Source organism: Chrysemys picta, chromosome 18, assembly GCF_011386835.1.
Source record: "Chrysemys picta bellii isolate R12L10 chromosome 18, ASM1138683v2, whole genome shotgun sequence".
In the NCBI taxonomy this organism is placed as follows: Eukaryota; Metazoa; Chordata; order Testudines; family Emydidae; genus Chrysemys; species Chrysemys picta.
This window is the reverse complement of record NC_088808.1, coordinates 15,263,857-15,364,863: the sequence shown is the minus strand read 5'-3', so window position 1 is coordinate 15,364,863 and position 101,007 is coordinate 15,263,857. Positions and strand designations below refer to the sequence as shown.

At 45.7% G+C, this 101,007-nt stretch overlaps 2 protein-coding genes across 52 annotated transcripts; both read right to left on the bottom strand.

Annotated features, from left to right (window-relative positions):
* Window positions 1–347: 347 nt before the first annotated feature.
* On the bottom strand, window positions 348–16,579 carry PRDM12 (PR/SET domain 12). 2 transcript variants are annotated; one of them, XM_005293333.4, is made up of 5 exons: window positions 16,127–16,579; window positions 14,446–14,636; window positions 11,610–11,765; window positions 4,496–4,607; window positions 348–2,397 (listed from the first exon to the last, which is right to left on the bottom strand). In XM_005293333.4, exons 1-5 carry the CDS (start codon window positions 16,347–16,349, stop codon window positions 2,015–2,017), a joined length of 1,065 nt encoding a protein of 354 aa, XP_005293390.1. In that variant the 5' UTR covers window positions 16,350–16,579; the 3' UTR covers window positions 348–2,014. The 2 variants fall into 2 exon arrangements, with proteins under 2 accessions (XP_005293390.1, XP_065428223.1); XM_065572151.1 differs by lacking the exon at window positions 348–2,397 and adding an exon at window positions 3,404–3,678.
* A 23,671-nt stretch (window positions 16,580–40,250) lies between these two features.
* On the bottom strand, window positions 40,251–97,951 carry FUBP3 (far upstream element binding protein 3). Of its 50 annotated transcripts, none has more exons than XM_042854261.2 (22): window positions 97,592–97,764; window positions 89,899–90,004; window positions 85,724–85,865; window positions 75,751–75,912; window positions 75,241–75,291; window positions 74,771–74,804; window positions 72,908–72,957; window positions 70,976–71,047; window positions 69,653–69,710; window positions 67,048–67,210; window positions 65,910–66,008; window positions 64,307–64,411; window positions 63,747–63,849; window positions 62,748–62,848; window positions 58,306–58,447; window positions 51,720–51,880; window positions 50,340–50,413; window positions 49,746–49,822; window positions 46,776–46,844; window positions 44,498–44,569; window positions 43,594–43,721; window positions 40,251–41,617 (listed from the first exon to the last, which is right to left on the bottom strand). In XM_042854261.2, exons 2-22 carry the CDS (start codon window positions 89,935–89,937, stop codon window positions 41,609–41,611), a joined length of 1,911 nt encoding a protein of 636 aa, XP_042710195.1. In that variant the 5' UTR covers window positions 89,938–90,004; window positions 97,592–97,764; the 3' UTR covers window positions 40,251–41,608. The 50 variants fall into 50 exon arrangements, with proteins under 50 accessions (XP_042710195.1, XP_065428738.1, XP_065428730.1 ...); XM_065572666.1 differs by having other exon boundaries at window positions 74,771–74,801; window positions 97,736–97,758; XM_065572658.1 differs by lacking the exon at window positions 85,724–85,865 and having other exon boundaries at window positions 97,736–97,951.
* Window positions 97,952–101,007: the final 3,056 nt, after the last annotated feature.

The window sequence follows — 101,007 nt, the reverse complement described above, 5'->3', positions numbered from 1 at the left end:
TCACCTGGTGATTCCTGCTTCAAGCCCATAACTTTGGTTGAACTGGAGCATATCGTTTAGAAAGGCATCCAATCTTGATTTAAAGACTCCAAGCGATGGAGAATGTACCACTTCCCATGGGAAACTGTTCCAATGGTTGATAATACAGCGCTTGGATCTTTTGTTCATTTCATTCAAACACAAGCTAGGATCCTGAAGACACTAAGGAAGTGAAAAGAAGCAAATTTCAGTGATACCCTCTAGGACAAGCTCCACTATCCCCTTTCCAAGACCAACATTATGCTTTCCTAGATCACAGAGAGAAAGAAAACTCCCAAACAACTCACCTTCTAAATGATAAATGTTCCAAGTAATTTTTATTTAGAATACAAGAGAGAGAGGTACAAATGTATTTACAGCTGTGTACATATACCATCAAATAATATATAATATCAAAGTTTTGTAAATAATGTTTTACATAAATATTTACAAAGGTAAAGTGACAATTGTTTTCTGGAAGTAAAACACAGTTTGCAAAAACTCTATACATCGTATACTTATAATTAATAATATTATAATAGTTTTTTTATATTTTATTTCACAAAACCCTTCTTATTGGGTTCATAACTGTGGCAGGACTCAAGGGGGCGCTCCGGACTGTATTCTGGGTGTGGTTTGGCCAAAGGAATTATTTCTCTCTGGTCTCCAGAGGGCAGTAGAGGTAAGAGTTTAAATAGACCCTAGAGATATGGATCTGCTGAAGGACCACCAGCCCTACTTTAGAGATGAAGGAGGAACACCCATGCAGCGTGGGAGGTGGCCTTGGCAAGGTGAGCTGAGTGTGTGTGTGGGGGGGCACTTCTAGCTACCCCAGCTTACACACATCCTGGAAAAATGCTTTTGGTGACACCAGGCAACTTGCTTGATTCTCCATTTCCTGAGCGCATGATGGCGCAAATTTTCATCAACAGCCTGTTGCTCAGTTGCCGCTTTGCATGTCCCCTGTCTGCATGGGCAGAAGCTCAGATCCGTGTGCAATTTCAGAGGTCTTACCATGTGCACAGCTTAGACATGGAAAAACTAGGGGTGTGTTTTTTGAACTAATACACTTGAGTCTGGAAACTTACAAAAGATCCTTCCCACTGGTGCTAGCTCTGGCACGGCAGATCAGCCGGGCGTGGGATGTGGTGGACCAGCTGAACTGGCATGGGGACCAGCTGGGGGTCTAGCATGGACTCCAAGCCTAACGGAAACGGTCACAAAAATGGGGCCTGGCCCCATGATTTTTGTCTGTACTTTGATCCCACCAGCACTAACATCAGAATAGGGTTTTGTAAATATCCCCAGTGCAGACACAGCTTTGGGGCCAAAATTACCACTGGTGTAAACAGGCCCAGCTGCACTGACTTCAACAGAATGGTGCCGGCTCCCACCAAGGGTGAATCTGGCCTTCCAGCTGTGCTAACTTCAATAGAGGGGAAAGCAATTTTTCATCTCTTCCTCCAACGGAATTGAACACAAAAGTCCTTGGGAAATGTTTCACAAATCAGCATTTTGGCTCTTCCCCACCCCCCACTACTCCATATACCGGTGTCTTCACATTAAGGTTCATGTTATTTTTCATTCTCAGTGTGTTTACCCTCCCAAATGCCTTTATGCCACTCACTGCCTGATGCCAAACACCCGGGACAATGAAGCTTATCACACAGCCTCCTCTATGGTTGGAGCCCTGACGCTCCCTGGCCCAGACTGATCAGCAAGGAGAAGATGCACTGAATGGATCACAGGGCTGGGCTCATGTCTCGCACTGGTAAGATAACACCCTAAGCCCCAAGGGAATGGCAATGGTTTAACAGAGGTGCCCCTTTGTCAGCAAACGGTTTAATTAAGAAATTGGCCCTGCCCCGTCCTCATTCCCTCCAGCCCCCCCCCACCCCTCCCTGAAGGGTTGATGCCAACAAATTCATCAGCATTATCAATGCCAGTCTGCAACAGCTGGAAATGCCTGCCCGGAACCCGGCATCTCGACAGCGGCTCACAGCACCATTGTCGGTATGTGATGCGCCAGGGAAGCAGGGTGGGGCCCGGGCAAGGCTGGGGAGTGAGACTGCAGGGAGGCATTGGGAGGTCGGTGCCTTGCGCTCTTCTGGTGGGCCCGGAGTCCAGCAAGCTGGGAGTAGGCACTTTGGCAGACCTGGCACTTGTAGGGGCGCTCCCCGGTGTGCAGGCGCACATGGTTGCGGAGTGTGGAGGACTGGCTGAAGCGGCGGTTGCAGAAGCGGCAGACGAAGGGCTTGTCCAGGGTGTGGATGCGCATGTGGGAGCGCAGGTTGCTGCGGGAGTTGAAGCCACGGTGGCAGATCACGCACCGCATGCGGCCGGCCGTGCTGGCGCCCGTCTCCACCGTGTGGAAGTCCTCTGTGTAATAAAGAACAACACAAGGAGTCAGCCACGGCCCTCTGCTCCCCGCCGGAACAGGAGCTCAGGGCCTGAGCAATTCATTCCCTTCCTTGTGCCTGTAAGGTGCCTTCATGGCACTAGGCATTCTCAAGGTTACGGCACCTTCAATAAAGACAGAGCCACATTGGTGCGTGGTGACCAGTCAGGACAAGCTCAGTAGCGATGCCCCCACAGCACATAATGAATCGATGATAAATAACCAGCGTTATACTAAGCACTATGCAACTCTGCTGCATCTGCCAGCTAAGGATCTCCAAGCCCTTTGCAGGCATCGACCAATTCAACCTCCCAGCCCCCTGGGAGGGAGGTATCACTATTTCAGTTTTATAGACCAGGAAACTGGGCAGGGTGCTGCTCAGTGACTCACTCAAAAGTAGCATGAGTTGGGGATAAGAGCCAGGTGCCCTATGCCCGAATCACTAGCCTTTCTTCATGGGGTGGGGGGTGTCTGCAGTTTTCTGTCCTTGACACCTGGGCCTTTCCAGAACAGCTCTTCACACAGCGCACAGTCAACCTGTGGAACTCCTTGCCTGAGGAGGTTGTGAAGGCTAGAGACAATCGGGCCCTGAGCTCTTCTGCAGCCCTGAGGCCAGGCACATACAGACTGTGTGACAAGCACTCACCTCTGCAGAGCCAAAGAGGCAGGGCAAGTGGGTGTGAGCGAGTCAAGGACAGTGGGGCAAACCCCACCTCTTCTGCTCAGGCCCCGGGAGCTATAATGCAGTGGAGGCAGGAGCACCCTTTTTAAGGTCACGCTGAGGCAGCCACATGGAGCAGGCTGCATGGGGCTCACTATCTCTCCTTTCCTTACTACAGTATTATGGTCTATGAACTGTTTCCCCTCCCCACCCCCTTTGCATTCTGCAGCCTATTGGACCTGGAGATCTAAAATCCCCTGTTGCTGGCTTGTTTACTCCGGTTCCCTTCTCAGTCTATCCCAATGGGAAATGGCACAAAAAGAGAAGGAATCCCAGAGGAGTTAAGAGTCCCCTGTTATGGGATCTTGGGAGAAGAGGGGTTTGTATGGGGTTAATGAAGTGGCCCCCATACAGCCCAGGGAAATCAGTGACTCGGCACTTAGCCTCTGCTCGCGGAGCACAGAGTCAGCACTTTCTCTGCCCCACTCACCATGCAGGAAGCCTCCTCCGCGTGGGAGTGATGAATGAAGGGCTCTCTCACTGCTGGATTTGGGCCACAGGCTATTCGGGATGATTGGCCATAGGGACCCTGCAGGCAAAGCTGTGACAGCCCTGGGCAAGTCAGCATGGGGAGGCAATGCTAAGACTCATTGATGTCTCCGGCAGAATTTCGGGGGAGCCCCTTGGCCTTGATCCTTATGAGCTAAGCAGCCTTCATTCCATAGTAGGACTCAGAGGGATCCCAAGAAGAAAAGTACAGCGCCTACCCTGTCCGCTAGGGCAGCTTTGGGGACCCCAGTGGGGTCAGCTCCACCAAAGCCCTTCGCAGTTTTCTATTGGGGCAGCTAAAGGGCAAACCTGGGGAGAACAGCAGCATAATAGAGACCCAGTGCGTTCAGACCCTCACCCTTACTGGCATTACAAAGGGCTCAGGCAACATCAAGTTATTACCGGTCGTTATCTGTTGAGCGCTGGAGTAAATCGGCGAAAGTCTCCCAGTGGAGCGAAGCCGATTCCCACCAACTGAGGAGCTGGTCCAGGCTGTGCAAACAGCTCAGGAGAAACGGGCCCAGGATTTTACAAGGCCAGACAGGACAGGCCCTGTGGTGACTCGAGCTGCAGGGGAGCAGTGGTTGGAACAGCTCAGAGCCAAACACTCTCCAGGCTTTATTCCCTGCCCCTCTTCATGGAGGTCTGTCAGCACTGGGTCATGGTCCACCAGTCACTCCCTGCCGGGTAAGCAGTGAAAGAGCCTGATTGCCTGAGAGGATCCAGGTGCTAGTGAGACCCTTCCCCCCCTTCATTGTCCAGGGATAGCCAGGGGACAGCCAGCAGGGCCCGTGTGCATAGAGTACGGGCCGGGGGATGGCATCAGATGTGCATTTGCAACAGTTACTGTCCTATCGAGCGCTACGTACCATGCTTGTTCTTCTTCTGCTCCTCCTCCAAGCCCGGCACGCCCGGGATCCCCAGGAAGGTGTTGTGGGAGTTCCCGTACCAGACCAGCAGCTCTTGGTCTGGTGGAATCATCTACAGGGAAAGAAAAAACAAACAGGATGGAGGTGAATATATTTTTCTGCTTGTTGCCTCCATGATAGCTGGAGCCAGAGTCTCGTAGGGCAAAATTCATCTCTGGTGTAACTCGGGGGTTACAGCAGAGATAATCTGGCAGCTGGAATCTGGAGTGATTCCAAGCGGGACCCTGGAACTGAGAGGTAAAAGACGGGAATTATGGCACATGATTAGAACTGCACATGGCATCCAGACACTCGCCATTTCCCTAGTTCCAATATCCCAAACCACGCTGGGCACACCAGAAGGCTTAGACTAGGCAGATACACAGCTCATCGACTGGACTGTCCAGGACAGTGCTGCAGAGACTAGAAAATAGTCAGAGATTGATCATGACAAAGAGACCTGACAGCTCCCTCTGGCTTCAGCGACAGGACAACGGTGGCATTATCTTAGAGGCCTCAACTGAGATCAGAGCCCCATTGCGCTAGGTGCTGTACTTACACAGAATAAGAGACAGTCTTTGCCCCAAACAGCTTACAGTTTATATAGACAAGAAAGACAAAGGGTGGAAGGGGAAACCGAGGCAGAGAGAGAGGAAGTGTTAATCCGATCCAGTGCTGCCCCTAAACATTTCGGTCCAAATTCTGTCCTGTGCGGAGATCTGCTCCTGTGGGAGAGGAGGGGGAGATCTGTCTGGGAGCCAGGTATGGCTCTGTGCTGTGCTGAGCCTAGGAGCTGCTCTATCTTACCCCAGCTGAGATTTGGCAGAGCGCGACTCTTCTCTGCCCCCAGCAAGCCTCCTACTACCACCAAAGGAGCCACTTGGCAGGGGGAGGGAGCGGACACGCACCTCCTGGTGCTTTTTAAGCAAGGAGATGGCTCAGACAGGAAGTGCAGATACAATAGCTAAGGGCTTGGGTTGCCCAGGGCACGGTCAGAGTTAAAGGAAAGGCTTGTACACCTCCTGGTAAGGGGCAGTGGTTTGGTGGGAAGATGGGTCTAAATCAGTGGCTCCCAACCTGCGGCCCAATCAGCACGGCGCTGCGGCCCATGTGACATCCTCAGGGCCATACAGGTAGTATCGGATGCAGCCCACATAACACATATGCGATGCACAATGGTAAATAGATTGAGAACCACTGGTCTACATTCTACTTAGATTCTAAGCTCTTCGGGGCAAGGACCGGCTTTTTGTGCTGGGTTTGTACAGCACCTAATACAGTGGGGTCCTGAGCCGTACCACTACAGTAATAATAATACATAACACCACAGCAAGGCCTTTGATTCCCGCAGCATTTCAGTGCATCAGGCGGAGGATTCTGCAGCAGCCAGAAGGATATTTAAGAAGCAAGGTTTGAAAGCATCTCTCTTGCATTATTTATTGTGGTGTTGAAATCCATTTATTTTCCTTTGCCCTTCACTTTTCCAATGTCTCAGGTTTGGGGGAGAACAGTGCATACCTACATTGTAGAGATCAGGGGATTGCTGGGGCTTTTAGCACCTGGGAAGTAGTTTGAAAATGCAGGGTGGGCAAACTAGCTACTGCTGAAATGACCCATCAAGAAATAGTTAACCTGGCTGGCATGTAGAGTGGTGTCATTAGGTTTCAGAATCAACACCCAACTGAGAAGAACAAGGCAATTCTCACTGGTCAGAGCTACTATTTCAGGCTGTCAGACACTGCTACACTAAATCACACCTACTTCGTGTTTTGATGGTTTTCTATGCAAATCATGCGTTAGAGATTTAATTAAAATAATTATAATAATAAAAGTCCAGATTCTGGAGCACAATTTTGCAGCCATAGAATCACCAAATACACAGGGCCCTGTTCATAATGGCCCAAATTCAGCAAAGCACTTAAATATGTGCCTAACTTTAAGCATATGAGGAATCATACTACAAACAATGGGAATTGACCTTAAGTTAGGCACTTGGTTAATGATGAATAGTGGCCTCTATAAGGGTTGAATAGTATGAACTTGGAAATAAATTGTAGGTCTCACTTACTGGCATGCATGCAATCATTTAACCATCTCATTGAAAACGAGTCCCTTTTAACAGAAGAGAATAAAGAGAAGAGAAGGGATGAACTTCAGTGTGTGCGCGCTGGATTGCGCGTATGCACCAGTGTGCGTGCGTGTGGATGAGGGCAGAAGTGTGCCTGTGCACAGACAGGTGTGTGCACACATGCACCAAGGCAATCTGAATCAGCCCCACGAATCTCACGGCTTTCACATTGAAGGTTGAAACTCACTGCCTCAACTTCACACCCCCACAGCTGCAGCTAGACACAGCCGAGGAAGAAGACGAAGAAGGAAGAGAAAGTGGGAAGAAAGAGCAGCAGGAGAAGAGGGAAACAAAAATCCAACAAGCAAATAAAAGCAATTAATTACAAAAATGCCCCCAATCAACCTGCCTGGGGGGGAGGAAGAAGGACAAAGACGCCTTGGGTCATTTGTGGAGTTGGTTTAACTGTGTGGGCGATGTTCAGACACTACAGCAATGGAGTAGTCATGAAAACATAGACAGATTGCATGACAACATCTGTGTGCTGGGAAAAAGAGACTGAAAGTGTGTCAAAGTGTGTGTACACCTGCACAGAGAGTGCAAGGGGGGTGGGGGTGAGAGAGAAGAGAGACTGTGTGCGTCCATGCAGAGGAGAAAGATGGAGTGTGTGTGTGTGTAACAAACTGGATTTTTCAATATATCGGTTCTTTTTCTAGCATTGCATTCTACCTCTGCTGGATTCCCAAGAAACGGATGTCTTTTTTTTAATGACATGTAATCATCTATGAAAGCATTGCTCTCCATGCCACTATTGCAAAGATTAGATCCGCATTTACAGATCAGAAACTCGGTCTTTGGGGATTATGGGCCCAATCCTGCTGCCTTTATGAGATTAGCACGGGGCTCTATTCACGAGAGTCAAATCTGCGGGATTGGGCTCTTACTACCATCTCCAGAGAGTCGCTCTGTTCTGAAATTAACCACCCAGAGCCTCAGTCCTGGAATTCATTTTTCTTTTAAACCCACATTTGGCTTTTGTGACGTTTCAAGGTGGTGAATAGTGGTTGGAACCACTCACTGTTTTGAGACACTTTATTTGTGCTCTGTAACTCAGCAATAGCTCTGATTTAAAGGTTTTATATATTACGTTTGGTGAGTGAGTGGCACCCTCTTATTTGGTATTTCAAAGGGGGAAAAGCAGTCAAGATATCAAGGGTCATTCAGCTCCAATGCATGGACAGAGATGTTTGCAATAAACAGCCAACATTTCTTAAATGAGGTTTGGTATGAGGGCAGAATGGATACAACTGCTGTAAAAGATATGGTGGATCCACCCTCCTCTAGTGGGTTCATCAAAGGGATTCTAAGGATGTATCCAAGCAGATCAGAGTGGATGTGGTCCACTGGGTGAAAATCCACTTCTAATCCCCCCTCCCACAAATAGACACCTCAATAAATATTCACCCCAATGCAGGCTGAGCCAGCATTCTTTGTGCCCACGCCCCCCCAACTCCTAATGATTTCAAACAGAATAAACAGAGTAATAGAAGCCAACTTCAAAGCATGAGTACCCATGGCACTGTGCGTGTGCATTGTGTGACTGGATATGGGACTCTGGGGCGAGGAAGGAATGCAGAATCGGGACCTAGACCGAGCTATTAAAATCTAATCTCATACACTTCCAGGCCACGTTTGATTTCCCTCACTCTCTCTTTCAGAACAAAATTCATAATTAACCCCATCTCCATCTGACACTGTTGAGTGATCCTGTCTTATTTAATGCACTGGGTGCCGGAGCAGACCCAGGCACGGCTACTGCCTAACATACCAGTAGATGTCTGGATACCGGCATGTACTACAGCGCGGTGGGCTGTCAGGTTGAACTGTGACATTTATTTCCTTTGTCAATTGGAGTCACAAACACTTATGTTTTATAACTTAGGTTTTTTTGTGATCTAGAAGAACTGAAAAATAGTGTTCTGGGGTTTGTAGAATCACGGATTCAGACATATGAGCAGTACGAACTGCGTATTACTGTATGTCTGTATTAGGCATTATATACGCACATATATAGGTATCTAGCGTCATTCATACACACATGTATACTAGCGATCATATAAATGCAATAGATCTATATTTATAAGAATTATGTCAGTATAATACTATTATTCTATTTCATCACATCGTATAAAAACCAAAGATAAAAAGCAGTTAAACTCCCTTTACAATGAACAACCTTTCCTGCAGCTCGTCCACAGGAATAAGGAGTTGAGGGTCAGCGTTAAATAAAAATCGGAGCTGTTATTTTTCCATTAGGCAAAGAAACCCCACCTGTGAGGAACGTTGCAGAACATCAACACTTCGCACTCCTGTGTCCTGGATTTACACAGGTTGGCAGGGGATGGTTTCTAGCTTTGGGCAGTACCTTATGCTGCAGAAAGCTGGTTACAAATGCCCAAGTTGCCTGCCACAGAAAAGGAACAGTTTTCGCTCTTTCTGCGCCAACCTATTTGACTTGACCATTTCGTTTATCTCCAGGATAAACTGTGGGTCCGAATGTGCTGTCCCTACACTGGCAGAACTCCTATCTGAAGGCAGTGGGAGTTGACCTGCCTATGGGGTACAGAATTGGGACCCAATGATTTTTCTTTTAAATCTCACATCGGGGGTGATGTGCAAGGTGCTGCAGACCTTGGTCACCATCCAACAAAGCATGTGGCTCATCTTGAAGTTCATGCAGGGCCCTAAAAACGTCAAGGGGACTATGCACATGCTTATAGCGAAGCACACGCACTTAAGCACTCTGCTGGTTGGGGACCAAGATGCTCGGCACCACGTAGGCAGCCCCTTGCACGTTCCCTTCTGCTAGTGTGTTCAGGGTGCAATTGTTCTATCCTGGGGCCCTGGCGCTGGCTCTGTTGGACACACGTGGCAAAGAGCAACATGGCGAGCGTGCACTCATATTCCTCTCCTGGCTCAGAGACTCTCCAGAGCCACGTGAATCCAATCCTATCCCTGGGGCGTTTGTTATCCTAGACTCACTGCTGGAGTCGTGACAGAGCCAATCCCGTCGTGATGGGAGGTTGGATTCAATGAGGGACATTCCCGCCCCTGCCCTCACCCAGGCAGCCAAATTGTAATACTGCCGAGACCCACATCGGGCTCTGCAGCCAACAGCCCTTTCATCCGAAATGCGGCCGCCTTGAATGCGGCCACTAACTGCCCCAAGGTATCATCCCAACAGAGTTTGAGGTGGGGCCTTCCCCTCTGTGTGGGATGCTCCCTATATGCCCCGGTTCCCGGAGACTTTCCATGGGAGGCTCAGCAGGGCCGCCCAGAGGATTCAGGGGGCCTGGGGCAAAGCAATTTTGGGGGCCCCTTCCATAAAAAATGTTGCAATACTATAGAATACTATATTCTCCTGGGGGCCCCTGTGGGGCCTGGGGCAAATTGCCCCACTTGCCCCCCCCTCTGGGCGGCCCTGAGACTCAGCACCTCCCAGGCCCCGCTTAGTTTGTGTCTCTCTGCAGGGAGTTTGGGGTATTGGCTTACAGAGATTTTTTTAATATCGAGCGTGTGGAACATGTTGCCTTCAGCTCTGATATTGTTAGGTGCTCGGAGGCCTGTGGGTGCCTCTTGGAGATGGTTCCCTCCCATTAGCACTGGCTGCTCTATCGCTTGGGCAGTCTGGTTGTGTGCTGCTTGTGAGGAGCTGTCCCATTTCAGTCCTGACCTCTCACGGGGAAAAGTTTTGTGATGAAAGATGAATAGCCCTAGCTTCGCCATGCAGCCGGGAGCCAGTTCCCCAGCTGGAGAGATCTGCGGTCTCAGAGCCACAGCCAGAGGGGAGGGATAGCTCAGTGGTTTGAACATTGGCCTGCTAAATCCAGGTGAGTTCAATCCTTGAGGGGGCCATTTAGGGATCTGGGGCAAAAATCTGTCTGGGGATTGGTCCTGCTCTGAGCAGGGGGTTGGACTAGATGACCTCCTGAGGTCCCTTCCTACCCTGATATTCTATGAAACATGTATATTGTGGTAGTTCCTAGAAGCAGGATCAGGGCCCCTTGTACTGGGTGCTGCACTAACACTGATGAAAACATGATCCCTGCCTCAAAAAGCTTGTGAGTGAACTCCACTAACCAGAGACCTGGGCTTGGCCAGTTCCAGAATTTGCTGCTCTGGAAGCCTGATTCTGCACATCTTTATCCAGCCAAAATGCCAAGTGAAGTCAATGGGCCTGATTCTCCTCTCTCTCACACTGGTTTTACACAGAGCTCACTGGAGTCACTCCTGATTTATGTCATTATTACCAGGAGCAGCACCCGGTCTGTGGAATTCAATGAATCTTTTGGCTGAATCAAGACTTGCAGGATCAGGGATCTGGGTATTTAACTTGAATCCCCCAAAAACTTTAATTTTAACAATAACGTAACTTGTATGTTTTACGTTAAACCTACCTGATTCTCATTTGTCCCCGGCATAGACCTTGTCCATTAGAGGCAACGGCAGAATCCTGCTCCAATTACAGGCAGTGGCAAAAGTTGCACTGACTTCAATGGGAGAAGGAGCAGACCCCTAAGGTTAACATCTCAGTCCTCTGCACAGTTCCACAGCAGGAAGAATGCCCAAGTCTTATTTCTTTTCTCTCTCCCCCCATATCCCCCCCCCACACACACACAGAAAAAGACAAATCCTCATTTTTCCAGGCCCCCCTTGTAAGCCCAGGCACTGGCGATGGCACTGAGACGCCCGCCAAGCTCCGTTCTCATGTGTGCGCGTGTCATTCTCCAACACCGCCACATCGACCCCTGCTGCTCTCGAGAGGGTCTCAGTGCCAACATTTCGCCCTCCACAAGCCGCTAGTCTTTTCACTGCTGCCTGAATTAGGCCCCTGACTACAAAGTCCTGATGAACAAGGGAGGATGTGTGATACGGGACATGCCAGTTCTCTGCTCCACTTCCCCCCGCCACACACACACACATACACTTCTTCCCAGCCTCACTTACCTCAATGGCCTTGTAGAATATACTGTTTCCTATCTGGATCACTTCCAAGTTCTGCTCCTGCTCGTTCCTGGCACACTTGATGTAGGTCATCCAGCTACGGTGGTCTTCTTGGCTGGCATCGATGAAGTAGCGGACAGTGCCATCTTCGTTGAACACCTAGGGTGAGGAGCAAGGGGGTGATACGTTAATAGCCTTGTGGTTGAATGTGCTGCCCAAGTCTTTTCCACCTTACACACCCAGGGATGGCCCAGGGTCTTGTGGGATGCTGTGAGAAGTCAGTGGCCTGTAACCCCCTCCCCCTACACACAGAGCCTCAGTAGGTCAGAGATGCTCATCCCTGGGGCTATGTGGCAGGTTTGTAGCAGCTGGAGCGTGTATTATTTGTCATGTTGGGAGGTAGGAGTTAGAAGGGTTTAATCAGCTAAAGGGTGGGGGCAACACATAGGAGAGGATGTTCGGAGTGTGTAGCTCATCTTTCCTGGTGGAGAGGACATGGGAGGGCTGTAGGAAGGGTAAGCCCTGGGCATGTACAGGAAGGGCCTGGCACAGCAGGGCTGGCAGGTGCCGATGGCTGTTCCTTTAATAAAGAGTCTGATCTGACATGGCAAATCCCATGTTCCTCTTGGGTGCTGCTCAGTGCAGGGGCCGGGAATCAGTCAATAGGCAGGGGAGAGCATAGGCAAGGGGCCTGGCCTTGGGTGCGGCTGGCTGCTGTCACTTCCCTGGACTGACAGAGCTACCCTGCCCTGGCACAGCCCTGGCCTGCGATCCCATAGTCCACAGGCTCTCGCCCGGCCCAGAACGTCACCTGCCATCTCGGCCCCACTTTGAGACGTGTGGTTCCTTCCCCCTGCTCTAGGGACCCCTCTCAGCCAGGGCTTGAGGAGCACAATCAGGGGACTCTTGTCTCATTTGGATTTCTTTGATAAATGACCCTAAGTCCGAGAGGAAACCAAACCTAGCAAAGGGGGAGGCCCATCTTGAATCACTGAGGCCAGTGGGAGCTTTGCCTTCCATGTCAATGGACCCAAGACCAGGGCCGACATTAAGAGGATCTAAGCTAAGGCACTGGCTTGCAGTGTGTGGCTATCTGGGGGAAGATCTGTAAGTGAAGATCTGAAAAAAGGGACAGACCAGTTTACAAGAAGCAAGTCCCCAGGCAACAAATGGTTAAAATGCACCAAATCACAGCCTGGGATGTTGTCTGCTTGGATAAAGGGACCCGATTCTGATCCCGCTCACCCTGGTTTTACACCAGTGTAATCCCGCTGACCTCGATGGAGTCACTCCTGATTTACACCAGGTTCATTTGCACCAGGCCCCCATGTCTGGTCAAAGGAATGAGTCCAGATTTCTGCTGCAGCAGCTTCTGGGCTCGGTCCCGCCGCCGCCAGTAGCCCAGAGAGCCGCAAGGCCTGAAGTTTGCAGAACCAGCCCCTTAGGATGGGAGAATGGGAGGGGGGCATTGCCAGGGGACAACATTATATGTCAGCTTCTTTTCTATTGTTCTTGGGTCCTGCAACACCCCCGGCTGCCCCACGCTCCTAGGAGACCCGAGGGTGCAACAAAGGCAGCAAACCTGCATGAGCAACACACAGATCGAAAGGGCTTCGTTCCTGGTTACACTGGAGATGGGCAACCTCCCTAATGAGCCCCACTGATTATCTGGGAACAGGGACATGATCCTTGCCCCCCGCAGCAAGTACCGCTGTCTAGTGGGGCCTTGGCCTTTCCTTTCTCTGCACGGCACAAAAAGAGGCCAGCAGAGAGGTTTGGTGCCGGGCCAGCAGGAGAATTTAGAGCCTAACCCAGCTCCCAGGGAAGCTGATGGAAAAAACTCCATCGGCTTCACTGAGCCGGATCAGGCCCCGGCTATTGAATGAAAAGGCCTTGCCCTCTCCCCTTACCGTAATTCTCCTAGCTACAGCCCCAACCCCCTGCTGTTTTCCATCGGCTGACTTGTACCTACAGAACTGTGGCCCAGCCAGTCTCAGCCCCGAGGTCCTTGCTGTTCTCACGGGGGTTAGCGAAGCTGTTTCTGTCGCGCTTTGCCCCAGAGTTTTGTTAAATTCGGCTTGATCTAAACCCCAGGGTCACCAAACGTCTGTCCCGAAAGGCTGGAAACCTTGTGTCCGTTCCGGGCAGACCCCAGTTCCCTCCAGCGGGGCCGGAGCAGACCCACAAACCCGCTTTCCCCGGGCGAGGCGCTAATGACGCCGCCGATGAATCGGGAATCTGGTGCGTTTTACCGCAGGGCCAGCTACGGCTGGGAAGGTGGGTTCTGGTCTCTCTACCTGGCTTGGTGAGCGAGAAGCAAAGGAAATCTTTCTCCACGCCGGGCTGGGGACTAACTCCGAGCAGGACGGGGGAGGGAATTTGTTTTATAAAAGATTATTTTCTCCTACGGAAATCCTGCGAAATTAACACACACACCCGTTGGGGATAAATCATGTACATTCATTGGCATGTCTAGTTCCTTTAATGGGACGATCCCAAAGCCCTTTAATTAGCCCCCACCGTATCATCGTCGTCCCCCGTTATGCGGTGGGAAACTGAGGCACATGGAGCGGGAGGAATGACTTGCCACAGGTCGCAACGAGCACGGGACGGGACCAAGGAGTCCTTATTCCCTGCCCCGTGTTCTGGACCGCAGAGCCGGTCGTTAATTGCTCTGTGAAGCGACATCGGCGTGTTCCCGCAAGTTGCGCGCATAGGCACAAGTTGCGCGGGCAGGACGGGAGCTAGTTGGTGACAGGGGCTCTCCCACGTGTGCACCGTGCACAGGAGGCGTGAGGCAGCCCATCCCTGAGCTCATGCGCCCCCCGCCCCTCTTTACCTCCCACATGAGATTGTTGTTCTTGCACAGATCCACGTGCTCCGGCGAGATGACCCGGCCGGTGAAAGGTCCCATCTCGGTGCCGGCTTTGATCCAGGTCTTGGAGAAGATGCCCAGCCCTTCCCCGGGGATGGAGCTCTGGGCGATGATCACTTCCGAGGGCAGGACCAGGCTGGATAACTTCTGCACCTCTGCCGGGGGGAAGCGAGGAGAGGGGGTTGGAGGAGGGGAAGAATCCGGGCTCGCCTTTGCCCCCCCCCCCAGTTAGCGGCGCCCGGACACCAGGGACCGAACCCCCTAGCACAGCGTCCCTTCCCAGGGAGAAAAGGCACCAAACTTCAGCGAGGGACTCCGAAGTTGGGATGCGAGGTGGTCTCCCCTGGGCGGCGATGGGAGGCGGGGGGGGGCATGCTGCCCCCGGGGGGAGGTTTGTGGGACAGAGAAATTCGCCCCCCCCCTGCTCCTGGGCACCTACAAAGTGCTGCTTTGCAAATTCTAACCAAACTTCGCAGCCTCGCCCGGGCCCCCCAGCAAACCCGCGCTGAGAAATGCCCCATTCGCATCCTACAAGGTCTTACAAGCTTCCCCCCTAAGGCATTGAGAAGGTACCTGGGAAAAAAAACCCAGCGATGAGAGCGCGCGGGGCTGAGAAAGGGGGTTAAATGGTGTCTATTTCAGCCCATCCAGCAATTTGTCACGCTGTTAAAGTGATCCGCATTCATTAAACTCAACTAGAAAGCAATTGCTAATTCTAAATTCATTAGCCCTTTAAGAATGCTGTAGCGATCCATCGCGCCTGAATGGCGCGGGGACTTGTTTAAAAGGGCCCAGGAATTCCTCTGACAAAATGGGGCGATTAGCTGGTTGAAATAATGTGAATGAAAATGGAATTAGGCTTCATGGTAAATTAAGAGAGGAACAGAAATCCTAGAGGGGGAAAAGGGAGCCGGGGCGCCCCATAGATGCCAAAGCGAGAGAAAATAGATTGTCCCCGGGTTGATGAATGAGGAATAAGAACTTGAGACATCTTAAAGAAAAGAAACGTCCCCCCCCTTCCCCGCCCCGGCTCCCTTTTTAAGGTCTTGGTTTAAGTGGGAACTTTCTCAGGTCAAGCCCAAGTTAACTAAATGAATTAAACCCCTCTTCTTTCTCAGTCAACTGCTATTACACGCCTAATAAGACCTTAAATGCCAGGGGCTTAAAGCTTAAATGGGCTGAGGATAAACGCTGAGCAAAGTGGGAAAATGCCGGGAGGCATGAGTGGGAAAGTCAACACGGGGGAAAAGGGAGCTTGGGAAAGAGAATTGAACATGCAAAGTGCCTCGGAGGTGGGAGCCCCCGGGGCACACGGATCCACAGAGCAATGGCTGGCCTTTCCCTTTGCAACCCGAGAGTTTTATTCTCCCTCGTCCCCGAGGAGGGTGGTGATTTTCAGCCGAGGGGAGAGAGGCCGAAAAGCTGCCGGCGAGGGGGCAGCTGAGAAGCCGGCTGGTGGCGTGCCCCGCGCCCTGGCCCGCGGGACTTGGAGCGCTCTGGAGGGTGGCTCGACCCAGACTGGTTGTGGTGCCAGCCCTGAGCCAGCGCCTTCTTCCTTCCCTCCAGACCCAGCTGGCGGGGGCAGTTTTTAGGGCCTCACCCACCCGCTTCCCTTCCGAAGCAGCGGGGAGACGGAGCTACTCACCCCCCGAGAAGGACTGAGCCAGCACCTCCGCCGTGAAGGCCGTTTTGGGGTTACTGTGGCTGTTCTTCTCCTCGAAGAGCTGCTCCCCCAGCACGTTCCTCCAGCGGCCGTAGAGGAAGCTGTGGAGGATGTCCGACGTGATCACCTCCGCCAGGGACAGCCCCTGCTGCTTCAGCCCCGTCTTGAGAACCAGCGCTTCCGCGGGGAGCACGGAGCCCATCATAGAAACCCGGCGGCGGGGAGCGAGAGGGATCACCGGGCAGCCGGGCGCAGAGGGCGGACGGGGAAGCCAGGCGCGGAGCGCTGCTCAGCCTGGGGCGATGGGCTCCTTGCCTCTTGACAGATTCCTCTTGGCAAACTCTCCCAGCCGGTTATATATGGGCGGCAGTGACCCTCCTAATTGGTTATTAATGACCCCCCGACGTTGTAAGATAGACTTGTTCTACCAGACTGAGCCAAACCTTCAGAGACCCCCCCCTCCTTCCCCCTGGGGGGAGGGGGGAGACAGAGGGAGAGACAGACAGAGAGAGGCAGCCTCGCATATCCCACCAATAGCCCATCAGTGGAGAGAGAGAGAGATTCTCTTCTGGACACCTGCTCTAGCAACATCCTTAGACCTGCCCAGCCGGCCGGGGGGAGGGAAGGGGAAAAGGAAACTAACTAACTAAAAAATAATTAATAACTCCCCTTATTGCGGGCTGGCAGAGGGACAGCGGCGGTGTTTTCACCCCATGACAATGTTGGGTGCTGCAGAAATAGGGACATTCAGCTAAGGTGGGGGGGGGGAAGGGTGCATTGGGCTCTTGGCTTTCAAGTGAAGCCACCTGGATTCAGAGACGGGCGATTTTCGCCCTGGCGAGGAATAGCCGGGGGGAGAGCGGGCCAACGGGTTTCACTCCGGTTCGGTTTTGCACCAACACACCCCATAGCGCACTTCCCCCCCGCCCCTGCCTCGGCCGATCATTGAGAGACACCCCCAGCTCCTTGCCCGGGCCAGCACCCGCGGCCCCGCAGGCAGGACAGAGCCTCGCTGCGGAAAGTTATTCAGGGTGAAACCGTCCGGAGGGTTTCGAATTGTAAGTTGGAAAAATCAAATCTTCTCCCGCGCCTGGCCAGGTACAATCGGGGCCCTTGGATCACTCGGGGCCGAGCGGAGAAGTCAGCGGGAGAAACGGATTTGATTGACCGGGAGCTGGTCTGGCCCTGCGGAACCGGGGTGGGGGAGGGAAGCTGTCCCCCCAAGAATGGCCGGGGCTCGAACGCCGTTAGAACAACCTGAGCTCGCCCACACGGCTGGGCGGATCTGGGTCCCCCGCACCGACCCCGGCTCCTTCCCCTGGCGCGTTCAAACCGACTTCGCTCTCCAGTCGCAATTTCGCCCTAAGAAATCCGAAACTGGCCTTTTAAAACGACGGGGGGGGGGGGGGGTGAACCCATCTTTTCTCAGCCAGGGTCTCCTCGGCTCGGGCGCTTAGATCCAGGCTCGTGGTTTCAACATTACGGTGCAAAGACGATTTTAAACGGCTGGTTGGGAAGGCGGTGGTGGGGGGTTAGATCATAACAGGGGATACGGAAATGTTCCCCTTCCTATTCTCCTCTTTTCGGGGGAAAGGCTGCAAAGCCCCTACAAAGCTATTGTTGCTAAACGCCGCGTTTCTCTTTAGATCGAAGGCGCAGAGATTTTTGACTCGCAGTAGTTCGGATTCTGGGCTTTAAAACACCGACGCCTTCGAGAAACGAGCCTTTTGCGTTGGAAAACGACTAAATCCCCCCAACGCTTCTATTACTCGAACTAGTGGAAACCCCCCCACCTCCAGCGATTTGTTTGCAGGCAGCCCCCCAAAGCCTTTTGAAGCGACGAGAAAATTCTTTAAATCTTATTAAGAACCGCAGAAGGGGCTTTGCGCTGTGGCTGGGTTTTAAATTTTAATTCGGAGCGCGAGAAGGCAAAAATAGTGTAAAACCTAAACGGCCGTTTATACGGCTCCTGATTGCGGGGCGATTAAATCTAAATCCCCCACCCCCAGCTGTTGCCTAAACTCTGGGGAAAGGGGGCAGGGATCCGCTCACCTATCGCTTTCCTCGGGTCAGTCCTTAGATATTACACTTTCTACGCTTCGATTTCCACGTTGGAGGGGAACGCCAAGGAGAACCGAAAGTGACTTTTCTTTCAGAGGGGATTTCACAGGTTGGGATAAAACCTAAACGGCCGGCGGAGTTTCGGAGCGCTCGGGGCTCAGCGGTCTCCGGCGGTCCTTTCTAAGGAAAGTTTGCAAACAATTGTCAACCAAAGCGAGACATTGGCGGCGAATCCGAGAGAGCGGAGCCCAGGAGAGCCCGCGCATCTCGCTTTGGAAATCGCTCCATTTCTCTGCCCGTTCGTTCAGCGCTACGGTGTTTAACTTAATCTAATCTACTCCCGGCTAATCCCCTCCCCACCCCCACCCCCAGCAGAAGACAACAGAAAAAGTAATTTGGCTGGGGGGGGGGGAGCTCGCCCTGGCTTTAGGACTTTCCAGAGCCCCCGTTAGGGAACGTGTAGGGAGAAGCTGGGACAGAAACGCGCCGAACCGGGTCACTAATTATAAGACAACGAGGTAGAGCAGGAGCAGCGCTTCCCCCCTGGCTTTCTCCTGCTCGAACCGGGGGTAACAAGCCCGCAGTCCCCGGCCACCCTCGCCGGGCTCCTGGGATGGCAGATTGCAGAGAGATCAGATCGTTTTCCGAGACAGAACCGCGGGGATCCTTTACCAGAAACTGACGCGCCCTGGTTTGTGCCTGTCTGGCTCCTGCAGTCCTCGCTCAGGCACAAGTCCCATTTGAAGGCAAAGGCCGCTGGGTGGGCAGCTCTTCTTCTGCCGTCCAGACAGTAAATCCTGTGGGGCAGGGAGCTGTCCTCAGAGGTGGCCATAAAGCATCTAACCCGGTTAGCAAGGGGGGAGAGGGAGTGATTTATCAAATAAGAACCAGGCCCATGTTGTTGGACCCAATGTCCCTAAGGTGGGGAGGAGAAAGGATGAGTTTAGAGCGCCGAACCAGAGACTGAGCCGTGCCCATTGCAATCTATGGACAGGCTGCCCGTTTACAGCAGTGGGTGCTGGATTGGGCCCACAAAGGTAGCCCGGAGGTTGCACCTGTTGCATCCAATGCAGCGAAACCCACACCAGCTTCAAATTCACTTTGAAATGAACCCTGGGAAAATCCCTTGCAATGAAATGGCCCAGGGGGCTGCCAACAATAAAGGTGGGACATGAGAAAGAGGCCTGTGGCTTTTCCCTGCCGCACCTGACTCTCTCAGCTTGGCCCAGCTTCTCTTGTTGCATTTCTCAGGAAAAGGGGGTGAAATTAAAATAGATTTCCCATGCCCTGAGAACCACCCACCCCCAAGCACCCTCTTCCCCCCCAGTCACAGTACAGCCATGCAGTGGTCACCTGCATTTTGGCCAGTGCACCAAGATTGGGAACAGTAATTTCTTTGGACTTGCCGGGCCTCAGTCCTCCAGTCTTGGAAATGGAGGTGCTAACTCTGTATCCAATCGTTGTTCACAAGGAGATGGGGGCGGAAGCAGATTGTCTGGATCTGGATGGGGAGGAAACCCCTGGGACCAGCCCAAACTTCTGGATTCTTGTAGGCCAGGGAGCCCTTCAGCGGTTGGAGCCAAATGACAATGATTTGCACCCGTGTCAATGAGGACACAAGCGGTGGGCAATGAAGAATCAGGCCCCAGGGAGCTCAGAGCCGACAGGGCCCAGTTGTGCAAACCGGTTGTCAGGGAAGCAGTCCCATAGACTGTAGTAAAGACTACCCAGGTGAGTGGTCACAGTTTGGGGCCCTCAGAACAACAGGGCTTGAACAAGCACCGAGGAAGGCTGCAGAGCCCTGAGAGGACAGGACCCCGACTATAGTTTCAGACAGTATCCGAAGGGAGAAAAAAGTCCCCTCCCAACCCAAGGTGGGGGCTCAGCAGTCAGTAATTCTGGGTTTGAGGGAAACACCACAAGCTGGGGGCTAGATTCTTCCCCCAGGTCCTATGGGCTGTATTTGCTATTCCGCGCTTAGTCCATTTGCAGAACATCAGTGAGAGGTGGCCACGGTTAGAGAGCGCGAATCACCAGGATCAGAATCTGTCATGCAGATGGAGAAAAGAAACTTGACCCATCTTGGTGGCTTAAAGCTATTGCAACCTAAGAGATACATTAACTGCCACGCACTGGAACCCTCATGAATGCTAAGAAATCTATCCCACATCCCCCCATTGTCAGGCAGCCCCTCTGCCCCCCTCCCCTTCATTTCAGGACCCTGTTCACAATGGTCCTTATCCAAGGCACACTGGAGTTAATGGAAAGACCCCCACTGCTTTCAGTGGACTTTAGATCCGGCCCCCAAACCCAAACATGGACTTTCCCAGATTTCTCTCTGTCCCCTCCCATCCCCACTCCTGCTACACCACTTCCACTGGTGGTGCAAGAGCCTTCTCCACTGCAACCCACTCTGATCGGAACAGCCTCTCTCCATCCCATGCTCTCGGTTTCATTTCCAAACTCAGATGCAAACCATTTCCCCCCTTGCCCAAGCCTTTGATTCTCTCTGACTATTATCTGTGATGTAATCCTGCAATTGTATTGTTTACATCAACCCCGTAAAGAATTTTGGTGAACGTGTTTTGTAAGAGGGCTGTGAGAACAAAAGGAAATTGCCCCGGCCTGCTAATAAATTCAGGAATAGTTCCACAGGGTATACAGAAGCACAGATCTTTAGCTACCTTACTTATATGATTTCATTGCAAGTAGATGATACTTTCCTAAAAACAAAGTTCAAACAAAAACTTAGCTGTACAAAAAATTCTGTCCAGCAGAGCATCAGAATTTCTGGGCTGGGGATACAGGAGCACTGAGCCTATTTGAGCCTAGCTGCATCATGTAACATACACATCAGGTGTAGGGCTTTAAAAATGCCTTTATTGCCTTCCACCAGTGCAAAGAAGGGGGTCCCTTTTACTGATTCTTTTCCGGAGCTGTACATGGCCCAAATCATTCGATGACAAAATATGCCTCTTAAAAACCATCCGGCTACACAGCCTTTCAGGTTATTGTTAAAATCCAACCCTGCTCTGTTAACGCAGCCTGCGAGATAGCTGGACACCGCCTGCCCCGCATGAGGGTGGAAAAACAGCACTAATAACTCCAATCCAAAGCAATCAGACACACACAAATGCAAGTTTGCAGTGTACAAGCGGCCAGGTCCACGTTTAAATACACTCTCCCTCATTGCACAGAAGGGGTGAAAAAAAAAATCTACCTTTTGTGAGTGGTTAAAATTAGCCCCAGCTGCGTTCCAAACAGCCTTCCCTGTTCGAGGGTTTGTGTTGCGGTTTGTTTTCCCTCCCCTAAATATTGTGACTCTCCTCTTCCTTTTAACATTTAAGAGGAAACAAGTTTAATATTCATGGCTGTTAATAGAGGAGGCCCATTATGATTGGCCCATTGTTCTGGGCAATACACAATGCTGCTTGTATTTTCATGTGTATATTCCCAAAGTTCCTTCTTAGCGTTTAGTGAGGACTTTAATATTCATGGGTGTTAATAGAGAGGCCCCCAGTATATTGGGACATTGTTGGGAGGTGTACATATTGGTCTGACTCTGAATAGACAGAGTTCCCTTTTCTTTTGCTCTGTTTTGCAGGGTTGATGGGCCAGGAGCAAATGGGCACTTTTTTCCCTCTCCCCCTTACAGAGAGAACATCTTTATTCCAGCCCCAGACTTTCTGGTTTCCCATTCAGAACCCTCCGAAATAATGTCAGGCAGAAGAAAAGTGGAGCAAATCAATCTTTCATGGTCTTTTTGAGACCAATTTGACATCCATGGACTCTTCTTTTCTTTCACAGCCTACAAGGGGATGGTCAGGAGCTGGACAAGGTTGGGGTCTGATGAGGGGAGACATGGAATCAAATGCTGCAAAGAAAGAAAAGAAAAGCAGAACAAGAAAAGATTGCGGGGAGAGGGTGATGGGGGAAAAATGAGGGTGAATGACAGTGCAAGAAAGGCGATTAGTGCCCAACAGCTGCTTTTTGGGGGGTGGGGAGAGGAGGGAGATTTCGCCCCTCTTTCAGCCCTTTGCATGAATAGGCTCCGAACAGAGCGGAGATTGATTTATAGTTATTGCAGTTGAACATTTATTGCTCTTAAAGAGTGGAGGGGAGAAAAGGGAGAAAAGGGGCATGAAAAGCTCCTTTCTGTAGTAAAGAGGGATCAAATGAAGACTGCTGAGATAATATACAGTGGCCAATGGGAATTTGATTTGCTTTAAAATTTAACTCTTTTGGGGCTGCAGCTGATGGACACATTTTGAAACATAACACTGGGAAACACTTTGATTTTTGTCTCGAGACAAAGCGCTGGGTTTGCCCCGTTTACTCTTCACTAGCTCTCGAATATCTCGTTAGTAGGACATTCCCTACAATTACCGATTTATGAATGAGGGAGAGGGAAGCTGTTCCCTCTCCCCCCCCCCTTTTTTTTTTTGTGTAGGGGAAAAAAACCAACAACCAACAATCCAAATGATATTGGATTAACTTTTCCACCCACTCCTCCCTTCCCAGAAACGGGCTAAAGGGAATATTCGTTTAACAGTGACACGCTCTAACATTTCCAGACTCTCTGGATTTTTGTAAAAAAACCCGAATGCCATCTCGGAGTTCATGTCTCCCCCCTGGTAGATGGCGAATAAAAGAGAAGGCACTTTTCAATATCCTTTCCCTTTGGAAGGCATTTTTTAAAGGTGCAGATTCAAATGCTACCTAAAGCTTTCTGGAGGGACGTGTCAGAATAAGGAAGTAATTTGAGAAGGGGGAAAAAACCCTTTAGGGGTTGAATTTGTGTTAGTACCGAGCGGATTTCTAATTTCTTTTACTAACACCGGCAAATCGATCCCCCGTGTCGTCTCTCTGCGCCCTCGGACAGAATGGAGCCCATTGTTAAATCGAGAGAAATACATTTTTACTAGTGATTGAAAGCTTTTCTCTTTTGAACTTTCTTCTAAAGTCTCTCGCATGGAAAGAAGATTCCCCCCCCCCCCTTCCTCTCCCTTAAACATCTGTTTGGAGAAATCCAGGCTCTAGGGCAGAGCTGATCCCTAAACCCCTTCCAAAGTCATTAAAAAGATATTAGTGCAACTGTGAAAAGTCCAGCACTGTTATTGATCAGGAGGGGAAAATAATTAAAAAAGATTTGGGATTTGCCAGAACTAATAATGTTGGGGGGGGGGGGGGAGGCTCCTGATAACCAAATGCTCGGTGTGGATTTAGTTCAAATGAAGTCTTTATGTGGCAGATCATTAACGCAGCTTTCCTCGGGAAACCTCCCCCTTTCTTCCAAATTCAGGTTTCTTTGGGGGCTGGGGGCGCTGAGGCGAGCGCACCGGATAGGGCGCGGTCTCTCCTGGCCCCCCAGCACCTGGTTCCGAGTGGGGTCCGTGTAGTTTGGTTTGAGTTCACTTGTGCAAAAGGCAAAATAAAAGCCGATCTACTTGAAAATCGGTTTAATTCAGATCCGCTTTCAGCTGCCTTTGATTCCCCCCCCGGCCCTTTAAAATCAAATCTTAAAAGGGGGAATGGTCCCTGTTGCAAAAAGTCGAACGGGCCCAAGTGTTACATTTTCCCTCCTGCCCTGGAAAATCCCTACATGTGTCATTTATTAAGCATTCATGGGGCTTTTCTTTCGCGCTCGCTCGCAAGCTCACAAAGAGGCAAGCTGCTGTTTGGGGGGCTTTTCTGATGGAAAAAGGGCTCGGAGACCCTTAGAACAAAAGAAATCCTGCCAATGTTTTCAATAGCTTTAACTCAATGAGGAGTACATTCGGCAAAGCAGGGAAAGAAAAAAAAAGGGAGGGGGGGAGAGAAACGGTGAATGCCTAGTGTTGTGGCTGAAAGGCAGGGGCTGAATTTAATGGGGAGATATGGGTTTATTTGTTGGGATCAAATTTAATTAGCTTAGTACAACCCTTGAAAGACAAAGCGGCTTCAATATGTATCCAATCCGAAGCTCATTTGGGAAGCGGAGCTCCTGGAAAAGTCAAAAGAGAAAAGGAGAAAGGAAGCAAAGCGCCCAGAAAAGAGCGAGTCTTCGGGGGCGAGGCAGGTGACTGGCACGCGCAAAACAAGGGACCCTTTTGGGCACAAGGCAGGATTCAAAAGGGGGCGAGGAAAATAGACTCTCCTCAGGTTTTACCTACTTCACATCTCGGAGGGGCCGGGGCTGAAAGGACTGAATGGGGAGGAAGAGGGGGGGCGGCTCTAAAGCAAACAGAAGCGCTGGAGAGGCAGTTTTGTGGCTTTGGAGACAGCAGGCGGGTTGGTTATGGGAATGCGCCCAAATGTTACCTGCTCTAACAGCGCGGCCACAATAGCGGCGAGAAAGGGACGGGACAGGGGGACCCCCCCCCACACCCCATTAGCTAGCCAGGCTCAGAAGCCCGGTGGGCGAGGAAAGCCCCGGGAGGGTGGGTGAAAACCTCGCGTCCCGGGCAGATGAGCCGGCTGCGCCGGGGAGTCGGTGGCGGCGATGCCCGGGTGCGCGCTAGCCACGGGCTGAGAGCCGGGGCGCTGGGCGAGCTGCTCACCCGACCGCAGGATAATAGGAACCCCCCGCCCCCCACCAGCCCTGGGAGTGGCAGGGAAAGGGCTGCAAAGTGCCACAAGACGCTCGCCCCGAGTTCGCTGGGAGGAGGCAGATGTAGACAGGTATAAAAGGGGCGGGCAGCCCTGTTATCTAGAGTGGTACTTTCAAAGGGGCCTACGGGAATTAGGTGCCCAAATCCCATCGAAAGTCAATGGAAGTGCAGCACCTAACTTCCTTAGGCTCCTTTGACAAGCACCTGTACCTCACTCTTCGACCCCCCCCCCAAAGCTAGAGGTATGATCTCTTACTGGAAGGGTGGAGAAAACCAGCAGGTGTCCAGTTTCCATTGCCAGCGGTTGGAGCATGGAAGAGGATGGAAGAGAGACTGTATTGGTAACAGAGCATGAAATCATAACATGTTACCAGACAGACATTTGCTATCCAGGAGCCATGTACCAGTTAATGGCTCATAGGGAAAGAACGAGCTGACTGTACTTGATGAAAATAAAGGGGTTCTTGAGCCAGGATGCTAGGAAGCTGGCCATAGTTGAACACTGTGGCACATTAGTGGGGACCCTCATCCCCTTTGAGTTGACAAATGCACCAGCCGCTTTCCAACACCATATGGACAAAGGTTCGAGGGGGTCTCCAGCCTGATCTGCTTCCCATTTTTAGATGACACGCTGGGGTGTGGCAAAGGCTTGACTGGAAGATGGTAGGAAAGTGCTTAAGAGATCGTAAGGCTGTGGGGTAAAATTCAGCCCTGGTAAGCATGAGAATCTACGAGCCAGTAAGATCACTAGTACGTGAAAAGCAACAGAGGGTCCTGTGGCACCTTTGAGACTAACAGAAGTACTGGGAGCATAAGCTTTCGTGGGTAAGAACCTCACTTCTTCAGAGGTTCTTACCCACGAAAGCTTATGCTCCCAGTACTTCTGTTAGTCTCAAAGGTGCCACAGGACCCTCTGTTGCTTTTTACAGATTCAGACTGACACGGCTACCCCTCTGATACTTAGTACGTGAAAGGACAGCAAGCTGGACCTTTTAAGATATTGCCACCCCCCAATCTTTGAAGCCAAACAGATTAGAGGGAGGCTAGATGTACAAAGTGAATGGATTTCCTGGGATAGTACCGAGAGTTCATTAGGGAACGCTCTCATATTGCTAAACCCCTTCCATGAACTTTTAAGGGATCTTATGGAGGAGGAGGAGAGGCAGAAGAGAAGGAAAAAGGACCTCTCCTACTAAACTCCGCAAAGGCTCCAGCAGGGGCTGGAAAGGCTAATGGATGGTTTCTCCTCTCCTTTGCCCACCCCACCCCCAGGAGAGTCTCCCCATTCCTTTGCCAAAGGGCTAGGGGTGATATTTCATCAGCGGCAGGTGGATAACTCACGATGGGTCACAAATACGGATGAGAACTACCACCTGCCTCCAAGGAAGTTAAAATCCCAGCCGGTTCCCAAGCTGGTTATTGCTCAACACAGGGACCCTCCTCCACCCTTCAGCACCAAGTGCGGTGGCCGCCTCCTGGCAAAGCTAACCACCCCGGGGAACAAAGGGTGACGGGGCCATCAGCTGCAGGGCCAAGGGAAGCCAATGTCATTGCAGGTGTTGGTGGACACCCAAGGCTGTTCAGGGGATATGGCCACAGGCCTGGTAACTGCAATACAAGCCCAGCAAGGGGGTAATAATGTGTGCTGAATCCTGGCTTTAGCCAGAGGCACAGGACAGGTGCCCCGCACGTCACCCCGACCTCTCTTGTTAGCCAAAAGGGGCTGCAAAAGAGAACAGCATGGGGGTCCCACCTGGGAGGGCAGTAACAGAGCTGAAGAGCAGAAATCAATGGCTCCAGAGGGCAGAGAGATTGCAGGAAACTCCTGATAGGAACATAGGGCAATGAAGAACTCCTGTATAGATGTGCAGGATCTGTACTGCCCCCCGCCCAGCACCGCCCCCCAAAAATTCAGGCTCCCTGAACCATATAAATCATTGGTTTAACCAACACACCGTGGGAGCATGGCTCACCTCGGGACTTGATTTTGTTTGCCGCAAGTGAGTTTTTGGCTGCAAATGAAGAAAGAAATAGATGATAGATTATAGTCAGCAACAGCCATCCAAGAGATAAACAGAAGAGACCTAGGGTGAAAGTCTGACCCCCTTGAAGTCAATGGGGCCAGGATTTTACCCCTCTTGCAGCTTCTCTTTCCTGATTATTAATGCTCAGGCCCCCTACCTTCCCCAACCTCCTGGATTAATGGAAAGCAATAAGGCTTGTCACTTACATATGCTCAGCACCCCTGCCCACCGGTCCCCTTTCCCCACCCTCTGTGTTTACCATGCACCAGCCACATACACCCAAATCTACTGTATGCTCCTCTGTTGCTAACTTAGCCTACTGTCTACCACCCACCGAGACCCCTAGGGTGACTAGACAGCAAGTGTGAAAAATCGGGGCGGGGACGGGGGGGGTAATAGGATCCTACATAAGACAAAGCCCCAAATATCGAGACTGTCCCTATAAAATCGGGACATCTGGTCACCCTATGTACACCCTTTTGCTACCCCTCCATTTACAATACAGACTCCTTCTCCCTTTTAAGCTCTTCCGGGAACTGCCCAGGCAATGACTAAAATGGGGGCCTCATTGCGCTAGGAGCTGCCCCAAAGGGCTGACATCCCCACCCTAGTGCACGCGCTGTGCGCGCCCAGCTCCTTGTTCACCACTCGCCTACAGACGAGCCTCGAGAGGCAGCATGGTCGTGGCCAGGGCACTGAACTGGGACTCGGGAGACCTGCATCCTGTTCCCAGCTGTGACCCTCCGGCTTTTTCTCCTCCATCTCTTTGCCTGGTTTATCGATCTGGACTGTAAGCTCTTTGGGGCCTGGACAGTCTCTTATATGCATGTACTGCACCTAGCACAATAGGGCCCCGGGCTTGATCAGGGCCTCTAGCTGGGCCCGTAATACAAATAATAATAAGCACAGCACCCACTTCCAGCCATCCTGTCATATGCCAGCTTCTTACACTCTCTCTGCTGTACTCCTAGCTCTCCAGCCTCCTTCGGGGCACGCCCGGTTCGACACGACTCCACTGGCGTTCATTGCTGCCAGCGTCTAGGAATAAACAAGAGGGCTGCTCCTTGTGCCACCCTCCCACTCCTAAACCTGCTGCCTCTCCCCCTCTTTGTCTGCCACGTGGCCCAGCCCGAGGGAGGCCTGCAAGCTCTCTCTTCCACTTCCAAGGACCTTTTGCGACCTCAAAAGAAATAAGACTGAAAAAAAAAAAGGGCTAAAGTGTCGCCTTTTGGAACCAATTCAAGTAAAATTAAAAAAAAAAAAATTCCAAACCAACATTTTGCTTTTGTGTGACCGTTCTTGTCTCGGAAGTTTAGAAAGACGACACAAAAGGGGCTTTGAGATGGCACCTGCGTAGCGCCAGCCTCCCCATCCTCTGATATAGGAACCGCTTAGATATTTAAAGCAGTTGTTTTGTTTTTGAAGTCTTGACCCTCTTGGCTATAAACACACGTGGGCACCTCCATATCCAACCAGCCTGATTGTGCCATTTCCGAAGGGAGCTGCAGGCATTATTTGCCTCCAGTTCTCTCTGCAGGGGTCCACGTAGCCAAAGAAATGCTGGAGCTCTTGCTCACGCTTTCTAAGTCGTGTTTCCAGGATTATGTTGGCAAAGGGGCAGGGTGCACACAAAGGCAAAAGGAGGAGGGTAAAAAAGCCTCAGTCTATTTCCTGCCCACCCTTTGCAAAGCTCCGTCAGTTTTGAAATGAAACGTGATTGTGTTAGCTTGGAAAGGTAACTTCTTTGCTGCCCGAGGGTTGTTTTTCTGGGGCCGGCAGCTCGGATGACTCTCTCTGCACAGCAGCCGTAATGACCAATTGCAAGGAGCAGCGAGCCGAGATTGTGCACGCTGCCTGGAATGACTAAGGCAGTGAGCTGTCTTTGCGGCCCACGCTCTGGGCTGTTTCAAGGCAGGTGGATTTGAGGGAATAGAGGAAACACATTTAATACGTGGTCCTAAGAACACATTCCTGCAGAGCTTGCTGGGGAGTGACTACCATAAAAAGACCTTTTCAAGCCCCCCTACATTGGCCCGGAAAAGGGCTAGACCAGGGCCTATGAAACCGAAAGCAGGGCCGGAAAGAAGCAGAGGGTTCGGAATAGGGAGTGACTCGTCGGGGTTTAGACATCGAAAACATTCAGCGACATGAACAAGACAGCTTGACTGGCACTTGAATGATCCCGGGCAGCTACATCAGTGAGCTAATGAGAGCCCCAGGCCAGCATGCTGGGGTTCTGTCTTAAACCCCACTTAATTGCTCTGGTCTTCATATGCTTTTATCCCATGGGAGATTCTGCAGACCCCAGTGATTAGAAACCAAACAGGAACAGGTCAGATCAAAGGGTGCAGATCGCAAAGGGGAAATTTGGACACATGGTGGCCAATCTGTTGCCATCCTCCAGAATCTTCCACGGAAAACAGGCCCCACACAGTGGGCTACATTCAGAGCTGGAGCAATGGGTGCCCGCACCAGTGGAACTCTCTGGGTCAGGGGTCATACAGTTACACACCAGATGTGAGCACGTTCGAAAGCTGGTGTAAATGGGAACGTGGTGTAACTTGCACCAGTTCAGCAGTCAGCAGACATGCAAAAGGCGGCCAAACCCTCTGCCCAAAGGAGCCTGTCGTGGGTTTGCAGACGTAGCAGCCGGTTATACCAATTATACACAGGTCACCTGTCCCCAAGGAGCGTGCTCCTGCATCCACAAGCTAGGCAGCTGTACAATAGTTTAGGACAGGAAGTGACCAATTCTTCTCCCAGCTAAACCCATAGGGGAGGCCAGACTTGGACCGGTGATGCCAGTGCAAATTCACGGAAGACAGTGAGGTTGTATTTCAAGCAAGTGTAGATCAGAGGCAGATGAGCAGAGTTTGTTCCCTAGAGGAAGTAGGAGAGAGACAAAGTGTGTGTTGGGGGGGAGAATCTGCTTCGTCTTACACTCTCCTATTACCTGCCTTCTTGCAACTTCCCCCACCTGCCCTACGACCCCTTTGCACATCCAGCTGGACGCCAGAGTGGTGCCAATTACCCTGATTTTGCCTTTTGCAACCGACACGTGACTCTGTCTAGAGCCAAATCCAGCCTCCCGGGATTACAGCGAGAGATCTAGAAAGGCCAGGAAATCCTGCCCCGCCCCATCCCCTGGGTGCAGGCAGCCACGTGGTAATAAAACCAAGTGGGACAATCCTGCTCTCATATCAGTGTAAGCCCAGAGTGACTCCAAAGACTGCAGTCGAAGGACTCTGGATTTACATGGCAGAATCCAGCCCAGTACTAGATCTACACCTGCTTGAAATAACCGTGATCCCATCAGCTCAAGCCTGGTTCGTGTTCGCATGGGGCAAGCGCGGGTTCTGTACAGGGCGACGTGAGACTCAGTAAGTGGCGCTCTCCGATCTCAATCCGTGCTGGTCCTGGTGTGGGCTGGAGGGGCACTGTGGCTGCGGGGAGCAGCGTGGGTGGCTCTCAAGGGAGCACTCTTCTCTCCGAGTCGGTACGGTCCCCCAAAGCCCCAGCCGGCTGTTAGAACGGATGTGGTGTAGGGAGCAGTGGGGAAGATTCACGGGTGGGGGGCGTTCCTTCTCTCTGGGCCAGTGCTGACCTCACGGCCCATGTGCGAACTAGGGGCACTATGCTTCGGGAGCTGCTATCATTTTGGGGCCTTACAGAAAGCTGAGCTCCTGGCCACCTGTGGTCATTTATGGGGCAGTTCTCACTTGGGCAGGGGTGGAAAATCTGAACTCCTGGGGAAATCTTAACCTTGGCCTTCTGCTGCCGTAACACCCTCCTGGGAAAGAAATTCTTCACTTCCTGTCCTAAACGGCTATGCGGCTGCGGTGCTCCTTGGGGACAAGTGACCTAATGTGTAGATCAGGTGGGTATGTTTGCAAGCCTCCTTCGGGCTGAATAAGCATCCAAGAATTCTTGGGCATCAATAGCAAATGGGCCCGCAGCCTGGCCCCTAGGGGAGGAAGCAGAGGGAGGGCTTCCCATGCTGCGCACTCTGTGCAACGGGGAGCAACATTTCCCATCAGCTTTGATGCAGCGGCGATCACACAGCCTCACTTGTTACGAACAACTGAGCGGAACGCTGTCCTTCAATGGCTTTGCAATCAAACCGCTGGGTGTCCTGAGGCCTGGGAGGATAGAGGAGGGGCCCTTTCTCCTGCCCCCCTCCCTCCCTCCTCAGGGTCATGGTACACTGAGCAAGACGAGTCTCAGGGCTTGGGTGCCTCTAAGACCAGGGATTGTCCGTTCTTGGTAAAAAGTTGTAGCCAATCACTGCAACTACACAGCACTACAGAGGAACAAACCACTGCATGCAGCTGAGTTGTTGCACCCAACAGAGCTCTGTAAGGAGGAGACCAAAAAGACGGCAAGGGAGCGAGCGAGCGTGTATAAGTACCAGACCATCAGTCATTACATATTATAGTTGTTACCTGAATAGCGCTGCAAAGAGAAAATCAACATCGAACAGATTTAAAGAGAGAAACCTAGTCACACACTGCACAGAGCCACTCACCTCAGACCTTCCGGACAAATCCAGCACAGGTGGCTGGCCTGGCCATCAAAAGTCACTCTGATCCAATGGGTCATCCGGGGCCTGCGAGAGAGGAATTTGGGGGTCTGCGCAACGCTCTCCAGGGACTACGGTGGTCAATTCTTGCAATATTTGGAGTTTTTCTTAAAACTTCAGCTCCTGGAGTAGAGACAAGCGTGAGACTGGGGCCTGAGCAATTCTCTCCGAAACTAGGAAACAAAACAAGAACCTGACATCTGTCATTTAAAAAAAAATCTTGTGGGTTTTTAAGACAGTTTTATGGGGCTCTCGGGTTTTTGGATGCTCAGGGTTGGGGAGACTGCCTCAAGTAGAACTAATTGGCCCCTTTGTTGGTAATATCAGAAAAGGCCAGGACTGGATAGGCCATGGAGACTGGACTCCCCTTCGGGGGAAGCACCTTGTATAAGATGGGAAGAGGGGAAGCATGCCATGCCCCTGCCCACCCTGTGTACGCTCCAGCTCCAATCTGGCCTATTTCACCAGTGCTCAAACACACTCTGTTTCAGCCACACGTGTGAAATGCACATGGGTGAAACGGGACACAAACCAGACAGCATTAAGTCAAAGGACGGATCCTTACCACCGTGCAGACCTCAGGACAGGCAGGGGGTATCCAGCGGGCCAGGGGCCTGACACCTACCATCGTGAAGGCAGCAGGGACCATCTCTAATATTTTTTGGAATCCTTTTGATGGCAAGGGAAATCTCTCATCCCAGGGGGAGGCTGTGGAGATATTCAGGGCCAAATCCCGACGTCCTTACGACAGTCTCCCATATGTTGGCTTCATCTCCATCCTTCTCCCGTGACCCTGTACAAAGGGAGAACGTGATCTAATGCAACGAGTCCCTGGGAACGCCGCCCTGTCTAAAGAGTCTTTACCCACCCAGGGCTGGGAAGCAAACACCTGGGGGCCACGTTGGAGCAAACCACCTCGGAGGGAGGAAAAAACATACAGAGGGTTGTGGTGACTGCTCCATCACTGGCCGTTTTCCTAAGACAGGCACTGTGGTTCAACGAGGGGTTAATTCAGGGAAGGCCTATGGCTGGCCATGCGGCTCAGACTAGATGATCACAGTGGTCCCTTCTGGCCGTAGGAGCTACGATTCGATGAACAGCAGTGGACTCAGGCCAAACGATAGAGAGCCAGTCAATCCCTTCTGCTGCCAGTGGGAGCCAGATACATCCCTGGGGTAACACTGAAGCCGGTGGAATTCCACCAGAGAGGGACTGAACCCCTGGACGTAAATGACCAATGGAATGAGATGGAACCTCACTTTCTTGGTGGGTCTAGTGGAATTGTCTCCCTCCCATTCCTTTCTGGGCCTTAAATGGGGAGAGAGTTTCAAGCGCTCCGATTGCTTGAATGAGTAGCTCTCTCCATACCCCATAGTTAAATGCTCCCGGGGGGGGGGGAAAACCATGGGACTCCAGCTAGAAACTGGAGGAGAGAAGTTTAAAAATCTCCTCTGACAAGAGACTTCTCCATGTGAAAACTGGTCAGTGAAAAAAACTAGGGTGGGGAGTGAGTTAAAGGGGAGATTAGAAATGAAGGACGCTAGCATGGATGAATTGGCTGCAGAATTCAAGTTCCCCTATCCCCCTCCCCTCCTCGCAGACAGGGAGCTAAGAAAGGAGAGCAGCTCGCCTCCTTGGAATGGAGAAGGGAAAGATGGGAAGCAAGAACAAGACGAGAGAGAGAAGGGGAACCAGATTATCCTTTGTTATCCTGGTGCAAATCCAGAGTGATGCCACTCCCATGACTGGAATGATTCCGGATTTACACCAGCCGCTCAGAGCTGAATCTAGCTGACTTTCCGATGCAGCAGCTTACCAGAGACCATTAACTTCAAGGCTCTCTGCGCACCAAAACCTTCAGAACTGGCGAGGTGCCTTGAAACACACAGCAAGCCTAGGAGTCTGGCCTGCCCTGCCTGTCCTCAGTGGGTGTTCCCCAGGGGCATGCATCAGTTCTCGTAGCATTAACGGGTAGCCGTGCCTCCCTCTGCATGGGCTGTCCTTGACGGTCTCACAGCAGAACAGGGAATTGCCAGCCCTTCAGTCATCCTTACCACATTCATTACGCTAGGTCACCCTCAAGCTGCACCTGTGAGCAAAAGGAGCTGGACTGGACTTCGGTGAAACACAGAGGAAGCCTGTTTCTAACATGGCAACGGACAAAGAACATGGAGTTCAGCGTCCGAGTGCCAGTTCTTCAATGACTAATGGCCATCACCTGGGATGTTATCTGGGTACTGTCTCCCGGGGGAAAGCCCATCCCTTGGGACTGTGATCTGACCACACCCTTCCCTGGGCCCCGAGAGACAGACTGCAGAGGACCCCAGGTGTCCTTCCCATCGATGGGCGTTAACGTGATGGTGCTGCCCCTAAGTGCGCAGCGTTTCCAGCAGCCGGACACTGAAGTAGCTTTGAGAGGGCTCCACAGCGAGACTGGCCGAGCAGCTCGGCCAGCCGTCATCCCCTCAATAACCACCCACAGGAGACTGTTCTACTACTCGAGGTCAGAGGGGTTTGAGTCCACGAGCGCCCACATCCAAAGTACTTGCTCAGCTATCCAGACTGGCTGATGTTGCCTGGTACGTCCCAACCCCTCCCTGCCAGACCGACTTGAGACAGAGCCCTGGGGAGAGCCCGCAGGGCCGGGGGGGAAGGGGGAGGCTGGACCCTTCAGCCTTATCTGCTGACAGGTGACCTCCTAATGATGCCGAGTAAAAGGAGCCATTATGAGCCCTCCTGCCGCTCCCTCCCCATTGTTACCCCCTTTCTCTATAAAACAAATAGAGCGACGGCCTCTGCCAGCCTGTTGTAATGACTCTGCTGCGGAGAAGTTTAATATTCCCCCGTGAATAGCCCATACAAGGATTCCTGCAGCTCCGCGTGAATTCTGCGGGGCAGGGCCGACAAGTGAGTGACAGGTGGGACAATAGGAAGGGACTGACTAATCCTGGCCTGGCTGGAGTGCAGGTGCCTTCGCCCCCGGGGGATTAAAGAGCGAGCAAGGCAGACAATCAAAAGATCAGAGGCTTCTTTCGAACGGCCTTGAAATAGGATTTCCTTAAATGATAAGGGCAGGGGTGGAAAGATAATCTAGTGGGGGAACGGTTACTAGCCGGACAAATGCATATAGTACCTGTCGCCTTCTGACGTACTCCAACTCTTCCCAAGAGAGAGCGAGACCAGAGAATTGCAATTGCTTAGCATGAAGCGGCGTCCGTCGTAGGTTTGGCATTTCTTTGCTCTTAGAGGCCAGCAGCAGCTGGAGGCCAGGGCTGGGTTATTACAGAGTGGGAGCTGGCGTTTCGTGGCACCTAAGAATTAATGTATTTATAGATGCATAGGACTTTAAGGCCCAAAGGGACCATCGGGATCTCCTAGTCTGATCTCCTGCACATGGCAGGCCATAAAACCTGACCCCGCCCGCCATAACAGACCCTAACCTCTGGCTGAGTTACTGAAGTTTTCAAATCATGGTTTAAAGTTCAAGTTACAGAGAATCCACCATTTTCACTAGTTTAAACCCACAAGTGACTCGTGCCCCATGCTGCAGAGGAAGGTGAAATGCCCCCAGGTCTCTGCCAATCTGACCTGTGGGAAAATTCCTTCTTGACCCCAAAGCAGAGACTAGAGCCATGGCCACTAACTCATCCTTCACTTAGTGCTCACTACACCCCTGCAAGGTGTGGCTAGTCATTATCCCCTTTTTACTGCTGGGAGGATGGTGGTACAGGGAGATTATGTACTTTTAAACACATCTGCATGCGCTCAGAACTTTCTTTCTGAGCCTATGTTTTCCGGTGCTTGGTTTTTACCCAGAAGAGAATTTTGGTGAAAAGTTGGAGCAAATTCCCTTAGGCAGACTGAGTTCGGAGAGCATGGAAAATTCAGGGGCTGAAGGAAAAGCATAGGCGGCCTTTTCTTGCACACAAATCTTGAGAACAACTGGGCTTTACCCTATGACATGATCGGGTCGGCTAAGCCTCTGAAAACTAGGCTCGTCATTAAAAAACAAACAAACCTCCATACAAAACCAAAATTGTGATCAGTCAAGTTAAATCATTCAAGTCAGGAAATATGAAAGTTGATGTTTAACTCAATTCCATCATCTCCTCACATGCAGGAACAACAATACAAGCTGGAGTTACTTGATCAGACAGTCTGTTTTCTACAGCCCTAGATACACACAGCACTTTATAATATTTTCATCTCAGTACATCTAAACCATTGCTATGGGACATACACAACCATTTTAGCACCACACTAGAGAAGCAGCGCAGTAAGAGAGCCAGGGAACTTGTGTGGTCGTAAACATGCAGTTATTGAAAGAGTTCATCAACCCACTTATGCTTCACTGATACAGCTTATTGTAAACACTGTTCTTCTAATGCAATTAAATATTTAGTATTTGGGGGATAAAACGTACCTGCTTATGGAAAAAGACAATCATCTTTTCATTTGAACCTGCACGGTTAGAAATAGGTTTCATTTTCAAGTCATGCAAAATTAAAGAAACTATTTTAAAATAGCTGGGAGTACACCCAAATAGATTTGCATGGTACAATCCTCTGTACCTAGAGCACAATCCAGAAGACCAATTGGGTAATCATTAACCTAGCAAGACATTTTAGCAAAGTTATACAAGATTATTTCTCCAAGAGTTTGCAGAAAGCTTGCAATAAGTTTTCATTTAAAAATGTACCGGTACGCCAAGAAAAAGTAAAATAGGATACAGACAGCTTAATACACATAGCTCGCAAATGAGTACTGGAGAGTAAACTGAACTCATGAAAAGGTCTGTCACTAAAGCTACATTATTATGGGAGTTGATTTAGTGGAAGAATGAAAATACACATTAAAAGATGCTACGCATCTATCTGTATCCAAAGTTGTAGGCAAGTGTGTTTGAGAGGAGGTCTGAGAGGATTTAAAGAAGGATTGTGAGACCATGAACACAAAAAGGCAGAAGTAAACCTCAAGTTAAAAATTTTGCTGCCTGAATTTTCATGTCCTAACGAGGTCACCTCAGAAGGCCACAACTTCAATTTCTTTTTAAAACGATTAGTTAGAAATCCCAGCTCCTGATGCAGCCCCTCCAAAATAGTATTTTCTGAAATTAAAAATATTCAGTGTTTTCATAAGGGGTTTTCTGCTCTTTCTGGCAGTGTCTTTTTGGCAATGGAGAAAAATGCCTGACAACAGGGGAAGCCAACTCTACCTAGAGTGCTGAAAAATGCAAACCCACTGAAAAAGCAGCATGACCCCCCCCCTCTAATCTTTCCGTTCCAGCTAGCGCAGGTGTCGCGTGTACCTGAAGCGGGCACAGAGTTTTCGGAGAGAGAGGTGATTTTCAAGTGGAAGCGGTCTCTAACTTTGCATTAAAGTATTGTTTGCATGGAACACTTCCCCTCACCCCAGTCCCTCCCTCCTCAGCTGCCTTAGTTTCCCTGTCCCTTTACTTTCGTCCTCCTCCCCGCTTTTACTCCAACTAGTCCCCCCACCTGTTCAGCACCAACAGCCACCTGCCCCTGCAAAGAAAACCCCCCCCAAACAATCCCACCACCTGGTAAAGCTTTAATATAAAGAACATTTACAAACCCAGGGCCTGCCTGCCAGAGCTACTGCAGCTCCCAGAGACTTCGAATGCTCAGCTCTTCAAATCAGGCCCCACTCATCACTTGTGCCAGTCCCCCCCCTTCTCTTTTGTCACTCCCCATGTTGTAGACTGTCGGGCAACAACCACCTCTGGCACCCGGTGTACGTACACACATACACACACCCCCACCCAACCCTCAAGGGCAGCCTCTGGCACCCGGTGTACGTACGTGTACACACACACACACACACACACACACACACACACACGTAACCCTCAAGGGCAGCCAATGGCTAGTGAACTACAGTGGGCAATTCCAGTCCGGAAAGCATCTTGCATTTGTCACCCATCACAGCCCTTTGTTCCGAGGAGTTAAAGAAAGGGGGAATAAAGAGGAAGGATGGAGCCACTGGTGGGTCACAGTTTAACCAGGCATCTCTTACGGAGGACAGGAAAGGGGGAGGTGTGAAAGGAAGCAGTCTCATGGCCAGAGCATCACCCTTGCGATAAACCCCAGGTTCTAGCTCCAACTCTCTCCCCGTTCTTAGCCAAGGGGTTTAACCCACACAGGCCTAGCTGGGTTGTTTAGGGTTCGCCTGCAAAGCAGATGCAGCTCCCCACCTTTGGAAGGGCAGATTATGTAGGATCCCTTCAGACCACTATTGGTTCCACCTCCACAGCCCAGAAAAAGATCCTAAAGAACAAGCCAAAGCCCGACACCCATGTCCTCAACTCCTCATGCCAAGCACAAGATCCAAACAGTTCCTTCAACCACCAACCCCTTAGAGCCACAACAGTCACCTTAACACCTCTCCTGGCACAGAGCAACCCAGAGAGCACACTGCCTGGGCCAGACCAAAGTTCCATGGAGTCAGCATCCCCAAGGCTTTAAGCTGCCCGTCCCTGCCGGAAGGGTGGTTACATAGGGTGAAACACCCATGAGAGGTCATGGGAAGAAGGGCAAGAACTCAGGAGATGGCATTGAGGTAGCAGACAAAGACGGCACCAACTGCATGAACATTTGAAGAGTTCTAGTACAACAGGAAGCCCACATGGATGTCAATCACCTTTGCATTGGGTTTCGCACTGATCTGTTTCATTCTCATGAGATTTTGTAGCAACAAGGCCTGAATGCCTGGGAAAAGTCGGAAGGATATTTGAGACTTGGCCTTCCATGCCTCACCCAGTGCCATATGGGATCATGGGAGAAATTCATTCTGCTAAAATCATCAGCAGTGAAACAGTTTAAATGGACCTTTAAATCTTCTCTAGGTGTCCAAGTTAACTTCCATTGAGATGGAGGGGGCAATTCACGCATGTGCTCTAAAGTCCAGAGGCTGGAGCGTCAAGAAGGCACTGCCTCAGTTCACACGTCCTGGTTTCCAAGTTCTTTGCAAGCATGAGAAGACGAACTTTAAAATTAAAAGACAAAAGCTTCACTGTGAAGCACCTTCCAGCAGATTCTGCAGCCACAGAACCCTGCGCTATATACAAAGATTGAGCCTCGAGAAAAGAATTGGATGAAGGATTGGAGAAGCATTTGCTGTAGGGTTTTTGCTGCCCTAGGCAAAGCGTATGCCTCTTCTAGACTCCTGGGCCTGATTGGGAAGGGTGCTGAGCACCCGCAATTCCTACTGGAAACTAAACTCTAGACTTTTCTGGCTGCCCTACCCAAGTGCCTGCATCTGTAGGGCTGATACCGAGCAGGAGAAACTCCAATTTATGACCAAACACGTTCAATTGCTCCTGCACTAAGCGTCCCTTTCACGGATGACCATGCAGCAATAATGGAAGACAACTGGTGCACTTGGTAACATTTCAAGCACTTTAGCCTTCCAGGACACCAGACTGCTGATGAAAACCCAGCTTTGCAGGCGCCATCTTAATGACAGGCCGAATTTCAAAGGCTTGCAAACTATTTCTCTTGCTGCCCCACCCCCTCAATAAAAGGTTGCATCAGAAGGATAGATTTCCATAATTTATAGTATGGGTATTTCACTGGGGAGACTCGCTAATCTGTACTTACAGATACATTTAAGAAAATGCATCCTCCCACAATCCTGTGCCATTTATGACTCTTGGCACAATCCGCAATACTCAGTCTTCAATTAATGGACACCTTAGGGTTCATTATCACACAATTGCTCCCTGTGAACCAGGCCAAATGCTGTTTTGGCACAGAGCTTGGAAGATGAATTAGAAGGAAGTCTTCTCGGTAATGCCCTCTCCCCAATTCCCATTCCCATCATCAGTGTTTATGCCCTCCTCCTGCAGTTTCCCCCCCCTCCTCTTTCCAAGTGGCTTTTACTAGTCCATCTTTCAACGTCTCTCTTGATTCTCTGGAGGTGTATTTAAAGATGCTCTAGTCTCTTTTCTTCCGGCTCTCTACACGCCTCCGAGTCACTGCTTTACAGATGGGATCTCTTTTTACCCCCCCCCCCCCACCACCACCCAAACCCTCGCCAACTCCGCTACAGATGCCTGGGTGTTTGAGAAGGCAGTAGGGTGGACAAAGCTTTATTTAAGTTGTGGGGCATGAACCTCACATAAAAAAGGGATTTCTCGCAAGTGATTCAGCCCAGTCTGGGTTGGTTGCAGCTAGAGAAAGTTTCCCTGTCCACGTGATTCCTGAGAGGGAAGAAGAGGTCGTTCAATGGTTAACGTACATTGCTATCGCATAATATCCATTATTTCCCAGGGACTCAAACTCCTTTTTGTAAGGGAGGATGGCATTGCTCCAATGACCTGGTGCCGAGTAGCGACACTACCAGGAGCGCAAACGTAAGCTAAAATATTCCTCTTCCTGGCACTGAGGACAACGTTTTGGGAGAAGAGCAACAAGTTAAGGAGATTATAAAACAAGCTCTGCTAATGCACTAACAAGCAATAACTGTTTACGCAGGTGTAGACAAACCTTCTGGATCATTCCTGTTTATAGAAAACTTCCCTTTATTAAATAGATCTCTCCGGCCATAGGCATTTACATTTAGAATACCTTATTGTGGAACTCCTTCGTGCCCCATTATTTCAAAAGACACATCCATATGACATTAAGAGTTTGACTGGAATTAAGGCTCTCAAGTCAACGTAATGGCATTATCCAAAACCATTAACATGAAATCATTTGGAGCTAAGTTGATGCGATCCGTGCCAGGCATGCAGGCCGAGATGGAGCTTGTTGAGGTAAAAGCAGTTAGCTCACGCTCACTAGAGTTACTTTCAGAGGAGAGTGAGCAAACGGAGTAAAGCAGACTAAAAATACTTCACCCACAAGACATCTTGTGGAAATTTTATTATATAGAGTGTAAAATGCAACTGTCAGTCAAATAAAAAGAACACTTTTTTTAACATCATGCTCAACATTATCCAATGGTGTTTCTTTAGAGTTAGACATTTCAAGCATTATAAGGAAAAAATAAGGAAAGAACCCAAGAACAGTAACTTCAGTACATTTCAAAACGGAATGTCCCGCAGGTCAATTAAAAATGCAAGAAAAAATAGCTTCAATTCCGTTTTTTCCTTTAAAAATACACTGTTATCTGTACAAGAAACACTACAGTAAACATTGGAAATCATATTATCCCTTTTATTAAATCAAAATTATTTAGCGCATACTGTGGTTAATACTAGATTCATTTATTTCTCTAGGTAATTTGACAAATATTAGATAAGAAAATATTTAAAAAGAAAAATGAAAAAAGCAAAAAACACCCTGGAATTAAAAAATAGTTACTACTTTTTATATGGTTTAATGTTCCACAGTGTTTGTTAAAGGTACTAATAGCAGATTCATTTTAATATTAAAAATAACAGTATTTATATTTCTGAGAGCATAGAGGAAGGGTTTTTTTTGTTTTTTTTTCTTTAAACAAGCTTGGAGGTCTTAGATACATAAATGCAACCAGCAATGGAGACATGAAAAAATGTATTGCTAAAAAAATTAACACATTTTTATATTACCCTTTAGAACTCTAGAAATTATACAAACCCTACAAAATACCTCCCCCCCACTTGCCTGACAGCAAAACAGTAAGTGTCTCAATACAGAATTCACATAATTAATTAATTACAATACATACCATAGTTCAGTTTTTTAAAAAATGCAATAAAATCAAAAAGACAGCCAAGATACAAGAAATTAGAAGTAAAACATTTAATGAATTTACATATTTAAGAATATTTAAATACTGTTTAAAATTTTTTTTTTTTAGGATTTGTTACATACCACCTAAGACTTCCAAGCCACTCTTTCTGTTGCAACAGAAAAGATTGAAAACTAAAAAGAAAAAAAAAAAAAACACACAAAAAACCACATGTTGAAATGTCACAGCTCTGGGGTGCGTTTTGGTGCCTGTAATTCTCTGGCTTCTTTCCAAAAAGAATCCCGGAGTTTTTACAAATTTGGAAACAAAAAATTACCAGCATGTCCATAAGTTTAGTACATTACTAATTGTTCCTGATTCTTAGAAAAGTTCAGTTTAGATTATCCTACAACTAGTGTTTCACAAACAAACAGAAAAGTCTTCATCAAAATGTTGCAAATCTAGAAACCTCTGTTACAAAAAGGTTTTCTTCCACAATGATTCCAAGAAAAAAATTTGCCACAAGGACATTGTTCTACTGCTCCTGCATAGAAAGAGAAAGAAACAAAGTCAACTTAGGTCTACACTTAAAACTTACATTGACAGCTTTGTTAGGCAAGGCTGACACCCCAACCCCACCCCCCGGACCAACATAGCTATGTCAGCAAAACCTGAGCATAGATGCAGCTATGCCTATAGATGAGTGCTTCCGTTGGCATAACTACTGTCGTTCAGGGAGTTGGTTCCACCACTGACAGAAAAAGTCCTGTCAGCATACTCAGTCTACACTGGGGGTTTACGCCAAGCTAGGCTCTGTAGTGTAGACATAGCCTTACTCAGCAGCAAGTTCTAAAGTGATCTCCAGAAAACGCCTGCCCACCACATTTCCCATTCTAACTGTACCACACAGGGATACCTGAGAAGTAAGTCTCTGCAAGAACTCAGCCATAATACCTCTTATCCCTGAGCTTTCTTCCTGAGAGTCCATGCCCCGCAAAGAACTTTATTTCTTTCTCCACAGGCCCAGACTTTTCAATAGAAGACTGGAAGGGGACTCCCTTTAGTACATCATCTAGATCAGCCAGAAGGTAGTTATTTAATTACACTAAATATTCCCTCCCACCGCATTTCCAGCAAGTCTGGAACCAGAGTGAATATGCAGAACAGTGGGCTGCACCTTCAGTAATTTTATGGCCAAACGTTTGCCTCTCTAGGAATTTGAGTTTCAGTGTTGATGAAAGGTGCTGGACAGCCATACCCACGAATTATGCACAGACAATGGCAGTGCGAGCTTTTCTATACTGCCTATGAGTGTGCTTCTACCCAGACCTGGGGTGTGGGAGGGTAAAGTCTGGGCCTTAACATCTTTCTTTCCCTAATAGTGCAAACAGAAGCACCGAGAGAGGTACCTGCCCACTAGTAAATTAACAGACCAGCGAGTCATTTCACACTTGTTACCATGCCCCCATCATATGCTAGTAACTACGGCTGGTAAAAGACATCCAAGGGAACAATTTTCATTAAATTTTTAATTCAGATTGACAAAAAGTGAGTTGAAATTTGATGAAAATCTTCATGAAAGTTGTTGGATTTTTCAGCTAGACAGAGCTGGTAGAAAAATTATGAAATTCCAATAAAGAAAGGAAGAAGTATTAGTTGAAAAACACAACAATTTCCACAAACTAGTAATAACTTTTGGGCTCTGCCGGGCTCTATTAAAACCAGTGACTCAGTGGTGAAGAGCTCTGCAACCCATTACCAAGCCAGTAAGTAATCTAGCTCTTTAACTTGGATTTTAATATGGAGTGCTGTTTTTAAAATATCAGCCATCTTCATAACTTGCATGTGGGAGGTGCATATACACGTCGCCAAATGCCAGAGACGTTCACCTTAGCAAGTCTAACTTTGCGGGCAACAGCTACTCCTGACCAAAGAAGCTTTGATGGTGGGATCCAAAATGAATCCCACTCAACCTTCAACTGGAAAGATGGCAACTGAACTGCAGGGCTTGAGTGACAGTTAAGGTAGATATGAAATTAGCTACCAGATATGCACAGTACAATCACTTTTCCAGTGACGTGTTTTCCCGTTAGGACATTGGAGCTGCAGGCCAGCTTTTCTGAAGCCTTTGTGTATATTTGCAAACACCTAACCCAGGCACAAGGATTCCCAACATGCATGAAAGTCAAAGTCCGCATGTGGACGTGACCCTGCGAATTGGATGTGCACCCTTGTGCAAGGCTGGGCCATCCGTTAGCTCTGAAATGCAGAGATCTTGGTAGCATGTGGATTGTGATGCAAGCGCCCACGCAAGCCAGTCAGCTCAGTTAGGTAGTAAGCTTCCCACAGAGAGGCACAGTGGGTTGCAGTTAGCTGATTTCCCCTCTTCTTTAGTTGTGTCTCAGACATCAAGGCAGCTTTATTGCTGGGGTCTTCCCCACACTGGGGCAACGCTAAACTACACTAACCCCTCCGAAGGGGAGCAGCAGCAGAGGAGATCGGTGGAACACAAATACAGACCTGGCTGTGGGCCTGAGCTTGCCCTAGTGTCTGCCCATAGTAGGCAGCCTGCTGTCTGTAATACTCCGCCCATGCCATTGTGTAGTCCGGCTGGGAACTTGCCTGAGAAGCAGCACTGGCAGCGTGACCTGGATGACGAAAAGGAAACACAGGTAGTCGAGAACCGGCAACAGCAAACCAACAAACATACACACTTACGATACTGTTTTGTAATGTTTAAATACAGCAGACATCTGAAAATACAGCAGCAGCAGCTACCTGCCGTTTGGACAGAACAGGACACGTTTTAAGCAGACTTGCAGGTTATTAGTTGGTGCGGCACTTTGAAAGCATAACAATTATTCCCACTGTTCAGGGATACTTGGCTTGGAAATTCTGCTTTGTTCATCCTTTGAGTCCTCCAGGTGAGGAACAGCCAACAGCTCCAGAAGCTAGGGCATGAAAGCGGCTGGAGCGGCATTCCTCTGAACTGTCAACAAGACGACACCCCACCCCCGCAACTCCTCAGTCACCAAAGTACAGCGCTTTTCTTACACCTCGGAGAGCACGCCCCACCCGCCTTCAGGCCTTTTGTCAGTTCTTGTTCTACTCAGGCACAGGTACACGTGCCAACGTTTTCCTAATACAGTCCAACTTCTCGAGGTGCACCTGAAAGGGAACAAACAGTCCACTGGGGACTGTAGTTCATTGGCCTCACCTTGCCCTGAGATGGTGCAGTAACAAGCGAGACGTAAAGCTTTCTGTGGGAGAACTACAAGCACCCTCGCCAACAGGAGGGCACAGAAAGGGATTTGTAAGGGAATGGGACCTTATGATGCAAGGGAGTGGAGACAAGTTAATGGATTAGAGCTAACTCTGTTTATAACAGGAGTTTATTCATCTCCAGCGGCCCTGTTTCACTCACTCTGTTTTTTGTAATACTCCTCCCACGCCTTGCTGTAATCAGGCTGGCTGTTCTGCTGCTGGCTCTGTTGGCCTGTGCAAAGAGGACAACAACGGGCATGTCAATAAGGAACAGGTGACAAGTCTCTAGCTAGTGACATCTCCCCAACAGACAGCTCCTGGCTCCAAGTCTACTGCCCATGCCCTCAACAGTCCTCTTCACGCCTTGCTACAACAGGTGGGATTCTTCGCTTGGGACGAGCTATTTTAAAGAGTAAGGGTGCCTGAGTTGTCCCCATTTTAATCCTTTCCTCAGGGAGCAGCACACTAGTCTCCTACCTGTGGTGACCAGCTGAAGCCAAATTGACTTTGCTGGACAAACACTTAGCCAGCATTGCAAGCCATCCTAGGACATAACCGGCAACCTCTGGAGAATGTTTACTACCTGGTACTACAGGAGAACTGAAGGGCACTGGCAGAACCATGATGGAGGAGGAAGACTGAACAGCACTGGCCTGTGCCAGTGAGCAAGACTGCCTGTGTCCTTGGCAGTTATATTCACATTCAAAAGAGGGGGACCTGGGATGGAAAAAAATGTGTACATCCCTGGTTGACAACCCAGTTTCTGCCAAGCCAAGCTCCTATGACAGAGCATCCAAGGAACCAGCTTGAGATCACTACGCTGTTCTTTACGTTCATCTCAGAACGGATTCTGAGGGGCTAGAATAGCCTCTGCTCATTCGGTGAAAGCACACTGCAAAGAGCCATCAATTAGAATATCTAGTTTGCAGTGTCTGTTGACACCCTGCATCCACACACAACAGCTATCCCATGCACCTTACAGGTGCTAGGCACGCCAGCCGGTTGCAGTACTTGGGATGCAGTCTTTAGCTCAGTGTTAATGGAACCTGTGCAGCCTACCCTGGTTTTGTCGAAGCGTGGCAAGGGAGCCGCGAGCTCTGTGGCATGACCAACACCATCCCACAACGCTGTGCCTTGCATTCGGAAGCCATCCAAAAGACCTGCTTCCAGCAACAGTGATGCACACTATGGAGCAGGTTATTCTAGAAGTCCCAGAACACACCGGTGCCATGCTAGTTGGAAGGCATATGCTGGCAATGGATGCAGACTGTTTTCGAAAACTGTGCTGCTGTGCAGACACACGAAAGCTTGTCTCTCTGGCCAACAGAAGTCGGTCCAATAGAAGATTTTACCTCACCCCTGCCTGGTCTCTCACAAGAGAGCCAATCATTTTATAAAACATTTCTGCAGCCACTTCTCTAGTGACAGCACATGCACCCTTTGAAAAGAGTCAATCCAATTAATGGGCTCAGCATATCTAAGCTTCAACTAGGGGAGAGGCCAGCCACCTGGGCCCAAGGAACCCCCCTTACCCATACCATTATGGTTAATGCACAGGACCTGCGGAATCATGTGGCGGACTAACTAAAGAGCAATACAGACAATGTGCTAGTTAGAGACACAGCAAGGAAAGCCAGGCGGACTAAAATGCATAAGCGCTACACGAAAGCCACTGCATGCATTAGACTGGTGGGTGAGGATGGGAGGCACAAAGAAAAAAAACAAAACAAAAAAAACTGAAGCATACTCTTCCTGGCGATCTAACTGCCTTCACTCTCCATACTCAATTCTGGGTGCTGCCCTGCACTGCAACACAGGCTGAAGAGAGCTTTGAAGTGGCAGGGGCGGGGGGGGGGGAAGGGTGAACATAATACACTGAAAGTGTGAAGTGGGTGGAGGAAACAGGGCAGCAGTGTCCTGTCCAGGGGCATAAAAGCGGGTTAAAAGACTTGACCAAAGCTACAAGTCAAGACCTTTTCTTGCAGAGGTCAGGGCTGCCTTGACTGTCCACCTGCTAATGCCAACAAAGGACCTCCTTCAATGCCTTTTCTTCTAGGAGAATTACAGTCCGCAGTGGGCTGAAAGGACACGCCACTAAATACATTTCACGGCAAAATGTTTTACCCGGCCAGTTAATTTATTTAAGATGGGCGAGAAGTAATTAAAATCTAAATACATGTGTAGGGTTGGGGGGTCTGCCCCTTCTCTCACAAGGGGGCTGTGCTAGTGAAAGGGAAGAGGGGGGACATTCTAGAATTTGCTCATGGAAAGTCTGTTCTGAAGAGTGATTCATCTGGTTCTTTGACAATGCTAATGAGACCACGGAAACCAGGCTGCGACACTTGCTTTAGAACAGGCTGGGAAGGAAATGGTCAGAAGCGGATTTTAGATAAACCTTTATGTGTAAAAACAAGAAGTTGTAGGAGACAGGTATTTACCTAGTTTCTTATAATAATCCTCCCACGCCTTGGTGAACTCCACCTGGCCTGACTGGGTACCATTGTGATCTGCAGCAGGAGAAGAAAGCAGTGAGGTCTGCTTAAAGCACAGCATTATCTTGTCTGTCCTCTCTCTTTACCAAGACTGCCTTCAGAGTGTGCCTGGCTATAAACAGGAACATGGAGGATTCTAAGTGGACATGGAACGGAACAGCCAACATTCCCACCAGGTTTAATAGTAGTGATGCAAGACACCTGACCCAGAGCACAGCAGGGGTGGTACGGACCCCAGCCAGTAAAGGGTTTGCCCAAAGGTTTACAGTTTGGAGCCTCAGGAAGCATTTGGGGGAGTGGGGAAGGGGGCGTGCTTTTTCATCTGTGTCTGGCTTGGTGTTTGTGCCATTGTGACTTCTGCATGCAAACAGGCCCCAAATCTGATCGGGGCTGGTGGCAGGGTGGCCAATGAACAGCCTTCACTTATCCCATCGGCTCATAGCCCAAGTCTGCTGACCTTCAAGGTGCGGTGCAAAGCCCATCTCTCTTCTTAAACCTTTGCTTGAGGAAGGGTGGGATATGTATGGGAGAGTTATTTTAGGAGGATTTTTCCTTTGTAAATAATTGCTCTTGGACAGCAAAGTTTGTGCAGATTTTTTTTGGTGGCGAAGGACTCCCCTTGTTCTCATGCAAAATATTAAGTTATCTGGGGTGTTGGTTTTTTTTTAAATGTACACACTCTGAGGCAAGTACAGCATGTTTCAGAAATGTAAAAGGAAGCACACCCAAAGCTTTTTTACATGAAAGCAGAGATAAGAGCCTGGAGCGTACAGGAATGGTGAGGAAGCCTGCATGATAACTCTGATCCCAGGACAGGGGAGTCAAGATATTAACGGTACCCTTCCCTGCTTCATTCAAGTAATGTTAGCAGAGTTCTACTAACTGCTTTCCCCATGCAGAAAAGAGTGTATTGTGGACATGGTGTTTGATCTTTAAGTCAGAAAGTTATGATGGAGTTCCTAAAACCCAGGACAGGCTGCCCTCCCGAACTCAAAGCAAACTGAAAATAATTGCAAGTAGCATATTTCTAGTGTTACAAAGTAAAGGTATCAGGAAAACATTAGTGACCATTAGTACCTTACTATAATGCTACCTAGTGAAGGAGTACATTTGGGTGCTTGCATCACTTTACTACTTTGAGCAATTTGAACTACAGATCCACTATAATTATTTACAGTTCAATGCTTCCTAGACTGTATGTTCCTTGGGGCACAGACTGTGTCTTTGAAAGTGTCTGTACAGAGATTAGGACAAATGGGCCCCTGTTCCCAATTGGAGCCCCTTTATGCTATTGTAACATATATATTAGAAACGTTAAGTTAATAATGCACTATGGCAGGGGATTTCCATGAACAAGATGCAGAATATTCAGAGTTATGGTTTCCATGGCACCAAATTTTAGTCTCTGATCTTGGAAATATGGATACAGCTGCACTTATAATCACTGTGCAGCACTCCAGGTGGTATGTATAACTGGAGTGCTACATCTTGAGAAGGTCTGTTAGTGGGAAACTGCATGCTACAGGCAGCAACCAGTTTTCAGATTCTTGTTTCTAAACCAAACATAACACTTAAAAAGACACTTGCCATTCCTAAGAAGTTTGAAAGGCTTATTTTTAAAACTTATTCAAGTATTTAAAAATGTACAGAAAGTTCTCTCAGCACCTGAAATACCCCATATCATCCCAACACAGGTGAAGAGAATTGTACCAAGTTTCTGAACAGATTCACCTTTTGGCTGAGGGAAGGCATAAGAAGTTTCTGAAAGAAGTAGCCTCTTGGTCTGAAAGTTTAGGCCTCTGTTAAGAGTTAAAGTGAAACCATCTCAACCAGAAGAGAAAAATATTAACTTTGGGATTGCTGACAAACTGAAGTTGGTGTTTGCGTGAAATGACTGCTCCATGTGTTAGAGTGACATGTAGGAGAATGGCATTGCTGGAGCCACCTAAACTAAGGAGGGTCTGTTGTTCTCCCAATCTGAACTGGTTGGGGGTTTAAACAATCAGGAGGTCAAACGCCTGGCTTGGAGCAATAGCCACTCAAAGCAGGCACCTCTGCAGCCCAGTTGGCCCAGCAAGCAAACAGCTGCAGATCGGCTTTTCTGGGCTGGTGAATGGAGTGAAGGACAGAAGTTTTGGAACTCTGACCAACAATGAATTTGTAATTTACTTTTAGCCATGTGACCAACTTGTCCTGTTTAACCGGTAAGGCGCTGACTAATTCCCAGAGTTTAACAGCTTTGGTGCTAGTCAGTACTTACAACCTTTCAGGGACATGCTATTCCAGTAAGGGGTGGGGGTTATTCTGTGTCACAGGGAGGTGGAACTAGGACAGGAGCCAATCCTACCTTCTTCACCAACCAACCCCCTCTCTTCTCCATTCATTCATTGCTCCCAGAATCCCAATCTTTCCTTCAGGCTGAGAAACAAGTGGTGAGGGCAGCTCACATAAGGAGAGCAGGGGAATAGCAAAGAGAATCAGGAGTCAGGAGCAGAAAGGAGGTGGGCTGCTAATGACAGGCTGTGTGGCTAGTGGGAGGGAATGGTGCTGTCCAGTGCTCCATTGGGGAAGGCAGGAGGGGAGAGAGTCTAGAGAGGTGGGAAGGTTCTTGTTAGGGGGGAGCAGGGAGGGAGTCCAAGCTCCTGCAGGAAAGAGGGGTGGACACTTAAAACAAGCAGCTAACAGCAAAGAGTGATTTATAACAGGTTCTCTGCGTGCCTTCAATTTATGTTACACTAGTATAATCAGGAGCATTGATCCTTTACTCCAGGGTGCACCTGCATGCATGCACTTTAATTGTGTAACTTCTTCTACCATCTTCCATACGAGTGGGCTCACGAGACCTGCAGTTGTGTACCTGTGTGGAGTACAGATTAACTTTTGGACTTTTCTCAAACCAAAAGGCTAACTACTTACTTGGGACTTGCTGTCCAGGCTGTTGCCACGTCTGGTAGGTGCTGCCCCAACCCTGTGTCATGAATGCCTGAGGACCACTGTGGATTATAATACCATACACTGAAGCAGATGGACAGAACATTTTCTTAATAGATCATATGCACAAAAACAGTAACAGCATCAAAATGATTAGGAGTCAGCAGCTGCTAAGGCAAGAATTAATGCAAAAATAGGGGGAAACTCCTGACTGGTCCAATACTGGAGAAGTGAGCCTGAAGGCCTTCTTTAAGTTATTGTTAGCAGAGCTGAAAGGAGGGCACATCAAACCTCACTCAGACTTGAGGCCAACAGTATCCGTTGCTAATTTAAATTTCTTTCCACACCCTTGCTGAATTGATGGTGGGCGTTCTTAGATGTGGCAGGAACTGGCAGCTCCAATTAGGAGTTTTCTATAATTGGGCTTCAAAGCTTCATCTCACTCATCCTTGGATTCGGGAGTCTTCAATCTGACTTTCTACAAGTTTTCACTTATTCTTAAACCTTCACGCCTCAATCTAAAATGCTCACATTCATGCTCCCTACGTTAAGAGTCCACAGGACGTTGTGGAAACTTACTTTTGATGAGGTGTAGCAGGTGCTTGGCTGAAAGGATTTTGACCAAAACCGCCAGGTCCACCCATGCTGGTACCCTGTCACAGAATTCACAAACACTGAATGTTATAATTCCTCCCACCATTTTAAAAAACAAAAACAAAACCCCAGCCACTATGTTTAGATCAAGAGTAAGAAAAGGGACCAGAAAGCACGGGACATACCACTCATGGCACCAATTCTGAAAGTGTAAAATTCCCAAAAGCGCCTAAGTGAATTGGGAGCCCATTTTTGAAAACTGCTTAGGCTCCTAAGTGTCTTGCTGAAAGCCAGTGGGACTTAGGAATGTATGAAAGTGTTTCACTATATGTACTCCAAGATCGAAAACTCTCTCCTAGATTAGATTTTAAGGTCAGAAGGGACCATTATGATAGTCTAGTCTGATCTCCTGCACAACGCAGGCCATAGAATCTCACCCACCCACTCCTGTAATAAACCCCTAACCTATGCCTGAACTACTGAAGTCCTCAAATCATGGTTTAAAGACTTCAAGGTGCAGAGAATCCTCCAGCAAGTGACCCGTGCCCCACGCTGCAGAGGAAGGCGAAACCTCCCCAGGGTCTCTGCCAATCTGCCCTGGAGGAAAATTCCTTCCTGACCCCAAATATGGCGATCAGCTAAACCCTGAGCATGTGGGCAAGACTCACCAGCCAGCACCCAGGAAACAATTCTCTGTAGTAACTCAGATCCCATCTAACATCCCATCACAGGCCATTGGGCATATTTACTGCTAATAGTCAAAGAATTCAGTATAAAGGCTGCTTTTTCAGTTTTACAAGGTCCCACTTCAGTATTTTCTCATCTCCTTTTACCCAAGTCTCACCTGACTAGGTTCTTTGGCCTGGTTCCATTACGCTGCAACACCCATGGCTTTGTAACAGGTAGATTAAGAGCCACCATAGAGCCACTACAGTAACAGCAGTCTGTAGTGTCACAGAGATCCTGCCACCCCCTTTGTGCACTTCTGTAATCCCCAAGTAGAAACATAGCTCAGTCTTCTCCCCCAGATCTGATTTCAGACACCCTTTTGGTACCCTACAAGATCTCTTCTGGCAAAGCATTAGATTTTCCATCCATCACAGAGCAGCAGACCAGACTGGATTACTGAAGCAGGCTTCTGGGAGAAACATTCCAGGCTACAGTAAATCCATCCATATTAATCCAGGTCTACTGGAGGGCCAGTTCGGACATTTCAGGCTGTCTGCTCACAAGCATGTTGTTTCGAAGCCGGACTATCAACACCACAAAATGCAGAAGTTTGTGCCCCCGCCTACCCAAACCTTTATCAGTAAAAACACAACGCCAACTAAAACCAGTTCAGAAGCAATACCACATGACACTTACACCAACTTTCTCATCTATGAGATGTCTAGCGAGCTCAATCTGTTGAGGAACTCCTCTGATGGTGAATATCCGTACGCTAGGGTCCGTGTTGGGAGGTGGATTTCTTTGCAGCTCCACATGGGCTCCTGACTGCTGGTTTATGCTCTTGATGTTCTCTCCACCTGCAGAAAAGGGAAATCAAGGTACGAGAAGAGATGAGCATACAACATTTCATTTATATAGAGAGATGATTATCATGATTTCCAAAGCTACGTCCTACAGCTGGAATAGATTTTTCCCCCCTACCCTTGTGTCTGCTCTAAGCAGTGAAGGAAACACTATAGTGAATATAGTCATAATACTTTGGCTCACATCCCCACCACACTCCTCTCCATTTATTTATAAGTGCACCCAGAGACCAAGTCTTTGCTGCTACATGCCAGACTTCTGTCTCTTACTGGGTCAGCCAATGCCACTTAGCGTCTGAAGAAGGGTATGTACCTTAGTGCCTTTGCACACTTCGCTGGGCTGCTAAGCAAATTCAGTATTACTGGCACATATTTTGTGAACAACGAAGACCAAAGACAAGGATTCTTCCTGCTAATTTACCACCATCTCTTACCCTTCGGGCCAGCGAATCAGTACAAACGCAGAAGTTATTTCTCAAGAAAAGTAACTGAGACGGATCCATTGTTATTCTTCCTCACTTTAAGGCTACACGTTCAATGCCGAAACAGTTGTTTTGTTTGTTTGACAGCACGACAGCTAAGGTGCATTACTTATCTCACTGTAAAACACACCTTTTTTAGCAGTGAGGACAAAGCCTGGTAGTTTTCCTGTGGTTATGCATCATTCAATAGGTGCTTTCCTTAAAATCCTACTGGCTCCTGCAGCCACTTCCCACTTGCAATGCAGCACAAATGGCTACACACACTTCTGGAACAATGCAAGGTTCACAGTTGCCAGCCTGTCACTTCACAGCTAGAGTTCAGACTTGTATACACGAGGAAATTAACCACAATAGCTACTCAAAACAGCTCCCCATGTGGACACTTACCACAGAATAAGAGTGTCCACATGGGGAATTATTCAAGCTTTAAATTCACAGCCTACCTTAAGCTGAAATAACTTTCAAGTGTAGACATGTCCTTTAGTGCATCTTTGGCAAACATATGAACAGTGAATCAGCTCTCTCAGATAAGTGAACACACAAGAGTACTCTTAGGCACACTGGAGCTAATGAAATCTGGTTTGACTTCGTGAAAAAACTTGCGAGGTCTCAGTCTCTTAATGAAATTTGCTTAACAAAAGCTTCAGCCGATGTTACAATGGTTCAATTCTTCTTTTGGAATTTCACAGAACTTACAGATCAGCGCCACTCAACTGGAGAAAAGAGGGTGGGGGGAAAGTTTTACAGCTCTGATTCCTACAGACCTAGATAAGGGCACTAGCTGAAACACACACTGCAAGGGGGAGAAAAGGACACTAATGAGCAATTGAGCAAAAAAGTTGATTAAAAAGTGTACCCATAAGTAGCTTCCCTGTTTTTGCCAGTGTTCCTAAAACCAGCCCTGAACACAACTTCAAGACGAAGTGTGGACATTGAGTACGTTTGTTCATTTCATTGTAAAACTTGTGACCTTTTCAACATTCTATACCCCCTTTTGTGGGAGGAAGAGTCACCCCTAGGCAATTAACTCTTTCTAGATGCATTTTGGGGGATTAGAGAAGTTTTTATGCCACATCCTTCCTTATGCAGGCAAAACAGATTATCCTGTGCAGCCAAATAGGAAACCATCCATTTCAACTGTGATTTGGAAAGTTATGAGAGGAATTTTGAAACAAGAATGGTTTCATTTAAGATGTTAGGATGTGTGCACAATCAACTGAGAGTCTTGGGGCCTGCTTATGTGCTCACTAGGCTGCCATATGGAATGGAAGAAAGTTTTACACACTTTTAGCCTGCCTAGTTGTGAGCGCATAGCAAGGAAGAGAACTTGGTATCAGTGACGGATGCTAATGTGAACATCAAAGCAAAACTATGTGTAACCTCTCCTGAGCTCTAAATATCTTCCTTCTGACTTGCTATCCTTGCCCAGTTGCAAATGACCACAATGTCTTTAGTTTCAAATTGTCTCCATAGTGAGCATTTCACATTTCATTATGCAAGTTACCAAGAGCAGAAATCTTTAGGGGAAGCTATTAATTGTGGGTCTGTTTCCCACCAGCTTCTTCTTTTACCATTCTGCACCGAGTGAAATGAGTTCTCTCTAGGCTTGTTCACAAAAGGTTGTATGTTAATCCCTCTAAACACTGCACATTCTTGGCTATCAGACTCCTTCTACCTCTGACACACCAAAAGGTACTCCCCTCCCATTCGAGATAGCTTCTCACTATGCCTTTGGAGCATACAAATACGATGAAGCAGCCAAAATGATGCTGTAGTGTCGGAAGGAGTTCACCTTCCTTCTTAATGAGGTCACCCGCTCGGCGCATGGTGGCTGTCTATAGACTTATTTGGCAGCTTGCTCCATTCTTCTACCTGACGGGGGGCAGAAATGATCCAGGAGTGGCCCCCCAGCTGGACGTGAAATTGTAAAGCAATTAATCAAACCTGCTAAAAGGCAGAGCTGACAAGAGCCGGGCCAGCCACGTTATCTGTCAATATTGCTGTATTTATCATGGAAATCCAGCGGGGCCCCTGAGAGGCTGCAGTTTGTTTCCAGGCACCAGCACACAGAAAAAGCACTTGACATTTGTATGGCTTTCCACTCCACCCTTCACCAAGTCTTTCAGACAAGAAAAGCTGCACCTACCCACCCCTAGAGGAAAAAAATACAAACAACTTTCAGTGAGCCTTCGCATTTCCTTATTAAGCCACAGAACGCTCACCATGCTCATGTGGAAAAGGCACTGGGGTCAGTTACTGCGTGCACGGCTGATACAAAGCTTGTAACAATCCGGCCTGAATTCCTCTTCCTCCTCTGACCCCCTCAAGGACAGTTTTTAAGGTAACAAGGAATATGGCAGGTACTAACATCTACCCTTTTGTAGACATGGTGCTCATGCATGTGTCAGCTTCAGATCCTGTAGAGCAGGGGAAGGCAACCTATGGCCCGCGTGCCAAGGCGGCATGCGAGCTGATTTTCAGTGGCACTCACACTACCCGGGTCCTGGCCACCGGTCCGGGGGCTCTGCATTTTAATTTAATTTTAAATGAAGCTTCTTAAACATTTTAAAAACCTTATTTACTTTACATACAACAATAGTTTAGTCGTATATTATAGACTTGTAGAAAGAGACCTTCTAAAAACGTTAATTTATTATTGGCACGCGAAACCTTAAATTAGAGTGAATAAATGAAGACTCGGCACATCACTTCTGAAAGTTTCTGACCCCTGCTGTAGAGGATGGATGGTCCAAAGGTGAGGGACTAGCTTGGAACCCGAGTTCAGGTCCTTGCTCTGCCACAGACTTTCTACATGACCTTGGGCAAGCCACTTAGCCTCTCTGATTCCCAACATTACAATGGAGTTAACAGCATTGCCCTGCCTCACAGAATGTTTGTGAGGATAAATACTTTAAAGATTGTGAGGCCAGATAAGTACCCAAAATAGTCTAGATTACATGAAATTCATAGTCTTCAACATGAAAGGTCCAATTCTAAAGCAGCCTATTTTTAGTTTCATTACGTTACTTAGAATTTTTTCCAGTCAAAATAAATAACTCTTATTCCAAATTCTTTAATCCTAAACACACTGTCACCCCAGGATTATAACGATTATGTTACAGCTGTATGATTAACAAACCGAATTTACAGAAATTGCTCTAGTGACCCCTGCTGTACTGATACATCTGTTTCCATTATATGTCAAAAAAATTGGAGTTAGTAAGAAAAAAGCCAAGTCCCTACTCTGAACTGCATTTCCCAGAGTCTTCTTTCACATCAGTCTCATGACTGTAGTTAATGACTGAAGAAAATGGTTAAAATATAATGAGAAGATTAAGTGATTTATTCTCAGTCAGATGCAGTATTAGAATCTCATTCACATGGAAATTTTCCATTAAAGAGCCAACTTGGGACTCTGCTCTTAATTTCTCTGTGGAAGCAGCCCCTAGAGTTTCACCGGCTGACCCATCCAGAAATTTAGCTTCAATACTCCAAGTGCCAAATGGCTAAACCCCTTATCCCCAGCCAGGCCTAGGTGTTTTAGAATAGAGGATTCCTATTTGGCCATCCATAAGAAAGAGTATTAACCTTGGAAATAACATCCCACTTGACATACAGGTGACAAAAGATCAGAAATAGTGGGAGCGTGGGAAGAGAACTGACTGACACAGAAGGCTCTGAAAATGAGTGTCATATCCATTTCTCATCCAAGACTCCCAGGAGACAAAGCTACAGCCATCACTCCCAACAAACAGATAAAAACGAACTAACAATACCAGTGTAAATACCCCAATAGTACTGATTGCAAGTAAATATTACACAACTTCAAATGTTCAAAGCACTGTACAGTCATTAATAATCAATCCTCTGAAAGCCTCGGGTAAGCGGTCCCATTTTACTGACGGGGAAACCAAAGTACAATGGCTTACACCCACAGTCACACGGCAAGACTCTGGCAGGGCCAGCATTAGAATTCAGGAGCTTCTCACACCTAACCCTGTGTTCGCTCCTCCAGATCACAGCGCTTATGTTAAAGAGACAACATTTCTATACATTGTGGAAACCCAAGTTACTTTTCTGTACTTTCTAATGGTTACTGTATTGGTAGCTACTGCAATGGTTAAAATAGCAATGGTAGTTTCCATTATTATATTTTACCATGCTGACAACTTTTGCTTTTGAGAATAACTTTCCTTTGCTTGGTCTCTGCCCTGACAGGATTTTTTGTTGAAAGACTGAGCACAATATCTTCAGCTGTTTCTGAATTATGAGGGAACAAAAGCACTTTTTGCATTGCTAATACATTTTCACTACACTTGTGAATAGGGTTACAGCAAAAACTAAGCCTGAAACTGTTTAGAGAGTTTCCTTAAAGCTTTCTATAGGAGGAGGGGGGAAAGAGGACGAGACTGGGAATGGGGAGATTTGAAGGGAATTAATTCTAAAAACTGAACTTTCTTAAAGCAGTCAGCCCTAAGCATGTTCACAGCAGCATCTGAAAAGTCTTAATGAAGGCCAATTCCTTTATGATTTTCACAGCACATTCATCCTGCCCAATGATAATTGGTATAAAGTGCTGGTACACTTCATGAGAAAAGCCAAATGTCACTGGAACATGGCAAAATCCCCTCAAAACCACACTAACACCAAGTGCAGAAGAAAATAGTAAGAAAAGAGAAAAACAAACAGAGCCTCTTCTCTTGAATTTAAGAGCACTGCCACACTTCTGGCTGCATTCTGCAAATTCCAAGCTTTTATTTTCAATGATGTATAGACATCACTATGCCACAAATGTAACAGGGAAGCAGCAATCCAGCCTGGCAGAAAATTCTCTAGCCAGCAGCAAAGAGGGAACCCACTGCTACCTGATTTACCTCAACTCCAGGGACACTAAAAGCAGAATTGGGACTATTGAAATGCTAACATTAAGCACACAGAATAATTCTTTTCTAGAGTATGGAGAAATTAAATACAAACTACTTTCATGTGTTAGTGTTGTAGTTAAAAAAAAACCCCACAAAGTCCTGATTCCAACATTAACTCAGGTGCATTGCACCAGTGCAGAATTTCTATTCCGGTTTCTAGTTAAATATAGTTATGGTGCACACTTTATAACATGACGACACACAGAGCCAAGTTACAACTGCTGTTGAAGCCTTCACCTTTGCACTTGGTATTGTTTGATTGGGACACAACTGTTCTAAGAAGGGAACACAAATGTTTCCATTACTGTGGTACACTTGAGTTCAATGACTAGGCAGCAGTGTTATGCCAACTACAGACTCCAGGCAAGCTAAGGAGTCCTAGGCACTCATAGGGCACCTGCCCAGTCTATTATGCACCAGGAGATTAAATTCAGTGGGTAGGTTAGATCTTGCTGTTTCCAGACAGACTTCTAACTTAAAGGTGACTACATCAGCAAGTGACTACTTGTAGCCCAGCTTATCTCCATGGACAAGGAGATACAACATTCGCTCCAACAAGAAGTACCATGCAATGGAATGTAAACTAAATACAAGACAAAAGGGTACCACTATAGAAAAGCAGCTGTTTTGTCTAGCCCCTTGCACTTTAAACCACTCTGATAGAAAGGGTCCTCAAAAGGACCTAAGGCTTTTCATGAGATGCTGCTTTGCACAACATGTACACCTGACCTGATAACCCAGAGTACAACTTTTCTGCATGCACAAACCCCCTTCCTCATATTAAAAAAAGCCTAGAAAGTACACTTGTGAAACAAGGCATCAGAAGGAAGCATACAGAGAGCATCTGCCTTACTAGGTGGTTATGCTTACTAAGTTCCTCCTATGTTGTATGGTCATGGTCACTGAACCACAATTTTCAATACTGGAAATACCACAGCCACTCCAGTAAAGTTTAGGAACCCCCATTTGAGACGGAGATTACATCTCAGAGCGTCATGTCAGCAGCACCTACCTTTGCCTATAACAAGACCACACTTATCAGCTGGCACCGTGTAGGTTATTTCCTGCATCCCCCCAGGTGTCCCAACGCTCCAGTCCCCACGACCACGACCTCTTCCCCGGGCTACTGCCAGACTTCCAAAGCCATCTCGTTCCTTGAAGGGAAAAAACAGCATTTCCATCAATATTTTTTCTGACCCCAATACCTGTACTACTAATTTGCCACATTAAAAAAAGGCAAAGTAGAGTTTAAACTGCATGATATAATCAATACCACTAATATCACTAAACTAGGGAACTCCTGGCCTTCATCTCTGTATGTGAGATTCTGAAGGTCACAGGTGTCTTCCTGATTCTGTAGGTTTATTTCAGCAAGTAGATATAAATGCATGCCTTCAAACAGAATATCCTTTTGTAACCGACAGGTATGCAGAAACTCAAAGTCCTTTTAGCTGCTGGGCTCCAATCTGAGCAGGGCTCGTTACCTAAGCTTTCCTGAGCAAACCAGAAACCTTAGCATTAATGCACACTGTTTGGCACCAAAGGCCTCATAGAAGCCAAAAGTTAACCCTCTCAGATGCCAATTACCGTGAGAACTACTGGAATCCCTCAGCTGAAATACACATTGCTCCAAATCAACTTGAACCTCCAACCAACGTTGTCCAAATTCAAAGAAATGTTAGGTCAGGATAAAAGAATCCACATGCTTTATCTGCAAAGTAAAAGCCCTCTGCTGTCACAGGCCAATGTCAGAGAGGATGCAAAGATTAAGTGGCTGAGGAAAGGATTTGCCCATGTATGTAAAGAGGTTTTCAAACAGCACTGGGAAGAGCCACAAAAGGCTGTTTTTTCCCCCCACGGCCTTCCAGAAAGATCAGTGGAGCTTTCCAGCCCTAGAGCCTTTTCAGAACAGCACAAGGATGGGTATCCAGGGTACAGATCCATTAGCTAGAACCTGCAGAAAAGATCCAGGAAGCAAAGAGCTCTTTGTGCGCTCAGTTCGTGTTCTGCCGTTCTGAGCACTTCTCACCCTTATCAAGCACTGTGGTAGAGGCAAGCTTTTCCATGCTAAGCCCAACCCTCAAGTCCAGGATTTCCCCCCCCAATCAGGATAGATACAAATTGATCTTTTTTTTTTTTTGAAAAAGTGAAAATTGGATTTTTTAAATTTAAATCAGATTTATTTGGTTATTTAAATGCTAATTACATTTTTCTTTTTAAAAATAAACCCGTTTAAAATGAAATCTGAATGTAAACGAAATATTAAGGCCTAAACTTATTATAATCTCTTAAAATGTTTAAATATAAAATAAATATGTTGAATCCATGAGTTTATTTCAAAAACTGAGATCAAGGCTGCTTTTCTATATAAAAAGCAATTAGGGGAAAAACATCTAACTTTTGAGGTCAAGCTTTAGCACAGCAGGCCATGTGTTATATTAATGGCCTGATCCTGTGGGGCGCCCAGAGGCTATGCTACTGGGTGCAAGAGACTGGCAAAGTCACCACAGGCATTGGGACCCTACCTCTGACTCCAGAAGACACCATCGTGTATCTCATCAGGCCAGGGCCGGCTCCTGGGTTTTGGCCGCCCCAAGCAGCCAAACAAACAAGAAAAAGCCGCGATCGTGATCTGTGGCGGCAATTCGGCAGGAGGTCCTTTGCTCTGAGCAGGAGAGAGGGACCGTCCGCTGAATTGCCGCCGAACAGCTGGACGTGCCGCCCCTCTCCGAAGTGGCCGCCCCAAGCACCTGCTTGGTAAGCTGGTGCCTGGAGCCGGCCCTGCATCAGGCTCATCCACTGAGCCCATCTGGGTGGTCTCATACTCCTATTTTATAGCTTCTCCCTATTTGAGCTCTGATAGGTTCAAATCTCAAATTAAAAATATTTATGACTCCACCCACCATGGATACTTGCTCTCCAGCTCATGGAAAGATATTGATCTGTCCAGTAACTACCAGTCCTTGCTTCTGGATGGTTTTGGGTACTTCAAGTAAATGGCCTTACTCTGTCTCCTTGCATGTGTACACAGAGATACAAAAAACAGAAATCCATTAATTTCTCAGCTGCTTTCCTCTGCTGCTAAACAAATAAAATCTAAAAGGCACATGGGTTACGCGAGCAGAAGGCTCGGAGCGTGATTACTTCTTGTGTTTTCTGCAGGTACTGGTGGGGGAGTTATGTAACAAGGGAGAAGGAACAGAGTGTGCAACCAGAAAGGAGCAAGACTGGTGTCAAAGCAGGACACTGTGGGTATCTGAGTGCAGCTGCTAGGGTTGATTTCAACACTAGGGAACTGGAGAAAAAACCTGTCATGGCTGCAGCTTGTACAAAAGACCCTATTTGGGAATATTTTCAAGAAATTCTTGGACCTCTGGGTAAAAAAAGGAACACATACCGAATGTAAACAGTGCAACAAAGAGATGCAAGGCCTGGTGGTCAGAATGAAACATTATGAAAAGTGCTCCTCAAAAGGCAAAGTCTTTGAAGATGAGGTGGATGTGTCTGAACCATCTGATTAATTTTTCACCATTCTTATGGACAGCCTACCCTGTCTTACTATGCTAGTAAATGATAACTTAGATTACTGTCATAAATGTGTTTTTTGGGGGAGAGATTACTTGTGAATTTCAAAATGTGCGTTCAAAAGATAATTGGCATGTGAGTTTGTTGTGGGAGTATTTATCAATTACTTTTTGACTTATTGCTGGACTTCTGACATTTTTTATTGCTCAATATAATCAAACATCCCAGGTGAAGATTTCCTATTTAAAAGATTTTTAGGTATTAACTTCAACATTTAAAAAAAAGTCCCGTCCCCCCCCCCAACCAGTTCGGTATGTTGCTAGAGATAAGGGTTTAAATAGATTCAGACGATCCTCATGATTTATTTTCTCTCTAATTTATTCTAAACCCAGTTTTATAGCTTTTAAACAGGTGGTACAAACAGCTGCCGGAGGAGGAAGTCTTTCATTTACAGTCTTTTTCTTCATCATCCAGTGAAACCACAGCTGAGTTCATAATCAGGCCCTGTAAATTCAAGCAAGACTCCACAGATGAAAAGACGTCTTGATGCATTTATGCAAAAAAATTCTCCCTTGCCACTTGTTCAGAACAAACATTTCATTGACTTGGTTCAATCATTACGATCAGGCTACACTCCACCCAGCAGAGCAGACATTGCTGGATACAGTATACGAGAAGTAAATTGAAGAGCTTGCAAAAAAACATTGAGGGAACATTTGTTAATCTGAGTCTTGATGGGTGGAAGAATGTACAAAATGATCCAGTAATGTGTGTTTGTGAGACAAAAGAAGAAGATGGGGTTGTCTATCCTACAGAAACTATTAATACACCAGGCAATGCCCATACAGCAGAATACTTAAAAGTAGCAGCAAGCTATAACACACTGAACAAAAATTAAAGTGTCAAATGCATAGCTTTGTCACAGACAATGCTGCAAATGTAGGAAAGAGGAGAAGAAATCAAGAGGATAATGAAGGGAACCTGAAACTTGTAAAATATGGGCGCAGTATTTGTTTGGATGCAGCGCTCATTTGAAGAGTTAAGTACAACTCCAGGAATAAAGAAAAATCTTGTTGAAATTGCAAAATTTTTCCCTAACAGCCACCTTGCTTCAGGTTCACTGAAAAGAACAGGAGGATCCAAACAAATTCTCCCCTGCGATGAAACGATGGAATTCAGTGGTTGACTGTTTTGATCTATTTAGTAAGAACTGGTCTATTCTAATGAGAATTTGTGAAGAAAATAGTGACAAAATAGATGGAACTATCACAGCCAAAGCAGTCAACAGACTAAAGAGAAATGTAGAAGATTCGCTGAATACACTGAAGCCTATTTCCATAGCCTTGGACAAACCACAGAAAGATCGCTGTTGTGCTGCTGATCGTTTAGGTGTAAATGTGAAACATGTCTTGATACGAGAACCGTTTGTATCCAAGACGTTTAAGGTTATTTTGTTTAATAAATATAAATGTTATAATGCGGTTTTCTATTTTTAAATTCCAGTTACCATCCTAATGCAGCTTGATGCAAATCATGAGCAAAATGTTGTTAGTTATCTACGTAAATAAGCAGTATATTATTCACCATTTTCTTATTATACTAAAAATGTACAATTAGGAAACCGACAATATTAAGCTATCCGAGAACTAAATGGATGTGCTTGAGAGACCTTCCATAGTTGAACCAGCACATGGTTAAGTGGCACCAAGGATAGCAAAACACTTTACGAAAGTGACACTACAGCACTAATGGGTAGCAGCATAAATGGCCTCCTGAAAAGAGAACACAGTTGCCTACTCAATACCCTCTATTCCTTCTTAGAGGGTGGTCTATAGTCATACCACTATGTTTACTATGTACTTCCCATAACTACCTTTCCCATTCTCTATTAATATAGGTGTTTGCCTCATGGGTGTCTGCGGAACCCACCTGTGCTGTGAGAATAAGCTCATTGATGATATGAGCTGCGTGCTGACACCGATCAGGAAGCCCCATGACCTGCGCGACTCTTTCAGGACTAATCCCATCATCTGTGGAGGGAGAGGTGACAAAGACTTAATTAAAAAGGGGAAAAGACCCACCCACCAAATGAAGCTTCTCTCCAGTATGGCTATAGCCAGTGTTTTCCCATAGGTAGATCTGTTGTGTTAGACCTGCCATCTTTCTCCTCTACCTTCGGCCCTTCCCCCATCCCACCTACGAACCCATGCTGATTATCTGAGAAGAGTCTAATAGTGGAAAGGTAACACTTTCACATGCAACATGATAAACCTTGAAAGAGATTGCTATATTCTTAATAGGCTAAAGGTAGCCAAGTGACCCAGAGGAAATTATTTGAATTCGTCAAGTCCTGATCCCTAAAGACCAGGAATATCCTGGAGTACTTTAAAGCCAGGAAAGAAGGTTTTTCCATAATCCAATTCTTTTTATCAATTAGATACAAGACCAAGACATTGCAGCCATAACGTCTGACGTTTTGAAAATGAGGTGTATACAATTTCTTTCCAGTCTCGCAGGCAACAAGCAGAAAACCTCTGTAAAAACTGCATGAGGAACCAAGGAGGTGGCATGTCATTTTAAACTGGTGTTAGAAAGGGACACTATCTACTGTGCTGCTGTAAGGTCTCCAGTGTAGTCGCTCTTTGCCAGCAAGAGAGCTCTCCTGCCAGCAAAACAAAAGCGCACACAAAAAAAAGTGCTGTCCACACCAGCGCTTTTCTTTGGTAAAACTTCTGTTGGATGGGGTGTTTTTTTCACACCCTGTGACTGACAAAAGTTTTACCGATCGAAGTGCAGTGTAGACACAGCCTAAGTAACTACAAGCAGACAGAAAACTAGCTGCTGTCGATATGCACTAAGCAATAAAACTGGGTAGTCCCTGTTTCGCACAGTGATCAGAAAGCAACAGATCTTTGTTCTCACACAAACCTGGTTTAAACTGAATCCTAACGCCAGCATCGTTCTGAATCTTTTTGATCATTTCTCCATTTCTTCCTATTACAATTCCAACAGCAAACCTGGGCACAGAGACCTGATGGGAAAAGAAAAACAGTGTGAAAACTCAGAACTGGCATATATTCTACTAGTTTTACAAGAGGAGTATTCATCCTGCTTATGTACCATGCCAGGCCAAATGAAGCAGCTCCAGGGATAATGTCTTATCCCTCTTAAGCACAAGCGTATGGGTAATTTTCAATCCCTATTATTTCCACTGGCCATAAATCCCTTCCCCTAGCAAAATTAGGCCTCTATGTTACAAGAACGGCACTTCCAAAAAACAATTTTGGAAGAGATGGAAGTGCCACCCGCAAGCCCAAACAAATGCCCTCTCTGGAAAGCTGGTGAGCCTCTTCTGGTGGATGGGTGCAATATATTTAAAGGCAGGGAGCATTGTGAAGGAAATAAATCTCACTGGCAATGTTTGACGTTAAATGGTCTCCATCCCTCACCCTGGGGAGGTAACCATAGCACCTGTGAAAAGAACATACCTCTATGCTCCCTCCTCCCATTCTAGAGCTGAAATCACTTCGTACGCCTCGGAAATCTGCCTGATCTTTCTCTCGGATGATCTCCAGTACCATTTCCCTGGCTTGCTGTGGGGAAAAAAGTTATGGTTACCTTTTAGCTCATGTCTATCCCACTTCCCATCTTGGTGCTCAGGGCCTCAATGATTAGGTGGCATCAAGCAGAATTGCTTATGTTAAGCAGACTGAAATTCCTTCACTTGGGATTTCTTTCACCATTTTAATGGAGATCTGTTTTGTATTGCATCCTCCTTCCTCATTAGCAATTCGATAGCTTTTTAGAAGGAAGATCCCCGTGTGCAATTGTTTAAAGTGTCTTTCAAAAAACATGGACATTTGTTTCTAAAATATAATCTTAACTGGGACTTTAATTTCCTTAAGACCCTTCCCGTTGAACAGAACTCAACCCCTTTTTCTGAAGTAGCTATCACAGAAAAGGTTGACATGGAAAGAAATCAAGTTATTGGCATGGTTTAATAAAAGTGCCATTTTCAAAATTATCTGCCAAGTGCAACTACTGTAGCATCCAGAGTCTGTTAGGTGCTGTGCAAACAGCCAATCCCTGCCCTGAAGGGTTTACAGTCCAAGATCCCTTAATTCTGATTTGCATGGGATTTACTGCTCAGGAAGAACATGGAAAATATGCTGAAGCACATCCAGCAAGACAGAGGGGCCGTCTAGAGAGTGTAAGTGACAGGCGAGATGCAGTTTGGTTGAAAATGTAAGAGTGCTTTTAAACTTGTCTTACAGATCTACACCTTTGTAATGCTAGTTTATGAATCATCATTCATAAAACTGAAAGCTGTATTACTAGCTAGATACAGCTAGGAGTGTAGGAAAGGATATTAGTGTTCTTCAGGAAAGACTTGAAACACCCTATCATTGCAGGTGTTTCTAAAGGCAACCAGACACTCAGCTCCCACAGAAAATCAATAGGAGCTGGGTGCCGAACACTTCTGAAAGATCTCACCCATTGTTCCTATGCTTGGGCAGGAACTGAAAATTTAACTTTAGCTGTTGGGTGCTACATGGTGCAACAAACTGCTGTACCAGCCTTTTAATGTGTTGAGAGTTGTCTAAATTTAGATTAGTGTGCCAGCCTCTAGTAAGGCACCTCAAGCACAAATTGGTATAACTGGTAGACTAAACATCCACTATGAAGCATCCTACCACCTCCGGTGGGATCGTGGGATTAAGCTCTGAAGTCACGACTATATGTTTTAAGTACCTAGCACAATAGAGGCCCTGGATGCAACTGCAATATAAATATTGAATACGCTTAAGCTTTGGTGCCATGAATTGTTCTGCTTTCAGATTACAAGTGTTAACTGGCTGTCTGAGGTATTAAACATTCTGGTTACACTAGAGTCTTATCTATAGCATGGGTGCCCGCACCTACCTTCATCAGTAGACGTTTAGAATGAACAGCAGCCATCATCTTCTAACAAAGCATCTACAGCTTTATTTAACTCCGCTACATGCTCACAAACACCATCAACAATTCCACTGTTTAAAGGTTCTGTTAGTACAATTATGCAGAATCACATGAAGTGTTTTTACTCCATACCTGTACTTTAAAAGCATCTCCAGTAATACGGAGAGGTTTATCTGCTCCCGTCGGTAATGGGCCATCTTGGATCATAACCATTTTCACACCTGTTCGCTCCTGCAAAAGCCACACAACACTTGAATAAGCATGGTCCCTTGAATAAGCATGGTCACAGTTAGTGACCAAAGTTTGGACACCTAACATTTATATGGGTCAGATCAGCAGCCTTCCAGCATGCTATTTTTTAAGCAATCTATGATACTCTGCTTTACAAAAGACCACAACTGCTCTACAGCCTGAGCACAGGACTGCAAGGAGGTGCGCTTCTCACCATACCACATTCTAGTGCAGAGACCACTGCAAAGAGAAAATCCAACTTTTGTCTTTCCATCCAGGCGTAACAGTGAGATAAGAACCTCTCTAAACACACAATTACACAGTGTGCCAGATACCTTTGGATGATTCAGCCAAAATTAAAGCTCTCAACAAAAAATCACAATTACTATCTTGGCATAAATGTATTTCTGAAGCCCTTTATAGCCTTGAAAGATTTGTAAAGTATACCAAGATAGACAGAGAAAAAAATATATCCAGGAACATTGATTTACACACAGATGTGTTCATGGGAGTGGAGGGAGAGAAGAGGAGATTAAATACCAACTTCACCTACAGAAGTAATGAATTTGATAAAACATATCCTGGGGAACAGCACAGCTGGCATTAAGCAGCTTCACCAAGGCACCTGAATACTGACCTGGGACACCCTTTGCTATGCCAGATGAGGGCCCTTCCTAAACAGCGCATACATCTTGCCACAGCTGGGTGCTTCTTTTATGAAGCAGACAAACGTCCACTAGGAGCTCAACTGAGGACAAGATCATTCCTTTTGTAACTCAGGGCTGGATTTGAACCCAGATCTCTGAAGGTGAAAGACTAACATTAACCTCCTACAGCAGGCACTAGAGGCTTTTTATTTTCAAGCACGCTTTCTTGAGCTCTATTGGGTCACATACCACCTTCTTAAGTTGTTGTGAAGTGAATGGATGGAACGCCAAGCTCAAATACTACAGTGGTACGTGTACTACCGTTTGGGAACCCTTAATCTAGAGGAACTTTCCCCTAGCAAAGTTCCTTGAAGTAAAAACATCTTGCACACCTGCAACTGTTTTATTGTTTCGCCTCCTTTGCCAATGACTAGACCCACTTTGGATGCTGGGATCAGAATCTCCTGGATCGTACTGTTGCCATCAACATCGTTGTGAAAGCCAGGGCCATTCCGACAGCGATCCACTATCTGCCCCAATAGCCTCTTCGCTTGTCTTTGAAAAGAAGCAAGGAAAATGACCATTAGACAACACTGTTTCATCTGCCCAAGAAACCATTGGAATGTGAGACATTTGGGGAGAGGAGAAGTGAAGAGATGAGAAGAAAACCATGGTTAGCACAATGGCTTTTATGCTTTGGAACACCAATTCCCCTTCACAACACCTATCGGCACTTTGATTTCTAAAAAGTGGAAAAGGAAGGAAGGAGTGCATCTTGACTCCTTTGATGCTTACACATTTTTAAAGCATTGGCTTCACCACAGCTGGGGTGTACCACATTTGAAGTGGTACTGTTAATATAAATCTTCGTAAATCGCAACCACAACCTCACTTCCTGACTGAGGCAGGCGAGGAGTGCTGCTCTGATACAGTAACAGCAGGTTAGACCACCACCCTCTGATATGACACAGAGCCACAGGTGAATCCCTTCTTCTCGGCCTACTCTCCCCCAGCAACACTGGCAGGGTTTGCTTGCAGCCTCCCATCCTAGCTGGGGCTGCTAAGGTTGTACAAAAAATAGGGCAGGGACCTCATGTAGCAGCGAGGGCAGGAGATTAAGTGCTGCTTGTGAAAGCAGGCGGATGACAAGGCCAGGAGATCACTCCCTGGCAGCTTTATAATGGCTGAGCTGACTGGCAGTGGCTTTCCATCTTCATGTTAATTGCTGCCATCTACCTGCCCCTTCCCTTCACTCAAGAGGCTGAAGCCAGGTCAGCAGCCAGCACTTGGGTGCTGTTCTTCCTCTCTCCTCCACTTAGCATCCAACCATCTCATGTACATCAGGACTCTGAGGGAATTGTCCCCTTTGGATGCATTCCCCTGGGAGTGTCAACTCAGGGGGTTGGGGGGTCCGATGGCCTGCGTCCAACAGCAGAGAATCACTCCAACCTCGGGCCTCAATCAGGAAGCAAGGCAGGAGCTTGACTTTCCAGAAGTAGATTTCAGATTTGAAATTAACAGCTGTGTTCTTGGTTGTTTAAAAAAAAAAAAAAAAAAAAAAAAAAAGCACAAAACCAATCTTAAGTATTCATCAAGCCCTTAAGTTAATTTTTTTGATGGAAAAAGTAAGGGAGAGATTAAAACAGAGGGCACACTGAAACACAGAGCATCATCTGCCCTCTGTTTTAATGGTCTTCCTTACTGTTTCCATTAAAACAATTTTATTCAAAATTTAAGGGCTTTATGAATACTTAAGATAATAGGTGGTTGTTTAAAAAAAATAAAAAAAAACTATTATTGCCCTGTTATTGAGCCTTCTTCCTCATTCAGCTTCACAAGTCTAAAGAAGTGGGATCACTTGAGACAGCCTTGGATAGGAGTATGTGTTTAGCTGCATATTTCAGAACTGTAGGTGTTAAGATCTGCTCTTACCCATTTTCCCCAAGTGTCTCATCCGGCATTACAGCTTTTTAGTATTTTGCTCTTGTTCTGAAATATTCTTCACTAGAGGAAAAAAATGCCTCAATACCAGCAAAACCATATTGTTTGCCCTATAATATGTGCTTGCCAATTACACTTATTCTGGTTCAATGCTTGCAGAATTATGGTAGAGTGAGGGGACTTAAGCACCCTTAGATCTCATAGGAACGGAAGAATAGTGAGTCTTCTCTTGAGAGAGACCGTCTTTGTGCCTACATATTTTTATCAAAATGCAACTCAACGATTTCCAGATGGATTTTAAAAAACCCACCTACCCAAAGGTTGGGGAGAGAAAGAGCAGCTCCATATGTTAAGTGTGTTCCTGTAAGCCTGAGGATCCTGGATCCAGTCCCAGCAGGAGGTCCTCAACTGGTTTGTGAGAGTCTCAAACTCAGCTCCTGGGAAGGGGGAGGGAGGAAACACTGTCCCTAAATTTTCTATAGGCCTACAGAATAGAAACCCCTGCTGGACTGCCAAATGTGTGTCTACCATGCAGGGACCAGAGTTCAAATATTCAGTTCAGTCCTTTGCATCTAGCTGGCAGCTATATGGAGGCGGCATCCTGATGGGTCTCATGCTGCTCTGGAGCAACACCCCCAGTTTATTCAGGAGTGCAACTGACAGGCTCTGGGGGCCTTGTGCAGCCCCTCTTCAACTGGAAGGATGGCCATCTCAGTAGCAGTGGGAAGGCGGAGGGGAGAAGAGTGACCTTTAATGGCTTAATTTAGTATCCTGGAAACTTGCAGTTAGTCAACTGCATCCTAAGTGCCCTAAGAGCAACCCTGTGAAATGGAATTCCATGGGAATTTCTGCAGAGGGTTCAGCAGACTAACTGGAAAAGCCTTTGATAAGTAAACATCTCAGTGTTAGACCAAGTGGCTCTAGAGTCTGGTGGCCCTAAAGCTTCTATAGGCCAATATTTGCTGATTGTGGCTAACCAAATAGCAGCACTGATAGAACACAGTGGTAAGGAAGAGGAAAGGAAAGGAGAGAAAAAAAGAACAAAACAAGACTCACTCGATGCTCTCTGGTGTTCCGGTGAGCACACAGGGCCTCTCGGGCATCCCGCCGCTGTCTGTGAAGGGAACGAGAACATGACAAGGACTGGATATTTCACAACTCCTGAATCGCCAACAGTAGCCAGCCAAGCAGGCAGATACAAGCAGCCAAGGCATAGCCTACAGAACTAGCTCTTTCATGGTTAAAAGCGGCAGTAAAATCTACATGATCCTTTCTGGATTGCACGTTATAAGAGGGTGGTTAGAGACCTCCAATCTCAAGAACAAAGGGCAGCCTCAAAGTACACACAGTTCTTGTGTGAAGCAATCAGGTTCTATACCTGATTTGAACACTTGGCTGCAATTCATTATAATTATGAATCTGGAAATAAAGCAAATATTTTCTAAGTATTTTATTTATCCTTCAATCACCCTGCACACTCACTCCTGCTTGAGTATTCAGTCTTGCTCCTGTGGCATCTTAGACGGATATGATTATGGTGTTTTCCTACACTTAGTACAACTATATATTCCACGTTAGCTTTCTTTTAAGTGTCACACTCCTAGTAAACAAGTTGTTACATGCAATTCAATTGGATTAAAAACACTGGTCAGCTGCTTCAGTGACCAAAGGGCAGCACTAAAATGTTCCCTTTGCACATAGAGCATGTTAATAAGAATTCAGAGATATCCAGGAGCAACATATTTCAAAGACAAAATGGATGTTTCCTTTATTTTTAAATCTCTCCCTGCCAATTAAGATTAAAAACCCAGAAGATAGTATTTTGCAATAACTATATAGTAACACACTTCTGTTTTCCCATGGGGGGCGGGGGGGCAGAGACACCGACTATCTTCACAGAAAATAGTATAAAGCAAGAATACGCAGCATACCACACAGACTGGTACAGTCTCCTTTTTAGTTTGAGATGGATCCTATCAGGAGCAACTCCCGACCTCTTGAAATTTCAGTTTCCAAAAACTGACAAGACTAAGCAATTAAATACAATCCACATCTGATCTCTCCAAAGAAGTGCCACTGGAAGACAGCCCTAAATAGGAGCATTTCCCATCTCTGTAGGGAACAACATGGACTATAATTTAACACTTAAGTTGCATCTGCTTCTTGATTAGAGGTGGTCCCCTCATTTTGCTCCCAGAAGTAGCTAACAGGTCTGTTTTCTGTGCTAGTATGGAGGTCAGTCCCAGAAAAGAATTCCCTTGTGCATCAGTTGGTAACCAGCGATAACACACATGAATGTGATGGACAGGTCTCCACGTCTATTGGACATGCCATATTTCAATGCCACGCCCTGCTTCCACTACACACACTAGCTCTTACCTGGAGCAATCTGAATTTTGCAGCCAGACTCTGCCTGGATCCGTGAGATCTGTTCACCGCCCCTGCCGATTACTGAAACAAGTTCAACAAGTGTCAATTTACTGTAGTCCTAGCCAAGAGCAGAGTATCTGCTCCCTTTACTCCATTGCAACTGGCAGTAAAGGGGAGACTATATTCCAAAACTGTAAAACAGGCCTCCATACTCTGGTACACAGAAAGCCAATGTCATGGTAGAACCATTACTAGAATTCAGCAAAACATTTAATTGTATTTCCTTGTAAATACAAGTCTTACACTGAACTGAGAATACATGGTAGGTAAAAATAAGTCACTAAACAGAGCCAGGCCAGGAAAGGTGTTTTACGGTTATTGTCCTGTGACAACCTGAATCTCAGGTCTGATAAGAAAACATGGCTGTCCTGATAATTTTGCAGCCAAAGCACAGGTATTTTGGGTGTTGCTTTATTTATTTATTTTTAATAATTCACTGTCCCTCCTTCAAGAGCATGTCGTTGGTTTGATCTACACTTTAATACACCTGGGTTTTATATTGAAGTGCCATGCCTGACCTCAAGCTGAAAGTGAAAGCTGGCCTCCCTTAGATCCCCTGCATCACTGAATGACAATGGTGTTCCACACTGTATAGCAGGGAGAGAACATGCACAGCCAGCCATATACACCCTTCCCAAAGAGTAACATGGAACACAGCTGCAGGTCAGCCAAGTCTAGCAGACATGATTGGGTCAACATTCTCTCAGTAGAGGGCCCTCAACTGTGGAACTTGCTTATGCTAGTACCTGTTTGAGCTTGAATCTTTATCACCCGCTTACTGTGTGGCATGAAGCAACTTTTTGCCCAGGCCGCCTTCTTACGGAACTACAGAACTACCTTCTGAATGGCCAGCACCTGGCCCCTAAAAGAGATTGGGGTGGGAGGGCATGGGGGGAGAGGGGAAAAGGAAAGAAAAGACTGCCGCTCCTTTATAAGAAACCAACAAATGAATAAAGAACTGAGCCAGGAAGAGAGTGTTTTCAATTTCAGCTTCAGGTTGGACACCCGGTCAGTCTGCGTGTAAGTAAACATGGATTGTTATTTCCCTTTTCACTCTTCACACACACTAAGCAGAGCATTTGGGGTGATGCTCCTTTACCAGAAGAGATGGCATGCTGGAATCCGAAGGTTATGGAACATGCCGTGGCATGACTCTTTAGTCATGACAGCAGGAGGATTCCCTTGAAAGGAGAAACAGTGAACAGCTGGAGGAACACAGGAATCAGGGTGAAGGGTATGAGAACATCGTCAAGGGTGCAAGAGTGAGGTGAACGAGAGAGAGAAGAAGAAGAAGAAAATCAAGAAGAAAAAGGAGAGAGAAATCCACCTGGGCAGGAAAGTGCACCCCAGTTATTTCTCACTAGGCATCTGTTTAAAATTCAACTTTCACTTTAAGTGTTTAAACACTATTTCTCTCCTCCCTCTTCCCCCAACCCCACTGACAATAGTGTATTTAAATGCAGTAACTGGTTCTGGTGACAGGCAAATGGATTCATTCTTGGCAAACCATTATGTAATTTGGTCTGGGGAATCTGTCGTTACAGCCAGAGTTACCAGAACAGCAGATCTTCAGAAATCTGTGTTCCCTGCCATCTCACACCCCAAAAAACCCTATTCCATATTCATCACTGTAAAACCCTTACCAGCAAACGGGTAGTTTATATCTGGGTTTTTAAGTGCAGGGCATTGTGGCAGAGACAGTTTAATTTGCCCTTACTGGGGGATGTTATTAATAGGCAAGATTTTTCACAGACAGTAAATTCACAGTGGCATTGATTGAAGTTGTGTGCCTTATTCCTCACCCACCACAATAAGCACTGTTCCTGAACAGAACGTATATTCAGAAACTGAATTTAAAACAAAAACATCTAGGATACTTACTAAATCCAACCATTTTATCAGGCACTTTGAATTCTTCTGTTATTACTGTCCTAAAAATGGAGATTCAAATAGTCACTGCAAAGAACAGTTTAGTAGACCACCTTTGTCCTCCCATAAAAGTCAGCCACAGAATACAAAGTTGTGTATAGAAAAATAAACACTTCAGCCATAATCAAAACCATTTGGGTTGGAAGTGACCCTAGAGGGTCATCTATTCTACCCCCTTCTTCGTGGAAGAATGGGTTTAGTTATTCCTAAACTCTGATATATTTTAAATCTAGCCTTGATTAGCTCCACTGAAGTTGATTCCATATCTCCTTTGGCTGTTCTTGCTCCAAATGCATAGCTGTTCAAGTAAGTAAATCTTTTTCTAAAATGGAACCTCAATTTTCTATGATGCAGCTTAAGCCCATTATTTCTTGGTCTGTCCTTATTGCATGAGACTAACTGGCCTCTGACCTCTAATACCCCTTCATGCATTTGTAGACAATTATATCTCCCCTCGGCTAGATCTTCTCTGGAATTAACATAAGCAGTTCTCAGCTCTTCCTCTTAGGTCTTAATTTTCACAAAATGTTTTATCATGTTTATTGCTCTCTGGACACTCCAATTTGCCTATCTTAAAATGTGATGCCAAAAACTAAAGTTTTCCATCTGAGGCCTAATCAGTGTCGAATAGAGCAGAATAATTACCTCGCTTGTTTTCCAAATGATACTCCTGTTAAACACAGCCCAATGCATATGGCATTTGCCTTTTTTATTAGCGCTTGATTCAAGTGAATCTTGATAGACACTTCCCAACTCTTCATACATTGAAACACGCACAATATCCAATTTGTTTGACACCTCTGAAAGCAATTAAATATCTTTGGAGGAAGTTTCTAACGAGGCCTCTTGCGAGATCACACAGTTTGCTTTATAACAGCCATTGGAAGAATAAAAATACGGATTTCTAAACTTTTCCCCAGCTGTGCCATAGATAAGTACTTATGACTGAAGACCTAATCTGTAATATGATCACTACTGCAGCACTATATTGTCCCCACTCATACCAGAGTTAGAATATGGGTTGCCTTTAGTGTCAGACAGTGTGATGCCATGGTTCGATCCTATATTGTAAAAGGGACCCCCAAGTGAATTAGTGGTGGTGAAAGAGTGCTAGTTGACAGCTTAAAGAATGAGGTCCTCTGTTTGGAAAGGGAACAGGCACAGCAAGGGTCTACCAACTGTTCTAACATCACACTTACACCTTGGTGTAATAGTACCACTTCTAAGTACTGGGAGGTTGCAAGTATCCCTATCCATTCCTTGCCCTTTCTGCTGAGCCCTTAAACAGAGGGATTGGTTAGAATGGTAGTGTGCTGCCATCAGCACATCTGGAATTTAAGGGCTTTGAGCAAGAGGCACCTTCTGAAGTGAAATCACCACTACTCTCGACAGAAATGCAAGATTCTAAAAACCAAGAAGGACTTAAGACACGGCATTCTTTAGAGCCGCACTATGCCATGCCTGGTAAGGAGTCATCCGAGGGGTCGTATTTTACCAGCAAAACGAGAAAAACTCAATTGACAGCTTAATACTTCTGACTCCTCTTCCACTGCCAAAAAAGCAGGTCATTTTCTTATGCTCAGTCCTACAAATTTAGATGAAGCCAAATCCAAGCCTTCCTTACAAAAATGTGAGCTCTTTTTTGAAGCGTGCACAGTCTCAGAAAGGGTAGGCAAAAACTGCAGTCTGGAGAAAAACAGAGCCTATAGTTTTCCACGTTCTCAACCTCTGACTTCCTAGCACTCTAGTACAGATGGTGGATCAATAAACAATTAGAACTGATCAATAAATAATAAAACATAACCCACTGCTTACCTTTGATGTACCAGGGCCCCTAACTGGTTACCTACTGTGGCAGAGAGAGGAAAAAGGAAAAAAAATCAAAGCATTAGTACGGATAAACTAACTTCATCCCTATAGAAAGAGTTCTTACCATTTCATCAGAAAAAAGAAAGCAAAGCAAAACAGTAATTTAGGTTCAGTGGCTGAAATGAATGTGTTATGTGGTAAGAAACAGGAGGGGATTTCTTGATCAACGCAGTCTACAATCCAGTGTCCAGCTGAACACAGGAAAGGAAATTGATCTGTATCTCCCCATGCTGAGAGTCATGGGAGAAAATCCTGCCAGCCCAAATCCCTGTAACTTACCTCCTCCCCCTTCCCAAATTAAACCCAATGTAAAGATCAAGCAGATTTTGGTAGATATTAAATTAAAAAAATCAAAAAGCCAAAACAGATTTTGAGATTTAGTTTAATCAGAAGCATTAGAGATCACTTGCACATACTTCTCTCTGTATCTCTTATCTGTGCTCCATGGAGCCCACTTAAACGGAGACCTGTTAAAGGAATAGGTCTGTTAAGTAACCTTGTGGCACCCACATTGTATCCTTTTATCACATTTCTAGTGAATACACACATTTCAGCCACTCTTACATTGTCAGCTGGTGGCTCATCTAGGATTACCCCTCACCTCCTCAACTAACCTCCCCCAACCAAGACAATGTTTTTTCTATTTGTTTCATCCTCCCACCACTGCCAATAGATTAATTTTTCCTCCGTTACCTTAAAAATATGGTGCAAATACAGACAGGGTCCCACTGCAAAGTAGGAAAACATCCTGCAAAGCTTCCTACAGGACTTCACCTGTGGGTAACACACTAAGAAATGGGCCATTTGTTCCTAACAACTAGAAGACCATTTTGATTACATCATACGCCTGGGGGGCATAGATGGTGAAAACAGATGAAACAAGCAGATACCATCTGAACTGTGATAATAAATATTTTGTTCCTAACTTCTTGGTGATAAGTTGTCACTCAGATGATGAGAATAAGGAAACCGATGCACCTCACATTCTTCAGATATAAGAGAGTATTTTTTGCAATGCTGTAGCCATGTTGGTCCCAAGATATTAGAGAGGTGGGTGGGTGGGTGAGGTAATCTTATTGGACCAGCTTCTGTTGGTGAAAAGAGACTAGCTTAGAGTGTACACAGGGCTCTTCACGGCCAGGAAAGGTGCTCAAGGCAGGTCTACACTACAAATGTATAGCTGCGCCGCTTTAGCACGTCCGGTGAAGGCACTTTAAGTCAACAGGAGAGAGCTCTCCCACTGGCTTAATAACTCCACCTATGTTGGCGGAAGGTTCTGAAAGGGTCTAGGGATGTAAATATAGGTTAAAAAGTTCACCTATTTAAACTATTAAAATTATATTGTTCAAACGGTTAACGATTAAAGGGGAGGGCTGGGGGGCTGCTCCAGCCAGCCGGCATGGCTGGGACTGGGGCCGCTCTGGCCAGCCAGTGCAGGGCTGCTGGAGTCAGTGGGCGGGCCGGCCGGCCCGAGGTTAACCATTTAGACTAATGCTAACCAGTTAATATTTTACATCCCTAACAGGGTCCCACTGCAAAGTAGCAAAAACATCCTGCAAAGCTTCCTATAGAACTTCACTTGTGTGAAAGACACTAAGAAATGGGCCATGTGCTCCTAACAACTAGAAGACCATTTTGATTACGTTGGTTATGAGGGGTATTGGTCATCACAGGAGCAGAGAGGAGTGCAGGTTTTGCATCTGTTATGGCAGGGTCTGATGCCGCTTTGAATTGGTATGTCCTGAACTGTGAAAACCTTGCTTCTGATGAGCACGGTGAGGTTGGAGGGTTGTTTGAAGCAATACCCTGTCATAACAGATGCAAAAGTTGCAGACATACTCCCACAACATACATTTCAAGATCCATAGGTCCTTCACATACCTACCATAACAACATGTGGTATACCTCGGCCAGTGCACTGAATGCCCCAATAGTAAATACCCGAGTGAAATTAGACAGTCACTATGCTCTCAAATGAACCCTCAGGGAAAAAAAAAAAAAAAAAAAAAACACAACACCACCATATCAGCAGGCACACACTTTTCACAGAATGATCACTCCATATCTGACCTCTCAGGCCTCATTCTCAAAGGAAACCTGCACAACACCTTCAGAAGACTAGCCTGTGAGCTTACATTCATAACTTTGCTAGACACTACAAGTCATGGACTCAAAGACCCTGGATTTATGGCTCATTACAACAATCTGTGACCCGCTAATCCTCCTTTGTCCTGACTGCAGGGGTAACAACTGCCCACCTCCCCTTAAATGATCTTTTGCAACATGTTCCTCCTTGTATTTAGCTGTGACACGGAGTACCATTCTCAAACTGAAAGACGAGCTCTGTATAAGCTTAAAAGCTTGTCTTTCGCCCACAGAAGCTGGCCCAATAAGAGCTATTACCTCACCCACCTTCTCTCTCTCTCTAATAGGAAAATGCATAAAATCTGTGATCAGACACACACTTTAGATAAATAAAATAGGCAGAGTCAATACCTTATTTCTGTTCTGTGTCAATATCTTGATAATGGTCCTGGACCAAGATATTGACAGAATATATATATTTTTATTATACTGTTCAGCTCAGAGGTAAGACAACTGCTGTGTTATTGACTCCTTCAGATTTGCCTTTGCATACGCTCACTCTGAATATAAAATGTCCTAATTTCATAGTTATCAATACTGCAGTAGAAAAGTTGGGTGATGTAATGGGGAATATTTGCTCTTACTGATAACGGTACTATTACACAGAACGGCTGAGCAAGTAAGATACAAGTTTATACAGTAAATTCGGAAACACACCACCCTGTCCTCAAGCTGCCTTAAAAATATTTTTGCTACAATAATCGGGCAAGAGACATTATTTGTATTACCACAGCACTAGGAGCCCTAGCCACGGATCACAATTCCACATTATTCCAACAAGGTGGTAGAAAGAGCAGTCCCATTATTGCCAATGCTGCTGTTTCACATTTCCTTTTAGCATTTTCCCTAACGCAATCTGTTTCAGCATCTCTCTTAGCAAACTGGATATGCCTATTTAAGAAACAGAGCTGTATCCCAATAAGCCCTTCCACCTGTCCTAAATTTTACACTAATTAAGAATAGCTTCCATTTTGTAACAAGACATTACACTGGGAAGAAAGTACTCATTGGGGACATACAGTTTTGTTGACAAGCAGAAGAGCTCATATAAGTCATGAAAATAACGTACTGCACATCCGTAGAGCCTCCCATCCAAACATTTTGAGCGCATTACAAACGAATTAACCCTTTCAACATGCAGGTAAAGTAGATATCCTCATTTTACTTAAGGGGAAATGGGGGGGCACAAAGAGGTTAAGGCACCTACACAAAGTCTGTAACAGAGAGGAGTCGATTTCTTGCCTCCTAGTCCTATATGGCTTAAGCACAAGACTTCCCTGCATCTTCTGCGAACATGCACTCTCCCTGTTCCCTACCCAAGAACATGAAAGGTTGAGAAACACCATAGCGCGTGCGCGCATGCACACACACACAAAAAAAGACAACCCTGCCATGAGAAACTGATTAGCCCATGGTTCCAACAATCTGAAGTTTCATTCTCTCTCAAACATGCCCATTTTGCTCTGAAAGACAGACTAATAGAGAGGCAAGTCTGGGGCAGAATGCATGCACTGAAATACTACAAACTGATGATATATTCTAGGCAGAAGGCACCATCTTCTTCTTAATGGCAAGGAGAGGGTTGAACACTGATAGGCCACGTATGTGTCCCCCCCCCCCCCCTTTTTTTTTTTTTACATCTATTGAGTACAATTTAACTGTAAGTGCAGTCATTTTACTGCAAATAAGGAAAAAGACTGAATAAAATCAGCCCAATTTCCTGTTAATGGCACCTGCTGGTTGATAACTCTACATCCTGCTTTAGTCTTCACCTTAACTGAATTCTGCCCAACAGATACTCAAAACAAATGCAGATTTTTATTTTTTATTTTCCACCCTATAAAACAGTGCAGTGCCTCCCACTAAATTAATGTGCATGGTGGGAATATATACTCTTATGGAAGAAAATATCCCTCAAGAATAAAACCACAGCAATGCATCACAAGAGGTAGCTGAGGAATATAAGGTTGCAAACTATACTTTAGGATTTTGAGAAGTACACTCTTATTGAAAAGGGGCAGGAGTGTTTGGGGAATGGGGTAGTTCAAGTGTATTTTTTCCCCAAATACTTCTCCCTCCTCAAGTCAGTCACTAGTTTTCTTCCTAATGAAGCCTTAAAAGAACTGCAACCAGAGGGGAGGTCTGCCGTTCTTCCACTCACTAAGTGTTATTACAATTCCTTTTAAGTGCTCATTACTGCAAATAAAACATTTGCATCTTTAAGGATCACCGAAATGAGGGAAGAGGAGATTGGGTTCTGACTGTCACAGAACCTTCTGACTCTTGGTCTCAGTTCCCCATCCCGGTCTTGCAGATAATACGTCCTCTCTTTCACCTTTTGTTCTAGTCTATTTTGATTGGAAGTTCGGAGACAAGGATCATCCTCTACCATGTGTTTGTACAGCACTTCAACGGGGCCATGATCTTGGTTGGGACCTGTAGGCACTACTCTAATACAAATAATATTTCAGGGGGGAGGGCTAGCTCAGTGGTTTGAGCATTGGCCTGCTAAACCCAGGGTTGTGAGTTCAATCCTTGAGGGGGGCCACCTAGGGATCTTGGGCAAAAATCAGTACTTGGTCCTGCTAGTGAAGGCAGGGGGCTAGATTCGATGACTTTTCGGGGTCCCTTCCAGTTCTATGAGATAGGTATATCTCCATATATTATTATAAACATTATATTTGCTTTGCCACATGAAGTCACAAACATTTGGGGGGGGGGGGGGGGGGAGATATCTCTAGGATTCTTCCCCATCTCCTCCTGCCAACGCTCTTTGCTCCAGAATAACGGCAGTCCTCTACCTGAAGGCTGAGCACTGGTTCTAAATCCTATGTCACTAAAGAATACAAGACAATTCCTCAAAGGCCTGACTGGACTTAAAATGGATGTGACAAAGTTCAGGGTCTGATCTTCAATTTCTGAAACTCAAAATGCTGCTACTGGACAAGTTCCCCTCTTCCTTTGAAAAAGCAACCTTATTTTTAAAAAAACTGTTTGGTGCTGTAAAATGGTTAAATTGTGCCATTAGTTAGAAATATTCTTGCACCACAACAGTAGCAGCCAATAGAATATGGGGACTGAGTCATGAGAGCTGGATTCTATTGTCAACTACATGCAACCAAGACAGTATATCTATGCAACTCAGTCCCTGTCTACACAGTGCGGCAGAGCACTTAAAGTGTTGCACTCTAATTCCCTGTATAGGCCCTACTGATACGCTCTAAAGGCACCTAATGCATGTCGATGTAGTCCTGTTTGAAACAGCTCTATATGTTCACATGCATGAAGAATCTTTTCAAGCAGGTCAGTAGGGGGTCTACACTTTAGAGCACTCTACGATTTACACCCCTCCTGTGCGCATTCCTCATCACTAAAATGGAGATAACCCACCTCTGCAAAGAGCTTCTAGATCTTTTGAAGAGAGGTGCTATGCAAGTGCACGTAAATTAAATAGAAGTTACAGTGTGGGTATTAGTGCCAAAAAAGCCAGTTTTGCCCAACTGTGCTACCAGTTCTCAGTTAGACCCCCACCCTGTCCAAGCCCTGTGTGTGAAGAAAAGCATACACCCATTTCAGACTACTTCTCAGAGAAAGGAAATAATGAAACTGAAAATCACCTGTTTCAGGCTCCATTTCAGACCCACAGCCTAGGTCAGTGCAGCCAATTTTAGTAGCTCTAAATTGTAGATTAAGGTTATTTTAAGTGGGGGGGGGGGGGAAGAGGGGGACTTATGCACTGTGTTTTCCAATACTATGACAAATCTCTTCTCTCAGAAAAGGCTATAAAAGCAACAGAACTTATGACCAATGCATTACCACCATTTGTCGCAGAGACAATTTCATACTCTCATCACTCAGCAGTGCTGACAGTCATTTACAGAACTGTACAGGTATGAGTTAAGATTTCCTAGACCCTGGCAGTTCATTCCCACATTCAGCTGTTGGAAAACTGGATTCAGAGAATATGCAAGAGTAGTAAGAAAGAACAAAAGTAATTTTGCAAAAAGCACAAAAAAGTTATGTGGGGAAGCTGTAGTGGAGAGGACTGCATCCAGCCATGAACATGCAGCATAAAGAGAACAATGAGCCAGGCTATTTTTTACTACTGGCTTTGTTTTGATACTTACCAGAGGGGTTTAAACATGTGTTGGATTTTGGAAGGGGTGGTTATGAAAGTCATCTGAAAAGCCCCTTTGTGCTGATGTTTCCAAACTGTGGTCCAGGGACCACTGGTGCTGTGCTGAAAACTGGCTGGTCACACAGCACTGGCTATCCTTGTTTCCAGCTACTGATTATTAAAAATATAACATACTTTCCCAATATTACTTTTCCATAGACATGATTATTGAAGAGGTCTCAGGGATATTATGCAGTTGTAGATGGGAAGGGATGTGGTCCACACAGTCTTAGTAGGGAGAGAGCTGGTCATTTATAAACATCTGTAAATCATGGACTACCAGAAAATTGACAACCTTTGTCTTAAATGTCTCTATTTAAAACTCAGTGGGAGTTCTGTGAAGAGGTTTACTAGACTGGGCTCCTAGTTTGCTGCAGTAATACAATTTTCTCATCCTACACTTAAAGAGAGGGCATTCACTGGGATAATCATATTTCTGTTTAAGATTTACTTACTACAAGTAAAACCTAAGATTACTAACACTGAAATAATAAATATATTTCCTCCCCCCCCTTCCATCCCTACAAGTTTGATGACAGTGAATTTTACAGCTTTTGCATGTGGTCACTTATTTTTTTATCCCTGCACAGTCAATCAATTTCCATTTTGTTTGCATGGTCTTACACAGCAGAGTATTTTTTTAAAAAGGACATTTTGACTGTAAAACCACAAAGATATACAAGGGGGTCAAGGACAAATAAAGTACATTCAACTTTAAGAAAGCTAGAGACCAGATTTCAAGCACAGCAGTCCATTAAAGTACAGAGTAATATCTGTATTTCTATCCATTGTATGCAGACAAAGTCTACATGTACAAAATCCACCAGAGAGTACAGCACCTCTAAAAGGTTCTGCTTGGAAACCAAACAATGCCTGCTATAAGGAAGCATCTATATGAATGAGGAACTTACAATGCAATTGAAAGGAACTGCAATGAATCAGCAAGCTCATTACAGAAGCTGAATTTGTGCTGCTGAGGTTATTTAACAGCACTTAACCAAAATTTGGAGGCATTCATGATTTGCCGGTAAAACTTCACTGTGAGCTTAAATTTACAAGTGCAAGGTCTGACTAGATAAAATTTAATATATATATATATATATATTATATATATATATATATATTTAAATCACTTGACAGCCTCTCTCTCTCTCTCTATATATATATAAGGGCTGTCAAGTGATTTAAAAAATTAATAGCGATTAATCGCACTGTTAAACATTAGAATACCATTTATTTAAATATTTTTGGGTGTTTTCCACACTCAAATATATCAATTTCAATTATAACAGAATACAAAGTGTACAGTGCTCACTTTATATTTATTTTTGAATACAAATATTTGCACAGTAAAAAACAAAAGAAATAGTATTTTTTAATTCACAAAGTACTGTAATGCAATCTCTTTAGCATGAAAGTTGAACTTACAAATGTAGAATTATGTACAAAAAATAACTGCATTCAAAAATAAAACAATGTAAAACTTTAGAGCCTACAAGTCCAGTCAGTCCTACTTCTTGTTCAGCCAATCACTCAGACAAACAAGTTTGTTTACATTTGTAGGAACTAATGCTGCCTGCTTCTTGTTTACAATGTCACCTGAAAGTGAGAACAGGCATTCTCATGGTACTGTTGTTGCCAGCGATGCAAGGTATTTACGTGCCAGATGCAGTAAAGATTCATATGTCCCTTCATGCTTCAACCACCATTCCAGAGGACATGCCGATGATGGGTTCTGCTCGATAACTATCCAAAGCAGAGCGGCCCGATGCATGTTCATTTTCATCATCTGAGTCAGGTGCCACCAGCAGAAGATTGGTTTTCTTTTTAGGTGGTTTGGGTTCTGTAGTTTCCACATCTGAGCGTTGCTCTTTTAAGACTTCGGAAAGCATGCTCCACAACTCGCCCCTCTCAGATTTTGGAAGGCACTTACCTTGGGTCGAGTGCTGTAGTTATCTTTAGAAATTTTACATTGGTAACTTCTTTGCATTTTGTCAAATGTACAGTGAAAGAGTTCTTATAACGAATATGTGCTGAGTCATCACCACAGACTGCTATAACAAGAAATATATGGCAGAATGTGGGTAAAACAGAGCAGGAGACATACAATTCTCCCCAAGGAATGCAGTCACAAATTTAATTAACGCATTTTTTTTTAAATGAGCGTCATCAGCATGGAAGCATGTCCTCTAGAATGGTGGCCAAAGCATGAAGGGGCATACGAATGTTTAGCATATCTGGCATGTAAATACCTTGCAATGCCCGGTACACCAGTGCCTTGCGAACACGTGTTCTCATTTTCAGGTGATATTGTAAATAAGTGGGCAGCATTATCTCCCATAAATGTAAACAAACTTAATTTGTCTGAGCAACTGGCTGAACAAGAAGTAGGACTGAGTGGACTTGTAGGCTCTAAAGTTTTACATTGTTTTATTTTTGAATGCAGGTTTTTTTTGTACATAATTCCACATTTGTAAGTTCAACTTTAAGAGATTGCACTACAGTACTTGTGGCACCTTAGAGACTAACAAATTTATTAGAGCATAAGCTTTCGTGGACTACAGCCCACTTCTTCGGATGTGGCTGTAGTCCACGAAAGCTTATGCTCTAATAAATTTGTTAGTCTCTAAGGTGCCACAAGTCCTCCTGTTCTTCTTTTTGCGGATACAGACTAACACGGCTGCTACTCTGAAACAGTACTTGTAGTAAGTGAATTTTAAAATACTATTTGTTTTTTTTACAGTGAAAATATTTGTAAAAAAAATAAATATGAAGTGAGCACTGTACACTTTGTATTCTGCATTATAGTTGAAATCAATACATTTGAAAATGTAGAAAAAAATCCACAAATATTTAATACATTTCTATTGGTATTTATTGTTTAAAAATGCGATTAATTTTTTTAATCACTTAATTTTTGGAGTTAATTGTGTAAGTTAACTGCGATTAATCAACAGCCCTAATATATATGAAATTCTAAAAGTACTTTGGCCATTTATGTATTAAGCGTTCCCATAGAACCAAATACATCTGTTTCAGATGCCATTTTAATAAATGCAAGAACTGCCATACTGGACCAAATCTAGTCCAGTATCTAGTCTGACAGCAGCCACTTCAAGATGCTGAAAGGTGGTCCAAGAACCCCAACAAAATCTTGGCAATGGTTAGGCTGCTTGTGTGCTGAGCCCACTGCCTATCATACCTGTATTGGCTCATTGTACTCCCCTGTCTGTATCCATCTGTAGTCTCTTGTTCTATATTTAGACTATAAACTCTTTCGGGTAGGGACTGTCTTTGTTCTGTATTTGTACAGCAGCAAACACAATGGAGTCTTGGTCCATGGCTGGGGCTCCTAGGTGCTACAATTATACAAATACATAATAATGTAATAGGCAGTTATTGAACAACCTGCCCCATGAAAAGTTTTTCTAACCCTCAGCAGTGAGAGATCAGCTTATGTCCTGAAGTGAGGAGGTATACCAGACGTTTTTCCTTTAAGCTTTACTAATGCTGGATGTTCTTGCTATCCACACAATACTTAAACCTTAACTGAAGTCTGATAAGCCTTTGGCAGTGACTATATTTTTTGGCAATTAATTCTCTGGGTTCATTATATGAGCACAGTATTCCGGGGTGGCCATATTATTGGTTTATAGAATAGGATAATGTTTACTATTATTCTCCATCCCCCTCCTTAAACATCCTAACAGTTTTCTTTTTTGACCATTGCTGCACACTAAGCAGAGGTCTTCACTGAGCTGTCCATAAGGATGCCCAGCTTTTCCTCAGTTGTTACAGTTCATTTAGAACGGAGTCAGATGTACGAGTAGTTAAAATTATTCCTTCTAATGTGCAATACTTTGCACACTTAAACAAGTCAGGCAATTTTTCAATATGCTCTTTCATTAGTTTTTGGTATCGGGATAACATGTTCTAATGAAAAGCTCCCTCACTCCTACCCAACTGCTATCTGGTTTGCTTTCTTTCTAAAATTGAGCACGTTAATGGATCCTATCTCCATCATAATCAGGTCTACTGGGATCTTAAGAAGTGAGGGAGGAATATCTGAGGCTTTACTTCCTACACTCACAAGAGGCCAACATCTTTCCCACTTCTGAAGCACCCACCACTAATGAAAATTTGCTTCAGCTGAGACCATCACCAGATGCTGGAAATGGAACAGCCAGCCTCCCAATCTACCATTATAAAGCATTCGATTACTGCTAAGCTTAGAAGATGTTCAATGGCAAGTATTATTTTACTTGAATTACAGACAGGATCCAGGCTTTTCTACAAGCCTGGAATTTGTTTTCAAAAGCCTATCAGAAATATCCTTACTCAAGCAGACACCGCCATGTTGTTGGGGAACTGTTCCTACTTCATAATTATTGAAGTGACTATCAGTTTCGGTCTAGTTACATGTGAATTAAAAATATTTCATTGGAACCTGACATAATTGAGCTCAGTTTTGCATAATATCTTGTTATTTAACAATGCATGCAACAACAAGTTAAAATCAAAGGTAGGATACTTTAATAAAAGGCATGGCAAAAAAGTGCCAGAGGGAAATTTCTTACTTGCCAAATACAGACTAGGTGATTGTGCAACATGCAGGAATTTCCAGTCCAGAGACTGATAAAGTGTGTGCCCCATGGTAGAGAGGGATTCATTCTTCTCTTTTCCCCTCCCCAATGCAACTGGTCTGTTAATTTCTTCATTCTAAGGGCATAAATACATGCCACAATCTTATTTTGGCAGATTAGTGAAGCAAGTAAACATGCAGAATTTATTACTACTATACGATTGATATTTACTTAAGGGTAAGAAGATTAAAGTCAGGTTTGTTTTCACATAAGCTTTTTTATACAATCATCCCTCACACTTAAATGTAATAAGCTTGACTATTCATTGCCATTTCCACTTCAGAGACGCTAAATGCAAGGAAGACAAGGTTGTTGTAGAGAAGCTAAATGAATTTTCTGCATTGTCTTCACTGTAGAGGATGGGAGCGAGATTCCCACCCTTGAGCCATTCTTTGTAGAGGACAAATCTAAGGAACTGTCCCAGATTGAGGTGGTTTTGGAACACGTTGATAAATTAAACAATAAGTCACCAGGACCAAAGGGTATTCACCCAAAAGTTCTGAAGGAACTCAAATATGAAACTGCAGAACTACTAACTGTGGTATGTAACCTATTGCTTAAAATCAGCCTCTGTATCAGATGACTAAAAGGATACCTAATGCTTTTTTTTTTTTTTTAAATAAATAAGGCTCCAGAGGCAATCCTAGCAGCTACGAGCAGGTAAGTGTAACTTCAGAACCAGAGAAATTGGTTGAAACTTTAGTAAAGAACAAAATCATCAGACATATACATAACCACAATATGTTGGGGAAGAGTCAACATAACTTTTGCAAAGGGAAATCATGCCTGACAATCTATTAGAATTATCTGAGGTGGTCAACAAGTATATGGACACGGGTGATCCAGTTTATATAGTGTATTTGAACTTTCAGAATGCCTTTGACAAGGTCCCACACCAAAGCCTCTTAAGCAAAGTAAGTAGTCATGGGATAAGAGGGAAAGTCCTCTCATGCAGCAGTAACTGGATAAGAGATAGGAAACAAAGGGTAGGAATAAACTGTCAGTTTTCACAATGGAGATAGGTAAATAGTGTGGTCCCCCAAGGATCTGTACTGAGACCTGTGCTACTCAACATATTCATAAGTGAGCTGGAAAAGAGGGTGAACAGTGAGGTGGCAAAATTTGCACAATTCAGAATTATTCAAGATAGTTAAGTCCAAGCTGAGAGCAAGAAGTTAAAGGGCTCTCACAAAACCGGATGACTGGACAACAAAAATGGCAGATGAAATTCAATGCTGAGAAGTGCAAAGCAATGCATATTGGAAAAATAAACCCAAACATACATACAAAATGATGGGTTCTAAATTAGTTGTTACGAGTCCAGAAAGAGTTCTTGGATAGTTCTCTGAAAACCATCTGCTTAATGTGAAGTGGCAATCAAAAAACTAATAGAATATTAGGATCCATTAGGAAATGGATAAATAAGACAGAAAAGATCACAATGCCACTATATAAATCCATGGTATGCCACACCTTGAATTCTGCATGCAGTTCTGGTTGCCCATCTCTAAAAAGATGAGAATTGGAAAAGGTGCAGAGAAGGGCAACAAAAATGATTAGGAGTATGGAACAGCTTCCATACGAGGACAGATTAAAAAAACTGGGATTGCTCATCTTAGAAAAGACTAAGGGGCAATATGATATAGGTCTATAAAATTGTGAATGCTATGGAGAAAGTGAATAGGGAAGTGTTATTTACCCCTTCACATAACACTAGAACCAAACATAAGAAAGTACTACTTATCACAACGCCAAAAGTGATGTCTTGAAGGCCAAAAGTATAACTGGGTTCAAAAAAGAAATATATAAATTCGTGGTGAATAGGTCCATTAATCGCTATTAGCCAAGATGGTCAGGAATGCAATTTCATAACCATATATCCCTAAGCCCCTGACTGCCAGAAGTTGAGACTGGACAACATGGGATGGATCACTGCATCTATTCATTCCCTCTCAAGCATCTGGAAGTGGCCACTGTCGGAAGGCAAGATATTGGGCTAGATGGACCATTAGTCTGATCCAGTATGGCTGTTCTTACGTTCACTGCAGTCAATAAAATATTTTTCAACTCTCACTGGAAGAAGTGTTAGGCCCTATCACTGAGCACTGTAGTGAGCATAATTCTGGAATGGAGGAAAACGCCAGAAACACCCTCATTAGAGATGTATGCCCATAATCATACATTTGTTTTTGTTGAATTTCAGAGGAAATGAAGCACAGAACCACTGGAAAGGAAAGAGGTGCTATTACAGCTCTAACTGGATCAAAATGAATGTCCGAAGCACTTATGGTCTAGTCAAACACAAAGTTTTGGTTAGTCTAGTAAGGCAACTAGTAACACTCTGAAGAGGCTCATTTTGGTTTCGAAAGAGCATCAGGTTTGAACAGTTCACTCGTTAAGCTGGTAACACAGTTTTGCCATACGGAAGACCAGGATATGGAGAATTAGAACAGGCTTTTCGCTCTCATAGCAGGGCATTGGAAGCACTGAAAAAATGATGCTTTAGTTCAGATGGAAGGGGGCTGGTCTTACAGGAACACACTCCTTCCTCCAACAACCATATATATGTGTGTGTATGCACGCACAAGAGGAAATATCCCACTGAACTGAATAGGAAGCAAGTGGCAGCTCTCCTTTTGGACACACATGGCTGATATGGAGGAAGGAGTGGGTTAAGGGAAATTTTCTGACAGCTGAGACGACAGCAGGCCAGAAACTTCTCTCCCACGCCCCAGAATGATTCCTCAGAAGGAAGAGACAGTCCCCCTATCTTATCAGCACCCTGCCACCTCCATTTCCCAAGGCAATTAAGAATTAATAGAGATGAGAGGGATTTTTCCTTCCACAGGTGAAACCCTAAGCCGAGACCTTGTTGGCCTGCGTGAATCCCTCCCCAGTGCTGCTCTGGTGTTGCCCCCACATTAGAGCATTACCCCAATCACAAAAAAAAATCCAGTGACTAAAAGTTAATCTACATTTAAAGAGAGAAAGTTATGGTTATATGCAAAATTTCAAAGTCTGAACAGAATATTTGCAGAAAAGAATCACCTGGCAATAAAAACCGGAACCATAAGTAGTAGTATTCTAATCTGATGAGGAAAAGGAGACCACAGCCCCTTTGATACAACCGCCGCAACAAAGAAGTGAGAGCTTTTTGGTGCTGTAAAGCAGCAGGTAATAAAACACACTGTTCCAAGAGCAGTGCACAACTGATGACAGATTCATATGGACACATGCATCCATTTTGACTTCTGTAGCATCAGAAACACAGCAAAAATTAACAAAAGTCAAACTACCAGCCAGGAAAACATTTTTAGTGATTCACAAAGATATTTCAAATAATGGAATATTAATAAAATATAGGGATCAGACAAGGTGGTCTATCTAGTCTAGTATTTTGACTCAAACCATGGCCACCACCAGATGCATCAGAGAAAGGGTTAAGAAATACTGTAATGGATAAATATGGAATAATCTTCCCACTAGGAATTAGGAAGAAATTGCTTTGAGCAGGGCGTTCCTGCTTTGAGCAGGGGGTTGGACTAGATGACCTCCCTAGGTCCCTTCCAACCCTGATATTCTATGATCCCCATCAGTTTCCTCTCTTAAAGTCTCTCTTTAAAACTTGTGCTGAGATGCATACATGATCAGCTGTCGTGCTGTGACTGCTGCTCATTACGCTGGTTATAATCATCTCATGGCTACCACGTGCTATCACCTACCTGTCGTTTACTGTTTTATTTGCAGGCTGTAAGCAATTTCAGGCAGGAACTGTCCTGTTATGTGTACATAGTCCCCAACACAATGGTGCCTCATTTACAATACAAATATTAAATAATTCTATGACTTAGCGACATCTCTCTAAAAACTAGTAAGTTGATAATATTCCTAGCAGAGTGTATCATTTTGTCAGCTGAAAATATGAGTGTCGTACTATCTGAGCAAGACTAAACAGCACAGGAATTCTTATGTATAATCTCTACACACAAAATTATCCACTAACTAATCTCGGCTATTTCTATTACAAATGCAAAACTGATCCATGTCCACAAATAACATTCCTGAATGCTGTCTCTGAAATACCTATTGTCAAAAAATAGCCAGCTTACCTCCATCATCCAGGGGCCTTTTTTGTACTCCATAACCATAGACAGAGGGGTCCACCAGTGGCGCGGTATTATTCAAGTGAGGAATATCTCCAATTTTAGCAGCAATCTGTTGAAGCAGATTTTTTTTTTAAATTAGCATACATGAAATGTCAGCCTAGCAACTGAATTCTTTGGTCCTTGCGGTCCACTAGAGCACTTTCTCCTGTTACTATACTATTTTGTCTTTTTAGCCACTAAAATCAGGGTTTTCATGGTGCAAAGATGAAAAAAACTGCAATTTACTTTGCCAGTTATCAGAAGTAAGCAAAACCAGTTATTTCTATTTCAATAAGTTCTCCTTTGCCCAGCTTTGTTTCCTGTATGATGTCATAGACATTTATTTAAATATCAGATGTTATTAATAGAGGATGGTCCAGGAGTTAGGGTGCTAGCCTGGGACTCGGCAGCCCAATTCCGTGCTCTGCAACAGACTTCCTGTATGATGTCAAGTCAGTCACTTGTCTCTCTGTGCCTCATTTCCTCGTCTGTAAAATGGGGATAGTAGCACTTCTTAAATCACAGGGGTGTTACAAGGATAACTACATTAAAGACTATGAGGTGTGCAGATACCATAGCAATAGGGCCAGACAAGTAACTCAAATAAAACATAGGGACACCAAGACACTACCCTAGTTTTTTAAAAAGGGATTTTTGTTAATAAGAGCAGCATAAAGTACATGAAATGATGCTTTATGCAAAACCTGACGAATGTTCAGAGAAGTATCGTATTCTATATTGTTCCCCTCATTCTTTTCCATGGAAAAATATTTCAACAGGCTCTGTATTAGGAATTTGATGGAGGATTTAGTTCAGAAGGAGAATAAGTAGCAGAAACAATCAATTATTTCCATACAATCAGTTCTGATATCAGAATATTACTAATCGGGATTTCAGTAGAGAATAAGCAACAGGAACAAATTTAAAATATCTTTTTGCACAGATGTTCTTCATAATGAAGGGAAGAGAGATGGAAAAATATAACCAAAGGTGTTTCTAAAATGTAGCTTTCCTTGCAACAACTGACATATCTACAAGGGTTCAAGTTGCTGACACTACCAACGGCTGCAGAAGAAAAGCTTGGTCGTCCAAAATTCAGGATCTGCAGTTAGTAAAGTAGAAAGCTCTTTGTAACATGGATTTCTATTACACTAAGACACTGCTTTTCAGTTCGCTCTAAACAAACAAAAAAAATACCACACATACATCATTTGTACTACTGATAGTGAATGAAAATGGCCTTCGATTGTCTTTAGTCCGCCCCCGCCCTTTAAAAAAAAATATTAATAGTATCAAGAATGCAAGTTCCAAAAGAAGTTCTTGATTTCCCTTTTTCCTATTGTATTTTTGTAATCTCAATGGGGTGCACTTGCATGCCCACCTGGAAATTAACACAGGCAGCTGAAACCCACGTTGAATCTTTTCTAGAACAAAAGAACCCTCTTTCACTGAAGAGGAAGGGGTGGTCAGTCTTAGGGCCGGTCTAGTTTTTTTTTTTTTTAATATATGGAATAATGCAGCACCACATAATGCTGCAATTAGAGAGACTGAAACCAAACAACTCAGGCATGGTTTATTTGTGTCACCCAAAACCACTGGCTTCATGTAAATACAATTTAGGGGTCATTAATATGTACTGTCCACCTCCCCACACATGTGCAGTGTCTCAGTTGCCTTCTTATGTAACTTGTCATATTCCACACCATGACATGTTTCTGGCCCTCCTCCCATCTGCTATCCCTCGCTTGGTTGCTTTATTAAAGCTATCTACATTTCAAATACCACTTCAATACTGAAAAATAAAGATTAACATCAGTTTTTGGAATCTACTAACAGCCCCTATGTAGTAATTTATAATCCACAGATCTGCAATAGACTGGGTCTGCCAGCCCTAACATACTGTGACACATTACTGATATGTTTTAACAGGTTCATTGAAAATAGTCTCCCATTTTAACAGTTATTTTGTTCAATTCTCACCCCCTCTCCCCCAATTTCCACAACTGAATTTATACTTTAAATAGTTCATTTGGTCCAAATCCTGCCCTTGGCTACACCTGTGCTGTTTCCCAACCACCCTGCTAAGAGTAAAAAATATACAATTAGGGCAGAATTTGGCCCCCAGAAAGTAGACTAAAATTCAAAGTCAGCATTTTCACAATGCACAATTATTTCAAGCTGGTCAAGGCTTATGAAAATGTTAAAGATATATTTTAAAAAAACGCTGTTGGATTATACAGGGACCACTGACCAATTCATTACCACAGGAGAAAAAAAAACCAGAAACTACAAAGTAAAGTTAGCAAACATTTAGAATAGAAGCAGCAGTTACATTATGTTTTAATTTCTCTTGTTTAAGTTACAAAAGGAGCCTCGTTTATTACTACAGGTTCTGCAGGAAGATAAATGAAGCATGCTGAAGCTAGGAAATTAACAAAAGCATGCAGCCCTAGCCCTTATCTGACTGGGTGACCTTGAGTAATGTACTGCTAGCTACTGCGTTTACCCCTCTAGACGTCATTCTCCATTCCCCCTCTATAAAAGCCTTTTTTCAGTTTAATTCTAAAGTGTGTTGTAGAAACATCACTAAAGCAGAAATTATTTCTGTGATTGTCACACTTTTGGGATTTGGCTGGCCATTCAAAACCTGAGCTACACATTTGCAGAGGTACAGTCATGGAAAAAAGTGATAGTTGTACGTGCTTTACTATTTACAATGAAGATACAAAATGAAGTTATTTTTTTAAATTGAAGTATTCCTAGTAGTTAGGGAGGCATATGACCTGGTACCTTTTAGACTTCTGTCCATTTATACCTCTGGTGCATTCTTCTTTTACAATAGTGTTTAAGGATTTAAAATCCATTCATGTGCAGAAGATGAAAGTTTCAACGGCAAGTGTGGTAGGACCTAAACCATCAACTTCTACAGAATTTAGTCTAAGTTTCTAGTTTATGGATACAAAAAGATAATCTTTCAGATGTTAACACAATACAGGTCAGTGAAGTATTAGCGCCCTGAGTCTTCAAACAGCTCCAGTGCCTCCGCTGCTGCTCATGTTTGTCAAGCAGAATACTGAAGGTAATGTGATTTGCTTCAGTTTCTCAACTGCTATCCAGAACCCTGTGAGGAGTGGTGAAAATGTCCAGAACCATGTAAATTTTGTTTTGCCTAATTGGGAAAACTAGCTGCAGCAGCAAAGACCAGCTATTAATTTATTCAAAGAGAATCCAAGAGAGAAGCTAAGGGGAGGGGGTGAGGGGGGGAGGAGGAGAAAGGGAGATGTAAAATAGCTGACACCTTCCTTCCCCTTCCCCACCCCTAGGAGTCCAGAAAAGGGACAAAGAGGCAGATAAGTATCTCGCTTCCAAAGGATAAGTTTATGGAGGGAATGGTTTAATGGGATAAAATGATTTTAGTCAAAGGAACAGCGTGCCATTGCTGGTAAATAGTATAATGGCCAATGAGGGTCTGGCTGGAGAATCTTGCCTACATGCTCGGGGTTCTACTGATCGCCATATTTGGGGTCGGGAAGGAATTTTCCTCCAGGGTAGATTGGCAGAGGCCCTGGAGGTTTTTCGCCTTCCTCCGCAGCATGGGGCAGGGATCGCTAGCTGGAGGATTCTCTGCTAATTGAAGTTTCTAAACCACAGGATTTGGGGACTTCAACAGCAGAGTCAAGGGAAAGGGTTGGGACGGCTTTGTGGCCTGCATCATGCGGGAGGTCAGACTAGATGATCATAATGGTCCCTTCTGACCTTAAAGTCTATGAGTCTATGAGTGGTTGGAGTGTTTCCCCCCCCCCCCTTTTTTTTTTTTAATAAAAAAGGAGACCTACAGGGTAGAGCCTGATATGAAAGATGGAGTTTACACACAGGGCCCTGATGGGACCATGATAAAAATCGCAGCACCTAAGGTTGGCAGGCCAAGGGCTTACCAGCCCATTACCCATCACATCAACGATGGGGCGGCCAACATTATCTTTTGTGTCTTCCTCTAGATAGTTAATTTAAACCTCTGGCTAGTAAGTATCTGGCTAATTTCTCAAATTTAGATTCTTATGATGAAATCTTACAATGCAAATCACTTCACAGCAAAAGTGCCGTGTGTATAAATATAAATAAATAAATTAATTAATGGAGATATCCTATCTCCTAGAACAGGAAGGGACCTTGAAAGGTCATTGAGTCCAGCCCCCTGCCTTCACTAGCAGAACCAAGTACTGATTTTGCCCCAGATCCTTAAGTGTCCCCCTCAAAGACTGAACTCACAACCCTGGGTTTAGAAGGCCAATGCTCAAACGACTGAGCTATCCCTCCCCCCTGTATGTGGAGAGGGGACTAGCACCATACAAATAAGAATGATTTATCACAAGGTGAGACTGTTAAGGAGGGGAAGGGAATGAATCAATTTGTTAATACAAGTTATATTACTTAAAGGAGAAATACAAATGTTCTAACACACAAAAGCAATACAATTCCAAATTACAATATCAGCAGCCTCCCTATGTAGGCTGGCTACTGCATATATGTCAGTCTGCTAATACACTAATCAGATTCCCTATGGGGGAGGGGGGGGAACATGTGTCTCAAAGTTTTGACACTATTATGATTAAAAAAAAAGAAAAAAAAGAGGGTTCACCTAGGACAATCCAATAAAGCAAGACATAACTCATTTCTTTGAAAGGTCCTACAGACTTCTGTGGTTGCTAGCTCATTTCACAATGTCTAAGCATGCAGTTACTGTGGCTGATCATCCTGTAGGTCTACTGGCCTGAATATTTAGTTACCCTCCCAATACTGATGGTACGACCCAGATTTACAATACTATAACCCATATGAGAAGTGAAAGTGGACCTCCAGCACATTTAGATTAACAGTCATATGTGCAGCTTTAGCTCAAAATTGATTCAAAACCACAAGAGGGGCATTTACATCAATAACCTGTAGCAGCTTTAGGGTTTGCATGATTTTAAGTGAACACAGTTCATAAAAAGGTACCATATTGCTGAAAGCCGCCCTCCCCTCAATGACATCTGCCTACAGAAGAAGTATGGCATGTACTGTGCAAACTTTCTTATTTTCAACCAAAATCTTAGTCACCATCTTTAGGGACAAGACAGCAGAATCTGTCTCTATACCCCATTCAACAAGAATGCCAGAGGTGCGAACTGTGAAAGTTGGATTTGTGAGGTACACAATTGCCCACTAGGAAGTGAACCAAGACCACCTTATTTCATATTGGTCACTGAGACCTCAGTGACAAGGATTTAGTCACATCACACCTGGGCACGAGCCAAACTACTTGTACTCAATTACTAAATTCCCTTCACAGCTATTAAGATAGTGAACTTGATCTTAGGATCTATTGTTTTGCCTAAAATGAACAACTCTCCTCCCTCCCCCAAACCATACTGAACAAAGCTGTCAAGCCAGACAGCATATAATCATCTTACAGAATAGCAGATCAATGACTCAACTACCAAAACTTGGGGGAGCCCACATTTATCAGAGAAATTTATTTTCATTGATAAAGGCCTGTAAAGCATACTGTTTCTAGGACACTTCATTTGAAGCAGATGGCTTTGAAGACTTTAAAAGCTTAGACTAGAGTAACTCAGTACATTCTGGGCCTAGGGATACCAATTTATTCATTCCCCTATAAAAGGTAAAGAAAAGCCAATTTACAATGAATGTAGTTTAATGCTCCATTTTCTCTGGGTACGAGCGTGTGGAACAATCCTACCATAACCCACAAATCTGACAGAGCAGCCATATAGGATAGATAAGCAATCAACTTTCACTAATATACAAGGGTCAATACAGTCACAGAAATTCCCCCTTCACGTTTAACTTGTTATTGATCCAGTGAATGGTGCACTTCAATATGAGTTCAGTATGTTTCCAATGCAGTACTCAGTTTCCTTTCAAAAAGGCACAAATGATCAGCAAATAATGGAAACTTTTCTTCTACCTGAGCAGGCTGTCCAAGATAAAGTCCATCTATTACTTAAGAACAGGCAGAAAACACTCTCAAATACTCAAAATGAATTTTTGCAGCTGGAGGCCTTCAGTAAGAGGTCCAGATTATGACATGCGTCTACGATATTTCCCAATACAACAGCCTCTAAAGGTTAACAATCTGATGCTAACAGGAAGACTCAGACATCAGCGTACAGTCAAGTCGACACAGCTGTAGTAGCCACTGAAAAATCTGATTTGCAGCCTTGTCTGGGTCACTGCAGATGAGAGCTACCTATTGCATATTGTAACATGACTAAGATGTGATGCTTTGGATCAACAGCTGAAAAGCAGTAAGTCGCAGATAATTTCTGAAAAAAGCAGATGACGTGCTACCTTGAACAGCCAGTGTCTTTGCACAATTCTCTGAAGACTAGATAAAAAAAATCAATATTCGCTACCATATTGGTTTATGACTGAGTTGTACAAAGTGGTGAGCCCTTTCATTTCATTAGAACAATAGCTCGAAAGGTTTTATGATCCAACTTATTTCTCCAGGAGCTGGGCAACAGGGAGATCTTTTCCCCCACCACCCCAGCAACACTGGAAAGTGACAGTGAGACAATACAGAATCTTCAAGACTTGCTTCTAGTAGTTAGATGTCCTGTTGGGATGTAAATAACCACAATGAACAAGTTGCATTTAACACCTGCGATAAATACGGAATGAGAAAGATGATGAATACACAGCAATGAATTTTGCACAACTAGCAAAACCCACGAGGCAGTGGCCGCTTGTCTCTGAAATCACTTTTCATAAACTTGCTAAGGAGCACCATAATTTCCTCAGACACCCTAGATTTTACGCAACAAAAGTTGTTTGGATTTGAAACCCTCTCTACCAATCTTTGAATATTTTTGTTTTAGAATCACAGAAATTACGCTTTTCCACCTCTTCTGGGATGGACACTAACCCCTAATTATAAATACAGTATTTCCCCTATATTATAGTTTAAAGTGACTTGTCTTAAGTATCTTTAAAAAACAACAACGGGTGAATGCTTATTTCTATTCATTTTGCCAAGGAAAATGTTGTAAAATAGTATTTCTTTACAAAATAGCCACTTTCTGTGTCATAAGCCCAACCACCGAACTGCAAAGTAACAATCTCTCCCAAAAGCCCCCAGAACCTGCACCTCCAGCTGTCTGACCTCCTTCAACCTTGCATCCACATAAACCCCTTAGGGGTCTATTTCCCCCCTCGCACCCAACACTCCCTAATTACTACAGAGGGGAGCTGTTTTCAGAAGCACTCTGGTCTCCTGGGTGATGAAAGGCGCTGCACAGACACAAGGTCCGGGCGTTATTTTCCAGAGAGAAAGCTGGGCAGGTGGTGAACAAGGCCTGAGAGAGCCACGGGACTAGTCTCCCCAGCTCCCCACAAGCTCTACCCCAACGCTCCCCGCCCATGCAGGGTGCGCCTAGGGCGCCCGCCCCTGCCATCCCCGCTCCCCCCCTCGCAGGCCTCGCTCCAGCCCCCCGGGCCCTTCCCCAGAAGGAGGCGCAGGCCCCTGCGCCCCACACGCAGGCCGCTCCCCCCTCTGCCCCACTAGCCACCTGGCCGGGCCGCCCCGCTCCCTCTCCCGCCCCGAGGCCTAGCAGCGGCTCCGAGGCCTCCTCCTGCGCCCGGGCTCCGTTACCTGGCGGACCCGGTGCAAAGCGTCGGCGAAGCCCTCGGGTTTAATCCCCACTGGAGCCGCGCTCTGCCCCTGCGCCAGCTCCGCCATTACACGCGCCAGCCACCCCCACCACTACCGCCACCGCCGCCGCTCCGTCCTGCCTGCCTCTTTCCGCCGCCTGGGCACCCGTACCCGGAAAAGGAAAGGGCCTAGACTTCCGCCGGAAACAGAGGGGGAAGGGAGGATCAAGCCCAGCAGATAGGGAGCTTTCACAATGACGTAAGCACCCCGCCAGAACGAGGCTGCTTCCGGCGCGTGCACCCCTTGCTCGGCGACGGTGCTTCTCGTGCGCTGCTGGCTCCACATGGCTCCTTATGGGGAGAAGCATGGACCGAGCCCCGCACTACTAACCCATCCCACGGAGAGCCACTCGGCTCATTGCCCTCCCTTATTTATAGCATCGCTCGTTAGCGTCTTAATTAATGATGATAGTCCTAGATAACATAGTCCTGCCATGAGTGCAGGGGACTGGACTAGAGGACCTCTCGAGGTCCCTTCCAGTCCTATGAGTCATCAGTATATCACACACTTATACCAAGCCCCCAGGGATGGCTGCCCATGAAGTTTCCCAACTTGCTAGTTTTGTCTGTGCAGCCCCTACCTCCCCCACACAAGGCCCAAAAATCATGTCTGAGTCCCCAGGGCATCAGAATGTGACATAGTGATGCCATGTGATTATTGCTGCTGTTCCATTATAAAGAAAAAACACCAACCCTAGACCAGTGTTTCTCAATTGGGTACACAGAGGTCTTCCAAGTGGTACATCAACTCATCTAGATATTTTCCCAGCTTTACAACAGGCTACATAAAAACCACTAGCAAAGTCAGTACAAACTAAAGTTTCATAGACAATGACTTACTTATGTTGCTCTATATACTATACACTGAAATGTAAGTACAATATTTATATTCCGAGTGATTTTTTATAATTATATGGTAAAAGTGAATTCAGTGATAGTGTGGCTATGACACTTCTGTATTTTTAGGTCTGATTTTGTAAGCAAATAGTTTTTAAGTGAGGTGAAACTTGGGGGTACACAAGACAAATCAGACTCCTGAAAGGGGTACAGCAGTCTGGAAAGGTTGAGCGCCATTGCATTAGTGCGTTGCAGTGCAAGTCACCATCTCTGGAGCACAGAACTATTTCCCAGAAAAAGAGCATTTTCCCTCCATGGATGCTGTCCAAGGCTGCTAGGGATGGGCCTAAATTACTATTTCTGCTCATGCAAGATGCCTAAAAATGTCTAGTCACTCTGCTCTGGCCCCAGGCATTTCTCCAGCATCCCCGCTCACTCCTGACATGGCACTGGCTAGTACTACCCACCTAAACATCCCCATTCCAAGCTATCCCAGTGGAGTAGTTAGCAATGCGTGTCTCTGGGCTTTCCGATGAAAATAAATACATTTTCCTCCTTTTCCACTGCTCCAGTTTCCTTGTCACCTCTCATGCATGTATCGTGAGAATCTAGCTTCCAAGGCAGAACTATTCCTAGCCTATTTAAAAAGTTGGTTGAATTCTAAAATATGTTGCCGTCATGGATTCAGAGACACTAAAATAGCCAGGTCAGAATCTGTGTTGTTAAAAGAGATGTCAACATTAGAATTTGTGGTCATGTTTTAACAGGTGTTAATTAACAGGATTGTAAATTCTAGTCTTGACAGGTGTCAGGGGGTCCACTCACCACTGGTGGCACCGCCTCCTGGCCATCCTGGAAGTCAGCTCTGCTAGGCATTGCATCCTCCTCTCACGGTCTCTCCCACCATCCTCTCATCCTGCAGCCCCTCTTGCTCCTAAAACTGCAGCCTCCTTTTTGTGACTCAGCCAGCTCACAACATGGTTCCCCATTCCAGGGGGAGTGTAATAAAGTCTTTCCCAGACCAAATCATCCCAGGCAGTCCACTTTCTTCTGCCTAGTATGTGCCACGTCCCCTGTAACTAGTAGGGGAACCCAGGCCTCCACTATCCTCCCTTACTGCTTTTCCTACCTTCCTCCCTCTCTGGGTTTGTCAGCCTCCCAACTCCCTCTTCTCAGGAAGTAACTGTAGACTACCCTCTAGCCCAATGGTTCTCAACCTATTCACCTTGTGGGCTATATATGCAGCTCTCTCTCTGTGTTACGTGGGCCGCATCCACAAAATATATATACTACCTGCATAGCCTTGAGGATGTCATATGGGCCAAAGCTGCATGCTGATTGGGCTGCAAGTGGCCCATGAGTTGAGACCCACTGCTCTAGCCCCTTACTGGAAAACCCCTCCTCCTCCTAAGGAGCAACTGCAACCTACTTCCCTGTGACCCCCTTCTGCTTTCAGCTCCTGAGCTTTATACAGGCCCCTCCTGTTCCTCCTCAGTTGGGTGCTATCAGCAATTAGGTCCCAGTCCGCCCTGTCTTCTCCTCCAGGTGCAGCCTATGGAGTTAATAGGCCTACCTGGACACCTTAACCCCTTCCAGTTCTGTGTGGGGCAGACAACCCATCACAACAGGGAACAAACAGTTGTGGCAAGTCTTGTTTAACACTAGCAAGGAATGTTTGCATCATGTCTGCACTAGACTTTCCAGTCGCATTTGTTAATGAGCGTTAAAACCAGACTAAAGATTCAAGCGTGAAATGTGTGAACCTGCAGCACTGTGGCATGTTGAGAGACACATCGGTCATACCGACATCATGTCAGAGACTTGTGTCCACTACACTTGGGTACAACAGTGGTTGACAGACTTCAGAGGTGGCACTGCTTGAGGTGTTCAGGGATTTGTATTACATTAGCATGATTATGGTTTACATATCAACTGTTGTCTCAGTCTAGGAATACTTTCTGAAAGCCTGAGTATCCTGTCTATCAAGAACCCTGGATTATATGAGGACTCCAAGAGTAGCTCAGTTATGGGATATGGTCTGGTCCCACCCACGGCTTCAGGCCAAATCCAGAAGTTCTTACTCAATCCTTAGACAACAGGCCCATTGGAATAAATGAGAAATTTGCTGGAGTAAGGCGTGAATAAGGATGTCAGGTTTTGACCACATGCCAGCAAAAGTGCAAGGATCACACACAGATGCTGCAAGGCCGAGTCAGTCAAGGACGAAAGCAAACAACACGCAAGGATCGTTCCTAGATCAGGACGTTTGAGCATATTCCACACACAACCATTAGGTCATGCACGAATGATCCTTGCATTTTGACCGGTGCTGACTCCTCTTCTCGATCTAACCTTGCAAGGGGTTTTAAGCAGAGTAAGTAGCTTAGGGTGTATGTTCGTTGGAGGAGGGACCATGGGTTCTTCTGTCTCACACACACCGTCACTGCACAAATAATAAGGTTTCTAAATGCCTAGATGCTATGAAGCTCCCTGTAAGTGCTCAATAGATTTTAATTTTCT

Bases quoted from the DNA above. Each gene is read 5' to 3' on its own strand.
- PRDM12 (XM_005293333.4), bottom strand. From the start codon at position 16,349: ATGATGGGCTCCGTGCTCCCCGCGGAAGCGCTGGTTCTCAAGACGGGG. The intron at 14,637-16,126 runs GTGAGTAGCTCC...TCCCCCCGGCAG, and splicing joins GGCTCAGTCCTTCTCGGGGG to AGGTGCAGAAGTTATCCAGC. The intron at 11,766-14,445 runs GTAAAGAGGGGC...TCCTCACCCTAG, and splicing joins ACAACAATCTCATGTGGGAG to GTGTTCAACGAAGATGGCAC.
- FUBP3 (XM_065572658.1), bottom strand. From the start codon at position 97,936: ATGTGGAGCCAGCAGCGCACGAGAAGCACCGTCGCCGAGCAAGGGGTG. The intron at 50,414-51,719 runs GTAAGTGTCATG...ATTCTGTGACAG, and splicing joins TCATAGATGAGAAAGTTGGT to GGTACCAGCATGGGTGGACC. The intron at 49,823-50,339 runs GTAAGTTTCCAC...TATAATCCACAG, and splicing joins CCTGCTACACCTCATCAAAA to TGGTCCTCAGGCATTCATGA.